General features: G+C 38.7%; 2 protein-coding genes and 2 pseudogenes across 2 annotated transcripts; 2 read left to right on the top strand and 2 right to left on the bottom strand.

Annotated features, from left to right (window-relative positions):
* Window positions 1–2,578: 2,578 nt before the first annotated feature.
* Window positions 2,579–18,027, bottom strand: STMP1 (short transmembrane mitochondrial protein 1). The gene is made up of 3 exons (XM_002927616.4): window positions 17,886–18,027; window positions 5,939–5,992; window positions 2,579–4,962 (listed from the first exon to the last, which is right to left on the bottom strand). Exons 1-3 carry the CDS (start codon window positions 17,898–17,900, stop codon window positions 4,888–4,890), a joined length of 144 nt encoding a protein of 47 aa, XP_002927662.1. The 5' UTR covers window positions 17,901–18,027; the 3' UTR covers window positions 2,579–4,887.
* Window positions 18,028–21,755: 3,728 nt separating this feature from the next.
* On the bottom strand, window positions 21,756–101,682 carry NUP205 (nucleoporin 205). Its single transcript, XM_002927617.4, has 43 exons — window positions 101,527–101,682; window positions 93,683–93,825; window positions 91,747–91,918; window positions 89,577–89,721; window positions 89,038–89,197; window positions 88,381–88,609; window positions 86,061–86,225; window positions 83,167–83,342; window positions 80,136–80,252; window positions 79,815–79,952; window positions 77,990–78,140; window positions 76,748–76,953; window positions 74,513–74,695; window positions 73,063–73,113; window positions 72,256–72,465; window positions 69,510–69,609; window positions 68,943–69,080; window positions 67,612–67,801; window positions 66,108–66,228; window positions 63,940–64,021; window positions 63,502–63,666; window positions 63,068–63,192; window positions 59,104–59,218; window positions 57,033–57,182; window positions 56,378–56,449; window positions 55,866–56,023; window positions 55,268–55,348; window positions 54,087–54,278; window positions 53,287–53,554; window positions 53,098–53,196; window positions 45,082–45,230; window positions 43,662–43,853; window positions 42,713–42,834; window positions 40,996–41,134; window positions 39,130–39,256; window positions 34,215–34,291; window positions 31,867–31,995; window positions 31,524–31,650; window positions 28,520–28,686; window positions 26,902–27,025; window positions 26,394–26,522; window positions 25,746–25,819; window positions 21,756–24,201 (listed from the first exon to the last, which is right to left on the bottom strand). The coding sequence occupies exons 1-43, from the start codon at window positions 101,552–101,554 to the stop codon at window positions 24,049–24,051; spliced, it is 6,039 nt and encodes a 2,012-aa protein (XP_002927663.1). The 5' UTR covers window positions 101,555–101,682; the 3' UTR covers window positions 21,756–24,048.
* LOC109490939 lies at window positions 50,292–50,519 on the top strand (annotated as a pseudogene).
* On the top strand, window positions 57,295–58,096 carry LOC109490937 (annotated as a pseudogene).
* Window positions 101,683–104,208: the final 2,526 nt, after the last annotated feature.

Genomic DNA, 104,208 nt, shown 5'->3' with positions numbered 1-104,208 from the left:
TCCAGCGACAGGAAATGTCAGAGATGACTAACAACTCCTTGTCATCTAGTATCACGCCACTGGTGGACAATAACTTAGCCTTATGTCTCTTGCACATAGATCATTTGATTTTTTTCTTCTAATATCACAACACTAGATGGATGGAAAGCAGTAATGATCACTTTATACCAGCTTATTTTATAGATGACTGAGAACATTTAGGTGCACCTTATTTTCAAGTCAATTATATATCAAACTTGCTTAATTGCCTTTGAAAATTGCCTTTGAAATTCCTTTAAGTCACCCATGAAGTACATGGTACAATCTTTTATATTAGGATTTACATGGCAAAGACTCATGAACCATCTTTTAGTAAATAAAGATAGCTAGTTTTCCCTCAGAAATGTCAGAATAAATCTGTTTTTTCAGTTGAATACCAAATAACATAGTTGGCTTCACACTAAGGCACCATGTTTGGTGGCCTGGGTGGCTCGGTCGGTTAAGCATCCCAGGGTCCTGGGATCAAGCCCCGCGTCTGGCTCCCTGCTCAGCAGGAGTCTGCCTCTTCCTCTCCCTCTGCCCCTACCTCTCGCTCATGCTCGCTCTCTCTCATGCTGTCTAAAAACCTTAAAAAAAAAAAAAAGTACATCTAAACATTAGAATAACTCTCAGTATAACAAAATGTTCAAACCATTGGCACACAAAGGCCAGAGACGACCCAAGTACACAGGTAACCCATTCTGCGGCTGCCCCCGCTAAACGAATTCCAAGCACAACTGCCCGGCTATTTACATGGTGAATTTCTTGTCCCAGTGCTGTACAACTGTATGTGCAGGAATGATGCAACCACACTGTCCCTTTCGTAAGGCCTTGCCACAGAGGCAGTGATCCAAGCAGACCCACGACTCAGGTTTTGCAATGCCCCACCCTGTTCACTTTCATAAAACCCCACTGTTCTCTCGTTTCCCAGTGCCTTACCAAAAAATGTACTTGACTAAATTATGATGCCCAGAGCTTTAGAAAAGGTATAGACTAAACATGAAAAATCTAAGTGTCACAAGCTCCCCTATTAAGACCGGGCAAGATCTCAAAATATGTTCCCTTCACCACCCTGTTGCCTTCCACAAAGCCCTAACAGTCACTAGGGAAAAAAGAACTCATTCATGACTAAGGAATGGAAATGCTATGTGCAAAGTCCCAGATGGGAAGTTTCAGAAAAGCCTCATTTGCTCCAGTACAGTCTGTGGTGTTCCTTCCGGGGGAAGAACAGAAGTACTAAAAAGGCAAGAGACCTCAGCAGAAAAACAAACACCAGTGGAGTATCTAGGGAGTGAAGTGCTTAGTGGAAATGAAAACGATATGTGTACATGTGCTCTATGAACCTGTGCACACAGACAACTAGAAAAACCACACAGTGTAACTTTCTCTACAGTCCTACAAATGAAAATTGAGTAAATGGGTTAGAAAAAATGAAACTGTTCCCTAAATCAGGAGGTTACTGCTTAACTGCATAAAACACCAAATCAAAAGAAATGTCTAGAGGCATCAAGTGGTAACTTCAAGTCCTAAAAGACAGCCTCTCTTGATGATTTTAAATAGTTTGGGTTTTTCTCCCTTTGTTTGGGAGGATGATGGTTTGAGGATAAACTTCTCAAGCTCATTGTGTTTATGAAGTTCCCGGCACCAATCCTAAAGTCTTATTTTGTCCATATCGGTGACCTTCCTTTTATGATCACATATGGCCAAAAGTTTTCTTAAATCACATCAACAGGAATTTTCAAACAATTTTAAAAGGAGAAGAATATGTCTTGAGGTGATTCTTCCCATCCCTCTGATGGTTTGCGAGGCAAAAGTCCCTACAAAACACCCGGAGAACACAACTCTTAATGCCACAAACACAATCGTTGCCACCCTCACCCACGTGACAAAGTTTCAACTACACCTGAAAATCTGTGATGGTTCTGAGCTCCTCCTCTATCTCAGTGAGGATAATCTCACCTGAGAACTCAGCCCCTTTCCGCTGCTGCAAGAACCTAAAACTAGAAGAGGGCACCTGAAGAGCCACCACAAAGGCAGCCTGTATTCACTGTGTTGCAGTTCGCGTGAAGGTGAACGCAAGAACGGAGCTGCTGGATGCCTCCCACTGGTAGAAATGAGCCTGTTAGCGAGGGGAAGAGTCAGTCACCCCTGAGGAAGCCCTACATCCAAATGAGAGTAGATGTAATACAGAGATACCTAATCTCCTAATACCTAAGTTACCTGCATCCCTCAAAAAGCCACCCTGGAAACGACACACACGAGCAATCATGCTACCGTAACTGTGACAAGGAATCCCTCTTTGCAAGCACCTTTCTAAACTTGTAGCATTTTGAATACCCTCAAAGGTGGTAAACCTTTATCCTTCAAGGCTGTGGTTCATTCTGCTAACAATTCAGTCACTCGGGATCAAATCTTGTGAGCCAGGAGGTATGATCAAGGTAGATACTCTAGATTTTCATCAACAACGAAGAGTGACCACAGAATGACAAATTTTGCATGGTTCATAAACTGGTTCCAAAAGTGACTGCAGAAAATAAAGTATTCTGACCAAAGCAGCAGGTTCGGACCAACATCTATTATTTATTGGGCAATTTGCAAAGCACTGTGCGACACATCACATACATTATCTCAACTGCTTCTCGTGTGAGCCACATGAGGTAGTATTAAGTCCACATCTTAGAGAATACAAGTGTCAGAAAAATAAGCCCCTTGCCCGTGATCTCACTTCTAGGGTGAAGCCAAACCATAACAGGCTGCTCATCTGTATCACACACTAGGACATGCTGCCAGAGATAAAACCCACTCACGTATGAGAGAGGCCTGTTTCCAAAGAGAAGCAGAACCCCTTTTAGAATCACATAGTACCAATGTCATCACTGTCTGAAAAAAAGGTCTCTCTAAATTACTCTTCCAGTTTACTGATTCTGCTAAAATGTCTTCAGAAATGGCATTATCGGTGAGCTGTCCAAGTCCCTAAAACAAAACACACAATCAAATGGGACTTTATGTACAGTTAGTGCAAATTACACTTTCAGGGTTTAGCTTATAGCTATACTCCGCACAGATACGTATAATAACTTTAGATTCAAGGTTATCACTGTAACAGCAAAAGACAGGAAACCTAATGTTCATCAGTAACAGCTTAAATAAGTTATGGTATAGCCATTCAACAGAATCTCATGTAGCCAAAAAAGGGAAAGAGGTCTTGTTTCTTACATAATGATATGGAATGATCTCCATTAAGGGGGAAAAAAAAAGGGGTGAACTCAGTACAGTTTATGATTTGTGTAAAAACTCCCATATACACATGTATTTGTTTCGGCAGAGAATCCTTCTCAAAGTATACAGGAGACTGTTGATAGTGCCTGCCTCCAGGAAGAGGAACTAGGAGCTGAAAGACTGGAGTATGAGAGGCCCTCTGTTCTGAATCACTTTTGTATCCTGACCCAGGGGAAAAGTGATGTATACAAACATTTTATTTGATTTTAAAAAAAAATGGACTAATTATACATTTGACAAATTACAATGGTGATTTCTTTTTCTTTCTTTCTTTCTCTTTCCCCCTCCCTCCCTTTTTTTTTTTTTTTTTAAGCAATAGAAGTTTACTGAATGCACTGCAAGGGAGCAACAGGCAGGACAGCAAAGGAGAGTGCCAAGAGGTGGTGGTGAGGGGCTATAGTTATAGGGCAAAGTAAAGGACTATGGAATTCTCCCTTTTTTTGGCAATCTTAGGGACTGTGACTGGTTTTAAGTAGCCCATTGGTCAGTTAGGGTCTATGGCTTAATGAGCCTGTTTGCATCAGCTCGGTGGTCACTGTGGGCCCTTTTGCCTTGCTCGGGTTTCTACTGCTCAAGCCTGTTGCCTAAAAGTGGCCTCTATGTTCCACCCTGACAGATCGACAATGACAAATCTTTGGCAAGTTGGTGGAGGTCTCATCTTCAGCAGCATCTTCCTGCTGAATGAGGGACTTAGAGATGTCCCTACTTATGGGTCAACACACAATGGTGATTTCTGATTGCAGGAAAAAAAAAAAAAACCCTCAAAGTTTCTTAGGAGAATCGCTATAAAGGTAAAATGTAAATACATTTTTAATGTGAAGAGGCATAAAATTTCCTTTACAACTTGTCATTTATCCACCATGTAACGTCAAATGCACCTGTGATCCCCTAAGATAATAAGCAGGATTCTTTTGAGGGAAAAGAGCCAAATCAAAGACATGATTAAGGAAAAACATGCATATTAGACTATGAATTCTATGGAGGACAAAGACCATTATTTTACATATTTTTAAACTCCCTAGTTCCTGACAGGGTTCTCAGAATATAGTTTCTCAGTTAATGAGTAGTAAATTGATTTACTGATTAAATTAGCAATTATGGAGCTGACTGAAAACAGTACAAAGTGGATAATGCAGGAGTAACTGGCTTCTGGGCTTTAATTTTAATGACTTTAAAACAATATAATTTAATACCAAATGTTTAAACACCCATTATAACTGCTAAACTGTGAAATCAGCATTACTTATGTCTGATTGGCTATACAAAACTCATCAATTTTTCTTTAGAAAAGAGTAGAAATTCCAAAGAATAAAGGAGAGACTACTAATTAGAGGTCACGTTTACTAATCTAGCACCATAATCCCAGTCTTAGGCCGTCTCAAGTGGCTCGAAGGAGGAAGGGACGAGGTGAGGAAGTTGGACAAGGGTGATTCTTAACTTGTGGCCCCATCTGTGCTCTCAGGCAATGAAGTATCTAACAAGAAAATTGTTGAGGCTGGGATTTAAAACAAAAGCTTTTGGTTCAGATGGTAAGGAGGCCCTCAAGAACGGCAGAACCGGTATATCCAGAAGGCAGTGCTGGAGTCCGCCTCACGAACTAGGGGGTTTCTTCTTGGCGTCCAAGTCCTTTTTAATTTCTTCTAGTTTTTTAGCCAGGTTTGGTATCTTTAAAGAGAAAAAAGATTATTATAATTTTGCATCTACCTAATCGATAGTCTTTTACTTCTCTTCCTCCAACAATAAAGGGTCGTTGCACAAGTCTTTATCTTCCTCTGAAAGTGACCTGCTAAACAGAATTTCTTAGCCTCCTAACTGCATAAGAAGGATCTCAGAAGTTGGAAATTAAGGTCTGCTCCCTCCCTGGAAGCCAGATTCTGACTTCTACTTTTATATACCCACTTAGCACCTCAATACAGTGCTAAGTTGTATATATAAACAATAAAGGTAATATAAATTAATAAAGCTCCTTCCTAGAAAACTATATAACTCAAGTGAAGGTTGATAAAGAATTTCTTTTGTCACATTAAAAGCTTCATCACAAACATTTCAAAAATTATCATCATATTTCCCTTCTTTCCCTTTTCCTGTCACTTCTTTCCTTTCCCTCTCTTTACAACAACCCTTCCAGAATCCCCATTCATGGGCAGTTTTGTCACCTGTTTTTCAACTTCCCATCTATAAAATGAGGCTAATATGACCCCCACTTCACAAAACTCTGACCTCCTTAACTGAGCTGCATTATAAAGATTCATCGCTAAAATTCTCAGTCATTACTACCAGGTTGCGGGGCCTAAAAGGATTATCCAATGAGTCTTTAAATTCCCACTTATCACATAATTTTCCATAGAACTGTAAGAAGACTCTAACTTAGTAATTAATTACTCTGGGCTAACACACACAGCTCAGGATCACAACACCATCTTAAATTGATGGGATTTTGCCCTGTTGTGGTGATATGGAGGACAGATGCTTCTGTGAGGTATATTTTTCAAACAACGGAAAATCCTTCTATAAAATTCAGAACGTTTCCCTCAGATCTATGGACTTCATTTATGCTGGAAGGCATACCTGACTTTAACAAAGACAAGTCACTACAAATTTGTGACATGGAATCAGGGAGGACATGGATATGGTCACTTACGTCATAGTTCTGAGCCAGATACATTCCAACCACGTTGCCAAAAGTAAATCCAAGCTGAAAGAATAGAACAGGAAGAGTTACACTGGATACCAAGTTCTGTGCCGTCCGATACTAAATTAAACTATGTGGACAACAGCCTAAGGAGCTCAGGACAGTTCAAGACCCCAGTGTTCAGTCTAGGGCTAGGCAGTATGAGATTCAGTTTTCTTCTGTAAAATAAACATAGAAATACTCTTCCAAAAGGTTAAAGAACATACAAAAGTGAGAATAAATGGCAGCACTAAACAAATCTACTCTAGATTCTCCCTTCCCCTCACAACCTCCATAAATATTTAACTGTCAGTTCTAGCAACCCAAGCCCAAGTGATGATTTTGTTGTTAAAAGTAATTTGTTTTTTTGTCTTTCTTTCTTTTTTGGTTATAAGTATTGTTACTTCTTGCTACATCAAGTAAAAAACATCCAATTAAAAAAAGTACTCAGTTAAACTGTATCATCTTAGACAATGAAGAGATCTTCACAGTTCAATTTGTTCATACTTGAGGCCTAGGGTAATGAAGCGACTTTTTCAGGGTCATTCACAACAAAAGAACACAGAACCTAAATTAGATACACACTCAAAAACGAGAATGTATCATGCCAGAAAAGCACGGGAAACTCTGACATGCAACTGAGACAGCACATGCCTTAGCACTCTGCCAGGGGTGGAACCTAATGGGCAGAACACTTAAGACCTGTGGGAGACAAAGATTCCCTAACCAGCTCTTACTCAGGGAGGAGAGACAGGCATTATTTTTAGAGACCTATAAATGCTTATTCCATTGGGTGACTGTTTTCCTGAACAAAAACTGTTTCATGAAAATTTAAGGCACTCCATTCACCACAAAAGAACCAAAGCTCATTAAACTTTGAGTTCTAATGATGATCCGTAATTCCCTGGGGTTTTTTCCTCCAATAATTAGGAATCTCCAATGGGACGCCTAATTTCTAATTTCATAAATTCAAACTGGCCTCTTTTTTTAAAAATCATTTTCTCTAATCAGCACTGCTTCTATTCAATACAGCAGAACTTAACAGAAAAAGCGTGGCACTTAACACCATCAGCTCTACATGGTGTGGTCGAACCTTCTCTTCAGAACAGAGATACATACGGGGAAACAAAATACAGCCTTCCTGAGCTTTAAACACCAAAAGCACAATTTAAATTGGTTGTTAGTTAATTAAGGAGCATAAAAGAGGCTATCCAGTCTCTAATCAGAGTCCATTTTCTAATCATTTGATTAATTAGGCACATTCTGTGAAATTATAGTTTTACCAAGGTGGCACCAATAAGCAAAATGAATTTTTTCACTCCTGTGTGTTGAAACGAGGTAGACAGAAGTTTTCCAAATCCAGAAAGAGTATTAAATTTACCTCAACTGAGAATTTAAGCTCTAACACTAAGCAGAGAAAACATTAAGGGTGAAAATTTTCAAGAAAAATAGAGCTCTGGTTCTACTATCTAGCTGTGTAGCTGTAGATGATTTTGAGTTTCCTCAAATTATAAATATTATACTAACAATGTTCCTTCCAGCTCCAACATTCTAGGATTCCTGGTTCTCATCACGTGTGTCTCAACATAAATATGGCATATCTAATGTGGATTCATTTGGCAATTGCACCAGCACCTGAAAAAATTAGTAGTTATTTTAAAACACAAAACGGGCGCCTGGGTGGCATGGCAGTTAAGCGTCTGCCTTCGGCTCAGGGTGTGATCCCGGCGTTATGAGATCGAGCCCCACATCAGGCTCCTCCGCTATGAGCCTGCTTCTTCCTCTCCCACTCCCCCTGCTTGTGTTCCCTCTCTCGCTGGCTGTCTCTATCTCTGTTGAATAAATAAATAAAATCTTTAAAAAAAAAAAAACACAAAACAAAAACTATGGGCCTCTAGACAAGTGCTATCCAATTCTAGTTTCAAAACACTGCCAGGTCTACCACTGGGATATTGTAAAATCAAATACACAACATAAGAGAAACATCACATATAAGTGAAATGTTGAGGAAAAAGCATGAAGCCAGAAAAGCATTTATGTTATTCATGGGATGCTCACTAGGCAAGTTTACACAAAGAAAATATTTTAATCTAATAAAAAAATATATAAATATAAAATATAAATCTGAGGAATGGTGACTCATTAGTCTGACAAGTTAGATTGGAGCCAGATTATAAAAGGCCTTGAATGAGTCTGCAACCCCTCTGCAGTCCAAGATTGCTTAACTTCTTCCAGGCCCAGACCTGGACGCCGCGTCAAGGCGTCCATCCAGATGGCCGTATGCCACCTCCACGGTGCCCCCTTCACATCACTGATTCCCCCACAGTATCCCCTGCAGAGAAGGTAGTTCAGAAAAAAGAAAAATGGTTGCTTCCCAAGCTCAACACTAAATAAATTACTATCACATGTCTTCTGCAATCATTTTGAGACTTGAGGAATATATGGCTGCTTATCATGTGCACACTGGGGACAGTAAATGGTAAAACACCAGAAATGTGGGGACAGAGGAGTGACATGAGCAAAGTGGTTAAAGAACAAATAGGTGGGAGGAAGAGGCTTCAGCTAAGAGTCACAGGAGGCAAGTCTAGACTGGCCCAGGGCCGCGTACAGAATTTTCCAGGTCTACAATTACACCATACACTTAGAATCGGTGCAGCTCCTCAATCCATTACCCACAACTCTGAAACCCAAAACTCTATTCAAACTGTTTCACTGTAACTCAACTGGCAGCAAAATCACACCTGACCTGAACGGATATGATACTCTTTATACTCCATCACATTTCAATGTGAATACTCACTTTTTGCTACAGAAAAAGCAATCTTTAATCATAGGATCCTGCCCTACATCACCCTGGAGAATATGTATAACAGTAAATATTTTAATGTATGTCATTAAAGAGTGCTATCCCAGAGTGCTATTGGGTTAAATAACAAGGTATATGCAGCGTAAACCTTTCTAAAATCTTAAACAACAACAAAAAAAATCTCTCTGGGCGCCTGGGTGGCTCAGTTAGTTAAGCATCTGCCTTCAGTTCGGGTCATGATCCCAGGGTCCTGGGATGGAGCCCTGTGTTGGGCTCCCTGCTCAGTGGAGAGCCTGCTTCTCCCTCTCCCTCTGCTTGCCACTCTGCCTACTTATGCTCTCTCTCTGTCAAATAAATAGTTAAAAATAATAATAATAATAAAATAAATAAATAATCTCTCAAATACATGTGGCCCCCAAAGGTTCTGATTAAAAGACTGAAGACCCTTATATACTAAAAATAAATTCATATTCAGCCCTGTAAAGCGATTCTAAAATGATCCCTACACATTTTAAGAGTTTATACATGATGTATAGGAAGAAAAGCTACATATAAATAAAACAGTTATATAACAATTGAAGGCAGCAACCAGTACAGGACCCTGAATGCAACAGATGCAGGAAAAACCAGAAATGTGTCATGCATTAAGTGGCCACATGAACGACACAGAAGTGATTCTTCTAAGAAACCATATCTGAAATAGATCAATGTACCTCAACTTTTTATTAAAGCCTCTAAAGATGCTGAGAAAGTGTTAAAATTTAAACTGAGAAGGGAACTGAATGTGGAGAATCAAGGCATGAGGTATGAATGAGGAAGTGATGACTTGACTAAAAGAAATAGGACAGATCAGAAGAGGATTTGAATTTAGAAATGCAGAGAAATAAGTATGGAGCCCTGGGCACGGCTGGCTCAGGAACCTCACAAAGCAGGCAAGGAGTTTAGTTCACATGTAACCTTCATAGGGAGCCAATGGCTATTTTTTAGCAGCAAGAACATGATGAAAGCACTGCTTTGGAAGTATTCACCTAGTAGCTCTACTCAAAAAAAGAGCCGAATAATGAATAAGTATAGTCAGGGAAGGCCCAGATTAGTGTGGTAGCATAGGGGACAGCAAGCAAACATGACTGAATTGCTTTATTCTTAAAAGTCAATGATGATCCTCAAAACAGGCTCTTAACTATAGAGAACTAATGGCTACCTGAGAGGAGGTGGGTGGGAGAATGGGTGAGATAGTTGAGCACTGGTAATGTACAGAATTGTTGAATCACTATATTGTACACCTGCAACTAATATAACACTATATTAACTACACTGGAATTTTAAAAAATAAACAAAAATTTTTAAAAATAACAATAAAAATCAATGATGACCAATGAAATAGAATGGAGAGTCCAGGAACCAACCTCTACATTTATGGTCAAGTGATTTTTTTTTTTAAAGATTTATTTTTAGAGAGAGAGGGCGGGGGTAGATGGGGGAAGGGCAAAGGGAGAGACAATCCCAAGCAGACTCCCCACCAAGCTCAGAGCTTGACATAGGGCTCGATCTCATCACTCAGAGATCATGACCTGAGCCTAAACCAAGAGTGGGTCAACAGACCAACTGAGCCACCCAGGTGCCCTGGTCAAGTGATTTTTAACAAGGGTGCTAATACATTCAATGGAAAAAGAATAGTCTTTTCAAGAAATGATGCTAGGACAACTGGATATCCACATGCCAAAGAGTGAATATGGACCCCTATCTCACATCATAAACAAAAACTAACTTAAAATGGATCAAGACCTAAATGTAAAAGCTAGAACTAGAGAACTCTTGTAAGAACACAAAGTAGTAAATCTTATGACTTTGCATTAGGCAACGGTTTCTTAAATATGACATCAAAAGCACAAGTGACCAAAAAAAAAAAGGAAAGATAAATTGGACTTCATCAAAATTAAAAATGTTTGTGCTTCAAAGAATACCATCAAGAAAATGAAAAAGCAACCCAATGGAATGGAATATTTGCAAATCACATATTGATGAAGGACTTGCATCCAAAATATAAGAATCCTTATGACTTAATAAAAAGACAACCCAATTTAAAAATGAGCAAAGGATTTTTCTTTTTTTAAAAGATTTTATTTATTTATTTGAGAGAGAGTGAGAGCCAGAGAGATCACAGAGGGGGAGAGGGAGAAGCGACTCCTCACTAAGCAGAAAGCCCCACACAGGGCTCGATCCCAGGACCCTGAGATCAGGACCCCTGCCGAAGACAGACAACACTCAACCAACTGAGCCACCCAGGCGCTCCTGAGCAAGGGATTTGATAGACATTTCTCCAAATAAGATATACATGGTCCATGAGCACATGAAAAGATGCTCAACATCACTAGTCATTGAGGAAATGCAAATCAAAACCACAATGAGGTGCCACATCACACCCACTAGGGATGACTTCAGTCACAAAGATAAACTAGTGTTGAAAAGGACATGGAGAAAGTGGAACCTTCATCCATTACTGATGGGACTATAAAATCGTACAGCCACTCTGGAAAACGGTCTGGCAAGTCCTCAAAGTTGAGCAGAGTTTCCCTATGATGCAGCAGTTTTACTTTAGGGTATATACTCAAGAGAACTGAAACACACATCCACACAAAAACTTGTACACACATGTTCACAGCAAGATTATCCAAAAGAGCCAAAAGGTGCAAACAATCCAAATGCCTATAAACTGGTGAATGGATTAACAAAATGTGGTATATTATTCAGCCATAAAAGTACTGAGCCGTGCTAAACATGGATGAACCCCGATAACATTGCTCTGAGTGAAAAGCAGTAGGAAGAGACCACGTATTACATGACTCCACTTAAAGGAAATGTCCAGCATAGGTAAATCCATAAAAACACAAAATAAATTAGTGGTTGTCCAGGACTGGGCAAGAGGAGAATGAGATATAAATGCTAATGGATACGGGGTTTCTTCTGGGGACAATGGAATATTGGATATAAAATTATAGTGGTGATGGTTGCACAACTCTGTGAACATACAAAAAACCGTCGAATTCTATTCACTGTAAATGGGTGAACTGCATGATGTAAATTATATCTTAAAAATATTTTAGGGCACCTGGGTGGCTCGTCGATTAAGTGTCTGCCTTCTGCTTGGGTCGTGATCCTGGGGTCCTGGGATCAAGTCCCACATTGGGCTCCCTGCTCCATGAGGAGCCTGCTTCTCCCTCTGCCTCTTTGTCTCTTATGAATAATTAAATAAAATCTTTTTTAAAATATTTTAAAAAATCATTAAGATTTCATAAAATATCAGCTATATGGGATAAAACTGGAAATCAAAGACAACTTCAAGGTTTCCAGATTGGACAAATGTTTAAAAAGAATGGAAACGTTAGGGTGAAAAAAAAAAATGAGGACTGAGAAACAGTTGGTTTTGTGTATGAACACCACAGAAAATCAACTCTTTTTAATGTAAGTACTCAAGAGCAGGTTAATCACAACACTGTATCAACATAAAGAAGCACTAAGTCTTAAAAATAAGAAAGTCAACTCCATAGCAATCTGATTCTTCTCATCATTTGCTGCTCAACCCCTCTCCAATCAAAAAGTTCCATCTGTCAATTAGCAAATAAAGCTACAATTTTTACCCAGGGATGGCTCCTGGCAATAACCCCCGACTGACTAACAATTCTGAAATAGGACTCATCAAATTACATTTTCAAAGAGTACACACCCAAACCCAAGTTATGACACAGAATCTGAACCATCTCATATTTACTGACAAGGGCTTAAGAAATCTAAAAATAATCTCATTAAAAATAATACAAATACTCTCATTTAGCAAATATAGCTACAACTAGCATTCAAAAGGATACCTAAAAATGTTTTATGGTTTCAAGTGAGAAGAGTTACACACTGCAAGAAAACTAGAAATACATATTATCTAACATTAACAAAAAGATAAATTGATAATTTTATTTCTCCATTTAAGTCTAAAGACCTACAGAAGCTGTTTGAAGACTGCTCCATTCCAAGGAAGCAAGAAAAAAATTCACCTTTAGTCTTTAAACAGTTAAGACTTGTTGTGGAGATATCATCAACTGTGTTTAATATCTGTTTTGAATAATAATAAAACCCACATTCTAAACATTAAAACAAAAATCTGGTGAGGATATAACCTATATCTCTTCTACTACCACCACAGAGATGTGCATTTTTAAAATGTAAGCTAGGTTTTACATTCTATAATTTTCCTTAGTCAATGGAAGGGGGCAGGCTGTTAATACTTCAATTGAGCCAGTAAATTAAGTAGGGACATTCATGAAAAAGATAGCTGCAACACTTGGGAAAGAGGTCCATCAGGTAAAATCGGTCTGCCTGTTCTCAGAGAAGCTGATTCCAATATTCAAGTATCTTACGACTATCTGAGAGTAGTAATCAGGCAAAGGAGGGATATCTAATTAAATAAATAAATCACATAGTATTGACCAAGTGCCATGTGCTTAGGAAGTCTAAGCATAAGCTTATGTTGCTTCTTTCCCTGGAATTTATGATCTATTCTAGAAAGACAAGATTAAAGTAAGTGAAGGTGCAGTGAACAAAACACAGTGCATCACCAAATGATGGTCTGAATGGGCCACATATTTCAAGTGCTTCACGTTAGAAATCTAACGTAATCTGTATGAACATATTATAGGAGAAAAATCACTTGACCATCAGATGGGGAAATAGCATGATAAAATTCAATAACCAATCACAACAAAAACTCTTAAAGCAGAAACAGAAGACAATTTCCTTAAACTGTTAGGAAATATCAGAAACACAAACATCATACTAAAATCTGAGAAGCATTTCCACTAAAAGCAGAAGAAAAAACTAGGATATCCACTCTCCTATTGGAAGTCCTAACTTGAGACAGAGACAAAAATTGGAAAAGAGCACGAAACTCATCTTTGCCTTAACTGGAGATATGATTGCCTTTGCAGTATTGCATTCATTGATTTACTTCCTTTAAAAAAATTTTTTTTTAAGTTTTTTATTTATTTAATCTCTATACTCCATGTGGAACTCAAACTCATGACCCCAAGATCAAGAGCCACACACTCCTGACTGAGCCAGCCGGGCACCCCACTTTTTTTTAATTAAAAAAAATTTTTAAAGATTTTATTTATTTGACAGAGAGAGAGACAGCCAGCGAGAGGGAACACAAGCAGGGGGAGTGGGAGAGGAAGAAGCAGGCTCCCAGCGGAGCAGGGAGCTCAATGTGGGGCTTGATCCCAGGACCCTGGGATCACGCCCTGAGCTGAAGGCAGACGCTTAATGACTGAGCCACCCAGGCGCCCCTAAAAAAATTTTTTTTAAGTAAACTCTATACGCAAACTTCTCTTTAACACCAAGAACTAGTAAGGGAGACACTGGAAAATGATACAGATCATCTGAGGAAGTAGAGAGCCTATTTTAATGGGAGGTGATGAAACATAAACCAGACACCCCCTTAGTAGCAGAAACTGAGGGGTCAGCATCTTAGCTGAACTGCAGAACCTAAAACAACTCTTCCGACTCAAAACCCACATTCCTACACCAGCTACCCTCCCGTAGCTAGGGCAACGGTGGAGTAAAAGACACCTCTCTAGTGGGACCATAAAGATGGGACTTTCATAAGGTAATGAAGACCCAATGGCTTAAAACAAGAGCGAACGCTTACTGAGTGCCGTGTGCAAAGCAGCGTTCTCTATTTCATGAATTAACTTCACAGCCTTATAAGCAGCCTTTTAAGCAGAAAGTATTATTGCCCAGTTTCTGCTGGGGAAACTGAGGCACACAGTTCAGTAACTTGCCCAAGAGTACACAGGGAAATATATGTGCTAGGCATAGCAGGTAATGATATGTAGAAGGAAGGAGAGAAGTAAATCAAGGATTATGTCAGTATTTCAAATTTGAGAAAGCCAGGGCTGGAGAACAGAGAAAGAAGTTAAGTGTGAGGCGTGAGGCGTGCGTTGCAGGGTGGGGAACAGAAGAGGTAATGGGTCCAGATGTGTTGGATCTGAGATAGAGGGGATGACAAGAGATGTTCAGCGGACAGGAGAGGAGAGCAAACTGGAACTCAGAGAAAGGGACGCAAGGTAGTTTTGGAAGCAGCTAAGAGGAGAAGGTGACAGCATGACAAGGAACACACTCCCTGAGGGTGGGTTTGAAGAGAGGAGCAGAAAGTCAAGGACTGAGCCTGGAGAAACTCGTAGTAACCAAAAAAAGGGAAAAGCAGCCAGCACAAACAGGCGAGATTAGATAGGGTCCCTTCCCAGCTGCTGCACCAAGATACTGATCCCCTCAGCCCTTGGAGGGGCCAACACCCGAGCCAGTCACCTTCACGGGTTCTTCTGTAAATTAAATCCATGTGTGTTATAATGTTAAAGAATGCCAGAAAACACTGAGACGAACGATCCAAAAGCCAAGGGAGGAGGGATTAAGGAGGTCGTGATTAAGAGTACCAAGGGCTGCCACTTCAGAGGGTAACAGGAGCGAAAGCTGGTGCCGGTAACAGCATGACAGGCAGTGCCCACCGAGCTCCCAGCGATGCCCGTCCTGTCAGGCTTCCCCTCAAAAGCCTCCGAAGTTTCCTTACAACACCTGTAGCTAAACCTTAAGGAAGCTACTGCAGTAAAAGCAAAGGGCAGCAGGACCAAGGCAACACGTTTCTGAGACCAGGATGATGGGTGAATCATTTTAATCCACGGAGGAATGAACGATGAAAGGAATATATAAGCAACCCAGGTGCAGTGGTTTTCGAATAGTGTTCCAGAAAGTGACAAGTGTAGGGAGCATCCTGGAGGGTTCCAAAACGTGGGATGACTGTGGTTTAAGTTGTAATAATTTGGCACTTTCAAAATTTGTCCCATCGCCTACCTGAGGGCAAATGAATCCCCATTTTTTATAAAAAAGATTTTATTCATTTATTTGAGAGAGAGAGGGAGTGAGAGAGAGCATGAGTGGGGGTAGGGGAGAGGAAGAAGGAGTCTGATGTGGGGCTTGATCCCAGGACCCCAGGATCACGACCTGACCTGAAGGCAGACACTTAACTGACTGAGCCACCCAGGTGCCCCTGAATCCCCAATTTTGAGAAGAAACTGTATTAGAGTTCAGCTAGTATCTTGTAAAAGAGAAACTGAATAATAGCTGAGTCCTTACTAAGTGTCACCATTCTCTAAAGTACCTTCATGTACTAACTCATTTTTAATCCTAACAACAAAATCATGAGGTAGGTTCCCATTTTCTTTTGTGGAAACCGAAGCACAGAGAATTTAGAGAGCCTACCCAAGTTCCCACAGTTTGCAAATGATGGAGCTGGGGTTGGAATCCAGGCATCTAACCTCTTAAGCACTAGGACAAGATGGCTGGTCACAGGTTAAAAGCTCAAGGACAACTCAGGAATCACCTGCTTCAACTCATTTTATAAAGCAAATGGCTAAAAACAAGAGAGAGACTTGCCCAAGTGCACAGAGTTAATCATTTGAAAGAGGTGGAATCAAGGTGAGAAGTCATACTACCCGCTTCTTTCAACAGATGCAGTGAGGAGATTGGAGAACAAGAGGGCAAGAGAGCATCCCTGTTCCAGAGACTTCTGAGCTAGGAATTTAATGAATGGCTGCATTATTTCTCCTTAAATGCTGAGAATTCTGAATTCTCAAATCAGGTACGTGCATATTTACACACAGAAAAAGTTTATTCCAAAGCCAAATAAATTCACTCTGCAAAAGCACTCAGAAGTAATCAGGGGTGCCTGGGTGACTCAGTACTTAAGCGTCTGCCTTCGGCTCAGGTCATGATTCCAGGGTCCTGGGATCCAACCCCGCGCATTGGGCTCCCTGCTCACTGGGGAGTCTGCTTCTCCCTCCGCTGCTCCCCCTGGTTGTGCTTTCTCTCCCTCTCCATCAAATAAATAAAATCTTTAAAAAAATTTATTAAAAAAATAATAATCAATGGTCTCCCAGTCTGTCAATGCACTACAGCTGTACCAGGCTCAATGCTATCATCTTATACTTTGGGGCTGATATTATTTTTAACCTGAATGTTTCCTACAACTAAAAGACAGTAATGATTTCTCTTGACTCCTTAACTAACACCTAGTTAGGACACTGGAGAAACTTCCAGAGGCAAAGGAACAGCCCTGTCTTAGGCAATTTATGTCAAGGATACCTCTTTCCTCTTAAGGATTTTAAAAATCAATTACCACCTCAAAAAAGACACAAGGGGCACTAAAAAATTCTCTTTGATAAAGAATATAACATTCGGGAAATCATCTCATCCCCAGAGCACTCCATCTGGCCACCTGGAAAGTAACTGGAACGTTCACCTGCCTCTTTATCAGAATGAGAGGGAGGAAGCATCAAGTTCGGGAGGCACAAACACTTGGAAAGACTCTCGCTTGGAAATGTTTGGCGAGTCTTCCGGAAACCTTCACCAGGCAACCTTTGAAATACTCTCAGCTGTGCCAGAAAGCCAATTTTGAACCGAAATAAAGAGCCATGGGATAGAATTTATTTAATCACAGTAACAGTCATTTCCCCCCAAATGAGCCCTCTGGAGGAGTTCCGTGCACACCAGGGTCTGACTCATGCCAGCAACCAGCCATCCGCAAAGTCTGGAAGCTATAAAAGGCCCGACGAGGGCTCCCCGAAGCCTCGCACTCTGACCTTGTGCTTCTGCGCCTCGTGAGGCGTCTTACTAATTCAGAGTTTACTGCTGGCCCTCCTGCGTTCCCCGAAAACCCACCAGCAGGGCTCCAAGGCCCGGATGGGGCGGGGGCGGGAGGGCAGGCGAGGGGAGCCTTCCAAGTCATCAGGGGCCCCAACAGCTTTAACACAAGGCTCACACAAGGCCCGCCGGGACGGCACAGCAGCAGCTGTGAAAGTGCCCGCCGACACCTCCCGGTCTGAGGGACGCGTAAGTGCTGGCAAAGCGGCCGGGGGCCTACAGACACAACACCCGCAGCCCACCCCGACAGGCGACGAGCTGGCGCCGCGGGGACCCGGACGCACGCCCAGACCCCCCCGAAACCCGGACCCAGGCCGGCTGGCGGGGCCCCGGACCCAGCCCCGGCTCCTCCTGGGCAGCTCCACTCACCAGGAACTGGAGCATGGCGTCGGCGAGGAGGGCGCGAAGAGCGGCAGCAGCTCGGTGGGCCGGTCCGAGCCTGCCTCTCCCCGAGCGAGGGGCGGAACCCGCCGTGGGCTTCCGGGTCACGCCCGGCCCCGCCCGCGCCTCCCGCCTCGCCTCGCCTCACCCCGAGCCGCTCGCGGCGCCCTGGCGCCCCCTGGCGGAGAGCCCAGGAATTACCGCCTGGACTGGCCGAACAGGGAGAAGGCCTGAGCGGGGGAAGCCTCAAGTCCCCAGGCAGGCCTGGATGGACAGATTTGATCGTTCAGATTCCAGGGCTCCAGTGCCCAAATCCCGCTTCTGTAAACCTGGGTCGGGTCCCGGGATCTAGATTACTTACCAGCACCCCAACGTGCTTTGTAACCTACAATGAGCACTTTTGATAGAGTTTAGGTGCTTAAGTGGTTAAGCTGGAGGCCTTTGGAGTCTGGCACAGCCCCATCCAATTCATGACTGCCTTCACCTCCTGGCTTCTTAACCTCGCTCAAGTTCCCTTTCCTTCTCTGTAAATGGGGCTGATTGCAGCTCCCCGTTGAACTGTTGTGTGAATCAAACGAGACAATGTGAGATATCAATAAAGACTTGTCATGTGTCTGGCTTGACAATGAGGTCTAGAAGACTTCTCCTTATCCTGTCTCCACACGCAGCTACCCCAGCATACTACAGCCACCTCCTACTCCTGGTCTTCAAGCCTTCAACAACCTCCCTTATCACACACTTCCAAAGCAATACCACATTTTCTCTTTGCTCTCAGCCTTCTGAATTCACCCTCATCTGTTACATTAAGTAAAACTCTGGTTCCAGATCAGAACAACCAAATCATATTACCTTAAACCATATGGGAGAGTGATATGGACATACAGCGGACAATGATGGGGAACAGGAAAGGAATCCAGAATTAAGCAGCATTTTCTCTCCATTTCTCCTTTTCTCCATACATCTGCTTCATTGTTCTCTCATTTTGCCTTTTGTTTTTTTCTGCCTTCCAGAGTCTGACCATTGTAACTTACTGGAGTTTACTCATTAAATGATCCAACGATAGAAAAACTGGATCACTCTTTCCCTACCATTTTCAATACCTGGGGAAGGAATGCTGATTGGTCAAGTTAGTGTCAGGTGCTCTCTCATCAATTATGACCAGAGGAGCAGGATCTCTTTGAACTAAAGGGACTGCCAAGAGGGAGGAGATGCTAGTAGATGGCTGTAACACACTTCACTTTCCAGCGTGTCTAGATTAAAACAAGACTCAGTCAAATCTTGACCAGTGTTCCTCAAACTTTAATGTGCATTCATATCACCTGGAAATCTTGTCAAACTGCAGATTCTGATTCAGTACATCTGAGTTGAGGCCTGACATGCATTTCTACCCAGCTCCCAAGTGATGCTGCTACCAGTGGCCTCTGAAACATTTTGAGTTGCAAGACACCATACTGTGAACTACATAATGAGGATTTCATCCGTTCATGACTCCATCCTCATTGCCCAGCAAGTGCTTGGTGGAGCCTCTGAACACAGGGTTTATTGAAGTTCCTTGCATAAAACCTTACCCCCTTCTCACAGATAAATCCTGAAAGGAAGCCTTTTCCTCTAAGGTCTTTTCAAAGGTTCTTTCTCTTATACCCCCAAATAACCACAAGGACAGGGGAAGAAGGGCAGAATTCCTTTTGTTACTTTGAGATTATTACTTAAATGTCCTCTGATGGAAACACTTCCTTTAAAAGTAATGCCTTCCCTTTATCCCTTCACAATGCCTTCATCTACTGACTTCCCAGGTCGTCCCTTCATTTACCAAAGGCTTTGGCATCTAACAGCCTTCCTTTCAGCCTTGCCAATCTATCATGATCATGGGAGACTTCCAAGGCCACACACAGAATCCTTACCTCCAGTGACCATCCTCAGACCACTTCAGCAATCCACCCCCATGTTCCTAACCCACACTTTGTCATCTACTGGACCAGCTCCACCTTCGAAGTATTATATTCCCAAAACTTATTTCCTATTTCACCAGTTTTTTGACCTTAGCCAGATCTCCAGTCTCTCAGCTGTTCCATATTCTTACAAGATGTGCGCTCCCCTCTGGCTTCACTCCCTTTCTAGCTTGTCTAAAACCCCAAGAGATCTGAACTTCGATCAATGGAAACAACCAAGATGCCCTTCAGTAGGTAAGCCGATTAAAAAACTGTGGTACATCCAGACAACAGACTAGAAAACAGTGCTTTATTATTTTTTTTAAGATTTTATTTATTTATTTGACAGAGAGAGAGAGACAGCCGCAAGAGAGGGAATACAAGCAAGGGGAGAGGAGAAGAAGAAGCAGGCTCCCAGCATAGGAGCCTGATGTGGGGCTCGATCCCAGAAAGCCGGGATCACGCCCTGAGCCAAAGGCAGACGCCTAACGACTGAGGCACCCAGGCGCCCCTAGAAAACAGTGCTTTAAAAGAAAAAAGCTATCAAGCCATGAAAAGACTTGGAGGAAGCTTAAATGCATATTACTAAGTGAAAGAAGCTAATCTGAAAAGCCTACATACTGTATGATTCCAAGTCCATGAAATTCTGGAAAAGGCAAACCTATGGGGACAATAAAAAGATAACTGGTTACGAGGGTGGGGGGTAAGCAGGAATGGAGAAATGAACACAGAGTGCAGAGGTTAAGATTTTTAGGGCAGTGAAAATACTCTGTATATTGTAGTGATGGATATATGTCACACATTTGTCCAAACCCAAAGAATACACATCAAGAGTGAACCCTAGGGCTTTGGATGATTATGATGTGTCAACGTAGGATCATCCCTGGTAAAAATGTACCATTCAGTGAGTGGTACTGATAATGGGGGGACTATCCGTGTGTGGGAGCAACAGGTATATGGGAGATCTCTGAATCTACCTCTCCATTTTGCTGTAAACTTAAAATTACTCTAAAAAATTAAGTCATTGGGGGAAAAAAAGTATGACAATTGGAACTGTTATTAATGGTATGAACAAACAGGAACTCTCACCCCAAGGGTGGGAGTAAATTGGAGGAACCACTGAGAAAAATACTGCAGTGTCTAGTGAAATTTAAAACTCTTAATCTCCATGTCAGGATTTCCGCTTCTAGTTATGTAATCCAGAGAGGCCTTCTTACATGTCATATGTCTCATTCAACGAGACATGTGTGATAGTCATTGCAGCACTGTTTGTAATAGCAAAATACTGGGAATTTAAATGTATGCCTGCCCACCACCGAAAGAATGCATAAATTAGGGTATTTGTAAAATAGAGTAACTACCATTCAATATTTATAATAAATGAGTATGAGGAATTACTAAAAACACAATGTTAAACCAAAAAAAGCAAACTGCAAATTGTTTCATAGTATTACAACACACATATAAAGATTAACAACCTGTAAAACAAGGGGTAAATTAAATGGGTGATGGGGATTAAGGAGTGCATTTGTGATGAGCACTGGGTGATGTGTGGAAATTCTGAAATCACTATATTGTACCCCTGAAACTAATATAACACGCTCTGTTAACCGGAATTAAAAACTTAAAAAAAAAACCCTGTAAAACAATCCTTTTTAATGCCTATGAACACACACATATGTAGTGGAAGCCTAAAACATGAAAGGCAAATTCAACAATGAATTCTAGACAAAGGTTATCTCTGGGAGGGAAGTAGTGGGAATGGGATCAGGGAGTTCACAGGAGGCCCAACTGTATCTACCACAGTAGATGTACTTAAAAAAATAATTCTGGAACAAATATGGTTAATTTAAAGATTTGACCAAATTAAGTATATGACATGAGGATAGAGTGGGTATCCACACGTTTATTATGTTGATTATATTATTTGTATGATTGAAGCCATACAATTATTTAAATTTGAATACATGATAAAAGCAATGGCTGAAAAGGTTTTTGGAAACATAAATTCACAGTCTTGAAGTATCAACCCACAGATTATTCATTGCAATGGAGAGGTGTGTCAAGCACTACCTGGGACAAACTGATATGTACCTCCTGATGTGATATGCTGAAGGCACATCACCCGCAGAATTGTAGTATTCTTGCCTAAAATGTTTAGCCTGAATTAAAAAGCAAAACAAAAACTGTGGGGCCTTTTCCAAAATAGCTTCAAAGTGTCAGGTTAACCACCTTCTCCCCTGGAAAGGGAGGGGAACCGCTTCTGACTCAAAGGAATATGAGGGAACTAAATGTAATATGTGGTTCTTGATTTAATTCTGGGTAAAAAAATAAAAGTTCTAGAAGTACAGTTTGGGGGCAATTGAAATTCGAATACAGACTGAATATTAGAAAATTATTTATTGCATTTTACTAGCAAATGTCTTAAGTGCGATTATGTTGTTATGATTTGGAAGGAAATACTTGCTGAAATATGGACAAAGTGTCACGATGTCTACAACCTATTTTCAAACAGTCAAGGGGAAAAAAACAGTATTTATATACATATAAAAAAGATAAAGCAAATATGCAAAATGTTAAGTTGGTGAAGCTAGGTGAAAGGTATATATAGGTTCACTGTACTTTTCTTTCAACTCTTATGAAGAGTCAACGTTTTTCAAAACAACTTGGGAATTGCGTATGAACAGCTTTTATAGCTCAGATAAAGTTCAGACTTACATATTCATGCAACACTATTTTATGAAAACTACAATAAAGAAGGTACTCACCTCTTTTTTTCTAATCCCACCAAGCAGATTAACTCAGTAAAAACAATGCTTTAAGAGCCTATGCTTATTTAGTAGTTTTTAGGACTGGATGAACCTTCCCTTTAAATGCTAAACCTTTTTAAAATGAAAGTTCTACAATGTTTTGATCCCCTTTGCTTTGCTACAGAGCACACACCACACCCAACAGCCCCTCTCCACACCCCAGGTAACCATGCTGAGTCAGGCAGCGTGTCCTCGTGTCCTCGAGGCTCAGCGTGTTAGCTTCTCCCCTCCGGCTGGCTTTATTATACAAATTGCACTTCTGGTCAGCCTTCTAAGCAGCACACCTGCAGTGGCAATCCTTCCTGCCCTCCCTCCCCAAGCATTCCCCAGTGTCCAACTTCCGATCCAGTCTGCTGGAGTTTTGGAAGAAATGATGGGAAAACAAGAAAACAAAGTTTAGTAAATCTAAAAATCTTCATTTTCAATTTAGCTTCACACTCACAAGGTTTACAAAATGCTTTGATTCTGTGCCCCAGGCTCCTTTCTGATTCTTTCTGAGCTTCTGCCTATGTTTAGATGTCGCCAGAGGCCGACCGGGGAAGCTACAATTGCTACTCCATAGTGGACCCACTTACTCACGCATTCACACTTCCCTAGGACTCTCCCTTTCTGCAGTCTCTCCTATATATTAGGCTGAAATAATTGGTGGCTGGAAAGGGAAAAATGGACTTTGAGATGATGTAGTCACTTGAACACAAGTACAATTGGGCAAGAAGGGAGTGGTGATTGTATACGTTCTTTTGCCCTAATCGTAGCCATCATATATTTTTTTTCATCATATTAATTACATGAGAAATATCAGCAGGTGATTAGTTTGGGAAATTTCACAATCATTTCTAAGGAACAAATGCAAATTATTATACTGTCATTTACATGCAGAAAAGAAAAAAAACAATTTTAGGAAAGAGATGGCTTCATTTCTTGGGACATTTCTGTAATACATTCACAGTATTGAGTGCGCTACTCTGTTAAAGAGCATAGCTACAGTTTGTTGTCCGCTCTACCCCAGGAAGTAACCCTGAATATGACAGAAGTATAATGCAGACAACAAAGGTATAAAACATTAGCATTTTCAGATTACGCCTTTAATATAACATTCAGAATTATACACCTAAAGGAAAACCACCACTGTGGGAATTTTATTTGTTGGATTCCCATTAATGTTGATCATTTTCTAGGTAAAATTTCAAAAGACTAACCATACATTTGTTTTGTTTCTTTTTTTAAAAAGTGTTTATTTTTTTTACTAGCGAGGTTGGAACCAGGCAAAAAAATTTACAGAAAAGATGTCCATATATAAAGAAAGAAATAGCAAAATATTTTTTGGTCATAATTTAGAAACAAACTAATCTATAAAAAGGGGACAGCTCTCCCCAATTCATCTCTTCCTCAGAAGAGCATAAGCACAGGCTCTCAGTTCCTGGATATCCTCAGCAGGCCTCGGATACGTCTGACAAGAGCTTGTATGAAACTATAGCGAGATCGAACTTTTGAGTATAATCCTTCAATGTCCAGAAGTTTCTTTTGTAGTGATTCTCCAAAAGAATTGATGGCGTCAGCCTGAAGCTAGAGGTAATAGATATGACATGGCATTATTAAAATTATAGTCTCAAATATTTTTTATTCTATGTCTTCCAATTTAAAATACCTTTGAATTTTTGTAATGTGGTCCTTTCTCATGTAGCAAATTAACTAAACATTAACATTTCCATGCTAGAATTTATTGGTATAGAATTGTTTTTCCCTCTTTCCTGTCTTGTATAAGTGTGTAAAATCTTAAATAGCAGCAAGTATGGATCCTGCTGTTGATATATGGGCATATGCACAAAAACATTTCCCGAAGGGCAATACAAGAATCTGTTAGGAGCGGATGCCTTTGGGGAAAGAAACAAAGGATAAGTTGGAAAGAAGCCTTTACTTTTATTTGATTTTTCAATTAAAAAAAAAATTTGCATGTGTTTATTTTCAAAATATATAAATAGAGGAAAGGAACCTGATACACACTTTAGAATTCATGTATTTTAGAATGCATATGTAGTTTTGGATGGATTCTATTGGTATTATACTGAAACACTAAAATCAAGTGTAAAATTAGATGACTCTACTGCCTTCGCTTTTGCAGTAAAATCAAAGCAAAGAGTGAGAAGATTATTTATTAATCCTGCATTTTGTCTAACTATGACAGAGCAGTCTAATGAAACACAAATAGTCATTAATTCAACACATATTTATCAAACATCTTCTGGAAGAATTATTCTTTGGTTAATTCTGCCCATGGCCTCACTAAATATTGGCTTCCCTAAACAAGCCTAGCCAAAACATGAATTACTCTTATGAAGTCACTTAGAGGGCAGATGTAGTCAGCGCTCAGATGAGAGCATGCCCTTCCCTGGATAAAGCCCAACCTTCAGCTTCAAGAAAGGCAGTGACCAAGAGGGATTAGGAACGAGCAGAGGCTTTATCAAACCAGGGCTAGGGACACTCAGATGCCTAGCAGTAGATCCAGTTGTAATTCAATTTATCTAACATCACATACCCTGCTAACTGCTTTGTTCCCAAGACTCCTATTAGGTTCATGTGAGGTTTTTATGTTAGTTGTTTTTGGAATGCTCTTCATTCATTCCAATAATACCGGTCAAGAGGTTACTAAAGACAAAATACTGTATCATATTATAGTCTCCTGCAATGGAATTTTTAATGGCTGCTCACAATCTCTCCATTAAATTATGTTCTGAAAAATTAAGTGCTAAGTGACACTTTGTGCTTATAAGTCCACAAAGTTAATCTAAAGAAATTAGAAGTTTCCGGATCACAATGCCTACTAACAACTGAACTCTCACTATGTCCCTTCCAGGCACTACTGCCCTAGGAGCCTCACAAACGAAACCTCATTTCATCCTGACAAAACTCTGAGGCTGAACTATCATTCCCATTTCTTCGGTGATGAAACAGAGGCTCAAAAGTAAGTTGTCTGAAGTGCCATAGCTCTTAGGCAGTCAGGCCAGAATTAAAATCAGGTCTTTGTGTATAATCCTGAAAATCATCATCTTACTAACATACTAGATTTTTCTTTCAAAAATGAAAAAAAGAATATAAGAATAGAACCTTACCTGGTCTATGTCATGTTGGCTCACTCCAGTCAGTCCACTTCTAAAATCCAGGTTGGTTTCTGAAGTGAAGGAATCTGGCAATAAAAGACACAAACACACCAGCTTTACAAGTATGTATCTACTATACGGTCGAAGAACCTAAGACAATGAACCACAGTGTCACCAAAAACAGGGGTCAAGGCTGAGAAATCTATCTCAACGTCCAAGAAATGGAAGCCCTCGGGAAGCAGTTCACTGGTCTAGGCCAGGGTTTGCAGGCTTTTCTTCCATTTATTTCCCTCTAAGGGATCCAGTACACGTTCATGGGTCAGAGAGGCTCACTGTAGCAATAAGAAAAGTGGCCTAGGCTGACCCACGTCCATTCTTCTGGAAAATTATTTGTGACCAGGGGACTCTGGAGCTGGCCAGCCCTTAACTGCAAGAAGCTAAAGAGCGGCATCTAAGATGTTCTTATGCTCCACACGCTCTCCCATGAATAGAAGTAAAATACAAGAAACAGCTATGTCCAAGAACTAAGTAGCTCTCGATTGCCCAGCCCACTCTTAGTAACACCTAAACATAAAAAATAAATAAAAAATATAAGTGGTTTTTCAAGGCACTGAAATCTATAGGTATGTATGGTTCACTAATTTTCAGAATAAAGTTTACCTTGTAGTCTTCTGCTTTTAAACAAGGTTCTGGAGGCAAACAAGGAATCTTGAGAATCCATGGGCGTGCAGTGTAACAAGTAGTACTCCAGATGGCGCCAAAGAATAAATAGGCAGGTCTCTATGATAACTACAGAGAGCTCAGACTAAAGGAAAACAATCTCATCAAACCAGTTTCTGAGGAGGAAAACAAAGGAGAGACCACACCACTTCGTGATGTGATGTACCCACGGCCTCAGTCTAACAGAGAGGGGAAAGGTTCCTGTGTCCCTGCCTCCTGTCCAGACAGAGTGACTGTATTCATTATCAGGATTACTAGCTCACTCTAAAAGATAAGAAAAAAAAGTAGAAGTTTGGCAACAGATCAGGCATTGACTGGAAAAAAATTTATGTCCCTTTTCATAGTGTTGATGCCCAAATAATGTGAGAATCAGTAAACAGTTCCTACATTTAAAGATTTTCTTAAAGGTCAGCATTCAAGTTCCCACTGTGATTTCCATTAAGGATACAAGAACAAAGGGAAAGCAGTTTGGCTCGATTGTTGATCAACTTCACCAAACGCCGTCTTGCTAGAACATATTTCTGGGCAGTGGAGATTTTCTCAACACCAACGGGCATCACAGACTGACACAACTGAGGACCAGAAACAAATGCAGTATTAGCGATGACATGAACTATAACAGACGCTGCGTGAAAATCTGTAGAGAGGGTCGCTATGACAGGCACTGCGAAAAACATCCTTGCAGACAAGAGTTATTATCTAGTCAGGAAGCCGGTAACCTTAAAAAACTGGGAGCCAAAGTAGTCGAATTCACAAATGAAGATTCATCTGCTGCTTTCTGGAAAAGGTCTTATCTCTGAACCAGACATTTCCAATTTGCTGAGGGGCCGCCCAACCCTGAATTTCCTGTCCAACTAAAACAAAACGCAATGGAAGGTTTTTCAAGCCGTAGGTTTAACGGTGCCATGGAGAATTTCTGTAACAGCTGTCCTGTATCTTCTGAAGAAAATGTAAAGCAGACTTCTACAGCATAAACTAAAATAGGCTCGTCAACCCAGAAGCTCCCTTCATCACACCTCTGCTCGGCGTGAGCACAGTGGTCCGACTCCAACTTCAGCTGCTGGGTTTGGCAGAAGGCAAAGTGAAGTGGGGCTGGGAGAGCACCCCATACTTGGCTGCAGTTCCTCCTGCAAGTGCTGGCGGTGCCCGAAAGCTACATGTGAGGGGCAAGGGCTGCCAGAGGTAAACCACCCCATTCCAGGGATTACCTGAACCTGTCAGTTACTCCTGCCTCGGGACTCGCTAGCTGTGTGGTTTTGGGTAAGTTATTCAGACTTCCAGGGCCTCCATTTCCTCATCTGAGAAAACAGGAGTAGTAACAGTACTTGCCTCACGTATGGAGACAGAATCCCAGGGCCCGGCACATCGTCACCACCCACCACACAGTCCCCAGGATTACTGCAAGAGTGGCAAGAGGGAGGAGGCTTTGACTGCTCTGAAGAGTGACATGGAGTTTTTTGGGACAGTTGGTGCAAACGAGGAATGGCAACATGGTTCCACATCCAGGCTGCCCCAGGCCACCAGGTGTAGTTCAGCCGTGCCACACGGCTCAGGAAGCAAGCCTAGCAACTCCGCGTCGTTCGCTATAATACACTATCAGCGAGCGACTCTGGGTCACCGAGAGCAGGTAGTCAAGCCTTGTGTGCCATCCCACGTGTCTGAAAAATTCACTGAACAGATACGGAAGATGTGAAGGCACAGAGACGTCTTACTGAGGGGGTCACTTCTACTGAGTTAGCATCTGCACCAGAAACCCACATTTCTCAGCACGGATTTTAGAGTATAAGTTACCAAAACTCTTTTTCGAAAGCCAGCTGCCGTTCTACCCAGGGGCAGGCGGAGTACCAAACAGCTGCGCTGTCTGCCATCCAAGCGTTCCCCAGCTTACCAGGCGCGGTGCCCCGGGGAGGGACTCTTCTTCAAGCCACACAGAGCAATCACTTCAAGCCCTTTCATCTCGCTGCATGCATCCTCTTTACTCACAAGTCGGACACCAGTACTGTGGCCCTTATTTGGAAAAGCAATGGCTTCTCAAAAATCTCCACAGCTCATTACAAGATTCATACCTCTTTGATCTCGTCTGGTGGAAGTTGCTCTACATTCTGTAGCTTGTTGACACTCCGTCGATGGCTGTCATAATAGCTGAAGAAATCATTAGCACTCTGTTTCAGCAGGTAGACAATAATGCCCAAACCAGGCAGGCGCCAATATGGAATCACTGGAGCTTGAGTATCTAATAGGGTTGATAATAAAACACAATGTCCCACTTGTAAGACCCGTTTTCAACAAGGGATGTCCAGGAGCTGCAGGGCATGTGAACTACTATCCAAACCAACCCAAGACTACTTCTGAATACTTCTGACAGTTCAGAGGAGTGGTGAGGAGCTACTGTGATCAGTTATGTGCATAAAGCTGGAGCCCTAAAGAATAAGGAAATTTGGCTGGTGGACATGACAGAACTTTCCCTTTATTGGGGGAAGACCTCTTTGAGAAATCTATCACAAACCTTTGCATCCAGCTCTCCCCTCCACAACCCCCGCTCCATGAGCGCGCACACAGCACACGCACGCACACACAAGTTTGGAGTTTTCTGAGCCCAGGTGAAGAAGAATTCCTGCCTCACCCTACAGCTCTAGTTATATGAATTCATTTCTGGTCTGTACCTTTCTGGTTGCTGAATTCCCCGCTCAAAGTCATTCTCCCAAGAGAAGAACACTGAGATATTAAAAATATATAATTAAATTTAAACTTCAACAACTCTCTTACCACCATAAGTCCATTTGGGTAGGAAAAAATGATCTACCTTTTACTCAACTAGCTTCTGATGAAGGTGCAAAGGAACCAAGAGTGGCAAGAGGGAGGAGGCTTTGACTGCTCTGAAGAGTGACATGGAGTTTTTCGGGACAGTTGGGAAAGTCGTTCGCAAAGGAAGAAGTTGGGAAAGTCGTTCGCGAAGGAAGAACTGGAAGAACTGGTGTAAATAGAGCAATTTCCTCTTACAACTGAGGGGTTCCTTGAGAAATACCTTAGTAATTTCAAGTTCAATTTGGAGATAATCTTTGTTTAATGATTCTGACTGCCAAGAATAGTGCAGGAGAGATTATGCATTTGCTTCCTTCCCCACTATCTCCCTTAGCTTTGCTTCAAAGTCAGAGTTGATATGTTTTCACGAGGAGAGGAAGAGAGAGAACAGTTCCTTGTCAGTGGATGTTGCCACCAACCAGGACATCCTAGACTCATCTGAGTTGCCAGGTTTCCCTTTCCAGTCTTCAGTGAAGATGTGACAGTCTCAACGATACATAGCCTTCTCCTAGTGAAATTAGGGACTCTGGGCCCAGGCAACATTTAGATGATACCTACTCTGGTAGGAACACATCCAGAAAGAGAATGGTCTAATGATAAGCCTATCAGGAGTTCTCACATGCTGACTTGCTCATACCTAGAAAATATGAAGGTGTGCAGAAGCGACCAGACTTAGACATGAGATGAGGACGGCTCACAACAAACCTGACTATAGAAACAGATTCTGTAGGAGACAGCGTGAGGTCTAGGCAGTAGAAATGCTATAGGAGATGGCCCCAAACCACAAGTGATAGCACATATACTAAACAATAACAGTGACGATCGGCACGAACGAAAATAATGATAAGTAACACTTAGGCAGTGCTAAGTACCAGACACTGTTCTAAAGCACTTCACACTGAGTAACATGTTTAATCCTTACAATAATTCACTGGAAAAGAGCTTGTTACTACTCCCATTTTACAGATGAGGAGACTGAGGCACAAAGAGGCTAAGTAGTTTTACTGAAGTCATAGCAACAGTCGCTTATAGAACTGGGACTCGAATCTAGGCAGTTCAACACCAGTCTATGTTCTTCACTGCTGGGTTAAACTGCCTCTGTAGAGCTGAATGTTCCTGAACCTACCACACGCCTACCCACTCCTGTGGCTACAACCGGCAAAGGTAGGTATGCGGATTAAACCTTTAAAAAGTCTGAGGAAAAATAAATACCAATATATAAGGCTTCATAAAGTTCATCCTCAAGTATTAAAGATCTAAGAATGACCTGGCATGTGAAAGACTGCCTCAAAGTGAGAAGAAACCAAATGAAATTTTAATAATTACTAATGATACATTATTAGCATATGATTAATGTTTTTGAAGAATAGATGACAAAACTACAATTTCATCTGAAAATGTTATGAGCAGGTTAAATTTGTTTTAAATGTTAGATTCAAGGGAGAAAAAAGGCGCCCCTTGGACACTTTATAATGGAATTACACAAACAAGAGTTAGTTCTCAGCCCATTTACATGAGACAGTGGTTATATGTTGTTAAGCTAATATATTTTTCATAACATCATTCTATTAAATATTTCATGTGATTAAGTAATTTTCAGGGAAAATAAGATCTTGAAGAAGATGAAAATGTGGCAAAATGATTTTCAGAAACCTCACACAGAAAGCTTCTGGAAATCAGCAGCACTGCATTCCATTACCAAGCACCACTAAGATCCCAATGGGCTTTGTCTTCTGAGTGCCCCACAGGATAAGAGCTTTAATCAACCCACAACCCTCACATTCCAGATCTCGCCTACTGTGTCCTTAGAAAGTCATAACTATGTCAGCCCACTTAGCATCTACATTTTACTTTCCCGTGGTATAGAAATTTGGAGCTGTACTACAAGACCCAATTTAGACACTGCTTTCAACTTAACATGATTTCACACATAAACCATGTGTTACATTTGTACATTTTTCACCCAGCGAGCTTACTCACCAATCTTAGAGCCTTTCTTCGGGGTCTCAAATACTATCTAAAACCATACTCTCCCCCAAAGCTCTTCTAAATTTATCCTCAGAAAATCTTGAATTTCTCTGTCCTCTCAAGCTCTCTAGCCTGTCCACGGGACTGACAATAGTACCTCCTTACTGATACTTCTTAAAGTCATTTACAGATTTTCCCACTAATTACACATCGAGAAAAAAACTACATCTCACTGGAACCAACTAGAGCTTGTCTTAATTCAAAAGCTTAATCTTCAAATACAGAAAGCAGCAGGCTCACCTTGCCGGGATCCATCTCTATTAATGGTTTCTGACAGGCTAGGGGTGAAGAGACACACAGCATACTGAAATGTGGGGGAGCTCTGTAACATGAGTGACTGGCAATATTCCATGACATTGGCACAGATCTACAACGGAAGAATAACAGTAACAAAATTATTAGTTCCCCCAAATGCCCAAATATGGAACTCCAGATTTGAAGAACAAAGTTACTGATCATTTTGTAAAATTACAAAAAAATTAAAAATCAATTTGCAAAATCATTCCCATCTGTTATTTTTATCACATGCTTCTAAAAACATACAAATGTTCAAGAACAGATACACAATGCCCACTCCTCTTACCTGCTGCATGGCCAGTTCGAGCTCATCTTTCTTGCTCACTCTATCTCCTTCCACATTATCATCTTGAAATTTAAACTGACGCAGTCTGTCAGAGCCCCCAAAGCGGCTTAGTAGTCCTAAACACTGGCGCTGAGAAAGAGAAAGATATTTTATTCATATCTAATTGGGTATGTCTAAAATTAGTGACCTTTCTTTGAGGGATATAAAAAAGAGAAAACTCACTGGGGAGTGGAATCACTCTTTAAAGAGTCTGATTTCTTACTTCCAACTGAGGCAACTGAAGTTAGCCCTATTAAAATTTGCCTTTTTGCAAATGCCATTTGCTTAGCAGTCAACTCATTAAAAGAACTTTTTTTTTTTTTAGCAGTTCATCCCCATTACATTGTAACCATTAGCCAAAGAATTATTTTGTATCACACCAAGTAATTCCTTGGTAGATACCCATTAAATAAACACAAGTTGATAAACAATGAGAAGCAAAATGAGATGGCAAATAGACAACACTTTGTCACAAGCACGTCCATGACAATTTTGTCAAAGAAGGCTCAAGTTTAAAGACTGTTTCTCCTAGGGCCACTTCTGGGGACTCCATAAACAGGGTGGGAACACACAGGGAGCCTTGGCAGATAAAATGAAAATGTCGTCTGCTTGAAATGTTGGTACTTTTCACCTGACAGTGCAATTTTTCCTAAGGTTCTTGGAAGAAAAGGACAAGATTTTCACAACTGGCAATATATCTAGTGGTTGAAATCAGAGACACGGGTTCCAATAAGGGATACCTAACCTCTTGCCATGTGACCTACAACAGGATACTTAACCTCCACAAGCCTCAATGCTCACCATTCCTAGGGTGCAAATAGCGATTCCTACCCTACAAGATTGTGGTCAGGATTATCCGAGACAATGAATGAATTATATTTACATTTGTATACAGTGCTCTGCACATAACATGTGGACAATAAAAACATGTACTTTAAAAACTGGTATCTCACACACACACCTACGTACACGTACAGACATCCACAGATACGATATATAATAGCAAGACTGGGTAAGCCAAAACATATGAAAAAGACAATATAAATTTATTTTGCCAAAACAGTTATATCTATTTTTAAAATAATACCTGCTGTTTGCTACCCTTACTGACAAAACAGATGCACTAACACATTTCTAGAGGTCACCTTATGAAATATCCTTCAAAAATATCTTTTTCTCCCTACCAACGAAAAAAATTAGAAGACAAAAAAAAAGAGAGGGAAAAAACAGCAGAGTATTTGGGTTTTGCTGGGAAGAGTGCAACCCTTTCTGGAGTTTGATAATGACTCAACATGTCCTGTGTGTGTGTACCCTTGGAACCAGTGAGACCGGTTAGGTTATCTCATCCATAGCTCAAACATTTGTACACAAAAAATGCTGACAGTGGCAGTTTTCTTTTGGAGACCTGAAAAAAGAGTTCGTGGAAAGAGGGTTGGTTAAGAAAATCACTGTATCAAAAACAATGAAATAAAAATTCTAATATATAAATACAATTATTCTGAAGCCAATCAAAAGTGAAGTTGTTCAGATCAAAGCAGGCCAGGAGGCTCCCAGAAAGGCTGTGATAAATATTTGGTTGGCAAGCTATCTAATATGTCTGAATACATTTAAAAGGAGATCACACAACTGGAAGAGAGCTTGGGAATAAATTAGAAATGAGTACATAAAAACCAAGTAAACAGGGGCGCCTGAGTGGTTCAGTCGGTTAAGCATCTGCCTTCGCCTCAGGTCATAATCCTGGGGTCCTGGGATCGAGCCCCACATCAGGCGCCCTGGTCAGTGGGGAGCCTGCTTCTGCCACTCCCCCTGCTTGTGCTTCCTGGCTCTCTCTCTCTCTCTCCCTCTGTGTCAAATAAGTAAATAAAATCTTTAAAAAAAAAAAAAATTAAAAAAAAAAACACAAACAACAAAAAGCCACCTACTCACTCTAGGGAAAACATAATGTTGCACTTAAAAGTAACCTATCACCCATTCTTAATCATAAATGACAAGTGCTGATCTAATCAAAATTATGATATAATTATGTTGCATTTCAATGGTTGGGGTTAGTGTTGTGAGAAATGTACATATCATACAGTGGAAGAAAAAGAAAAGAGATCTAAGATCTAATCCTCCTCGATAGAAAATCAACAAATGTTTCCTAAAATTCAAAAATAAGCATATTATTTAAAGATACCAAAAAATCAATTAAAACCATCAAGAGGGTTTGCCCAAATCCAGGAAACAAAACAGGGAGGATGGATGAGAGAACTGTTGGACTTTGCTGTAAGTCTTATAGAAGCTACTATTTAAAGAAGTAAATCAGTTACCTGGAATCTTCCGATATGTCCCTGTAGCTCCATTAGTGATCCTTCATTTACATCAACATCAAGTTCATTTAGTATACCTATAAAATTTGCAATGCTTTTAAATATAGTTTTACAATCAACAAAATTAAAACATTAAAAAACCAGGAAGAGTGGTTCTAGCATTTTATATTCCTTATATATAAGAACAGACAGACTTGTCATGAAGGAGCTTTGGGAAATACAACATCACACAAATTATAAGTTCACCACTACATGTTCATCTATATGCAATCTAAATCTAGATTGAATTCGTAAATTTAAAAGGTACTTTTTAAAGGTTTTGACATAAATCTACTTTTTATTTATAACCATAAAAGTTAAAATTTTCTAAACTTGGCAGTAAATTACATTCTCATGAAAGAATTTAGGATATAAAACACTTATAATGAAATACATTTCTTTTTTTATTTAACTCTCCTAGGTTCTGTATCATTTGATTTTTTTTCTTTTCCCTTAAAGTGCAGTTTGCACATACACAAAGAAGTTCCCATTCAACTTCTGTTTAGACTTTTTACAAAATTCTTAAAGTGATGAACCTCTCATAGTACGAGGGAAAAAAAACCCTTTATTTCTATTGAGCCCTCCAGGCAAACCCACTGGTTTCTTCTTTGTTCCACGGCTGTGGTCATGCTGAGGACCCACCTGCACCTGTCTTACTTACCCTAACTTTCTGTTTTCACAATCCCTTTAACTCAGTCCTTACTTCTAAGCATACACTCCAGAGCACATAACCCGGAACCTTATCCTTTGCTCCTCATAATGACAAGACCTCCTCTTTCAAGATTTCTCAGCCCATGACCTCACACAAACCTACAGAAAACACTCCTATCATTTGGCACATACTGGCTTGCTATACCTCACCTGTGCCTCATTACTCCACCCCTTCCCACCTCCACCTCCTCTGGGCATCTCCTCCCAGAATCACCTTCTTTTCCAGCTTCCCAAAATCTACGCTGCCACAGAGGACTTTTCCACACTATTTGGAAATATGTTCAGGTTTCCCTCATACTCCAAAACAAAGCAAAAACAGCAAAAACCTGGTTAATATGAAACTCTTGAAATATTTTTTCCACATTTGCTGCTTGTAATTTTAAGCCCTTCTTTCCCATCCTACCCCTTGAAAGCTGGATCATGTATCTAACACTATCATGGAATTCAGGCCTCTTCCTCTTTGTCCTCAAACTTCCTGATTGCTGCAATGTGTGTTGCTATTTCCCAGTTCTTTTTTTCCACCTGCTGCCTCTGTTTAAAAACACTACTTGAGGGTGCCTGGGTGGCTCAGTTGTTAGGCATCTGCCTTCGGCTCAGGTCATGATCCCAGCGTTCTGGGATCGAGCCCCGTATCGGGCTCCTTGCTCAGTGGGAAGCCTGCTTCTCCCTCTCCCACTTCCCCTGCTTGTGTTCCCTCTCTCACTGCCTCTCTCTTGGTCAAATAAATAAATAAAATCTTTTAAAAAAATAAAAAAAATAAAAACACTACTTGAGGAACCTGGCTGGCTCAGTCAGTGGAACGTCCAACTCTTGATCTCGGGGTTGTGAGTTCGAGCCCCACACTGGGTACAGAGATTACTTAAAAATAAAATCTTAAAAAAAAAAAAAAAAGACCACCAATTCTCAGTTTCTGTAAGACCCTTCTGCTGTCAATTGAGTCCTCTGTATTACCACTTGTATCACTCCCAACTCCAACAAAACACTTTCCAGAATATTTGTGGGTCATGGAAAAAAATTAACCTGCTGGTCAGTATTTGAGGAGGTAGGACATACCCAGTATAAGGCTAGGCAACATAGGGGACACAGTTATAAATGGACTTATAATTTAATGGGAACATTTAAGATTAAAAAAATATATAGTAAAATTATGGGAGAATACAAAACAATATGTCATCAAGGGCTAAACTGTGCAAAGCAGGGTTGATAGGAGTTAAAATTGTTAAAAGTTTGTTTAAAAAAATCTGGAAGGGTATTTGACATTGTCTTCCAAAAAAATTGTAATGTATATATTTTTCAGACCAAGCACTGTTGGGAATTTATCAAGCCTACCACCTCAAATCTACAAAAATGCATATACATATACACATAAACACACGCACACACACAGAGTAATTAAATGCCACATTGTTGGAAATTTAAAAAAAGACTGGAAACAGTCAACATGTTACAGGGGTCTGGTTAAACAGCAGATCTGGTTAACTCTTACAACTGGAAAATTATGCAGCCAGTGAGGTAGGAGCTCTACGTGATGATGAGAAAAGATCTGGAAGAAAGAACTTACAGAGCAGTGTGCATGGCATGATTTCATTTTTGTAAGGGGGGACAATTTTATACCATATGCATAGAAATTTCCAGAAAAATAAATTGATAACTAATTTCTTTTAGAGGATAGGAACTGCTGTTCATGGTACTTTCATTCTGTTCTTTTATTTTGTTTGAATGTTTAACATGAGCATGTTAAAAGAAAAACTGTGCTCTTCTGAATACAATCTTAATATGGTGACAGAGTCAAATGATGCTATTATAAAATACAAAAATTTTAGGCATTAAAAAAATTAATGACAGGAGACTTCGTGAATAAAACCATCTTACCAGAGGATTTGATAAAAGGTAAATTCTCTATACCTAACTCAGCACTTTTGGGTGAAGATGGCAGAATGATGTAGCATCACAAAATGTCCCTCCTGGGTCGCCTGGGTGGCTCAGTTGGTTAAGCGTCTGCCTTCGGCTCAGGTCATGATCCCAGGGTACTGGGATCGAGTCCCACATCAGGCTCCCTGCTCAGTGGAGAGTCTGCCTCTCCCTCTCCCTGTGCCCCTGCACCCCACTTGTGCTCTCTCTCTCAAATAAATAAAATCTTCAAAACAAACACAAACAAACAAACAAACAAAATGTCCCTCCTGTCAGAGTGCCTGAGTGGCTCAGTTGGTTAAGCCTCTGTCTTTGGCTCAGGTCATCATCCCAGGGTCCTGGGAGCGAGTCCCACATTGAGTCCCACCTGAGCAGGGAATCTGCTTCTTCTGCTCTCTCTACCCCTACCCCTGCTCGGGCTCTCTCTCTCTCTCTCTTTCTAAAGTCATTAAAAAAAAAAAAAGAATGTCCCTCCAGTCATCAACCTAAAAAATGAACGAAATTCATCAAAAGAGGGTCGGGGTGGAGAGACTTATGCCACCAATACTGAAAAATGGTGATGGCAAAGGAAAAAAAATAAAGAAAATTCTGGTGAAGTAAGCAGCATGATTCAGCTCATGACCCTTATTCCACTCCTCAGATGCAGTGTGAAGGAAAGAAGATAAACCAAAAACTCTTGCAAATTCTCATGGAGACACTTCAATTTGCAGAGAAGCCTTTTAGAGTTATTAGGTAAGGCCTAGAGAAATCAAGGGAAAACCGTTAGGAAGAGAACCACTACAAAGCATGGTGGGTCCTTAGCAGAGGCAAGAAGGATGGCCTGACTGGTTTCATCTAAAGACACTGGGATGAGTTGGGGAAATGAGTGTAACAAGCCTACGGGACTGAGATACACGACTGGGTGGAGTGAAAGCTGCGCTCTCCTCAGAACAATCAAAGGCTCCAAGTGCTTCAACAGGCACTGCGCTCTGCCCTGACAAACACTTTTCCTCTCCCAATACAAAGGGCTCAAGCACCGATACCCCCTGGAGAGGAAAACATATTGGGGTTGGTGGGGTGGAACCATGGGCTGGCCTCAGACTTGGTAGCAACATAGTAATGGAGGTAGGACAGCCTACGAGTTGCACTGCCCAGGCTCAAAAGCCATCCTGGCTGGGAAACTACATCACCAGTATTATCTAGGTGACTTTCGAGAAGACAACCTCAGTTTCCTCATCTGTAAAATGTGGAAAATAATAGTTCTACCTCACCAGACTGTTGTGAGGAATAAATAAATATGCTAAGCATTTAAAATAAGGACTTTGGCACATTATGCTTAATAAATATGAGCTATTATCATGAGCTACAAGTTCTGAGGGAAATAAAATCCATAATCAGCCATGCCATCTTTCAAGAATAGAGGCAACCTTTAGACATTCACAAACATTAGAGAATTCACAGAGTATAATATACTTTTTCTTGGGGGAGGGGACCTCAGTACAAATTAAAAATACCAAGAGATAGGGGTGCTGGGTGGCTCAGTTGGCTAAGCGTCCATCTCAGTCTTGAGATCTAGCCCGGCATCGGGCTCTGGCACCAACTCCATGCTCACCACAGAGTCCACTTGTCCCTCTCCCTCCTCCTCTGCTCTCCCCCTACTCACAAGCTCTCTTACTTGCTCTCTCACATGCACTCTCTCTCTCTCAAATAAATAAAATCTTAAAAAACAAAAAAAACCCAAAAAACTAATAGTCTTTATGCTCTCATAGTAAAGAAACATTTGTCTGGAAATCAGCAATGTCTTCAGTTTCTCCTCAATTAATTCTTTAATCTGTTAAATTCATGTAAAATTAAATAATTTTCTAAAACTACACAAAAAAGGTAACCTTGTTCTCGTAAGTCACCACAGTATGTCTCTGTCTCTGTCTCTCCTGTATGTGCACATACAGGAAACAGTGTTTGAGAAGCTGCTCACCAAATGTTAACACGTGACTTCGCGCTTGCTTCGGTAGCACAAAGACTAAAAAAAGCACTTGGTAATTTCTAGGTAATGAGGTTTTGAGTATCATGTTCTTGAGCTCTTTGAATTTTTTTGTATGATCGTATATCATTCTTATACATATAAACTTACTAATTTAAAAAAAAGCAGTTAACTCTGTTAGTACCAATTTCAAATTAAGTCCTATGTACTGCAAAGTCGAAAAAGCCTCATTCTATTAAGTGTACGTCAGTCTGTAAAGAACTATTCAAAGTCCATTCAACATAATCAACTCACCAGGAAGTGCTGCTTTACTGATAATTCCTGTCAGCAGAGCCAGTTCCTGCAAAGACCCAGCACTCACATCCTGACAGCGCAAGATTGCTTGTATGGTATCAGAATGTGAAATGAGAAACTGCAACACCTGAGCCGAGGAAAAGGAGGGCAAACGGAAAAAAGAGAGGTCAAGATTAGCACATTTTTGAAGTACCACATTCAATGTAATGAATCATAATGAATGTAATATAGCGACTGTCTTTTGCATTTATACAGTTTATTTCTTTTAAGGAGCAAACATTTACCTAAAATTCATTAGAAAGCCAAAGATAAAGATGATTTCAAATTTGAGGAATTACTGTATTTAGAAGCTAAAGTATAACTTACAACTACTGTATGAAAACTATTACTTGGCCCTTATTTTATTTCTCTTATTTTTGTCCAAATGGAACTAGACCAGGAGTTTAAAAATGACTCACTGAATTTAAGCAGCTCTATGAAAATCTGACTAGCCTGACATGGGGACAATCACATAAAAGCTTTTGTTAAATTCTCCTTTTGATATAATATGAATGAGATAAAAATCCTGACCTCCAAACTCTGCCCTTCCACGTGGAATTTTCTAGTGTACTTTCATGGAGGAATCTAATTATTTTCACATGTGATGTCTCCTCAACTAGGTCTATAAATGCCTTGAAGGCTGAAACTATGCCATAACAAGCTGAACATCTGAATCACTCAGGAACTGTGCCCCCTTCTATTTTTTATTCAGATTCCTGGCCTTAACCCATAATTGTTGGAGGTAGAACTCTGTAATCCTTTTTTTTTTTTTTTTTTAAGTAGGCTTCATGCTGGGCCCCAATGTGAGGACTGAACTCACAACACTGAGATCAAGATCTGAGCTGAGATCAAGAGTTGGACGCTTAACCAACTGAGCCACCCAGGCGCCCCTTGGTAATCTCTATTTTTAAAACAAGCTCCTTGGGGGATTCTGCCACAGCTAGTACAGAGTGGCATTGGAGAATCTTGTATCATCACAATGTCCAACTTCTAATAAAAAAAATCTTAATCTCAATAAAGGAGAAGACAAGGTAAGTCTTTGAGTTTTAAAGAAGTGACTCAAAGGACACATATGGAAGTGGCAGGATGTACTAACACAGCATAAAACAAGGTGCCATGTTAGAAAGAGCAGAATTCTACCATGGTGACATAAGCCTGAACACTGATGGCAGGGAAAGCACTGAAAATTACCGTAAAGTATTAGGACGCAGTTTCTGCGGGTGCTGCAATAACAGAGCAATACAATAAAAAACTGCAGTCATAATGATAAGTCTAATCAGTGAAATGGCTAAATTATACACTGTATTATTAGTTTAAAGAAAGAGATTTTGTTTTGAAGGTTTCATTGAAAAGGGATGAAAATAAAACTAATTTCTGGTGCTTAATGAAAAAAATTTTTATTACTTAGAAAATTCACTTATTTCAATTACTTCGTTCTCTAAATATCACAACCCAACGGGCCATCATCATATATCTTTCATATTTTCTGCAAGGCCTAAAATAGCGTACAGCCTCTCAATAAATCCCTGGTTAAATTACATTTTAGAAGCTGTTTATTCCTATCATAATAACCGCTTCCTTTTACGGAAGAACAAATTTAGAGATCTTACTTTCCATCTCACTATTCTATGCTTCACTGTGGGGTTTCACTCAAATAAGAGCGGGCCAATGAAGTTCACAGCAAAGCACAAGGGGCTGGCTTTCGACACCCAGGGCTGCTACAGACAGTATGACGAAGGTAAAGTCACGGGCGCTGTCTATGCCTCGGGTTTGTGCAATGGTAAAAGGACTCTGCATGATGCCTTCTACACCCAGGACTCCTCTCACCTGCCCCGCTGCCTGTAAGTGCTGGGCCGTGCTGGACGTGAGGATGACCTGGCACAAGCGGAGAGCCGGGAGCAGGATCTGCCGGTAGCGGTCCACCGGGGCCGGGATGAACACTGGCGGGTCCCTCATGCCGAACATGCTTCATTCATTTTCGCCCAACAAGGAGAGAGTGACAGTCCAAGAGTTAAGGGACGCTAACAGTTCCTGACCATCTCCATGGCAAACAAGCCGAGGTGCCTGATTAAGATGTGAAGCTACTAAGGAGAATTCTGCATCCCACATCAACAGTAAAAATGGAGTTATTTCAATTCTGAAAAATCCTGGTAAGGAAAATCTGCATAATGTGAAGACAATGCTTGGAAGCTCCTTAACATAGTTATTCTACTCTAAATGCTCCCGTGGGCCATAGAAACTATAAACAAGAAACAGACAAAAACAAAAGTTATTTTCTCCAAATTTCCCTCTCCTGTACGCAAAGCCAGAAATGAGTCTACATTGCCCATTATATTAAAAAAATCAAGATTTTAAAAAGTTAAAATCATTTCACTTTTAAGATTAGGTATTAATAAACTATCATTTATTGTAAATGTTTGTATTTAGATTTTTAGACAAAAGAAGGGAACATTCCCTATTGAAGGGAAGGGAATGGAAACAAAATATGGAAATAAATAAGAGAAAGGCTTTGCATAGACAAGTGATTAAATGCCAAGAGCTGAGGAATGTAATCAACTTAATCCTCTTTACCTATGGGGAAAATAGTTAACTCTCATGTTTAAAATTTTAGAAAGCAATATAAAAAACCATTTCTTTTCTGAAGGTAAAACAGTTCTACAGTTAATCCTGAAACACTCAAATATTCAATTTGGCAACGAATCTTTCGAAGAAAATTAGTAAAACTGACCTAAGTGTTATTTACTGCTAAGAGGGTATGCTAACAATGTTGAAGTCACGTTAGACAAAATGAGAAAAAAACCCCCACAAACCTACATTCAAACTGAACCGAGAAATCTGTTAAAAACCTTGAAACTTAAAAATAGTTTGACTAAAAGATTTCAAATGTGCAAGCGGTTGATAAAATGCTACAATGAGAAAAATATAAAATACTATTCAAGTCATCAGGAATAGGAAATACACAACAAATTATAATTTTACTACACTACTTTAAAGGATACTGTAACTAAAAATAAATACTTCTTTTAAGATTTTGTTTATTTAGAGAAAGAGAGAGACAGCGCAAGCGGGAGAGGGGTTAGGGAAGAGGGAGGGAGAATCTCAAGCTGACTCCATGCTGAGCTCAGAGCCCGATGTGGGGCTCAATCTCATGACCCTAAAATCATGACCCAAGCCAAAATGAAGAGTCGGACACTCAATCAACTGGGCCATCCAGGCACCCTTAAAAATATATGTTCTATTGAACAGAACAATAAAATTGCGAAGAAAGACATTTACCAACAAAATGCTCTCTTTTTCCCTCTTACATTACTGCTCTAAAATGGAAAGCATTAGGTCCCTCCTACTTTCACCCTTACTAGCAACTTCATTTTTTAGTAAATGGCAGGGATGCAGAACCCAAAAAGAGTCATCAAGATGAAAGAGTACTGCTGAAACAGAATGATAAACCAATGGCAACATTATGTTTGCAATATCTTTTTTCCTCACTGATCCTTTACAGTGAAGAATTAGTAAGGAAACAACACCAACATATATGGACACTTACCCCTGTGGGTCCATCTCTGGGCGCATGTCATAGACCTGGCATTGTGCCAGTCTCACTATCACCCCAGACCTCAGCAGTTCTAACGCACCCTGCTGTATTTTAGCCACTCTTGTAAGAAATGCCTAAGAAGTTACAAAAGAAAAAGCATCAGTATAGAAATCATATCCAAGGGCCTCAGATAAAAATGAGACTCTCTCACAGCATATTTCTGATCTTTAATCATACTGAAGAGAAATTCCGAGCTAGCTATGCAGGGGCACATTATACTATGTTTCTCACAGGATTCTATGAGGATTGAGTGCCTTACCTCTTATCATCATGTGGGCATATGGAAGGCAGGGAAGATTGTTTTGCCCACAACTGTATCTTTAGTACCTAGTGCCACATCTGGCATGTAATAGGTATTTAATAAATACTTACTGAACAAACAAAGGAGGGAAAAGAACTTAATAAGGAATCTAAGACTTCAGTACTCCTATTATTGGGACATTGTAGTATTTTCAACCAGGAGGAAATAGAGAAAACAAATTTGGAGGAAAGGAAATGATGGATTATATACTGTACTGAAAATCATTAAACTAGAACCAGCACATCTACACTAGAATGTTTACCAGGCAACTAATAGAGTCTGAATTTTACTGTGAAGAGACAATTTTGCTCATTGCTCTCCTCAGAGGACTGAGTGTCCTATCATTCACCATGAGCGATAGCCTGAATGAGTAGCAGTTCCATTACCCAACCAACCCTCTCAGGATCACTTCGACTCAACTTTGGCATGCTTAGAAGATGCACTTCTAACACATGTTCCAAATTTCAAACTCCTTAAAATGATTACAGCTTACATGATAGAAATATTCAAAATGGCTGCCACATTAATGTTCTTTAATGTATCTATAGCTCTAAGAGGAAGTGAGCAGTTGATTTAACTTCAAATGAATAAAAGCCTTACCATTTTGGATTCGTAAGTATAAAGGGCTTTTAGAAGGGGAGGTTGTGGAGTTAGTAAGCTCTGCAAAGTATGGTCATCTTCTACCAAGCTGTCCACAAGCACCTTCAAATAGCCACTGTTAGAAAGATACAAAAGCCACTGCTGCTGTTTATCTACGGAGACAATCCGATCAAGTAGAGCCAGTGCCAGCATCTGAGGAAGAACAAATCACAGTCTGAATCACGGATATGGCCACCAAAATCACTGACAGAAACTGCCTTTCTATGTGAAAACACTTAGAACTATTCTTACAAGGGGAATGGTAGCTTGCAATAATATTCTTTTTTTTTTTGAGAAACTGAAAGCTATGTATACAGAATCTCGATTTATTAGTAAAAGGAGGAAAGGGACTTTTTAAAATAGCTTTTTTCCTAACTGTGAAATTTTACATGCTCATTACAGGAAACCTAGAAAACATAGAAAAGCATATAGAAAATATGTGGTCTGTTAACACTGCTAATCCATGTTAGTCTCTCTCCTCCCAGTCTTTTTTCAATGCACAATAACACCTAAACTTTTTTCAACATAATTGAGAACTTACTACACAGTTTATATTTCACTCTATTCCTTAAAATCTCCTTTCCCATGGTCTTCAAATACAGTTGACTCTTGAACAACATGGGGATAGGAGCACAGTGGAAAATCCACGTGTAACTTTAGACTCCCCACAACCTTAATTACTAACAGCCTGCTGTTGACCAGAAGCCTTGCGGGTAACATAAACAGTAGATTAACATATATTTTCTATGTTATATGTACTATTTACCGTATTCTTCCAATAAAGTAAGCAAGACAAAAGAAAACGTTATAAAGAAAATCATAAGAAGAGAAAATACATTTACAGTGATGTATTCTATTTGTCAAAACAGATCTGCGTATAAGTGGACCCATGCAGTTCAAACCCATGTTGCTCAAGGATCAGCTGTATATGATTTAAATGCTATGAAATTTTCCACTGGCATGAAGTTATCTTCTCACTGCGTTATCACCAGTGTGACACGGTATTTTAAAGAAATATGAATGCAAATTTTCCTCCAGAAAGCAGAGAACGACATATTCAGTATAAAAGCTGTGCATCCAGCATTCTCTTAACTGAGATCTTCCTTAAACAGCATTTCGACCAATGTAGGGCCAACCTCACAATCCACAGAAAGATTATTCTGAGGGAAAATTCTGAACAAACTGAAATTCTGAACAGAATTAAACAAAACATACAAATAAACAATAGAAATTTCAAATCATACCAAATAAGAAAATTCACTAAAACATATTACAGAAAACAATTCTCAATATGCAACATGCATTTGAAAGTTGATTCAGTTTATACCTTAATAAGTCAAAATATTTATTCAATTTTTCTACTAAATAGGAGTTACTGTACCCTTCCAATCTCATGACCATCACAGGCATCTCGACAGACCACTTCCATGAGCGCAGCGCCGTAGCTCTCAATGATGGCTATGTTTTCTCGCTGTAATTTACTAAAAACATCTTCAGGGGCTGTCAGCCTTTCCCACATAGTTTTCTTGGCTAAAAGGGTTATAAAAGAAAATATTTAAAACACTCCAATAAAAAAACAGCTTGGTAACCGAGTAATTACACCTCATACACACGAGAAAAAAAATCCCTCCATTACTCCATGTACCCAAAGGCCCACCAACCAATGGGTCTAGGCAGGTGAACTTCAAGGACCCAATGCATACATTCCATGTATGTACACTAAAATAACAATGGTATTAGGAAAAGGATAAATTAGCTATTCTTAAAGAAATCAAGATGAATTATAAGACTACAAGAGAACCAATATCTTGTGTTTATTCTGCTAACCAATCCTTTATTGAGATCTATGAGAAATGTAGCTAAAAAACCCAGGTACAATGTAGACAAATATCTGCTTCCCAAAAAATCAGATAATTTTATTCTTTTATATTTTTTAATTGACATACTTACTAAAACAAAAAGTACACCCTGTATGATGGCAATTTAAATATACAAAGATAACTAAAGATATGATCATACATTTAACACGAGATTCATGTAAACCTTCTAGAAAAGTTTTAAAAATATATTACATAAAGCCATGACCTATATTTGAAACCAATCTTATGACTTTTTTACTACATAGCAGCTATCTTTTAAAATTAGGGAAAAGTTCTCAAGATGAATTGATCAGAATAGAGAGTAAAAATGAAGCAAGTTTAATCATGAAAAATAAAAGTTAACCCACATTGTGGACTACACTCCATTATAAAGTTTACATCATGCAAACTTTCAGTATTAATATTTTTTCCCTAAATATTTTTACCACTACTATGAATTTTATTTCAGTTATACTTATTTTTAATCTCAAATAGTGTCAAAGGAGGGGACAGTTTTTACATTTCTCAATATGTCACCTCCATAGGTCATATGGTCCCATCTACTTCTCAGCCTCATCTTCTGCTCTTTGCCTCTCCCACTAGCTGCCACCACATGAGCCTTTCTGTACCTGAAATTTACCACTTTGGTCTCAGGATCTTTGCACTTTGATCTCTCATGGTTTTCCCTGGGTCTTAGCATGGCTGCCTCCTCTTCATTATTCCAGCCTCTAATATCACTTCCCAACTACATCTGACACCCCCTACACGTACACACACACACACAACACAGTACTATTGTATTTTCTGCTTAGTAACTATTTACCAGGACCTCAGGTCGTGTTACACTGGGATTCCGTTTTGTCTACCACTAGTCTCCCAGGACTTAGCACACTGGCTAGCACAGTGGCACCAGTATTACTGATGGACTAACAGCTTAAAGAAAGTTCAGACACTTGCCCCAGGGATGCCACCAGAAGCCCTCAGGATGGGTGTTCAAAAATCCAGTCTGCGGAGTTTTTGCATTTTTTCTATTTTACAGATGGGGTTGCCACAAAATTCTGTTTGAATACAGGTTTTGAGTAAAAGTCTGAAAGCCACCAGTTTATAGTTTATTTTAGCCACAAATTATGTATTTCAAACATAGCTGAAATGAGGGTAGAGGGCTGCTGGAACATTACTCCACAGACCCTTCCACATGACCCTGAGATCCCTGCAAGAACCCCTGGGCTTCACAGTGAAAACTGAAAGCAGTGGTTTGCAGAAAACCAGGAGAGGTATCAAAGAAATAACTTGATCTTCGTTTTCAAACTGTGAATAAGATCTCCAAGTTCCACATACTATTTATTCACAGCACCATCTAGAAATAAGAAAATTCTAAGTCTGCAATAATTTTAATTAGAACTTTCGTTTAAATTTCCATTTTTGGAGGATAAATTAGTTCATTAGAAACCACCAAGTTGGTTTCTTATACACCAAACCGTCCCTTCTTTCAACGTACCTTACAAATCACTGCCATACAAACTTTCTAAACACCAACTTCATATCACTTTTCTCAATAATTTAAAATGGCTATCGACTGCTTAAGCCAATTACCTCTAACACTAAAATTTCACTTTCAAGGTCATTAATAATATGGCCCTACCCTCTCTACTTGACTTTATTTGCCATCAACCTTCTCCCTTGCTTATACCCAGGACATCCTCCTTAGTCTTTACTCCCTCCCAGTTTGGGCCTTGCCTGAAAAGCCCTCCTCCATTTACTCCTGTGTAAATACATTTTTACCCGCAAAATCCAGTGAAAGTCTTGATCTCTTTTTTTCTCTTACTTCTTATAATTTATACTTGGGGTTTGAAAACTAAAGGCTGAGGGCAAAATTTGACCTGTTTTTATAAAGATTTAATGCAACATACCCACGGTCCTACATTTGCAGTCTCTGGCTGCTTTCGCACTATAATGGCAGGGTTGAGTACTTGCAACAGAGAGCATATGGCTTGCAAAGCCTAAAATACTTACTATCTGGCCCTTTACAGAAAAAGTTTGCTGGCATCTGGTCTATATCATCCAATTTAACACTTTCTGTTTTATAAATACATATATTGTCATTTCTACTAGAATATAATCCTTATGAAAACAAGAACCCAATTAATATTTTCTGCTTCTTAGAATAAGTGAAAATAACCAACCACCAAATGATTACTGATTTTTATTTGTATTGTGAAAAACTGGAAATAATCTAAATGTCCAAAAATGGGTAGGCTAAATAAATTATGGTATTCCATAAGTGACAAAATGTACAGAGCTATTAAAAACATTACTTAATGAAGAAAAAAGTTCATAAAATACTGAGTGGAGAGAAAAGGGAGATTATAAATAAATATTAAAATGATGGCTGGCTGTAACCAAAATGTTGTGGTAGTTCTTAGCAGGGTAAAATGTGTGATGACTTCTTCCCTTTGTTTATTAGTATGTTCTAAATTTCCTACATTTACTATGTATTTTGAAACAAAAAAATAAAAGCTAAAAATATTTTTTAAATGCCTGATGATTAACTCTTAGGTTCTCTGGTTCTTTTTTCTTGTCTTTTTTTTTTTTTTTTTAGAGAGAGAGTGCATGCATGTGTGTGCAAGTTGGGGGGCAGAGGGAGAGGGAAAGAATCTTAAGCAGACTCCCCACCCAGCTTGGAGCACAACACGGGGCTCCATCTCATGACCTTGAGATCATGACCTGAGCCAAAATCAAGAGTCGGTGGCTTACCCGACTGAGCCACACAGGCGCCCCACGTTCTCAGGTTCTAAAAGAAGTGATGAGAAATGTACATCTAAATTCACAGCAAGAAAAGAGCCTACACTTAACTATATACACACACATATAGCTATAGCTAGTGTTTTTAAGCCACTTACTGGAATCAGACCCAAAAGAACAGTCAACAGCAGGCAAGATGCTCTATAAAATCCTTTTAGTCCCACTACTTTATGACTTATAGGTATATTTATACTATAATGCCAGATCATACTAATGCCTAGACCGTACAAACTGAAAATCTCACAAAAGGATTTTCACAAATTTAATAATGGCAATAGATTTTCTTTTCTAACCTCCTTTTTAAAAAAGATGAATTGATATTATGGTTTCACAAAGAGCAAGAATATTCTTGCTCAAAAGTCACAAGAGCCCAAAAGAATTATGAGCAGAGCAGAAAATTCCTTATTCTTATGACAATTTCTAATGCTTACTTATAAATAAAGTATAAAACCGATTATGATTAACTTGTCAAAATTAAGGGAAAAGAAAAGCCAACTTAAAACAATTAGAACATGGGGCACTTGGCTGGCTCAGCTCGTTTTGACTCAGGTCATGATCTCATGGGTTGTGAGATCATGCCTTGTGTTGGGCTGTATACTCAGTGGGGAGTCTGCTTGAAGATTCTCTCCCTCTGCCGCCCCCCACTCACTCGTGAGCACACACGCATGAGCTCTTTCTCTCTCAAATAAATAAATCTTTAAAAATAAATAAATAAATAAATAAATAAAAGAACATATGAGAAAAGCTTATAATAAAAGTGTTTAAGATTGCAACAAATCAAACAATTTTAAAATTAAGTAATTGAACTAACATCTTCCAAACAGCTATATCAATCAGCAATAAATTAAAGCTGAATGATAAGCTCCTAGAAAATGAAAAGTTATTAACGAATCTGGTTTAAAAGCAATATAATCCATTTTACTGAGATTACAAGAGAACATTCAAACAGGGCTAATCTCATGGACATAAAACTAAGAAAGATGTACTACACTCTCTGCTCCAAAATGTTAGCATAACTTTATAAATTGGCTTTACAAATAAACTTCTATTAAAAATATTAACCAGATGAAAAAATGTGCTGAAAAATGTGTATCTTTGTAATTATCAATTTGTCTTTAAATGTGAAGTACTTTTATAATATTAGAGCTTAAGAAACAAACCAAAAAAGAAATTAAGAATATAACAACGATGCTTCATATTTTGACACTTAGGCTCTGGTCAAATTATCCACACTTTCTCCTAACTGGTAGGAAAGAAAATAAAAGGTAAAAAGAATACAGACAAAGAGAGATAATCATGATGTCACCTCCTGTCAACTAACCCCTAAGGATTACATTTGCAAAAGCTATGTCAGGTTTTATAAGAATAAGAATTCTTCCAAAGAATTTACTCAAAGAACATATGCTTTTGTTCCTCCCCAGATCTGCACTGAAAGCTCGAGGCAATGGAATCTAACTACAGGGATTTTCAGAAAGCTAACTGTATGCTTAAGAGCCATCTGAATTTCCTTTTCCCTAAACTGTATGTTCATATCCTGTGTCCATTTTTCTACTGGGTTATTGATTTGTAGGTGTTCTTTACATACTAGAAATTAGTCCTTTATAACATGAGCTACAAATACTTTGCTGGTAGGTATTATCTATCAAATTAAAAGGAAAAAATTACGAATTGCAAAAAGACAACAACAAAAAAGATGAAGATGTGAGATGCTTTGGTCAGGAAAAGCAACATTCTATTACAAACTGAGAAAACTGAATTCTATTCTCAGATCTGTCGCAAACAAGCAAGTCGTTTAGTCTCTGTAATTCAGAATCCTTTTATAAAAAACAGGGAAAATAACCGCCCAGTATCCAGTATATATAGTTATGTTAAAAGTAAATTAGGGGTGAATTCTGTTTGGAGGCATCTCTGAGCTCGCCGAGTAGATGCCATGAGCAAAGCTCACCCTCTCGAGTCGAAAAAATTTATGGACAAGAAATTATTGAAATTAAATGGTGGCCAACATGTCTAAGGAATATTGCCGGGGTTCAATCTGTTTATGAATCTTGTGATAGATGAGTGTGTGGAAATGGCAACTCGTGGGCAACAGATCAATACTGGAATGGTGGTAATATGAGGCAATAGTATCATGATATTAGAAGCCTTGGAACAGGTATAAACAATGGGTGTGTTCATGAGAAAAAAATCAACTACTTTCACATGTCCCCTCTCCATAGTACCTGTTTAACTACAATATAAAAATGAGGTCATGTGCATTTTCATACTGAACTTTTTTGTTAAATAAACTTTTATAATAGTGTAAATAAATAAATAAAGTAGGGGCGCCTGAGTGGCTCAGTTGGTTAAGCTTCCAACTCCTGGGTTTCAGCTCAGGTCATGATCTTAGGGTCTTGAGATCAAGCCCCATGTTGGGCTCTGTGCTCAGCGAGGAGTCTGCATGAGATTCTCTCTCCCTCTTCCTCTGCCCCTCCTCCTGCTTGTGTGTGCGCACTCTCTCTCTAAAATAAATAAATAAACTCTTTAAACAATAAATAAATAAATAAAGTAAAAGTGGTAGGGGAAGTAAGTATAGAGACATTAAAAATTCAGTTTCTGTTTTAAAACAAAATAGAAAGTAGGTACAGTATCAAATATACATATACACATAGGTCCTCAATAAATATTTACTGAATTTAATATTTCTTTTTTTTTTTTTTAAAGTAGGCTCCACGCTGAGCATGGAAGTGGAGCTTGAAATGAAGACCCTGAGATCAAGACCTGAGCTGAGATCAAGAGTTGGACGCTCAACCGACTGAGCCATTCGGGTGCCCCTGAATTTAATACATCTAATTTGAAACTTAAAAACACTATCTAGGGAATAAAGTACTTTGCTATTTAAAATAAGTCAAAATAGGGGTGCCTGGGTGGCTCAGTCGTTAAGTGTCTGCCTTTGGCTCAGGGCGTGATCCCGGAGTCCTGGGATCGAGCCCCACATCAGGCTCCCTGCTCTGCTGGGAGCCTGCTTCTTCCTCTCCCACTCCCTCTGCTTGTGTTCCCTCGCTGGCTGGCTGGCTGGCTCTCTCTCTCTCTGTCAAATAAATAAATAAAATCTTAAAAAAAAAAAAAAAGTCAAAATAAGCAAACTAAGTCAAAATAAACTAATTAAGGGATGAAATTACTCTAAAAACAGATCATTTGAAAATTTAAAAATAAAGGAGAATTTTCTTTTGTGGTCACACTACTTTATCACATCTTAAGGAATGATGGGGTATAAAGAGCATGCTGTGGTGCGCCACCTAGTGCTTATGTGGAGATTTTGCCGTAATTCTACTAAAGAGAATGTCACAAAAATTTTAGACAAGAGAAAAATGGGGGAGGTAGGTTGGGGGGGAGGAGCAGGGAGTGGAATCCCCATTACTATCTCTCTTTATAAAAGCTCCTATTTCTTTAAAAAGCTCCTCTGAACTATTATTTAATGGCTTTAAAAATATTTTTGTGCATTTTTTAAGTGGCTAGGGCATTTCTATAAATACATCATTTGGATATTATTACCTTCTAAGAAAGATATGTAAAAATATATAGCCAGTAAAGAGTAATATGAGATAACTTGGGTCTTACACACAGTGGTTTTTAAAAATCTGTGTACAAAATAGCAAATACTTATAAAGGTTCTCAGAAGGGTACCAGGAGTCCATTATCAAAAGGTGCTTATAACAAGTTCTTAAATAGCAGAATAACTCTGGAGTAGAGTATTATATACTCAACTGCTGAATAGTTAAAAACATTTTTCATATCCAGAAACCAAAGAGTCCAGGTTATTACTCTTAATTAAAAATGTTAATTATATTTTAGAAAGTGGGATTTATTAATATTTTAAATAGATATTACCTTAGACCAAGAAATTCTACTTCTTGGGATTTATCCAAGAAAAACCTCACATTAGTACAAAAAGACACATGTACACTATTGATGAGACTTCAAACAGGTAGAATGCCATTTGGCAGAATCTACTAAAATAAAAATGTGCGTACACTTTCACATGGAAATTTCACCATGAAGGATTTTTCTTGAAAAATTCACAGGCATATAAAAGAATATTTGATGCAGCACTTCTGTGACAGTAAAAAATTAGAAACAACAGAAGTGCCTATGAATAATACAAGCGGGGAAATAAACGTTTCCATATTATGGAACAACAATCATTTGATAGAAGATTCAACTAGGGGCGCCTGTATGGCTCAGTCAGTTAAGTATCTGCCTTCGGCTCAGGTTATGATCCCAGGGTCCTGGGATGGAGCCCCAAGTCAGGCCCTCTGCTCAGCGAGGAGCCTCCTTCTACCACTCTTGCTCCCTCTGCTTGTGCTCTGTCAAATAAATGAAGAAAAAATCTTTAAAAAAAAAAAAAGAAGAAGAAGAAAGAAAAGATTCAACTAGATATGCACTGTGATGTACTGCAAAGGGGAGAAAGACATGGGCACACTAAGTATGGCATATTGTTCAGTGGGACCAGAGACAACAGAGGGACTTAAAAATATATGTAAGCTAAAGTGGCATCTGAGTGTTTTTATAGCACTCATGTACTACCTTCTTAATTTTAGAAAATTAAACATTCTTCCTTGACTTTAGAGCAGACGCTTTAACAATTCCATATAGACTCATTTATTACAGCTTTTAGCCAAAAGATGGAAAAGAGATTTTTTAAATTTAAAATAACCAATCTCTAAAACAGAAAAGAAGAGAAATCCATCTAGTTCTACCTGCTTCTAATGTGTCTGGTTCATCTGGTCTCTGGGCGATCTGTAAGTAATACAACAGAGAGCCATACAGGTGTGTCCTCACTCGCTGGAATCCGCCACCTAGGGAGATATATAGTAAAAGTCTTTTTTCAAATTAAAGTTAAAACAAATATGAAAGGTATAATTTATAAGAAATTTAGATGAAAAAACCTGTCTTCAAAATGAAGTCCAAGAGCTTCTTCAATATGATGTGAAGCGAAGAATCCCCAATAGAAGCAAAACCCCCCCCTGGGTTCTCTGCTGGAGGCGGGGAGGTGAAAGAACTATCAAGCATAAAAGCATAATGGGTCTCTCCGGGTCCCGAGACTAATGGTTGCTTCTGTTCTGTGCGAACGGCTTGGCTCAGGTGAGCAGTCAGGGTGAACACAGCACCTGCTACCACCGGCATTAACTCCTGTGCTGCTTCATCATCCAGTATCTTAAAACGGAAAGACAAATCAGAGTGAGGACTGCACTTTCAGCTAGCTTTTATATGCACTCAGCTTTTCAACCACCATCGGAATGTAAGAATGGAATGACACTGTTCAAAGAAAATAAAAGCTAATATACAGAAAGAAATTTAAACGTGATGCTGGTTAACACGTGTTCTTAATCAGAAAGAATGCCTATCAAAATTAACCTTAGAGAGGTTTTTAATGTAATTCACACAAATGGTCTCAGCACCAAAGTGTCCCATCCAGTATGTCCAGGGTGGGATCTATCCCTGTGTATTTGTAAAAAGCTCCCTAGATAATTCTGATACACACTCTGACTGAGAACCGCTACTGTACAGAAGCCTTTCACAAGGAAAGTCTTAACACAGGCAGTGCACAACTCTATTTATTCCTAATATAAAAGGAGGGAGGAAGGATGGTGGAAACTGCTTAAGTGGTATACAAATATTTGTTCAGCAATATAGGAAGTAATTAGGAAGTAAAGAAATTTAGGAAGCAATTTAGGAAGTATGTCACCTTATCATGCACATCTTGTAAAATATCACGAATAATCAGTTGTCGGTCCTCTGCCTGAATGAGGTCCTGGGGACAAGCTGTCAGTATAATTTCTACCAGCTGCCTCCACGACTCTAATACATGCCGTTTTGCATGAAGACACTGCAGCAATTTGTTTCTTCCTACCACATACTGAAGAATAGTGCTGATTTCCTAAAGCCACAGAAATTGAATCACAAGGTTAAAACATGGGCAAATGGGCAAACAATATCTTTTATTAATAGAGTCCTATTTTTTTTTAAGTTTATTTATTGGGGTACCTGGGTGGCTCAGCTGGTTACACATCTGACTTCGGCTCAGGTCATGATCTTAGGGTCCTGGGATCAGGCCCCAGGCCTGATCAGAGGGGAGTCTGCTTCCCCTTCGCCCTCTCCCTCTGCCCCTCCCCCCACTCATGTGCGAGGGTGCTCTCTCTCTCAAATAAATAAAATCTTTTATAAATAAATAAATGTTTATCTTTTTTTAGTAATCTCTACACCCAATGTGGGGCTCGAACTCACGACCCTGACATCAAGAGTCGCAGGCTCCTCTGGCTGAGCCAGCCTGGAGCGCCAACAGAGTTCTGTTTTTAACTCTATCCATTCATCTGAATACATTTATAATATACTTTGGAAACCTTCCACATGCATGCCAATAAGCGGAGGTGACGGGTAGAAATGAGCTTTTGAACCCCATCTTCTCTTTGTATTGTCTACTTACACTTACTCTAGAGCACTAGAGTTGCCTAAAACTCAAGGTCAAGGGCATGTCTCCCTGGCCTTTTATTTCTTTGCCTTTTGCTTTGGCCTAGCCAGCTGTGTTTCTGTGCATGTGGCTCTTCCCACCTTGCCCATTACTCCCCACCTGCGATGACAAATGACCCCCTCTTCCCTCACTGACAGAGAGCAAGGGAAGTCAAACACACAATATGGACAGGTTCCAAGTCCTTAACTAGCATAGCAGAAAAAGACGCTACTTCTTCTGGCACCCAGACATTAACTTCAGTTTAGTTTACTTTTAAAGTCAAAATGAAAGATTTCATTAACATTTAATCTTAAGTAGTTTGCTAATTAATCAGCTACAAGTCAATTCACTGTTTTGTTTTCGAACTGGCAGTTAAGTAGTTAAAAAAGGTTAAAACTAACACACTCAATGGGCCTTACCTCCATCAGTAGAGGTCTCTGTCCTATGGCTGCCATACCCTGAAGGGCATTTACTTCAGCTACAAGAACCCTATGAAGAAGCTACGTAATTGAGAAAAGAGAAAAATCAGACCACTGCAGACACTGACAGAACAATACTTCTGGCAATTATTATAAACTGCCCTAGAGGAAAAGTTTTGGGTACCTTTACATATAATTTTCAAGTGGCACTGTCTAGTTTCAAGTCAAAAACTTTAGGTATCCATCACATTACTAAGTGGTACCAAAGCGCCTCTGTAGCAGGTCAGTTGGTGCAAATGCCCTTGGATATCTTCTTCCTACTAGTGAGGCCATCACCATTTACCTGGTAGAGAGTTAGACAACTAAAACCATTCCATAGCTGGGCAGCATGACTGCTCTCAGGAAGGTGATGGGGAACTTTTAAAGAGGTAAAGTTAGTGTGGCCTATTCAGTTTCATTTCCCAGCTGTTTGAAAAATGAAAACCACAGCCCAATAAATCAATATCCTTATCAGAAAACAACTGTATGGCTCTATTTCTGTCCGATGACTCAAAGTCAGAAACACTTGATACTGCACACACTTCAAAACAATCTTCACCTTGACGTTGCAGACTGTCTGTCCCCGTAAATTCCTGTGCTCACAGTTAGCAATAACTTGTTCAATCTGGGCCCGATCAAAGAAGTCCAACTGCAAAGGTTCAGGGATCTCCTGACTGAAGTCAATTGAGTCAAGAATACTTAGAATTTTTCGACGTACTAGAAAAAATAAAAAGTAGTTCAATTTTACTTGGGACAGTGAGGAGAAGAGCAAACCACTGTACTCTGCTCACTCCCAAAGGTGGTGCTATGTTCACACAAGTCCAGCAACAGAGGACTGTGTTTGAAACCTAGATTTGACTGTATTTCTAATACATCCATTTACAAAAACATTTTTTCCATTCATTCATCCTAGTTACAAAAAAAATTATTTCTGAATGGCAAATAATCCTTTCTAAAGCTTTTCTTATACCAGTTCAGAATTTGCAGATACAGGCGTAATAATTACCTCTTGAAATTTTAAGCAATTTAATTAATGACCTATGAAGTCATTACAGATTCAAAGGGTTTTACCTTTTGTAGCAGTGTCAAAGTGAAGGAACCCAGAGACAGACCTATTTTCATCTTCTATTCCTCCTTCACCATCTGTGAGAGCATCAATAATAACAGATTAGGAAAAGAACAACGTACTTGCAAAATTTATTTGGAAATAACAAACATAAGGTATTTCTTTTTCTAGGTCATTGTTGCTAGGTCAAAGAGCCCCTGCAAATGGATAATTGAAATGCAAAGATGATGAGAACTTACCAACAACGTTCATCTAATTCTTTCCGTCCCTAGGAGATCCACTTCACAATTGTAAAGAGGATAATCAGAACTCCCAAAGAGGTAGGACCCAATCATGCCAATGAGATGATTAGAAAAGCTTATGTTTAATTTGCATGTATAATACACTTTAAAATATCGTGGGTCATGCTGGCTCAGTGTGACACACCCCACTGAATATTTGCGGATATGAATATAGCAGAATGTGGATGCTTCAAGCAATAATAAAACGGCAATTATGGGATGATTTTAAAATTTTGTGTTTTAAGGGAAAAAAGTCAAAAGACAGAAAGAACTTGTTTGGCCTACAATCACATGCTAATAAGCACAAGACTGTCATGCTTGCATTCACACAGACCAGTCAGCAGCACACTAAAACAAATGCCAACACACGCACGCTGACCTGAGTACGGTTTCACGGGCATGTCATCCAGTAAGAGGTGTAGGAGCCTCTGGGTATGTGACCGTTGACGATTCAGAGAAGTTACCCTTAGTTCTATTGAGGCAGTCTTCATTAGCCATGACATCTGGTTCAGCATAGACATTTCATACTCTGTAAGTTACATACAGAAATTTAGTTTCACAGAGTAATAACACAGCATCGTAACAGACCTTAAATTCCATAACTCATTAGATATCTTCCCATGTAACAGAGTAAATAACTTATGAAACCTGGCATCATAATAATTTATCACTCCAAGAAAATTAAAAAAGCAAAAATAGATGCTAAGAGAGAAAAAAATAAATAAGTATATATCTATAAAAGATCAGCCAAAGCAAATGAAAAACAAAAGAGAATCAAGTTTCCATTACCAGAATAATTTTACACAGATCTACAGAATTCTAAGTCTGTCCTATTTTGACATTAATACGGAACTTCATACTTAAAAAATAATTAGTTCTCAAATATATAACTTGTAAAAAAAAATCCTAACATACAGTTTGACTTTCATTTCCTAAAACAAATACTTAATGCATAATTTTATGATATCTCTTAAGACAATAAAGGACACGTGATTTAATAATTAGGGTTGGTCTTTACACCACAGCAGCCACTCAAGAGCTACAGCCATAGCCCTGGGCGACCCTATGGCTGTGGGCCTCAACAAGGGCCACCAGGTGACCAAGAACACGAGAAAGTTGAGGCACAGCCACCACGGGCACCTCACCAAGCACACCAAGTTCATGTGGGACATGATCCAGGAGGTGTGTGGCTTCACCCCATAAGGGCCATGTGCTTGTGGAGCTGCTCAAGGTCTCCAAGGGCAAGGGGCTCTCAAGTTCATCAAGTAAACGGTGGGGACACACACCAACACCAAGAAGAGAGAGAAACTTAGCAATATCCGGGCAGCCACAAAGAAAGCAGCTGTCCAGAAGGACCGAGCCCCGCCCTACTATGTGCATACTAAAACCTTTCCAGAAACAAAAACAAAAATGAAACCTATAATTAGGATTGGGAATCACTGATAGAAGTTTTTGAATCCAATATTCTTAATACGCCTAATCTGAAGTCCTAAAATTCTAACAGTATAAACACAAAATACACCAAATACTGCTACTACTACTGCCACCAGCTCTACTGCCAACAGGTAAAACTAGACTGATTTTTGAAAGACAGATAGAGTAATAGGTAAGACATTAACTTTGCTTCCTAATTAGGTAGGAAGGAGGGTTTCTTAAAAAGCTTGTTATACAAACAAAATCTAAGGACTAAAAATAAGACATGCTTATTATGAAAATGAAGTGAAAAATTTTTTGCCATTAGATAATTCCCAAGGGCCTCTCACACCATCACCCTAAAAAGATTAGAAGCTGAAAATTACTAGTAACACAAATTTATTATGAAATCTGTGAGCTTACATTTCCAAAACATAAAGATGATACAAAATAATCTTCAAAAAAACTCCACAGATTGCAACTGTCTGGATATAATATGAATTCAGAAAATTGTTACAAAATGATCAAAAAGAAAATTATATAAAGTAGAATCCTATAAAACATAGGTAGCCTGGGATTGAGTTGGTCAGGTCAATAAACTCAGCTATATTTTCCACTGTACTTAGTTTTCCATTTCTCATGTCTAGACCTGAATTGGTTTCAATATATACACAAGAAACAAAATCAAAACAAGAGATTTTAATTAAAAACCTTCACTTAAAAAATCTAAATTTCCAGAATCATCTTATATAAATATTTTCTTATCTCTTCAACATAGTTCAAAAATTTTATTTGGTAGTACAAGGATCAAATCCCTGACAAGCTGTTTTTAAATAATTTTATGCCAGCAGCTAGAATATTAGGCTTCTCAAGAACAAATTACAAAAGCAAACCAAAGTAACAAAGAAGCAAAGTAACAAAATGAAAGCAGAATTCCACACATACTGTAACGGCTACCCCAGAATGTTGTATCAATAAAATCACTCAACATGGACTTTACAAATTAGTTATAACAGTACGGGAAAATAATGTCCTACCTTTGTTAGAAAAAGGTAAATGTTGCAACTGAGAAAATAAGAAATCCTGGCTGGTTCTCAAGTACCTCATCGTAGGACCGGATGTGTCAGAGCATGCACACAACTGATAAATCACCTGAAGACCGACAATGAAACAAGAAAATCCCCACATCATTTTCTGTGTGCTATAAATTTTAAGATAAAAGGTGACCTTAGGTTTCCTAAATGGAAACTAAGATCCATTAGTAACTCAAGCAAAATGGACAAACAGATATAAAACAGATGCTCAGTTACAAGCAGTTGCTGGTACCCCAATGCAAGAAAATATATTGGAATATAATTGAGAGTGCTGATGACATCATTATAGAACTAATCTTGAAGTCAGCCTAAGTATATTTATTAATACATAACAGTTAAGTTTAGTATTTCAACTATTATTAATAGCAAATTACTTGAAGTAACTTTGAAAAACTGTACTTAATCTATCTGAACCTCAGGAAGATAAAAAACTTACCAGGACTGAAGCAATCAAAAAAATAAAAAAACAAAGAAGATCCACAGATTCAACGTAATAACAAATATAAGCTGTAAATTAAATAAAAATTTAACACAAAATAATGGAACTGAGGATAAAAGCTTTTATAACAAATGTAAGAAAAAGTAAATACTTACAATATATATTAAGCTCTCCAGTAGGTACGAGTATCATAAAGATTCAAATAGATAAAATGGCAAAACACATTTTTACATGAGGGGAAAAAAATACCACCCGTCATCAAAAAAAATGTCCAACCTTTTCAGTAATAAAAAAATTAAGGCAATAATAAGGCAGATAGGTCCCTTTATTATAAACAGCAAAATTTTTAACTGTAGAAAGCAAATCCCAGTTTTTGGCAAAATGATAGTGAAAACTTTCATCAGGGCGCCTGGGTGGCTCAGTCGGTTAAGCGTCCACCTTCAGCTTGGGTCACAATCTCAGGGTCCTAGGATCGAGCCCTGCATCAGTCTCCTTGCTCAGCAGGGAGTCTGCTTCTTCCTCTCCCTCTGCCCCTCCCCACCACTCATGCTCTCTCTCCCCTTCTGTCTCAAATAAATAAATAAATAAAATCTTTAAAAAAAAAACCAAAAACCTTTCATCTGTGAATGGTTTTATAAATATTTATTAGATGCTTTCCATTAACAGGCATTTTAAATTCGTCTGTTATTGGCTCTATTTAATACCTATTATATCTGTCACGATTACGTACAAATTAAAATCTGTAAGTCATAAAACTATTCATATGCTTTGATCCAACAGTCTATCACCATTATCTGTAGATTCTGTATTCGTAAATTCATCTACACGTTAAAACTTATTTATAACTCCACAATCAATACATGCATGCTCTTGCACTCGCTCCAGGAAAGGCACAGAGCAGCAGAACACCCGAGCTGCCCACCTTGCGCGCTCTCAGCTGAGGCTGAAGAAGGCAATGCTCTGTCCTGGTTCCAGCTCTAATGTTGTAACAGCTGTCCTTTCCATATATTGTAAGTGATCCGTTTTCCCTATTTTGTGCCTTCTGTTTTTCAAATTTTGTGATTTTGCCATTTAAAATGGTCCCCAAGCATAGTGCTGAAGTAAGTGTTCCTGAGTGCAAGAAGCCTAGGACGTGCCTTACAGAGAAAATACAGGGGTTAGGTAAGCTTCATTCAGGCACGAGCTGTACTGGTCTTGAGTTCAATGCTAATGAATCAACAATATGTATTAAGTAAAGTGTCTTTTAACAGAAACATAAACCAACAAGGTTACTGAATTCAGTTGAGGGAAACGTTGGGACCAGAGGCTTACAGGGTTCTAACGTTGTTTTCCCTAGGAGCAATGGCTTGATATTCCCAATTCCGGGTTCACTGTGAATTTATAAAACCAATAATGACAATCAACTGTAAATCCATGTCTGGACTTACATTCTTAAGAAAAATACAGAACAACAAAAAGTAACTAAAGGTATTTGCAAGAGCACAGTAAAAAACTTGCAAACAATCTAAAACATAATTTACATTGCAGCAGCACAGAAAGTTTATACAGAGGGGGAAGGACACAAAACTATCAGCAGAGTAGAACTACACCAACGTCTACACGAGCAAAAAGGTAAAAAGAACACAAGATTAAACTTAAATCGTTCAGTTGCAGATGTATGCTTGTTTTTCAGATGGCTGTGACGTTATTTTTGATACTCTATAAACAAACAAAAATTGGTAAGCTAATGCTGAACTTCTCCAAACAACACAAAACCAGTTACCCGTATTAGATGGCCAGCTGAGACACAGGAACAGGATGCCCAAAAATGTGGGACAGGTCATACTGTCAGAGGGAGGACACAGCAAGTGAGCTCCCAAAGCACTACAAGTCATTTTACAAGTGTGTGCCCACTGACCTCCCCAGTTCCCAAGACCGGGCAGGAAAAATCTCCATCCTCAGAGAGGAGAGAGCAAAGGTACAGACAGGCTCAGTCTCAACTTCTTCACCCAGAAAGCCTTGTCCTGCTGGAAGATGAAGGTATCAGTAAGGTCCAAACTATTTCCCTTTGCTACAATCAGAGTTCTCTAAACTAACAAGATCATCTTAGAAGTTTGAAGACATTTTTCTGAAGCAGAGTAAAGGATAAACCTATAGGTGAAGGAAGCATCTTTCATTAAGAATGGAGCAGTGTTCCTTGTTAAAATGCAGAGTCTGACTCAGCAGTCTGGAGCGGGGCCTGAGATTCTGCGCTAACTAGCTCCCGGGAGGGCCGGCTGATGAGGCGGGACCCCATTTTGAGTAGCGAAGTCACAGAGCATCTGTAAGAAGCTGGCAGACTGCTGGGACAGACACGTTTTCGTTGGCCAGGACGGTGTATTACAAATCAGAGCATCTGGCGAACCAGGGCCTGCACTCTGATGTGGTAAAACTCAGCAGAGCTGAGCAGCAGCGCACCTGCTTTCCGGGCTGTCAGACTCTCTGCCGCCGCCCTCTCCCCCACCTTTCTGTCTTCAGTCTGGCTCCCTTACTTCACCTGCCTCACTCCTTTAGCCTCCATGATTACGCTTATCAACTACTTCTGCCTAAATAGGTCGAATTCTAGAGCACTGCTAAAATGTGTATCAAGTTTGTTCCCCCATTAAGGAAGCGTTCATTTTGATTCTGAGGAAGACCTAGCTTACAGGCTTTCCTCCCAGGACTTACAGTGAGGGGCTGTTTGGACAGCCAGAGGGCAGAAGAAAATCATTAAGAATTACAAAAAGAAAAATAGAGAATAATAAAAATCTCCAGGTCACTAAAAGTCAACGATGCCTTTCTTATTCTGAAACTGTGAATCAAGGATGCTACTGAAATTGAGAAATGAGTCACACCTTATAAAGCCTAGTTTTTCAAACACAAAATGAGTAAGACAAGAAATAATCACAAGAGAACACAGGCAAAACAGAAGCTCTCAGTACAGTTTAAACTCCGCACTTATTTGACTTTCCACCACCTTACATTTAGCTCCAGCACTGCAGTAGTCATGTGGTTCTTAAGTAGTGCTTTCACCCATGGTCCTACATTCTCAGCTAAGACTCACAACAGCCCACTGCACACATTAAACTCAGAGAAGTTTCGTGCCACACCCAAGCTGATTTAGCTAGTTAAGGGGCAGAGGTGAGAATCAGAGGTCTTCTATTGTCTTCACCAAAAAGAAACAACTTGAAATAGTACCACTGGACACTTTCTACACTACTGGGTTAAAATCCATCTCAAAAATCTAATTTCCCTCATTTTTCAAGAGAGCAACATATAGGATCTGTACATCTCTAAGATCTTGGGGTGTGTGCTCCATGGATTTTATCTATAAATGAAAGACAAACCAAACTACCAAATGAACTCATTTCAACTCAAGTCTTATTGTTATACTTCCATATCTGTGATATATTCAAGCATCTTAGTTAAATTTCTTCTACTAAGTGCTATTAAATACAGCCTTCTGTATACCTGGTAACATAGTTCAGCGAGTTGAGGAGATTCTCTCACTGCCACCGGGCCTGTTCTCCCTTTGGTTCCTTTCTCCAAGATGTTTAAAATGGCATGAAGGCATGTTCGAGGGCAACCTAACACTCCTACGTGAAACCAAAAAGAAATTTAGCTTTTCAAATTTCTGCGTTAGAAACCTTAAAATACCTTTAGAAATATTAAATTCCATAAATATACGCTCCATTGTAAACACACTTTCAAACACTGACAAAGAAAATTAATAAATGCTAATTTTCCAAGGCTTAATTTGTCACCTTGATCTAAGTTCTAAAGATTATCTACCATATGACCTCTCACTTCCAGTGAATTATCCCATGAGCCCAGAACTCAATGAATGACCACTTAGCTACATAAAGACGAAGAGAAATCAATGTCTATGTGTCTTCTGGCTATACCTGGATCTTGCAGGTTTGTGGTACTAACGGGTTTCTTCAGTTCAAAGCCCAGGAGGTAGAGAGCAAGGTTGGGTGGGTTGCGTTCCAGAGAGGTGATGAGAAGATTCAAGATGTGGATTCTTGTTTCATGACGGATTCCAGCTAACTTCTTTTCAAGTTCTGATCCTTAATGTGGAAATCCAAAAACAAATTACAAAACAATAAAAAAGTCAAGATAAGTCAAGTTTAAATACATAAAGCTTGTGTTCGAAACCTCCATGTTCTCTTTAAGTTCACTTCATCAGCCATTACAGTGAGTGCAGATTTGAGGTTTCCACAAAGCCTTACATTTGTGCTAGCAAATTCTCAAACTTCTCTTTTATCACCACTAGACAGTTAAAGGTTTTCATTATATTATTTATTTAGAGTAAAAAATATACATGTTAATAGAAGACATACCCTCTTCTAGACGGACAAATTCTTCTGTATCTTCACTATCCAAACACTCCACAAATCCAGCCATCAGCTTCTGACTTACACTCTGAGGTCATATAAAGATTTTTTAGAAGACAAATTACAAACATCTTAAATATTAGAGAAACTATGATAAATATGCTATGTATTATAAACATTTGTCTATAAAGAAAAAAGGCAAATCTCTGAAGTATTTCGGTTTCAGGTTTGCTTTTAATCAACAGGAAATTCAGTTCCTTAGATTGCCATAAGTTAGCTCTCTACAGAAATAATTAAAGAAACAAAAATTTTTTTTATTCATTTCAAAACTTGCTTCCCTAATTTTCTTTCCCAAAGAATCAAACCAGTTGTTTTTTTAAAATAACACGAAATTGCCATCTCATGACCTCTTCATTGTACACCCAAAGCTCTGAGATCTTAACTAAAATTTAAATGAAATTTTCATCTTCTCTCTTTAGAAATGTATTGTTTATCACCAGTTTTATGTTTCTAGGCTGGGCCGAGAAATTAGACACTACCCAATCTCCACGAGGAATCTAGCAGGATATTAAAATTGGTAACAACAGGGGCGCCTGGGTGGCACAGCAGTTGAGCGTCTGCCTTCAGCTTAGGGCGTGATCCCAGCGTTATGGGATCGAGCCCCACATCAGGCTCTTCCACTATGAGCCTGCTTCTTCCTCTCCCACTCCCCCTGCTTGTGTTCCCTCTCTCGCTGGCTGTCTCTATCTCTGTCGAATAAATAAATAAAATCTTAAAAAAAAAAAACTGGAACAATAATTCATACTCAAATGTGTATGAGTGAGCTGAGAACCCTCACTTTCCACATCCTCTATCTAGTTTTTTGTAGGGTTTTTTTGTTACAATTGATTAATGGAACTTTACTTCAGTAGGTGGGTGATACCATTGATTGCCAGCCCAACAAAATACAATCCTCCCTATCATGTTGTTTTCAAGAACCTTAACCAAAAGCCAGNAGGGTTTTTTTGTTACAATTGATTAATGGAACTTTACTTCAGTAGGTGGGTGATACATTGATTGCCAGCCCAACAAAATACAATCCTCCCTATCATGTTGTTTTCAAGAACCTTAACCAAAAGCCAGATTAGACAGTGTTCTCAACCTGGGTGGCACTGCCACTCCAGACGGTTCTTCGAAATATGTGGAGGCATTCTGAGTTGTCACAGCTAGTTTACTACTGACAGACAGTGGCAAGGGACCAGAAATGCTAAGACTCTTGCAATATGAGGAAGAGTGACACAAAATGAAGATCTGTCCCAACCAAAATGCCAGAAGAGTCTCTGTTTTATTTTTTAAAAATTTTTATTTATTTGAGAGAGAGAGAGAAAGAGAGCATGGGTGGGGGGGAGTTGCGGGACAGAGAGGAGAAAGAGAATCTCAAGCAGTCTCCCCAGTGAGCGCAGAGCCTGACATGGGGCTTGATCTCAGGAGTCTGAGATCATGACCTGAGCTAAAATCAAGAGTCAGACATCCAACCAACTGAGCCACCCGTCACCCCAAGCGTCCCTCTTTCAAAACACTGTACACAACAAAATTCAACTAGCTAAAGCAGTGATTTCTAACATGAAGATACATGGGACAAATGCCTATAAAGAGAGGAAAAAAAGTAGCAGATTCCCCAATAGTAGCTATTCAGCATAAAACAGAGCTATTCAGAATAAAGAGATTATAAATTAGATTAATAGAAGAACATCTGAAAACTGTCGACAGTGCAATATCAAATGAAGTGACACAAATGGAAGTCACCAGAAAGCCACAACAGTAAACAACTCAACAGTGAGATGCACACACAACTGCACAGGCTCAGTCAGACTATGGCCAGAGTGACCACCAGAGGGAAACAAAGGATGCAGGATACAAGCAGAAGGGCCACTTGGAAACCTCACGACCTTCCTGCACTCAGAGGAGCAAGGATCTCACTCCGCCTGCCAGGCACACCCTGCAGCGTCTGCAGCGTCACTGCAGACGGCGTTCTCTTCCAGCACAGAACACAGCCCAGCACACGGGTCGGTTTTCGCCGACCTTACTCTCACAGAATTTTTTCATAAACACGAGGAAGACTCCTCCAGAGACACTGTGACTTCCATAGGCACTCAGAATGTACCAAAAGAAATAACAACAACAAAATCAGTTACCTGGTCATGTGTGAAATCTCCAACCAGTTTTATCTGAATATTGGAATTACACGAGATACAGCAGAGGATCTTGGCGCTTTCAAAAGCCAATTCCGGGTTAGTATTGCCATGATACAGGTATCTTTAAAAGAAGAACACATTTGAGGAACAATGTGACGGAAACTTTTGGCTTTTCACTCCTCTCAGCAAGGAACATTTAGAACCAGGCCGTATAGCACTCTTGGGTAAATGAGAGAGAGGTTTCTGTTCTAACTAGATGCAGTCTGTTATGGGTTGAACTGCATTCCTCCAAAATTCAGTCGTTGATATTTGAACCCACAGCGACCTTATTTGGAAACAGGGTCTTTGCAGACAGTCAATCAAGTTGAGGTGAAGTCATTAAGAGAGCCCTAGCCCAGTGACTGCTGTCCTTATTAAAAGGGGGGATGTGGAAAAGACACACACGCAGGGAGAACACCATGTGAAGCCGAAGACAGCAATCAGGGCGACACCTCTACAAGTCCCAGAACACCAAACACAAGCATACCACTGGAAGCTAGGATATATGCAGTGAAAAGCTTTCTTCCTAGCCCTAACCGCCAAACTGCCAGTTTCCCTAAAAAAGACAAACTATATATATATATTTTAGTTTCAGAGGTAGAATTTAGTGATTCATCAGTTGCATAGAACACCCAGTGCTCATTACATTAAGTGCCCTTACTGCCCATCATCCAGTCGCCCCCTCCCCCCCACCACCCATTCAGCAACCCTCCGTTTGTTTCCTAGAGTTCAGCATCTCTTGTGGTTTGCTTTCCTCTCAATTTTTATCTTATTTTTTCCTTCCCTTCCCCTATGTTTACCTGTTTTCTTAAATTCCACACAAATGAAATCATAAGGTATTTGTCTTTCTCTGACTGACTTATTTTGCTTAGTGTAATACCCTCTAGGTCCATCCACAGCGTTGCAAATGGTAAGATTTCATTCTTTTGATGGCTGAGTAATATGTGCGTATACACATACACACACACATCTTCTTTATCCATTCATCTGTTGATGGACATCTGGGCTCCTTCCACTGTTTGACATGGCTACCATAAACACTGGGATGCATGTGCCCCTTCGAATCACTGTGTTTGTATCCTCTGGGTAAATACCTACTAGTGCAATTTCTGGGTCACAGGGTAGCTCTATTTTCTAACTTTTTGAGGAACCTCCCTACTGTTTTCCAGAGTGGCTGCACCAGTTTATATTCCCACCACCAGTCTAAGAGCCCTTCCAGGAGACAAACAATATTAAGATAGTGTCCTTTTATACTTAGAAATCTTTAGGATATGGAATCCATTAGGAAAAAAAAAGAAATTGTAAAGGTCAGAGTAATTAAAGTCAGAGGGCTAAAGAAGGCAAGAACAAAATGTGCTCCCCAAACCCCGAGTAATGAATGAGGAATCTGACCAGATTTGGAAATCAAAGGTAGAATGCCCACATGATTTATTTCATCATTTTTCTACCTAGAAATGTAACTTACCTGGCAATATTCACCACATTATCAGCCTTCTTAGTTCTGGGATTGATTCCCTGTAACAGCTGTTCTAAAGGAGAGACTATTAGAGCCAGCTGACTCTCTCTTAGAAGATCCATAAAGAGATTTTCCTTTTGCAGAGTCAGATTGAGAAGTGCAAGGCAATGCTGTACTGCTTTCTCCAAGTGTTTCTTCCCTACAAATAACACAAACTGAAGTTAGAAAGTTCTACATGAATCTTGGAAACGCAGAGTTCTTAGGAAAACAAGCTAAAGGACAAGTTCTGGACTCAAAAAGCCCTCAAGTGTTCACTTACAGCAGCAACTTCATAAACTACTCACCCATGCCAATTCACAGTAATTATCATAACTTACGATTATCTGTTTGCAATGGCTTCTCAGTCATTTTCCCTTATCTCTTCCTTGATTAGAGAAATGGTTCCCAGGTGGGGGTGGAGGGTGGGGATGATTAGCCCCAGAGGACACTCAGCAAGGCCTAGAGATACCTTTCGTTGTCACAACTGGGACAGCACTACAGGCATCTAGAGGGTCGAGGCCTACAATGCACAGGACAGTCCCCACAACAAAGAATTCTATGGCCCAAGATATCAATGGCACCAAGACTGAGAAACTGGTTCACAGTAATACAGACTCCTTGCAGAAATTTTGCAAATAAAGAAATTGAGAATTTGAACAAGGATCACCTATAATCTCACCATTCAAATTTAAAATACATGGACTCTGGGGCCAAATTGCCTAGGTTCAAATCACAGAGCTACAACTTACTGTGGAAAGATATGAAACCGCTTTGTAGCACCAATTTCCTTATTTGCAAACTGGAAAGAGTAATATCTAATAATAATACGGCTTTTGTACAGATTAAATGTGTTAAATGTGCTTTTAAAAGCACCAAATGCATACTAAGCACTCAATAAATCATGATAATTAGCAGTAGTAATGATATTAAATAAAACCTATTGAACATGATGTAACAGGCGCTATAGTTAAGTGCCTTTACAAAGACTATATGGACAAGAAACAAAAAGTACATTAGATTTAAATTTAGGCATGTTAAAGACATTAAAGCAACAGAAAGATAATTATAATTACCTATAAAAAACCATGCAATGAGACACAGTTTTAGTGACAGTCTCTGCACTTTACTGTTTCACTTTTAATATGCTTTCATTGCATGACTCACTGAAAACACCACTGCACATATGGAGAGTCTCACAGTGAAAAGGAACTTCAAAAATCATCTATTTCAAACCCTCCATTTAAAAAAAAAATGAAAATATGAGAACTGTTTTCATGACATTAAGACAGTCAGGCACATACCAGGGAAAGGGGCATAGGTATCCAGCTGCTTAACGCCTTCTTCCAGTAAACTAAGGGCAAGCTCCAACATTGGTGACTCATTCAGAAGATGATACATCAGACTAAATCCTGGTGGCTTGTACGCTATGATTTCTTCTCCTAAACAGAACACAACACAATCCAAAAGACGGTCAGTTAGTATTTTTGTCACACTCTAACTTATATGAAATGTATGAGACTTGTAAATTAAATGGCATCTAAACGGGCAAGTTTCAATTCCGATACAAAGGACACAGACTATATACAGCTGTAATTCCCAAAAGGGCTGTTTTGCTCATTGCAGCTAATCACCTATAACATGTTAACTCGCCAAAGAATCTGTAAGGCAGTGTTGTCTTTCATTCGGTGAAATCTTACTTTATTTTCTCTTGCTCAGAACAACTAAAATAACTAAAACAATGCAATAAAAAAGATTACACTCTAACTTAATTCATGAACTTAGAAATAATTTGTATCTTGTAATTTATAAATAATAAATAGCTTTATAAATCACTGACAGCTTATTAGAAAATGACAGAATTAAATTACCTTGTAATTCCACAAACTGGTCTACAAAATCTTCAAGTTGAGGCTCATAATCTCTGAGCAATTTATAAAACACCTCCAAAACAAGCTCAGCAACTTCCCACTGCAGAAAGAAACAAGTGCTACAGTAACAATACAACAGCCCGAGGTGACACCCTTTGCTAGGCTTTGCACTCCTCCCACTTTTCTCCAGAACATGAAGAAGCCCCTTCTCCAAAGTGTCAAACATTTCATATTTTCTCTAAAAATTCCAGCTATAAAGGGTCTGAGAAATCATCTAATCACTCTTATGTTACAAAGAAAGCAAGTGAAGCTCAGAGCCTGAGTAACTTCCCCAAAACCATAAAGCTGGGTATCAAAGGTACTGGAAATCAAGCCCTGGACTTCTATTCTCAGACCAGTATTCTATCTTACGGTTCTAGCCAAAGAAGTGAAGAAAAACTCGATCACTGCTGGGCTTGCCCCTAGTGACCCCATTAACACGTTTGTTAAAAAATGTTTTTAAAAGCTATGTAACAAAGAAAAACATTTATGCCAAAGGAAAAATAATACACAACAGTATAGACAGTAAAATTAAAACTTTATTTTTAAAGAAATCCATTATATAGAATTTATGAAGGCTGAGTTTAGTAACTGTACTTAGGGTTTTTATTTTTAATTATTATTTTAAAATCATTTCCATTGCATATAATTTTATCAAGACTGAGTTTGGGAATTGGGACTATACAATGACTTCTTAAAACTATTATTTAAAAATTATCCACTCATCTCTATTTTCCAAAAACTTCAAGATCATTTATTTAAATAGAAAAGGCTGTCACCACATAATAATGGATTTTAGGATTGATAAATATATACTCTGGCTCTCACAGTCTGTTTTTTATCTCAATCTAAAGCATTGTTTTTGTAAGAAGCTAGTGCTCTAAAATATAATAACAGAAGTTAAACCTGAAGAAGACTTTCAAGTGCAAAAAATTCATGAAGTTGAGGGAAAAGAATCTGAGGGTAAAGTATGCTGGGGTGGAACTGCAATCAATGGTAGCTAGGGAAAACAGCAGCACTGCAAGTGTCCACATTCGTGAATGAAAAACAATAACCTGGAAAGAACATGGCTGACTGAAGCGGTGAACACTTAGGTCATAATGACCTTTTTAAAAAAAGGCAAACAAGCTACCTAAGACAAGTGCGGTAACATATCAGAACATCTTGTTGAAGAGATCGCCATTCTTAGCTTGCATTATTTGGTCACCGAGGTAAATTTAGGACTTAAATGTACACCCCTCTTAGCGTTTATTTTTACTATGTGAGAAGCAAAAATAATAAAACAACTGACGAAAAATGAATTTCAGTTACTTGCGACTAAATATTAGAAACAAACAGTTCAATGAAAGGGGAATGAATAAAGGAACCATGCTAAAAACAAGTAAGGATCATGCAGTCATTAAAGAGACTGTTCTCAAAGAATCTTTGATGGCATGAAGAAGTGCTCATGATACCACATTTAGTGGCCAAAAAGAGATGCAAACTAAACTAATTATCTCAATCAAAATTTATATGTATAGGAAAAAGACTAAGTTATCCTTCCTTTGGCAACAGGATTATGGATAATATCATTACTTCTGGTATTTTTCTATACTTTCCTAATTGTCCCAAATTAGCACAAAAATTATTTTTATAATCACTAATACAATAAACCCAACAGGTTCAAAAACAGCAAATTATAAAAATAAAGCAGACACGTCCCTACAAGATACATCCAAGCGTATTCTGTGAGGCAATAAACAGTATTATAGACTAAGTGAATTACGTCAGAACCTGGAAGGGTCTCTTACATAGCTTAGAGGGTATGAGCTTGAATCTGGAATCAGAGTCCTAGGTTCAAATCCTGGTCCTGGACCTTAGGCAAGTTTCTTAACCTTGCTAAGCCTCCATCTGTAAAATGGGAATATTAATAGTACCTGCCTCACGGTAATATTGGAATTACATAAGATAATATACATGATAAGTTCAGTTGTGAGTGTGTTGCAACCAGAGCAAATACATATGTAACTGTCAATGCTCCCTCAGCCTCCATCTGTGGCAAACATACCTGATGGGTCATAATACGCTTTCCCACTAAGCCAAGACTCCACAACCCAAAAGTGCTACTAGGGGTGCCTGGGTGCCACAGCGGTTAAGCGTCTGCCTTTGGCTCAGGGCGTGATCCCGGCGTTATGGGATCGAGCCCCACATCAGGCTCCTCTGCTATGAGCCTGCTTCTTCCTCTCCCACTCCCCCTGCTTGTGTTCCCTCTCTCGCTGGCTGTCTCTATCTCTGTCAAATAAATAAATAAAATCTTTTAAAAAAAAAAAAGTGCTACTAAATCAATAGAAACTGGTGTGCAAGTTTAAATTTATTTCAATCCCTAAACAAAATCATCCCAAAAAAGGACGTGTTTCCAACTGACAAAGGTATGACATTTTTGGTTCAATTTTGGTCCAAATTTGTTCAATGAAGGATCTGAATGACTATGAATTCATACTAATTAAACTACTGATCATTAAAAAGTCAGTGCTTTGGTTTTAATGCCCAGATTTGGTGGGGGTTTTTTTTAATGGATTTAAACTAATCAGATCATGGACATCTCAGTATTAAGACTATGAATTTTACTGATTGGCAAAAGCTAAAATGAATTTATAGCGTCTTATACCTTTGAGAACAAAGCAGCAATAAATGAATAAGGGCAAAAAACATTTTCTTTGAACATTACCTTTTCAGCTGCTCTCCGGTAAGCTCTTGTGCGGAATCGGAGAAACACAGAATCTCTAAGGAACTGCAAATAAGGGTCAAAGCCAGGGGGCCGCAGGCCAGCACCCAAATTAGAAGGAAATGAGCTCTCCACCAAGGTACTAATAAGATGGCAAAAAGCGCGAGTCAACGGGTATTCTTCACACCGGGATTCTATTTCATTTAGTTCAACCTACGAAAGAAAAATAAAGACATTTAGTAATATAAAACAATCAACTATAAAATACAAAATATTTTGCAGACACTGACTCATTAATATTGAGCTTATCATCATCATACCAAAAGAAACCTAACATATATCACCATTTTTCATTTGAGGAAAGACACAATAGTATATAAATCTAGATCAATCAGATGGAAGATTTTAAAATTCCCACATATTGTTCCCAACTGTGAATTAAAAATAGAAACCTTACATGTTTCTTTATGAAAAAGAGAGGGGGAGTGTTGAGAGACAAGAAAAGAAACTAAAACAAGTAAATTCTCACTTCAGGTTTACCCAAGTAACCTAATTAAATTGAATTTAAAGCAAACTTTCAGCCTGGATGGCTGCCATGCAACATCCTTTCCCAACTTTGAAATCTAAAGTATTTTGATTCCTCTCATGAAAAATTTCATTTCAATTTCAACACTGACCAGACAACACTTCAAATGAAAATATATTAAATTTGAAAATTATAGGACCATAACAGGGTAAGAACAATTTCTGTTAATTTTCATCATGTGAATATATGAATAGAGAGCATTTAAACTAAAAGGAAAACTTTACCTCGATACCGATAGCTTGCCTCTGGCTTGGAACCCTTACGGTCTGTAGTATCTTAAAATAATAAGAAATAGATGTTAGGAACATTCCCCACACCTCAGTGAAAAGTGGCCCTGCAATACAACAGTCCTATTCCTCACACACCACATGCATACGTCTTATGACGGTAATCGGAAAGCAGAACTGAGAAGTCTCTGACAGGACTTTCATCAGCAACTGCGTGGGGTTCAGGTAGGACCTCCGATCATCTGCGCTTCAGAAAACTGGTAGTTTCTGAGTGCACACAAGAAGTACATTCAGCAAATTTCCTCGGAGATATTCTAGGAATGAATCTTAAGAGGATTTATGGGATGAAATCTCACCAATGTTCAAGACCAGCCCTACAATTAGCACCAGAAAACTAATAATTAAATTTGTTAAAACAGGTTTGAATAGGTTTCCTGTGTGGGCAAAAGTTCTGAGTTAAGATGTTCTGACCTGACCTTGCTGGGGACATAAGCAGTAGATGGTATAATTAATTACACTTAATGTTATGTTATCTACCACTCTTACAAGCTGAAAATATACTATCAGGTAGGATCCTCTAAAAACAAGTCTTGATCTAAGGATATCTGAAATGTCTAAACCCAATCATATTTCATTTTCGGTATTTAAAGGAGCACTAAGCACTAGAACACTAGGTAGTGATATACTCAAAAATGAAAAAAATGAAGTATTAACATTAAACCCAAAGTGATTCAGCCTCTCAGCACACACCAACTCCCGTCATTTTGCTCTTATAAAGTATCATTACATCTTCAGGACACACATGTTAGGAAACAACTAGAATATTTTACTGCTTCAAAATGGTTAGAATCACAGGCTCATATTATGTTTTGTTGTTTTTTAGACAAACACATATTCCACCTAACCATTTTCCTAGAGATATTGCTATAAAGTACATCCTTATTCTCCTTTTTAATCTTAGTATATATACTGAATAACTACACCTTCACAGAAAAATTCCAAAAGGCCTTACATCTAAAGAAATAAAAGTTAATAGAGATACTTTCATTCTTCTGGTATGGGACAGGAGGACACAGAAGGAAGCAACAGAAAAGAAAAACAGGGATTCCTCACATTTATGAGTACAAATAATGTCTGAAGGCTTTTATCAGCCTGGTCTTAAATAAAGAGTTGAGGGATTCTGTCCATTTAACAATATCTCACAGACACTGAAAAACAAAGTCTTAAGAGAAGAACCCATCTCCAGTATCCTAGTGAAGCTGTCAACTGATCTAAGAGAAAAACCTAAGCCTATTAGTTTCTGATGCTATGCTCGGTACTAAAACTGTAATTGTCTAACTGGGAAGTTCATGTTATACTATAAGTTGCAAATAGGATGCCCTTGCTTCTACCATATTATCAAGCCTCACTTCGCAAACTGTGATGAATAAGCGAGTTGTGATACTACCTGAGTGTATTCCAACGACTGCCAGAGGGAAGCAGCAATTTCAGGGGATTTTCCGAAAGCTGCAAGGGTCTTCAGCAGCTCTGCTTTGAGAACAGGGGGAATACTGCATTGCAGGAGTCCCAGAATCACCACAACCGGGGTCCACTGAGGATGTTCACAGAGTGCCAGACGAGCATTTTCACTCTGGGAATCAAACGCAAAAGAACGAGAGAGACTTTCTCATCTTTAAAAGCTAAGAAAAATGACCAGCAATCATCTAAATTGCTAGCACTTATACGGAGTATTCATAGGCTTAATACATACTAAAACAAAGATAAGCCTTTGGCTTATGCATGAGGTGTACCAGTGGATCAAATCAGATTACAGCTCAGTCAATGTAAAGAATGGAGGAGAAACAGCCTTTTAGAATTACTTATATAGCTCTAAGTATGGAAAATAATCCATATGAGATAAAGGGTCTGCCAGGGTCATAAATCTTACCTAAGTACTTTCAATCCTTTCTGAAACAATGTAGAATGTTTTCTACTATAATATATGAATGAATACCTTTTAGTTTTTTGAGAAAAAAATGAAGATATATATGGTATCAAATACGACTTTTTGTTTTTTTTTTAAGCAGGCTCCATACCCAGCGTAAAGCCCAACACAGGCCCTGAACTCATGACCCTGAGATCAAGACCTGAACTGAGATCAAGAGTTAGATGCTTAGCTGACTGAGCCACCCAGGCATGCCAATACCATTTCATTTCAATTCAACAAGAAATAACTATTAACTTTATAAGGATTTTTTGTTTTGTTTTTTTAAGACTTTACTTATTTATTTGACACATAGAGAGAGCACAAGTAGGGGGAGCAGCAGGCAGAGGAAGAAGCAGGCTCCCCGCTGGGCAGGGAGCCCGATGTGGAACTCAGTCCCAGGACCATGGGATCATGACCTGAGCCGAAGGCAGATGCTTAACGAATGAGCCACCCAGGTGATCCCTAACTTTATGTTTTAATATTTAATTATGTTAAGCATTCCTGGAAGAGCCAAAAAGTTAGAAGACACTATTCCTGTCCTCAAGACAGAATGTCTCACTAAGCAATTTTGCTCTAGGAAATAACAGAACAAGTCGCAGGTTTCTTAGTAAAGAAATTATGTAATGAAACTCATGTTTCTTATAAAGACTAATTTGACAGTGGTGGGTAAGATGGTTTTGTATAAGGAGAGAATAAAAGAGTAATTCAGTAAATAACTTCTCTTGGGGTTTTTTTCTTCTTTTTTTTTAGTAAATAACTTTTTTTTTAGTTAAAAATATTCTTTGCTAAGTGAAGTAAGTCAAGCAGAGAAAGACAATTTTCATATGGTTTCTCTCATCAATGGAACATAAGAACTAGGAAGATCGGTAGGAGAAGAAAGGGATAAAGAAAGGGGGGTAATCAGAAGGGGGAATGAAGCATGAGAGACTACGGACTCTGAGAACCAAACAGGGCTTCAGAGGGGAGGGGGGTGGGGGAATGGGATAGGCTGGTGATGGGTGGTGGGGAGGGCACGTATTGCACGGTGCACTGGGTGTTAATACGCAACTAATGAATCATCGAACTTTACATCAAAAACCAGGGATGTACTGTATGGTGACTAACATAATAAAAAAACATTAAAAAAAAAAAGAAAAAAAATTTTAAAAAAATATTCTTGGGGTTCCTGGGTGGCTCAGTCAGTGAACCATCCAATTCTTGATTTCAGCTCAGGTCATGGTCTCAGAGTCAAGAGACTGAGCCCGGCTTCGGGCTCCGCGCTTAGCATGGAGCCTGCTTGAGATTCTCTCCCTCGGCCCCTCTCTGTCCTTTGCTCACACGTGCTCTCTAATAAAAAAATTAATTAAAAAATAAACTTAAAAAATAATAAATAAAAAACAGATTCTTTATGTATACATCACACCAACAAACACATATCTACACCTTTGCTAGGAAACCTTCTAGGATGTGCATCCACAACTGATTTTTATTTGCCCTTCTATTTTCTTTCAGGCATGTGCTACTATTTTCCCACTAGCTGACAGGAGTAAGCTGCACTATAATTACTATACCCTCTGAAGGTAAAGAAACGCAGAGCTTAAAAACAGAATTCTATATATGCAAAATTCATCACTCATAAACTTCAGGCATTTCATGAAAATTTAGGAGTTCTTTAAAATGCCCCTGTGCTAGAAAACAAGTGAAATTACACTCTCACATGCTGTGGATGATAATTACCCAGGTAATGATGGTGGAGGTGAGCTGTAAAAAAGCAATCAATCCATCCTGCTCCTTCTGGGTGATGCCACGTGAAGGAAGGTGACGGTACTGGACACTATCTGCACTTGGAAGATCCTTCCGGAGGTGCTCGTGGTAAAGCATTAAGGAGTGAAAGAAATGTTCCCAGGAAACAGGACTGCCACCTGTTCCCTGAATATTTTCAACTATAAAGAAAGACAGCACAAAATTTTATTTCAAAAATGTCTAAGCATCTGCTTGGAAATGGAGGGAGAAAATAAATTTAAAACAATAAACTTTGCCTTTGTCCTAGATAAGTGGAGTGCGTTGTCTTGTCTAGATTAAGTAGTGTGTTGAAAGGGGTACAATTCCTCTGTAAGCTAAAACACTGGATTAATTTTTCCTCAGGACTAAGAATAGGTGGTGCCATATAAGTGCAAAGGTAAATTACTATGGATGTCAGTTATCTACTTTATATTCATAAGAGTTCTCTGTGTGGTGCTGTAATTATGTAGGGCTACTTCTCCATCAGATAATTCCTAAATGTGAGCTTAAATTCCCAAAGAGAGAGGTAAGCGCAGTCTAGATTTGTAAATTACACTACTCCGTTATATACCAAGCACTGGGTAAGACAAGTAGGCCTTGACAGAGTAGCCAGAACAGTGGCCTTGGAGCTGGGCAGACCTCAGTTCCAATCCTGCTCCTTCTTGTGACCTTGCATAAATTACTTCTCTAAACCTGTTTCATCACATGTAAAAATGAAAGTAATAATATCTACCTAACAGAACAGATGCTTAATAATTATTTCTTTCTCTTCTCTTTTACAATTTAACCAGACTCAAATCTGAAAATTAAATGAGGAAATTGGGAGGGTTGACAGAGAAACTGTAAGAACAGAAATTTAGAAAACAAGTACTTATGAACATGAATTAAAAAAATCAAACTCATGTGGCAAGGGTATATATTCTGTTTTGAGTACCTGATGCATTCTTCAAAGTTTTTATGTATCAGTTCCGATTTCTTAAACTGAATTTTATTTTATAAAGCAAACAGTAAAACTGCCCAACCTGTGAGACCATCACTAACGCGTACAGCTACCAATATGCTTCTTTCCCGTTATTATAAAAATAATTTATACACCTAGTAGAACCTAGTACAAATAACCAGTATTCTCTAGTAGGTGGGGGACAGCGAACTCAAGAATGTCACAACAAACTTCGACAACATCCAGATTTTTCTTACCATGACTACTACCATTGACTTTAAGCAGGCTGAAACAGTAGTGGGCACACTGGGGCCCATTGGCCAATCCCTGGAGCATTTTCAAATAAGGAATGTAAATCGTTGGAGGCAGTAGGTCACCCATTTGCCTAACAAACTTTGACAAGACAACCTGAAATAGGGAAAAATCAATAGTTTACATAAAGCTTATCTTAACTTTAAGGTAGCATGGACTAAGAAAGACTACAAATGAACTAAAACTAATTAAGTGCTCTGATTTAATAACCTGGAATTCTACTTATGAAAAATTGTTTTTTCAAGATCATCATTAGCAATTTAATGCAATTATAGAATATTTTTGTGAATATAAAGTACAATTTTTTTTAAAACATCTCAATGTCACAGAACATAAGACTACTCATATTTTAAATCTGTAAAGCAATGGAAGAGATTTATTCCTCTAAAATTAACCAGCAAATTCAGATACACTTGGAACCCAGAGTTCATGAATCCCAGTCAAATTTAGTATGAAGATCTAGGAACCTGAAAGAATTCTGGATGCTAACCTAAACGTACTGTTTTGTGTTTGGCCAATACCACATTCCTACATTCCTGTTCTACAAATCCACTTCTTAGTTTTTCCTTTTATCTTGCTTATTCCTTAAATCTAATAACAAACAAAAATACTCTTCAGACATTGAGGCTCATTGGTTGGAATTTAGAATTGAAAATGTTACAGATCTCTGGAAATCATTGTTAAATCTGTTAGGGATAAATGATTTTCTAATTATGTAGAAAAATACCCTTATTTTTAAGAGGTATTTATTAACCTACTAAAAGGGGAAATGTCATGCTATCTATAACTTACTTTAATGTACTCCAACAAAATCAAAGTAGTAAAAATAGCAGTAGATGAGCAAACAAGGCAAAATGTTAACAGCTATTAAATTAAGATGTTGGGTGTTCATTATAATTATTCTCTCTTCCATATGTGAAATATTTCATAATATAAAGATTTTTTTAATCTTCAAAAATTTTTAATAAACCCTTCTCCAAAACATTTTTGTAAATGGGGAGAAAAACAATAAACGTAAGAAATGCAGTAAAAAGAAAAGGCATCTGATCTCAGACTCTAGCACAACTGAAAATTATTCGACATGAAAGCTTCTAGAACAGCAAATCCCCAAAAGATGAAGATTGATACTGCGATCCATCTTATTTGCCACTGCATATCCTACTTAATATAGGATAGAAAATGGATTTTTTCCTACATCATCTACTGACTCATAGGCATTTTGTCATCAATTCTAACTTCTAAACCTTTCCTTCTAGTACTTAGACCTCTCCTATCTTCCCCAACTTGTTAAGAATGGTGTATAATGGGGGTGCCTGATTGGCTTAGTCTGTGGAGCATGCGACTCTTGATCTCATGGTTGTGAGTTCGAGCCCCATGCTGTGTGTACAGTTTACTTTAAAATAAAATTTAAAAAAAAAAAGAGAAAAGAATGATGTATATTGGTTACTGTCATGCCTGTTGAGGACAGATTAACACTAATACCAATAAAATTCAAGTAAGTGACACATAGAAAGACTAGACACCTTTCTGTCTACAATTTGACACATACCTAGTATGTTACAAAAGGCTAACCACATAAACTCCAAAAGGATCAGAACTTAAATTTAAGAGTTTCAGATTTCCTTAAGAAAAGAAAACAGTGTAAATTTCTAAGTTACACAAGTGGTCATTTGTGTTAATGGCAACAGTATCAGGAAATGACATTTTTTCATGGTTCAAGACTCCCAATTATCACACCAAGGTAGAAAAGTAGAAAAACTAAGGGCTCACCTGGCGTTGAGGGGGTCGCTGATGAGCCACCCCAAGGTAAGAACCCATGATAGTGGAAGTCTGAAGAGGCTCTGAGGGACACCAATATTCGAGAGCAAGCTCCAAATTAAAAGTGTTCTTTTTATATAGCTCACCAATCTGCAAAGTGTAAGCAAAGACTGGGTGAAAATGCCTGTAACTCAACAATTACTTCTAAATGAAAATTTACAGTTTTATGGAATTCACTTGTATATTTAAGATCTTAAACTGAAACTTTCCATAGTTAGGAAATAAATAATAGAAGGACAGAGAGATGACCATCCATCCCGTGTAATGGCTTACCAAGAGCATTAAGTGCTCCAGATCTCTTCTAAGTGAAATGGGAGGTTCATTACCCATCTGCATACTCATATGAATGATTCGAGCATCTTCATCTGCCCGATTTCTCAACTGTTTCACCTATTAATATAATATGGAAATTTAGTATATAGGTTAATAATAGTGAAATCAGGCTACTGTCTAAAAGTGATTACATAATAGAAAAACTGTTTAAATATCTATTTCACTTTAATGACATGAAGAAATATACCAGGAATTTTGTAATACCACTATCCATAATTTATAATATCTTAAAACAGCAATGCATTTTCCACTACAGAGAAGTTGAGTTATAACTACAGTGTTTCTCAAAAGGAACATTACTGACATTTTGGGCAGGACATTTCTTCACTGGACTAGATAATCCTGAACACTGCAGGACAGTTTAGCATCTCTAGACTACCCACTAGCTACCAATAACTCCATCAAAGATATTGTAACAAGGAAAAGTGGTGCCACTAATTTCCCAAACACTCTCTGAAGGATGTTATTGCACTGGCGAGAACCACTACCTTATAACATCTGTGTGAATTAAATCCCAACTGATAGAAGAAACTACTATCTTTTAAAAACAAAACAAAACAAAAACTAGACAAACCCACAATTAAAGATTTCAATACTTCTCTCTCAATACTTAATAGAGTAAGTATACAAAATCTGATAAGGACATGGAAGACTTAACACTATCAACCAACTTTACCTAATAGGCATTTACAGAATACTCCACAGAACAGCAGCAGAATATACATGCCTTTCATTGTGTGCATAGAATATTTTCCAAGATAGGCCATATTCTGAATCATAAAACAAACCTCAGCCAATTTAACATAAACTGAAATCCTATAAAGTATGTTCTCTGACCACAACAAAAATAAACTAGAAATCAGTTATAGAGAGATACCTGGAAGCCCCCAAATATTTGGAAACTAAACACTTCTAAATAACCCACTGATCAAAGAAGTCTCAAGGAAAATTACACAACATTAAATTGAACAAAAAAGAAAATACAACATATCAAAATTTATGGGGCACAGCTAAAGCAATAATTAGAGATGAATGTGTAATATTAAATATTTCTTATTAGAAAAAAAGGTTTCAAATCAATAATCTAAGCTTCTACCTTAAGAAACTAAAATGAGAAATACAAATGAAGCCCAAAGCAAAAGGAAGAAAAAATGTAGAACAGAAATCAGTAACAGTGAAACAAGTAAAAGAAAATCAATGAGGCCAAAAGCTGGTTCTTTAGAAAGCTCAATAAAATTGAAAAATCTCTAGCCAGGTTAACTAAGAAACAAAAAGAGAAGATGCAAAAAAATAAAATAAGAGAGAGAGAAGATACAAATTATCAAAATTAAGAATGAAAAAGGAAACATCATTACAGGTCCTACACACAAACAGTACAATAAAGTAATATTAGGAATAACTTTATGCCAATCAATCTGAATAAAAATGACAAATTCACTGATACACACAAACCAAAGCTCATTCAAGAAGACATAAGCTAAATATTCCTGTATCTACCAAAGAAATTCCAGTGCCCTTGATTATGTGAATTCACTCTTTACACTATTCAAGCCACTTATGATTCTCTTTCCATAATCAAAGTCCCATCTGGACTACTGATTAGGAAACACTTAAGCCTTAACCTTTCTTCAGCTTCATTTCTACAAAAGTAAAATGAAAGGATTAGCACTCTTCTTCCTATTCCAAAATTCTGTGATGGTTGTATCTATCAAGTCCTTCGAGGTTACTGAGGGTTCAAGTTACCTGTTAAAGTATTCCTTGACTATTCTAGTACTGAGGGAGCTATTCTTAGCCTAAATAAATCTGTAAGTTTACTGTCTATACCTCTCATTTACTTACTGTTACTACCTAATCTCTCAACTAGATTATAAATCCTTTATTGGTAAGAAATGAGTCTCCTACTTTTTGTCTTCTTCACAACTCCTAGTATAGCACCTGGCACATAGGAGAAACTCGACAAACACTAAATTCATTAAATAATGAATAAGCACTTCACTCCTTGATCCTTTGTTGCCACTTGAGGTAGTCTTTCCATTTGCCTTAAGTGTTTCAGGAGGTATGGTAGCAGAACTGTACAACAATATTACAAGTATAGGTCCTCTAGGGTATTTTTTAATACACACACATAAAAAGTGAGTTCACAGGGCTTTACTCCCTCATTTATTTCCTGCCCCCATTTTGATGGCTTTCTTAGAACAAAACTGCACAGAAAGCATAGGCTCTGGAGAAACTGTCTGAAATGACTCTAAGAATCCCTTTTTGGATCAAAGTTATAGATTGAACTCTTTATCAGAAAGTAGGCTTTGCATTTGTTTCTTAAATCCATTAATTACCCATATGCATGCAGAAACCCATTTATACACTATAATTAAGAGTCTACACAATTATCTATACAACTGGAAATTTTCCACTATGCCTCTTCCAAATCATGTATAAATATATCAATAAGACAATCTAAGCATTGATTCCTGGGGTATCATGGCATTAATAATTTTCTAACCATAGTAATTTAACTACTACTGTCTCCTTATAAACTATTCTCAATGTCAAATATTTTGTTCTTTTAGCTTAGTCTCAATTAACAGGTCTTATTTCATTTTCATGAATTACTAATTCAGAAGCTATAACACAACTATTGTCAAATTACAGTCTACAATAAAAGATCTCAGTTTCTAAAACATAAAGTTACTTGATCAGTTTTATTATTTCATAAAATTTTTCTACTACTTTTTACTTATCCTACATTTTTTTTAAAATAAATATTTTACTTATTTATTTGACAGAGAGAGAGACAGCCAGCGAGAGATCGAACACAGGCAGGGGGAGTGGGAGAGAGAAGCAGGCCTCCCAGCAGAGGAGCCTGATGTGGGGCTTGATCCCAGGACTCTGGGATCACGCCCTGAGCCGAAGGCAGATGTTTAACGACTGAGCCACCCAGGTGCCCCTACTTATCCTACATTATTATACCTACCTTCATTGGCATAAGGGCAAGGAAATCTGTGATGAGATTATGGATTCTACGGATATAAAATTCCTCCTGATAGAAGTTTTCTGACACCACTACGGATTCAGTGAGGAAGAGGAAAACATTGTCAGCAATCGCAAGTTCTGCCATTGCTTCATCTGCTTCTGTGAATTCAGCCAGAGCTGGAAATATATTTAGAAAAACAGCACATGAAGGGAAAGTTATTAAACTAGATTATAATATCCCAGAATACTCTGTTGATGTTTCAAAATTCAGGTATCATAACCTTCAAGCATGCGCTATGAACAAAATAAGACTGTATTACTGTAACTGACTCATAAACTCAAAAGAGCTACTGAAAAAGTACATTAGAAAACCACCACAGTAACATCATGAGCAATAGAAAGTTACTTCAGAGATACATGATGTAACACTGATATAGTCAGGGCATTATTATCAAAACATTAACATATAAGAATGATGCTAAGGCTTTAATCTCAATGAAATGAACTAGATTGTTCAGAAAGTCTTTACAGCTAATAAGTGAGACCAAGACCTGAACATGACCACCTAAGTAACTCTTCTAATTTGGTAACGAAGTAGCAAAAATTGAAAAACTAAACCTTAACCTAAAGACAAACTGGTCTACTTACAACTTTAGCTTTTTATTTGAAAAATTTCAAATAGGTTTCTAAAAATAGACCAGTCTAATGAACCACCACAAACCCCATCAGCTAACTTCGATGTTAATACATTTATGGTCAATCATATTTCATCTAGATCTCCACACATTCCCAAATGAGATTAAAGCAAACGCCAGACAATTTAACATTTCATTTGTATTTCCGCATACAATTCAAAGGAATACTTTAAAAACAAAAGAAAAATAAACCATACATACAAATAATATTATACCTCTAAATAGCATTATAACTTAAACAATTCCTCAATATTAAATATCCACACAGGAATCAAATTTACAACTATCCCACAAATGTCATAAATTATTTTAGTTTGGTTTTTGCTTTTTGTCTTTTGTGCAATCTGTCAGCTTGAATCAGGATCCAAATAAGACTTACAGATTATGTTTGAGTGATACATCTGTAGACTTCTCCTGTATCTTTTCAATTGTTCGCTTGCCCTTTATTTGCTGCAGAAACTGGACTTTCATCCCATAGAGTTTCCACACTGTGGTTTGATATCCATCCCAGTGGTACAGTTAACATACTCCTCTGTCCTCTAGTTATACTAAAAATTGGTAGTTTGACCTAGAGACTTGATCTGACTTACATTCAATTTTTTTGGTAAAAGTATGTCATAGGTACTGTTGTATCCTTCCATGAAGAAATATGTTGCTGCTTCTTTTAAATTTACATATACAATTGGTAGGCAACTTTGTGGTAATCTGGCTTTAGAAAGAATTGCTATGTAGTTTATTCTACTTGAGTGTCATACAGACCAAATACAGAGTGTGCTGCTCAAAATACATCTTCATTGCCTTGAAAATGGTCATGAATAGATATAAGCTAAGAGTTTCAATCAGAAGAAAACAGTTGGCACATATTGCATGGTGCACTGGGTATTATACGCAACTAATGAATCATCGAACTTTACATCAAAAAAAATTAAAAAATAAAAAAATTTTAAAAATTTAAAAAAAAAAGAAGAAAACAGTTGGATTTTTAGGTTTTAGTTTGCATTCTGAAATAAAGCGTGCATATCTACCCATACCATACAAACTCCTTGAAAACAAAATAGTTTAATTCTTTATGACTAATACTTATTATTAAAACCACTAGTTAAAGATTAATAATAATGACTAATTACAAACCTTCACCTGAATTCACAAATACATGATGATCAATTCAAAAACTATTTCTTGAAAACTATTATTTAGGTAATAAAGCAGCATTCATATCTTAATGTAAATTGAGTGTTAATGTCTAAAAGTTTATTGAAATTTTGGAGTTTAAAAAAGTTTCAAACACTATAAAGCAGTGTAGTAAACATGTGTGATAAGTTTTTCAGAAGCCTACAAGAGAGTTAGTAGCTAATTTTTCAAAATTCCCATGTCATTAGAACTTGTCTGGGGGCGCCAGGGTGGCTTGGTCAGTTAAGGTGAGCCTTTGGCTCAGGTCATGATCCCGGGGTCCTGGGATTGAGCCCCACATCGGTCTCCATGCTCAGTGGGGAGCCTGCTTCTCCCTCTCCTGCTCCCACTGCCTGTGCTCTCTCTCTCTCTGTCAAATAAATAAATAAATCTTTAAACAAACAAACAAAAGCTTGTCTGTATTATTTCAAGAAATGATCATTTCTTTCTTTCTTTCTTTTTTTTTTTTTTTTTCGGAGAGAGAGAGTGCGTGCATGCGTGCACACAAGTGGGGGAAGAGGGAGAGGGAGAGAATCCTCAAGCTGACTCCCCACTGAGCGCAGGAGTCCTGAGATCTGACCTGAGCTGAAATCAAGAGTTGAATGCTTGACCAACTGAGCCAACCAGACACCCCAACATATATATTTTTTTAAATAATACTGATTTTTAATTTGTGAAAAATTATTTTGTGAAAACTAAGGAGGAAAACATAAAAAAAAGAAATCATAAATTTTAATTTAAAAAATTATTGGGATAATACCATTTCAAATTTTACACTCTTAGGGGAAAAAAAGAAGCTAAAAGAGCACCGTCGCTGGCTCTAAGAAAGGGAAATAATATTTCGTAAAATTTCTTTCAGGAGACAAGGAGAACCAGTCTGTATTTCACCATATTCCAAAGCTTCATTTAACACAACTCTAGATACTTCCCTGTGCTCATGCTTATATATGTCAAAGATAGTACCTCTTTCAAAATACCATTAAAGTTAATACATTCTTTCTCATAACTAAATTACCTACAATCAATTTACCTGTCACATCAGGTAGCTGAGATATTCCTCTCAATGCCAGTGCCCAGGCAAGTCTAACAGTGGCTTGGAGCCCAGGCAGTTTCCAAAGCTGTGAGTCTTGAAGGCGGGAGTGAATTGTTGCGATGTATTGTCTTTCTGTCAGCAGTGGAAGTTGATGCATCATATCTGAAAATACAAAAACAGACCAATATACCAAAAAATAGAGAAATTCTCACTTTTGATATACAGGAATAATGTTTAAAAATCAGAAAATCAGAGTACTCTTATCAAATAACTGTGACTAGTTAACACTTTTGACAAACCAAAAAAAAAAAATACCACCACAAAAATTATATACAAACTTAAAGAAGCAATTGACAATAATTCTAAATTTTAATTCTATTTTTTCAATTTTTTAAATAAGTGTACTATACAAAATTAAAAAAAATAAAGAACCACTCATTTTTTCTGTATATAAATTCTAAAATATATCGGGGTGCCTGTCTGGCTCAATCGGCTGAGCGTGTGACTCTTGATCTTGGATTTCTAAGTTTGAACTCCACATTGGGTGTAGAGATTACTTCAAAATAAAATCTTTAGGGGCGCCTGGGTGGCTCAGTCAGTTAAGCATCTGACTCTTCATTTTGGCTCAGGTCATGATCTCAGAGTCATAAGATCAAGCCCCGTGTCAGACTCCATGCAGCTTAAGATTCCCTCTTTCTTTCTCTCCCTCTGCCCCCACCCCACCGCTTGTGTGTTCTCTCTCTTTAAAAAATAAAATCTAAAATCTTTTTTAAAAATAAACAAATAAATAATAAAATATAATCAATGCCATTTAAAGATCAAAAAAAATATATACTTTGGGGTGCCTGGCTGACTCAGTTGGTGGAGTGTCTGACTTGATCTTGGGGTTGTGAGTTTGAGCCCCATGTTGGCTGTAGAGGTCACTTAAAAATAAAATCTTTAAAAAGAAAAAAAAAAAGAATTTTATTAGATAAATAAATGCCTGAATTTAAAATATCAAGCAAAAACTGGCCAAAACAAAGAATCCAATTGCAAACAAGTATCTACTCTCATTATAACAAATGAAATTGCTAAATAACAATCATCTTCAATTTACAGTTAAATATACTATGGTACTTCAAACAAGCACAGTATTCTGAATAAATACTAAAATGGGAAATACCACTAACACCTAAGAATTCATTTACTTTACTTCATTATTTTCTTGTACTTCCTTTTGCTATCAGTGGTTCCCAACCTTTAACCAAGAACACATTATTTATTTAATTTCCTGTATTTTAAAAGTTTCTATCTACTACTATAGATGTACTAATAGCTCACTTCTCCCATTTATTAATCAAACATATACAGAACCAACCAGAAATTACAATTAAAATGAGTTAATTAATATAAGCATCCTAAATTGATAAAATGACAACCTAATACAAAACCTCCCATTTTAGCTTGTGAAACCTTTCAGGCATTTCATTTTGCTTTTGAAAGTCCCACTTGCAAGCTTCCATGAACACTGTCCACCCCTACTTAATTCTGTGCTTCGTATCATTCAAGACAGGCAATCTGATGAATGCCTTAAATGGCGGCATTCCTAGATGAGCACAGGGACCACTTATTCTGTGACACGTGAAGCCTGTGTGACAATTTGACTGTAGGAAAGGGGTACTTATGTTTTCCATAAGCCTTTCCAGCTAATGCCTAAGGATGGTCACCAAACATGTACGGAAAAAGTCTATCCTCCTTACGTACCTACTGAGAGAACATGCTGATGATACCATCAAAAGTGGACAAGGCGTAACTGTTCAAGTAAGTATCTATGATGTTAAAAGGCAATAATCTTCCAATAATCTTTGGGAATCATTTTTGATATCCTCATTTCTAAGCAGTAATTGTTTATGAAGTTACCAAATAAAAATATTACCTACTTTAGAGATGATATATATTAAAGAGGATATATTACTAAAAATGATAGTTATCCTCCCTTAAAATGTTTCGTGGAAGGTTTGAAATGTGAGTAATATGTAAAGAAACCATTAATTAATTAGGCATGCAGAACTCATGAACATGTATTACATAACCTTCACCACTTTCCTATTCCAAAACTGAAAAGGACAACAGAGATATCTAATAGGGTGCATATTTTTAAAATGTGATCTTATATCTAAATATTCAAATATGGATAAATTATACATATAGGAATACAGGAATAAAACAGACAATTTTTTATTTTAGTAGTTATAATATTGCCCTTCTTAAATGCTATCTCCACAATTTAATCTGATTTTTTAAAAATGAAGACATTAATAGGTAAAAAATCCAATACCATCTCGTTCCTCTGTGCTTTGTTCTATGAAACTGATATCAAAGCAGTACAGAAGCGCCATAAGAAGAGCCAGATTCACTGCATCCAATGAGCCGTTAGCCTCAACTGTCACTTTTTCCAAATGTCCAATAAGAAGCAGAGTGTCATCTTTGCCTAAAGGTGACTGACAAGCCCAGGCAAAAAGGCTTTCTGCCAGAGACTGCCTGCACTCCTTGATGAGATCAGAAACCTAGAGATAAAAATGTACGATTATCAGTATACATAAATCACAGTGAAGCCTGCTCTTATTCCAAAAAAATAAACTACCTTTTACAAAGCTAACTAACTAAATAAATCTGAATCCACAAGTAACCCTAAAATCTCACCTCTAGAATTCTAAACAAACCCTATTGTTAAATCCTCATTTTAAGTTCCAAGCTCCCTAATGCAATGACCTGTTCCTTCAAGAGTTCATTCCAGAAAAAGACCTACAATAGCACATAAGTGACTAGAAAGAAGTGGAAATAGCTATAAGTCAATTTTGGATACAGACGCTTATACATTTCAATGGGCATTAGCAATTTTCCTATGCTCGTGTTAGAATGTTCTAAATGCCATGACTTTTCTGCCTGAGATCTAACACAGATGACCCATGAACTGATTTCATCGAACCCTTGCCTCTTTTCGGTGTTTTTCACTGCCCAAACCTCTCTCCCGCTGTAGTTTCTCAAACTCATTGTTCACATCAATCTGTGACACCAGAGTAAGGACTTTATAAGTCAATCCTTGCTCCATCAGCTCCTCTGTAAAGCGTGTTGTCATGGAAACCAGCTCTGGACTGTAATGAAAAGAAATCAATGGAGAAAGTTACAATGAACAGTCATGTCTACACTTCATCATACAGATACAGCAAGTACTCTTGACAATAATGTTTCATTACTGGAAAAAAAAACAGGATGAAATATAACTCAGCCTTTTTCATCCTTGCTAGATAATTAGGCATCAATAAACTTCTAACCATAAATAATTATTTTTTATTTGTAAACAAAATAAAGCAGCTTTAATCTGTCATTCTTTGCAGACTACTCAGTTATGTTACATACTTTATTTAAATTATACATACTAAAAGGAGAAATTTTCATTATTTCTAATAATTAAAATAATAATCAGTCAAGTAATTTCTAATAAAGCCCTGAAATCCTAAAAAGCAAACAGACCTGAGTTCAAGGGTCCATGTTTTTCCTCGTCTAGACTGTATCAAGGCTTTCAGAGAGTTTGCAATGCACCGTTTTCCATCCCAGTATAAAAGAACAGCTACTAATCCTCTGGTGAGACCAGGAAAATGTGGCTGTTGGTGCTCTCCTAGAAAAGACAGTTGAGAAATAATTCAGTAAATATGTGTTTAGGAGGAGACAAAAGTTACCATACCAATGTTCGGTTCAAAGAAATAACAGAATCTCAGGACTCAAGGGGTCCTACAGTCCTCTACTCTAAACACCCATCTACTGTTCTCCTCCTCCCACATCTTCAGGAGGCCATCCACTTTGTGCAGGAACACTGGCACTAACACGGAACTCACTGTTTCCCAAACTTGCAATCTCACCTTCATCTACGATTTCCACATGCTGGTCTCACTGCAGTCCACTAAATCTAATGATATTTAATGCCCATTTCTCCCTCTTTCACATGAAATCTTACAAATGTTCAGAAGTTTCTTCCCCTAGAGTTTTCTCTGAAAAGTAAATAACCTATTTCTATGTTTCTAGCTCACAGGCCCTTTCAACTGCTCTACTTTGATTAAGTTCTACTTCTGTCTTTTCTAGTTTTGGTTTCATTTCCTAAGGCTGGTTGTCTTCTCCCCAAAGCCCAATCACTCCACTCTCTCCTGTCCCCAAATTCATCTCGCGGCTCACACCTCTGCACAGGCCATTCCTTGTGCTTGGATACCTTTCTTCCTCCTGAGCACACACCTATTCCACGTGACATGTGCCTACTCATATTTCAACGCCTAGCTTAGGCCTCATGAGCTTTGTGAGGACTTCTCTGTACACCTTGAGGTCAATTTAATCCCTTTGCCTCTAGACCATCACTAAATCTTGCATAAACTGGCATTAATACACTTTAAGGTATGATTAGCTGTCTCCAGGTTCTTCTCAATTACTAGACTATGAGCTCCTTTACAATAGTTGAAGTTTCATTCATGTTTCTATTCCTGGTGTCTTAACACAGTGCCTGGTCCACGATAAACATAAAATAAATGTTTGTTAAATCAAAGTTCTGAGTTAAACTCGACAGTCAAGACTACCAGTTCAACATTTCCATAACAGAGTGGGAAAACTACCTTCCTGCTTTTCAATATCACACTTCTTTTAATGCAGCCTTATGTCAAAAATGATTTTGGAAGCCACATGATATCTTTAATCATGAGACTTTCTTGGGGCACCTGGGTGGCTCAGTCGGTTAAGTGCCTAACTCGGGTTTCAGCCCAAGTCGTGATCTCATGGGTTGTGGGATCGAGCCTCTCGTGGGGCTCAGCGCTTAGTGTGGAGTCTGCTTGAGATTCTCTCCCTCTGCCCCTCGCCCCACTCGCACACACGCTCTCTCTCTCTTTATATGTAACTATTCTGCTTAAAGCCCGTCAGCAACTTCCCATTGCAATTAGAATAAAATCCAAGTAATTTTCTGTGCCTGCAAGACTGAATATAATCAGATTCCTGCTCTCTTCCTTAACTTCCTTCACCCTCCCCTGTCTTTGTGAGCCTCCTGCATCTTTTTACCCATGGTCTCTTTATTCTTCATGTCCCTTTGGACTCACCTGAAGTACCTGCTGTTTGCTCTGCCTGGGTCACCCTTCTCCAACAACTCTGGTACCTTGCCATCATGCAGTTCTCAGGTCAAATGTCCCAGGGAAGGCTTCTCTAAGTATCCTATTTAGAGTTGCCCCCTAGAAGCCCCCATCTCTCTATATCACATCACCTTTTTTTATTTTCTTCCTCGTACTCGGTATTACTAAAATTATCTTATTTCTAACCTATTCATTATCTGAATCACGTCCTCAAAAAGAACTCCAAAAAAGCAGTGAACTTACTTTCTTAGTCATTACATGACAATAAATTCTCTGTGCTATAAAATTTGTGAGATGCAGTCAAGGATTCTTTGCTAGTAAATTACCATGTAAAAGCCTATTTTAAAACAGTTAAATTACTTTAACAATTCCAATCACTAAAGCCCTCCCATTAGTCAAAGATAAACAGAAGGAGATATTTTGAATATGGTATTTCAACTAAACTACTTTGGAATCTAAATGATACAACACTTTAAACCCTGAGTGAATGACTTTATAATTCTGTACTACCTTACCACAGATTCAGTTAAATGTCAACCTACCGGCAAGGAGAAGCTCAACAGCTGCCAATTCTCCAATATCAAAAAGGTCACTAAGGATAAAGGCCTCTTTAATGAGCTGTTCAGGAAGAAGTCGGGTTCCCTGTTGACCCTGGATAGCAACTCCCTCAGTACTGGCTTTCTGAACCTTCTCATGTTGTTGGACATTTTTTGGCTATAATGGTAAAAATAAATAAAATCATGGAATGAAAATAGTATACTGGAAATGAGGTCTTAAATTAATACCTAGAGAAGTTACTTCATGATAAGGCAGACAGGTAACATGACGGAAGTACTGCTTATCAGACAATCTACAGTTAACACCTTCATGACATGACATTTCCTATTACCTTCAACATTTATGCTGTTACTATCTTCTCAGTAACTGCCTCTGCTAAACTCTGAAATACAAAATGCTGGGAAAGCACACAAAATAGTATACTGTTTTTCAAATTTGTAAGAAACGTTTCCAATTAAGTACTTCATAAATAAAGACAATAAGGCCTTCAAATGGGAAATAACAAATGGATATATGAATTGTTGAATCAATTAGGAGGGCTAGGATAGTTTATTAATATATTATGTAAAATGTAGTCTTATTCCCAAAAGTCTTACTTGGTTCAAATATTTAACAAATGACATATAGTACAGAATTACTTGATGGATCATAAAATTTTAGAAATTTACATCTTGAGGGGCGCCTGGGTGGCACAGCGGTTGAGCGTCTGCCTTCGGCTCAGGGCGTGATCCCGGCGTTGTGGGATCGAGCCCTACATCAGTCTTCTGCTATGAGCCTGCTTCTTCCTCTCCCACTCCCCCTGCTTGTGTTCCCTCTCTCGCTGGCTATCTCTATCTCTGTCAAATAAATAAATAAAATCTTTAAAAAAAAAAAAAAAAAGAAATTTACATCTTGAAAAAGGCCACATAGGTCATTTAATCCAACTCCTCTATTAACAGATGGAAAAAATGGGAGCCTGGGTGGTGCAGTCAGTTAAGCATCTAACTCTTAGTTTCAGCTCAGGTCGCGATCTCAGGGCCGTGAGATCGAGCCCTGCACTGGCCTCCATGCTCAGTGTGGAGTCTACTTCAGATTCTCTCTCCCCCTCCTTCTGCCCCTCCTGCTCGTGCTCACTCACTCGCTCTCTTTCACTCTCTCACTCTAAAAAAATTTAAAGAAATCTTAAAAAAAAAAAAAAAAAACAGATGGAAAAGCTGATACCCAGATAATTCGGGTGACCTCCCTGCGCACATACAACTCTAGTGGTAGAGCCAAGACTGGAACTCAGCTTGACTGGCTCCCAGGCTAGGGCTCTTTCTACTAAAGACAGCAAGGGGGAAAAAAAAAAGCTAAAAAGCAAAAGGCCATTTCTGGTAAAACAAACAGTTCTTAGATAGTCTTGTTAGTCTACAAAAGAAAATTACCAAACAGCAAGGAAAGGAATTTCCAAATATAAATTCCCTCCACTGAAGTACTCTATTCCTGGTTGAAAAGGATTTCAAGATGCAGTGATTAATGACACGCAAGAATTAATTAGTTCAGCTGATACAACTTACATAACATTATGAAGAGTTAAAATGTTGAAAGTGTACCTGGAAATAAACAAAATAATCAATCTTACTGAGCTTAGATACATTAACTATAGGTCAGAAATTCCAAGGAGGCTCATGTTTCTGGAATATACTAAACCTTCTAAATCATATTCAAATACTACTAAGATATCATCTGGCTAGCGGTAAGTACAGTATTAACATCTGTGGAGAACAAAAAAAAAAAAAAAAGCTGCTCCTAGGAAAAATTACATTCATAGAGAAAACTTGAGTCAAGGACTAGGACAAGTTATATATTTCATTCACATGCCTTAAGAATTTACTTGCTCTTCAATCTTAAAAAAAAAACAAAAAAAACCATAACCAAGAAACAAAAAACAAAATTTCCTACTGGGTTTCTGAACAGTGAGATGAAGTCAGGTTTGTGTTTCTTCAAAATCATGTCAAGAAGGTGGACAGCTTCAGGTTGTCTTCTCCAAAGAGCATTTCCCACTGTTTGCCAAATGTCTTTGTAAGGACCCCAGAGACTGGCAGCTTCAAGAAAAAAATAAACAAAACAAGCCTCAGATAAAACATACATGTGGAAAATACATCAGGTTACTGTCCACACATTTCAGTCACACTCATCATAGCTACTTTAAAATATACAGTTATACATAAAACAAACATTAATATAAAAGCATACGTATCAGGTTTCTCAAGCAACAATAAAAACATCATTTTACTTAACTTAATATAAAGTAAATCCTGACTTTAAACTGGAAACCTGCTATAGTTTTGCCACCTTATTAGCTGTGTGACTGAGCAAGGAAATAATCTCTTTAAACTTCAGTTTCTGTACATAAATAATAGGGATATCATCCACATCATAGGGCTGAATAGATTAAATGATACTAACTAGGTGAAACACACAACACAGTGCCTGGCATACTGCAGGCACTCAATAAATGTTAAGTGCTTTCTAGCGTCCCTATCATCCAAATAAAAGCAGGAGTAGGGGCAAAAGATTAGATTTTGTAAAACTCAGCAGCTGAAAAAAAGTACTTTATTTTGGCTGGGACACTAGCTATTAAAAATCAACAGAGAAAAATGGAACACTTCTATATTTATATAAAGGATCACAGTTTGATTTGTAAAGGTAGTAACAGTAAGTAATACTGAGCTTTTGCTATGTGCTACTGAGCATGGTTCTAAGCTCTTCACACATATTAGTTTATTTCAGAACACTATGAGGTCAGCACTATGTCTTCCTCTATTTTATAGATATGGAACTTGAGGCAGAGGTCAAGAAACTCACCCAAGGCCACACTGGATAGGTGGGTCATGAACCCAGGCAGTTTGTCATCAGAATGTGCTAAACTATATTGTCTCTATATATAATACTTGGAAAACGAAAATGTTTGCGATAAAGAGAGGTATTTCTGACACATCCAGTAAGTGAACAAATTAAGATCACATCTAGGCATACCTAGGCAAAGTCAACTAAACTCAGTCAAATTCACTTATCTAAAAATGTTTTAAGCCCTTAAATAAACAATAAAATATTACAGTGGATAAGAGAAACAATCCGATTTTCAAACACTCACAATCAAGTTTTGGAGACAAAGCATACTTAAGTGAAAAATGTCAATAACAATCCAAAAAAGGGAATATGATTGTTGCCACAAAAAATAAGGATTTCAAAAGATCAAAATGATGATCAAGAATTTCTAAAGGATGGCTACACTTGTACAGCAATTTGGGGAAAATCTGGGTGACAAAGAGCAGCCAAGGGAAAGTGGGAGTTAAGGCTCAAAGACAGGTATGAAAGCATAAAAGAGAATTCAAAGAGCCATAGTGAGGGGCGCCTGGGTGGCACAGCGGTTAAGCGTCTGCCTTCGGCTCAGGGCGTGATCCCGGCATCCTCCGCTGTGAGCCTGCTCCTTCCTCTCCCACTCCCCCTGCTTGTGTTCCCTCTCTCGCTGGCTATCTCTATCTCTATCGAATAAATAAATAAAATCCTCCGCTGTGAGCCTGCTCCTTCCTCTCCCACTCCCCCTGCTTGTGTTCCCTCTCTCGCTGGCTATCTCTATCTCTGTCGAATAAATAAATAAAATCTTAAAAAAAAAAAACCAATCAAATATGGTACCCATACGTGTTTATAAAGACTCTGAAAGGGAAACTAGTCAAAACCAATCAGTCACTCCAGAAACTTGGAACTTACCTATAGCCTAAACTGTTAAGGGTGGTCTGTAAACATGCTTAACTGCACAAATCCAAATAAACCTAGCAGAGCAGGCAGAGGAGACTGCTGAGCACAGAATCTACTTGAGATTCTCTCTCTCTCTCTCTCTCTCTCTCTCCCCTTGCCCCTCCCTCCTGCTCCCTCTCCTGTGCACACTATCTCTCTCTCTCTCTCTCAAAAAAACAAAAAAAAGAAAGAAAGAAAAGAAAAAGAATAAAAAAATAAGCCTACCAGGGCAGTAAGAAAGCATGGTAATGTAACCTAATTAAATATGTTAAATGTTCACTGTCCTATGAACAATGTTGCCAGAAAAAGGCGATGCACTGGGAAATGTGTTTTCTTTTTTTAAGGGGGAAAGTGCTGGGAGAGGACAGACTAAACTAGTCAAACCAGATCATTCATTCACTCAACAAGTATTTACTGAGGGCTTTCTACGTGCCAGGGACGATCAACCAAGCAAGACAAACAGGATCCCAGTCCTAATGGAACTTAGAGATTGACAAAGACATTAAATACAGAATTCAGAAAATAACTACCAACATAATAAAAGATTATGCAGAAGTATAGAGTGCTAGGCGAACATATAAAAGAGAGAACCCAGCCTACCCTAATCTGAAGATCAGGGCAGGAAGCCATAGGTCTTTGGTGTGTGGGGATGTGGGGGATGGGAATCAGCAGGTCTAGACCTCACATAAACAGCCGTCCACCCCTGCTTTGCCTCCATTCTTGCCAATCTTCTGATTTAAAAATATAGCTTGTCATATAAATTTCCAGAGAAAAAATGTGCTGATGAACCAACATGAGTACCAGTGCAGATATACTTCCCATTAAAGATCAATAAATTGAAATACTAGTTTACATATCTGTCTTACCTGAGTCTGACTAAAGAAAATCAGCTGGTAGGATCCAATCAACTCTGGATACACTTAAGAGCTCTGGCCTGCCAAAATGAGAACCTGACCCCTAGATCCTGCTGACCGCCAGTGAGGTACTAGTTGGATGGTAACTAGCTAACTTCCCTAGAGATCATTTTCTTGGCCCTCTCTAACTGCAAAGGATAGAGTGGGTATGAGTCTTGGATTCCAGGCCAAGATGGAATTTTTCCTGTTAGTAAATAGGAAAGCTTCAAGTAGTAGGTGACAAAATGAAATCGGTACTACAGGGCAATGGTGTGGTTGCTGGACTAAACAGAACCACAGAAGTGTCAGGAACCAAGAATGACAGGTAAGTAAGCTGCTAATACTGTGATGGAACCTAAAATAGGATGAGGGCAGTAAAACCACAAGAAAAGGCCTGTTAGTAGAAAAGAGCTAGATCTAGTAACTGATTGTCACAGGGTACAAAAGAAAGGTATCATGGGGAGCCTGGCTGGCTCAGTCAGTAGAGCATGTGACTCTTGATCTCAGGGTTGTGAGTTCAAGCCATACACTGAGTGTACAGATTACTTAAAAATCTTAAAACAAAACAAAAAAAGAATGAAAGGTATCAAAAACAACTTCTAGGCAAATTTGAAACTTGCCTTACCACAGGTATTTAAAAATTCTGACAAAGAGCTGACAAAAGTAAATTCTCTTCTTTAACAATAACAATACACTGAGGCGGTTTGGTTCAGTTGGTTCGGTTGGTTAATTGTCCAACTCTTGATTTCAGCTCAGGTCATGATCTTGGGTCGAGGGACTGAGCCCTGAGTGGGGCTGTGCACTCAGCAGGGAGTCTGCTTGGGGTTCTCTCTCTCCCTCTGCCTCTCCCCCCACCAGACATACACTCTCTCTCTCAAATAAAAATAAATAAATCTTAAAAAAAATAAAGGTAACAATATGCAACAGAACCTCTGAAGAATGAATAAATTTCTTTGCATTAAACACATGTAGGCATTATAAGCTGACTGTGTTATATGGAAAAATTCTATCCCCCCCCCCATCCTTTTATGAAACCAAGAGGCATCCAGTAACTGGTCAAAAATCTACCAAAAAACCCATGTATCCTGGCATCCTTAGTCTATCATTAACATCAACACATCACAGAAGGTAACTGCAACAAAGAGTTTTCATTGGGTCGTCTTTGGTTGGCTAATTTTCATAAATTTTCTGTGATTACAAATGAAAAGAGGCTATAAATTCTTCCGAATTACTAAATATGTATTTTTAACATAAGTGATTTGTTCATTTGAGAAATATTTTCTTTAATGTTTAGGAATACCTTCAGCAAATCACATTCATTCATTCATTTATCATGTAGTAGGTACTGGTGAGCTTACAGTGTAGGGATGAAACACAGTAATCATATATTCAGATGAAAGGGTAATATCCAACTTGACAAGTGCTTTGAAGGAGAGGTACCCAGGGCAAGCGATTACAGAATGAGGGAATATGACCAAGTCAAGGAGGTCAGGAAAGCAAAGGATTCCTTGAGGAAGTGATCATTAGTTGAAATCTGAAGGATCAAGAATGGAGTTCACTATGTTTACCCCAATGATACAGACGTAGTGAAGAGAAGGGCCATATGCACCCCAATGTTCATAGCAGCATTGTCCACAATAGCTAAATCGTGGAAGGAGCCAAGATGCCCTTCAACAGAAGACTGGATTAAGAAGCTGTGGTCCATATATACAATGGAATACTACTCAGCTATCAGAAAGAACGAATTCTCAACATTTGCTGCAACATGGACGGCACTGGAGGAGATAATGCTAAGTGAAATAAGTCAAGCAGAGAAAGACAATTATCATATGATTTCTCTCATCTATGGAACATAAGAACTAGGATGATCGGTAGGGGAAGAAAGGGATAAAGAAGGGGGGGTAATCAGAAGGAGGAATGAAACATGAGACTATGGACTATGAGAAACAAACTGAGGCCTCAGAGGGGAGGGGGGTGGGGGATTGGGATAGACCGGTGATGGGTAGTAAGGAGGGCACGTATTGCATGGTGCACTGGGTGTTATACGCAACTAATGAAGCATCGAACTTTACATCGGAAACCGGGGATGTACTGTATGGTGACTAACATAATAAAAAATCATTAAAAAAAAAAAAAAAAAAAGAATGGAGTCCACTGAAGGGAGGAGGTGAGAACATATACCCAGAAAGAGAGGACAGCATGTGGGTTCTCATGGTAAGAGGGAACACTGCCATCTCAAAGAACTGAAAAAGCCAAGAGCGCTGGAGTATAGGAAACAAGGGTATGGTAAGGGAGACAACTGTCATAGCAGCAGGGCTCCCTAGCCCATATTAAGGATTTTGGTCTTTGCCCTAAAAGATCAAACAAGATAAAGATTTTTAAAGTCTGAGGTACTTAATGAAATAGAAAAGCATATTTACCTTATTGAAAGCTGCTTAAGAGAATGGGAAGAGACTAGAGTGAGTAGAGGAAGAAAAGGTATAGAAATGCTATCAGTGTATACTGACATATCTTTTGAAAGGACTGTGAAGAGGAGCAAGAGGATAGTAACTGGGAAAAGGCATGAGATCAAGATCAAAAGGGGAGGTTAGTGGAAAGAAAAGGAGCAAGAAAAAGAGGTGAATATACGAGAGAGAAGGGGTAGTAGGGAGAAGGGCATAAAGGGTGGGCTTTAACTTAGACAAAGGGAAACTGGCTAAAAAGGGTATAGATATATCTAGATTTACAGGTTTGAGGGTGAAAAAAGAGCATTCATGCCTATTGGCTTCTATTTTCTCTGGGACTAGGAGGCTGTGGGGTCAGTTAGAAGTTAAAGATTTGAGGAGTATGGAAAAAGTCTGAAATAGTCACTGCTGTGAACAGGACAGGGGCGACCAGACTGCCACAGAAGGCCTGCCAATCAGTGTCAATGGTTGCTTACTAACAAGCTTGTAGGTCTACTCGGCTCGGATGATACAGGTCACAATATCAGAAAATTACGCAGCTAAAACTCAAGCAAAGGTCTTAGACTCTACAACCTTTACTTTTCCCTGTCCACAACTATAAGATGCTTGATTTTTTTTTATTTGTAGTAATAACAACAACACAGAATTTGCTATCTTAAACATTTTCAAGTGTACAGTTCAGTAGTGTTAAGTGCATTCACATTGTTGTACAACAGATGTCCAGAACTTTTTCATCTTGCACAATGGAAACTTTGTACCCATTAAACAACTCTCCATTTCTCCCTTCCCTCAGGCAACCAACAGTCTTTGTTTCCATGAGTTTGACTACTTTAGGTATCAAATATAAGTGGAATCATTCACTATTTATCTTTTTGTGACTGGCCTACTCCACTTAACACAATGTTCTCAAGATTCAACTATGTTGTAACATGTGACAGGATTTTCTTTTTAAGGCCAAATAATATCCCATTGTATGTATATACTACATTTTGTTTATCCACTCGTCCATCTATGGACATTCTGGCTGCTACCCTAGGAAGTTTAATATACATATATTCTCCTGACTCAGCTGCGAAAAATGTTTCCTTTCTATGTTATCAATTAAACACTCCTGTCACAAGGCCTTATTATACAATGTATATTCTTTCAGTTGTTGGTAACTCCCTTTCCTTGTTCCTTCAATGATTTATGTTTAATGATAGTAACTTAGGATATGTACCAAAGAACAGTATATAACCACACATATAAGATGCAAGCCTTGTTTTTAAGATTACATCTGGGTAGGAGACCGGGACTGGAATATTTAGAACATAACTTCATGACCAGCATTCATATATACGAAATTTTGATGTAATAAAATGAATTAGGCTGTGCTTAAGTAGTTTAAGCACCTAAGAATGGCTTACAATCATTAGGTGTATAACCTTGGGGACGTTAATTAACTACCCTAAGCCTTTATTTCCCAATCTGTAGACTGGGGTACTCAATAGCAGCTACTCCATAGGTGTACAAAGGGGATTAAATGAGATAATGCAAGTACAACACTTAGTCCAATGCCTCGGACATAACCAGATGCTCAGTAAACATAATCCTTCATCATTATAAAATAATTTATGATAGTGTTGCTGAAATGGCTTGATTTGCAAAATTCTGATTTAGACAACTTTACAAGAATACCAGTCCTGTGGAAAGTAGAACCAGCACTCCCTCCCCCCCCCAAAAAAGACTGCATAGAGACAGGGAGGGGAAAAAGCACCCAGTAAATAATACTCTTGAGTGAGACTCTCTACCAGCATTTGCCACACAGATATGCTCTTAAAATTGAATCTAAGAAGCTTAACTGCACCCCATTCTGAGCAGGAAATCCTCCGTTTTCAAGACCATTCTGCCCTGTGCAGGACTTTTGGCATCCTTGCCCCGCCCATTAGGCGCCAGGAATTGTGACAATCAAAATGCAACCACTCTTTGAAAAGCCTCTCAGAACAGTACCGCCCAAGGTTGTGAATCACCAAAAGAGAACCTACACCAAATCCTCCAGAATCTACTACCTTCTTGGTTCTACCCTGCCCGGAATATCTACCGCTCCAAAGGCAGAGTATACAGGGACGCGCCACATGCGCAGAGCTCAGAGTCATCTGCTGAGCCAGTGGCACCCCCTCTCCAGCCACTTTCCAGGTTGCAGTGTTCATAATCAAAGATCCTCGCTTCCTACATGTAAGACCGCGCAACATCCATAAGGGGCTGTGCTGCCTACTCTGACGTGCGAGTTTTCAGCCTGTGCTTGTGCCTAAAAATTATCTCGGGTCCTCTGGCCTCACTGTCAGAGACTTGTGTATCTTGGAGAAATCCGGGCCAAAGACACTTAATGGGGTGGGGAGTTGAAGGGACCAAGCTCAGTCCCTGACTGCAAGAAACTGCAAGCCGGGTTCCAGGGGACCAAGCCTCCGTGCCTCCACCCTGAACCCCAACTCGAGTGCTAGAGCTACAGCGCCGACGCGCGCCATTCAAACTGGGGAGGGGTGGGACTCTAGGCCCAGAGCTAGGGAAAAGCAAGCACGATACAGAAGTGAAGGCCTGGATTGCGAGGAACCTCACAGTCCGGGTCTCCCCCTAAAGAACCAACCATCGCCCTGCCCGACTGTTTCCTTTCTGCCCCGGCCGCCCTTACCCGAATTTACCGCCAACAGCGTCGCCATCTTGGAGGCCCACTAACGGAGCCCTCCTGTCGCACGGAAGCCCCAGAAAAGGGTGAGGCTGCCCGAAGCCATGCCTGAACAGAAAGGTACCACCCTGTCTCGGAATGGCACTCTCGACTGACTCAGGGGAACAAAGACTTGAAAATCTGCTGTAGGTCACAGACGTCAATTTTCGCCGCGGTATTCTCAAATTGGGCGAAGGCAACCAGCTCGGGAGATGCGAGGTCCTCGATATGACGTTAATCGTGCAGTGCATTCTGGTCCTTGTAGTTTCTTTTCAATGATAAGTAAAGTTTAGGTGGAACAATAAGAAAACGAGACTAATTATTGAAATTAAAGCTATTTATGATATTATAAAAGCCTTCAATTCAAGTCATTATCTCCATGTCAAATTAAACCTTCCCTGCATTCCTCTCTTTGAGGAGTGGAGTGGGGTGTAAGGTATATAAATCTCAAAAAGCCATTTATCAGTTACAAACTAAGTTTTCATTACGTTTCAATATACCAAGTGTGTTGCGTCAACATAGTTGCATAGATTGAAACAAAGTGAAACAAATCATAACTCCTTATTGTGACATTTTTAAATGTGTACAAAAGTAGAATAATGAATGCTCAGCTTCAATCACATGGCCAAACCCTATACTCCACCCCTAACAGGGGAGATTATGTTGAAGAAATTTCCAAACATACCATGTCGTAAATACCAAATATTTTTTCTACCTAGGCAACCCCAAATAGCTGTATCTTTTTTTTTTTTTAAGATTTATTTAATTGAAAGAGAGAGAGAAAGCAGGAGAAGGGGGAGGAAGAGAGGGAGAGGGGGAAGCTGACTCTCGGCTGAGCAGGAAACCTACGTGGGGCTTGATCCCAGGACCTGGAGATCATGACCCCAGCCAAAAGCAGACGCTTAATTGACTGAGCCACCCTGGGCCCCCAAATAGCTGGATCTTCTTTTTTTAGTTACTAAATTTTAGTTTGCTGATTTTCAAGCTAAAATATAAAGAGTCATTACCATTTACTATCATATGCCAGATGTTTATTACAAATTTGACATTATCAATGTAATGTTATCTCATTTAATCCCCGAAACAACCCTATTAACAACATTAAAATGATGTTAATTATAGCTACCTATCTCAGAGACGTTCCCTGTGCCTTAAAATCTCAATTTATCAACTCCAACATTCCACTGAAGTTGGGAGGAGATAAGAGTTTATATTTCTGCTTCATTGTTGGAAATCAGAATTACATAATTTAGACACAATCAGAGCAGGCATGTTCATTCTTTTGAACAAATAGTATTGAGTGACACAATGTACATGAGGTGGAACACAAAAGTCACCGGCGATTTTTTTTTTGAATGTCATTGTTATATAGACACAAATGCCAGACTACCATGAAAGTAGCTTTAAGAAGTGAAGGGGAAGAGAAAATGAAAAGGCATAGCAGTATTTCCTGAAGTTTAGCATGAAAGGGAGAAAAATGTGGAGCAGAAACTTGGCAGAGTGGCATCTAAAGATTTTCTTTCTCAGGACAACTATTACAAGCCCTCCTTCCCTCGGCCCCCATAGGCCCACACACTTCCCTCTCAGCAGATCACTTTGTTTTCTATGAAGGAACACTTCAACTTCCTGCCACTCGCCCTCACCCACCAACACATTTACAAGGATTCTTTCACAGGTTCCTCAATCCATAGCAATAGAGATATTGCCATCATAACTCCCCTAAAACTGTTCTCGGGATGGTCACTAATGACCAATTGTCAACCCCGTCAGCACTTCTCTGAATTTCTTAGAAATTCTTTTCCTCCTTGACTTGTGGCACACCATCCCTGTTGGTTTTCCTCCTATCTTTCTAGTTCTTAAGTTTCCTGTATGGACTTTTCTTCTTCCTCTCACCCATTAAAAGTAGGTCTTTCCTTTCAGTCTCTATTTCCTCATTCTACACGCTTTCCCTGGGAAATCTTACTGCTTCTTACTACCCCGTCTGCTGATGAATTCTGTATTTGAATCTCTAGTCCTGGGCTAGTCCCTCTCTCCTGGGCTTCAGATCTGCATATCCAGCATGTCTACTCCAAATGTCTACTGATTGTCATACAGTCATCTCAGAATCAATTAATCAACTAACCCCAAGCGTAAATTAGCACTTTCCTCCTAAGATTCTGCCAGCTGCATCCACTCAATTGCCAAAGTCAGAAATCTGGAAGTCATTCCATATGCTTCCTTCAATGGCCAAATCCTACTCATTTTATCTCATAGATATTTCTGGAACCCTTTTTCTTTGCTCTGTTCCCTATGCCATTGTTCTTTTCAGGTCAAGCATCTTTTTAACTTGTATTTTGCAATATCCTCTCACAGGTCTTCCTGATTTCCATCTCATCCTCCTCTCATGGACCCCAAAGTGATGTGTTTTTTTTTAAGATTTATTTATTTATTTGAGAGAGAGAGCATATGCGCAAGTGGGGGGAAGGTCAGAGGGACAGAATCTCAAGCAGACTCCCCGCTGAGCACAAAGCCCCATGCAGAGCTCGATCCCAGGACCCATGAGATCATGACCTGAGCCAAAATCACGAATAGGATGCTTAACCAACTGAGCCACCCAGGCGCACCCACCCCAAAGTGATTTTCAAAGACACAGATCAGATCCTGTACTTG

Source organism: Ailuropoda melanoleuca, chromosome 1 (genome assembly GCF_002007445.2).
Source record: "Ailuropoda melanoleuca isolate Jingjing chromosome 1, ASM200744v2, whole genome shotgun sequence".
NCBI classification, from domain to species: domain Eukaryota; kingdom Metazoa; phylum Chordata; class Mammalia; order Carnivora; family Ursidae; genus Ailuropoda; species Ailuropoda melanoleuca.
The sequence above is the reverse complement of the archived record's forward strand: the minus strand, read 5'-3'. Positions and strand labels throughout refer to the sequence as shown.

What these genes read in the sequence shown, in the direction of transcription:
- STMP1 (XM_002927616.4), bottom strand. An exon ending in ATCTGGCTCAGAACTATGAC is followed by an intron (nt 4,963 to 5,938) that starts GTAAGTGACCAT and finishes TTCTCTTTAAAG; the next exon opens with ATACCAAACCTGGCTAAAAA.
- NUP205 (XM_002927617.4), bottom strand. Translation starts at nt 101,554, where the DNA reads ATGGCGACGCTGTTGGCGGTAAATTCGG. An exon ending in GCTGTTGGCGGTAAATTCGG is followed by an intron (nt 93,826 to 101,526) that starts GTAAGGGCGGCC and finishes TTTTTCTTGAAG; the next exon opens with CTGCCAGTCTCTGGGGTCCT. An exon ending in ATGGTCATGAGATTGGAAGG is followed by an intron (nt 43,854 to 45,081) that starts GTACAGTAACTC and finishes GTTCTTCCTCAG; the next exon opens with ATGCTGGCACTGGCTCTACT.